The 142,610-nt window shown below is 37.1% G+C and overlaps 13 protein-coding genes, 2 long non-coding RNA genes and 6 pseudogenes across 23 annotated transcripts; 8 read left to right on the top strand and 13 right to left on the bottom strand.

The window, feature by feature from the left end:
• Positions 1–18,888: 18,888 nt before the first annotated feature.
• On the bottom strand, positions 18,889–20,424 carry LOC103951983 (salutaridinol 7-O-acetyltransferase-like). Its single transcript, XM_009363494.3, has one exon. It carries the CDS (start codon positions 20,369–20,371, stop codon positions 19,031–19,033), a length of 1,341 nt encoding a protein of 446 aa, XP_009361769.2. The 5' UTR covers positions 20,372–20,424; the 3' UTR covers positions 18,889–19,030.
• Positions 20,425–27,939: 7,515 nt separating this feature from the next.
• Positions 27,940–34,173, bottom strand: LOC103951982 (stemmadenine O-acetyltransferase-like). Its single transcript, XM_048569881.1, has 2 exons — positions 33,159–34,173; positions 27,940–28,558 (listed from the first exon to the last, which is right to left on the bottom strand). The coding sequence occupies exons 1-2, from the start codon at positions 34,043–34,045 to the stop codon at positions 28,084–28,086; spliced, it is 1,362 nt and encodes a 453-aa protein (XP_048425838.1). The 5' UTR covers positions 34,046–34,173; the 3' UTR covers positions 27,940–28,083.
• A 9,165-nt stretch (positions 34,174–43,338) lies between these two features.
• LOC103952047 (minovincinine 19-hydroxy-O-acetyltransferase-like) lies at positions 43,339–45,933 on the bottom strand. The gene is made up of 2 exons (XM_048569771.1): positions 45,930–45,933; positions 43,339–44,699 (listed from the first exon to the last, which is right to left on the bottom strand). The coding sequence occupies exons 1-2, from the start codon at positions 45,931–45,933 to the stop codon at positions 43,339–43,341; spliced, it is 1,365 nt and encodes a 454-aa protein (XP_048425728.1).
• A 1,448-nt stretch (positions 45,934–47,381) lies between these two features.
• Positions 47,382–48,192, bottom strand: LOC103964022 (annotated as a pseudogene).
• A 1,246-nt stretch (positions 48,193–49,438) lies between these two features.
• LOC125470512 lies at positions 49,439–50,533 on the top strand (annotated as a pseudogene).
• LOC125470544 lies at positions 49,477–53,017 on the top strand (annotated as a pseudogene).
• A 3,405-nt stretch (positions 53,018–56,422) lies between these two features.
• Positions 56,423–58,335, bottom strand: LOC103952049 (BAHD acyltransferase At5g47980-like). Its single transcript, XM_009363579.3, has 2 exons — positions 56,996–58,335; positions 56,423–56,576 (listed from the first exon to the last, which is right to left on the bottom strand). The coding sequence occupies exons 1-2, from the start codon at positions 58,312–58,314 to the stop codon at positions 56,510–56,512; spliced, it is 1,386 nt and encodes a 461-aa protein (XP_009361854.2). The 5' UTR covers positions 58,315–58,335; the 3' UTR covers positions 56,423–56,509.
• Positions 58,336–60,603: 2,268 nt separating this feature from the next.
• LOC108867562 lies at positions 60,604–62,085 on the bottom strand (annotated as a pseudogene).
• Positions 62,086–66,691: 4,606 nt separating this feature from the next.
• Positions 66,692–73,137, bottom strand: LOC125468109 (annotated as a pseudogene).
• A 3,504-nt stretch (positions 73,138–76,641) lies between these two features.
• LOC108867951 lies at positions 76,642–78,168 on the bottom strand. Of its 2 annotated transcripts, none has more exons than XR_007252822.1 (3): positions 77,826–78,168; positions 77,526–77,695; positions 76,642–77,127 (listed from the first exon to the last, which is right to left on the bottom strand). It is a non-coding gene; the product is annotated as an uncharacterized LOC108867951 (long non-coding RNA). The 2 variants fall into 2 exon arrangements; XR_007252821.1 differs by having other exon boundaries at positions 77,831–78,164.
• Positions 78,169–89,479: 11,311 nt separating this feature from the next.
• Positions 89,480–92,459, bottom strand: LOC125470617. The gene is made up of 2 exons (XR_007252918.1): positions 92,252–92,459; positions 89,480–92,122 (listed from the first exon to the last, which is right to left on the bottom strand). It is a non-coding gene; the product is annotated as an uncharacterized LOC125470617 (long non-coding RNA).
• A 1,933-nt stretch (positions 92,460–94,392) lies between these two features.
• LOC125470526 (stemmadenine O-acetyltransferase-like) lies at positions 94,393–96,077 on the top strand. The gene has a single exon (XM_048569721.1). The coding sequence runs from the start codon at positions 94,504–94,506 to the stop codon at positions 95,923–95,925; it is 1,422 nt and encodes a 473-aa protein (XP_048425678.1). The 5' UTR covers positions 94,393–94,503; the 3' UTR covers positions 95,926–96,077.
• A 2,572-nt stretch (positions 96,078–98,649) lies between these two features.
• On the bottom strand, positions 98,650–101,760 carry LOC125468007 (BAHD acyltransferase At5g47980-like). Of its 2 annotated transcripts, XM_048569723.1 has the most exons (2): positions 100,931–101,760; positions 98,650–99,456 (listed from the first exon to the last, which is right to left on the bottom strand). In XM_048569723.1, exons 1-2 carry the CDS (start codon positions 101,646–101,648, stop codon positions 98,771–98,773), a joined length of 1,404 nt encoding a protein of 467 aa, XP_048425680.1. In that variant the 5' UTR covers positions 101,649–101,760; the 3' UTR covers positions 98,650–98,770. The 2 variants fall into 2 exon arrangements, with proteins under 2 accessions (XP_048425680.1, XP_048425679.1); XM_048569722.1 differs by lacking the exon at positions 100,931–101,760 and having other exon boundaries at positions 98,650–100,346.
• Positions 101,761–102,548: 788 nt separating this feature from the next.
• LOC125470528 (T-complex protein 1 subunit gamma-like) lies at positions 102,549–107,211 on the top strand. The gene is made up of 4 exons (XM_048569724.1): positions 102,549–103,095; positions 103,324–103,385; positions 104,956–105,028; positions 105,341–107,211. The coding sequence occupies exons 1-4, from the start codon at positions 103,071–103,073 to the stop codon at positions 105,412–105,414; spliced, it is 234 nt and encodes a 77-aa protein (XP_048425681.1). The 5' UTR covers positions 102,549–103,070; the 3' UTR covers positions 105,415–107,211.
• Positions 106,840–108,546, top strand: LOC103951985 (stemmadenine O-acetyltransferase-like). Its single transcript, XM_009363495.3, has one exon. The coding sequence runs from the start codon at positions 106,973–106,975 to the stop codon at positions 108,392–108,394; it is 1,422 nt and encodes a 473-aa protein (XP_009361770.2). The 5' UTR covers positions 106,840–106,972; the 3' UTR covers positions 108,395–108,546.
• A 3,973-nt stretch (positions 108,547–112,519) lies between these two features.
• Positions 112,520–114,216, bottom strand: LOC103951986 (BAHD acyltransferase At5g47980). Its single transcript, XM_009363496.3, has one exon. It carries the CDS (start codon positions 114,042–114,044, stop codon positions 112,641–112,643), a length of 1,404 nt encoding a protein of 467 aa, XP_009361771.2. The 5' UTR covers positions 114,045–114,216; the 3' UTR covers positions 112,520–112,640.
• Positions 114,217–115,332: 1,116 nt separating this feature from the next.
• Positions 115,333–121,347, top strand: LOC103951987 (T-complex protein 1 subunit gamma). Its single transcript, XM_009363497.3, has 13 exons — positions 115,333–115,483; positions 115,719–115,780; positions 116,377–116,449; positions 116,762–116,829; positions 117,022–117,091; positions 117,952–118,020; positions 118,165–118,236; positions 118,748–118,821; positions 119,390–120,052; positions 120,137–120,262; positions 120,458–120,562; positions 120,669–120,743; positions 120,990–121,347. The coding sequence occupies exons 1-13, from the start codon at positions 115,459–115,461 to the stop codon at positions 121,176–121,178; spliced, it is 1,671 nt and encodes a 556-aa protein (XP_009361772.1). The 5' UTR covers positions 115,333–115,458; the 3' UTR covers positions 121,179–121,347.
• A 2,371-nt stretch (positions 121,348–123,718) lies between these two features.
• Positions 123,719–124,114, top strand: LOC103951988 (SEED MATURATION PROTEIN 1). Its single transcript, XM_009363499.3, has one exon. The coding sequence runs from the start codon at positions 123,752–123,754 to the stop codon at positions 124,064–124,066; it is 315 nt and encodes a 104-aa protein (XP_009361774.2). The 5' UTR covers positions 123,719–123,751; the 3' UTR covers positions 124,067–124,114.
• Positions 124,115–126,721: 2,607 nt separating this feature from the next.
• LOC103951989 (BTB/POZ domain-containing protein At1g04390) lies at positions 126,722–137,541 on the top strand. 7 transcript variants are annotated; one of them, XM_048569801.1, is made up of 12 exons: positions 126,722–126,987; positions 127,374–127,500; positions 127,860–128,364; positions 128,468–128,598; positions 128,702–129,135; positions 129,281–130,420; positions 131,398–131,550; positions 132,416–132,843; positions 132,979–133,023; positions 133,287–133,311; positions 136,543–136,767; positions 137,229–137,541. In XM_048569801.1, the coding sequence occupies exons 1-9, from the start codon at positions 126,875–126,877 to the stop codon at positions 133,020–133,022; spliced, it is 3,075 nt and encodes a 1,024-aa protein (XP_048425758.1). In that variant the 5' UTR covers positions 126,722–126,874; the 3' UTR covers position 133,023; positions 133,287–133,311; positions 136,543–136,767; positions 137,229–137,541. The 7 variants fall into 7 exon arrangements, with proteins under 7 accessions (XP_048425758.1, XP_048425762.1, XP_048425761.1 ...); XM_048569805.1 differs by lacking the exons at positions 132,979–133,023; positions 133,287–133,311; positions 136,543–136,767; positions 137,229–137,541 and adding exons at positions 133,341–133,445; positions 133,535–133,626; positions 134,354–134,444; positions 134,995–136,490 and having other exon boundaries at positions 132,416–132,840; XM_048569804.1 differs by lacking the exons at positions 132,979–133,023; positions 133,287–133,311; positions 136,543–136,767; positions 137,229–137,541 and adding exons at positions 133,341–133,445; positions 133,535–133,626; positions 134,354–134,444; positions 134,995–136,490.
• On the bottom strand, positions 135,467–136,518 carry LOC125470558 (annotated as a pseudogene).
• Positions 137,542–139,153: 1,612 nt separating the features above from the next.
• LOC103951990 (glycosyltransferase 6) lies at positions 139,154–140,826 on the bottom strand. Its single transcript, XM_048569921.1, has one exon. It carries the CDS (start codon positions 140,745–140,747, stop codon positions 139,419–139,421), a length of 1,329 nt encoding a protein of 442 aa, XP_048425878.1. The 5' UTR covers positions 140,748–140,826; the 3' UTR covers positions 139,154–139,418.
• Positions 140,827–142,610: the final 1,784 nt, after the last annotated feature.

The following is a 142,610-nucleotide window of genomic DNA, read 5'->3' as shown; positions in this document are numbered from 1 at the left end:
AGTTGGTGAGGTAGCTTATAGGTTGGAGTTGCCTCCGGAGTTGGCTAAAGTGCATAACGTTTTTCACGTGTCTATGCTCCGACATTACGTTGCTGATCCATTGCATGTGATACCTCCTCAACCGTTAGAGATAAATCCAGATTTGACGTACGACGAGGAACCGTTAACGATCTTAGATTGGAAAGAAAAGGTTCTGAGGAACAAGACGGTGAATTTGGTGAAAGTTTTGTGGAGGAGTCACTCGGTTGAAGAAGCTACATGGGAGACAGAAGAACGAATGAGGGATTTGTATCCTAGATTATTCTTTGACTATTAGGGGTGTATTGAGGTTGTTTTGAATTTCGGGACGAAATTCTATTAAGGAGGGTAGGTTGTAACATTCCGTCCCGAAACTAACGAGACGTACATTTAAAATGACAATTTTACCCTAATTTGTTTGTGTACGTTAAGTGTTGTGTAGTGTGGTGTTGTAGGACCACACACACACTCACACCTCACCCTCACTTTCCCGGGATTCCCTCCCTCATTCCCTCACTCTTTGTCTCTCTGTCTCTGTCTCAGTCTCTCTCTCTCTCTCCCCGAATCCATCTTCTTCTTCTTCCTTCAACACACACGGCCACACATACAAACATACTCAAACCTGCACCAATTAAGAAACCAAGACCACCCTCGTGCTCGTGAGGTTGTGAGGAGCACAACCATACCAATTCCAGGTAAGAATTCGAACGTTTTCACGTCGTTTCAACAATGGCCGAATTTTACACTGTTCATGCAAACCTAAACTAGCTTGTTTTTGGAATTTCTAAGCTTGTAGTTGTGCTTGTGAGGTCCCAAGGAGCCTCGGAGTAGTTCGTTGGGTGAATTTGGACGTCGGGATCGTCCTGTACGAAGTTGGCCGATTCTTGAAGTTGAAGACAGGTATGATCTAGCAATTTTTAGGCCTTAAAACTAGTCTAACGTGATTCTACTAGTCCTAAGCTTCATTTTGGTATAAAGAACGTGAAAAATGGTTGAAAAACGAAGGAGAAAACTTAGTTTGAAAATTACCCAGTTTTCCGGCGCCGTCGCCGGCGCCGGCGTCTCGCCGGAGAAGAAAGAAGAATATTCCGTTAAGTCTAACGGAATATTCCTAACGGCAGTGACAGAATCCGGTTAGATTTGACGGAATATTCCGTCAGTTAACGGAATATTCCTGACGGCGTCAACTGACGCCGTCAGTGTGCAGTGCACGTGGGCCGCGCGTGGGGGCGCGTAGGTCCGTGCGTGTTCAGGCGCGTGGGGGCGCGTGCGTGGTCCAAAATTTTTTCTAAAAATATGGGCGTGATCCTGAGGTTGTGTAGGTCACGTTGGTATATTCATTTGTCCATTTTGAGCAATGTATGAGAAGTTATTACGAGAAGTTGCTTAGGTGCTTTTAAATTAATGTTTTCGTAACTTTGTCGCGTATAGGTGATTCGTTTTCCGAGGACGAGCGTACGCACTCGAGGCAGGGGGGCTACGACCCTTCTAATTATCAGTGAGTGGGCTTTTGTTTTCCGTATATACCTATATACATATTAATTCCCAGAAATTAAATAGAAAAGGTTATATGTTTTATGCCATGCATCATTTGAATATTGTTTACGCATCATCACGTGCGTTGGTAGTTGGCATACATATATAAATGTGTATTTGGTGCTGTGGACGCACAGGTAAGTGCCAGGTAAGCGGTATTCATGTGGTTATGCATTCCTGTTTATTATGCAATAGTAGTTTGAAATGCTTAGAGAGCTCATAATCTGCACCCCCGGTGTTAGTGCTCCCGCCCAGGGCCAGGGCACAGTCCTTCACGTGATGTTCACCAGCACCACACGCTCGCCTTGGATCCAAGTTAGGTGCAAGCCTTGTCGTACAGACCACATTAGGTGGTTCCGACTCGTAGGTGACCCGCGATTATTCGCACAGTCTTCACGTGATCGTAGCACTAGAGCGTATATATTACACCCAGTCTTGTCGTACAGACCACGTTAGGTGGTTCCGACTCGTGTGCAGATTCAGATATTGAGTTGAGATTGAAGCTCTATATGCAGCCGTACAGGTCACGTTAGGTGACTCCCGGCTGCCAGATTATATGTTATTGATGTGAATTATGCTTGAACAATTACATTTGATTATGAGATTCTGTTGTGGCATATTCTCAAGCATGAATGGCATATTGTGAGCATGAATGGCATATGTGGAGCATTATTGACATACCTATACATACGTATATATGTTCATTTTCTGGGAAGTATACAGGTTTTACGGCGAGGGGTTAGAATGTATTTTTGTTAAAGAGTTTTAAAAGAGCTTTGTTTTTGCCCACTCACGCTTTTGTTTTTGCGCCCCTCCAGGTTCTAGTGGTCTAGCAAGTTCGGTGGTCTATCCCAGAGGGCGTCCCGGCATTTCTGACAGACACTCACCATTGTAGGGTCACCTTCGGGTGTACATATGTCGTAACTTTCCTTTTTCGACTGCTGTAGACTTGCTCTGAATTGTGTCTCACATACACTAGTACTTTGTATGCTATTAGGTTTTTAATTATTCGTACTTTTATATTACTATACCTTTAGCTTCCGCACGCGCACATGGCTACGTCACCTTCGCGTGACGGCCAGCATGCCCTGATCTCGGTCGGGGTGTGTCATTGCTGGCTTTGAATTCATATTTGATTTTGCCTACCATTACCATTAGTATGCATTATTAGCATAGATTTTTGCCATAAAAACTTCTTCATGTGAATTCGCATACTTCTTTTCTTATTCGCACAAATTAGGTGGGTTAGTGGTTCCGGTGGCAGAGAGGCAGAGATGAGGAGAGGGTGTGGTGGTGGTGGGCAGGGGAGATAGATATTGAGTATTGAGAGGTGGTGGTGGATGGGTTGCGAGTTGGGGGTGAGTGGGCGGGGCGCACGCTGGGACTTCAGCGGTCGCCGTGAATGTGGTGTTGCAATTAAAGATTGGATAAATTAAAAAATGTATAAAAAAAATATTAAAGGTTATTTTAGGGATAATAAGGAGTCAAAAATTAATATTTTAATTTTTTTAACATTTTAAAGTTTGTGGAATTATATTGTAGGTGAAAAAAATAAAATAATGAAGTGGGTTTAGCAGCTCTCTTATCTTTTTATACCCAATAGGTAGCTTAACTTTTTAAGAAAACTAATAAAAAAACTTGAAAACTTTGAGTTTTAATTATAACGACAAAATAAAGGGTAGAGTGAATAATATCATAATTGACTTTTTAGTGTAAGAATGTGATTTTTCGTTAAAGTGAACAGTATGAGTTTTTCGTTAAAACTCCCTAACTTTTTTCGCGCAAGCTTCCTAAAATCATAGATAAAACTCACTTGACCGGACCGGCAACCACCCATCATGGCAGCTAATGGCAGGGACGAAACATAGAAGAAGGCTATATGGGCTGTAAAATTCACTCTTATCTTCAATTTTGCTATATTTTTAAAACGTTTAAAATATTTGGGAAGGTAAATTCAGCCGAACCAATATTGAATTCCTGACTCGTCCCTGGCTAATGGGTCTAAATTTTCAAATCTTGGTGAGCAACCTCCGGGATAAGTCACTCTGGGTTCCAAATCCATGGTGGCTGGAACTTGATTTCATTCTCCAGCATTGATTCTTTGTTCTACAACCCTGATATATAAAACCTAGAGATTTTGAGGTGCATGTACAAGTGTAAATTAATTAAGCCCAATTGAGTGTCCATTTGATTTCTTGTTTCGTTGAGACAAAGAATGGAAGGAGCAGATGGAGAGAGTGGATATGCTGCCGGCCATTCAACGGCGCTCGGAAAGAAGGGGATTAAGCTGCTGTCGTATGTATAATGTGATAGAGGCTTTTGAGTTAGGTGCGTATAAAATTTTCCCAATGCTAAAAGCCAAAGTGCTAAAGACGTACAGAAACAGATACAAAATTAACTAAACTCAACTTTCCTCTTGATAAAAAAATAAAACTCTTGACTTTCCTTGCACAAGAAGTGCCAGCATACATGAGAAAACAAAAAACACTGGTAAACTAAGAGTTGTACTCTACTTGAATCCAGTGTTTTTTTAAAATAGTCCTACCAAACAAGTTCTTAAGGTCTAAATCATAGAGAGGAAATCTGCACAGACTACTGTAGGTAGAAATAACCACCTTTCAAGAGTAATGTTATTCATACTATGTTTTTATACCACATTTCTATATCACTTTAGGTGGTATCTGATGTGGACAGCCACATCATTTGAAAAATTTCCAAAACCTAAGGAAGGGAAAGAGAAAGACTCTTCGTATATCACAATCATCATTTAATTAACTAGTTTTTCTTAATTATTAGTTTATTAAATAATGAACTAAATTTAAAAATCTGATTAATTCAAATGGTGTGGTTATTCACATCAAATACCACCTAAGGTAGTATGAAAATGTGATACAAAAACACGGTATGAATAGCATTACTCTTCCTGGTCTGTCAAGACTTTGAACAAATCGATTGATGTAACTGATGAAATTAAGGTTCCACCATAAAATCAATTGGCGATATAGGGAGTAGCTCAAGACCATATAAGTACATAGCAAACCTTGTCCCTTGCTAATGTGGGACAACTCTCAACACGTCCCCACACGTGTGGCCGATTTTTAAGCCTACACGTGGACAACAACTGGGTGATGTGGAGCGCACGTGACCGTTTGATTTCACACAAGAACAACCCACTCTGATATCATGATGAAATTGAGGTTCCACTGTAAACCAATTGTGGGAACATGATCATAGATGACGCATCTGTCAACTTGTGGGAAGTGCATAGACCAATGGCAAAGCCTCCACATTCATAGATATTGAGCTGGACGCCTAGGGCAAATTCACTATTATCGTGATCATGTACTTCAAATGGGATGAGTTTATAGAGTTCACCCGGCATTGGATTTTGGAGAAAATCACAAAGTCGGCAGTTGGGTACTTGAGCTTCAAGGTAGGGTATACCCTCGTCGTTGCAGTCTACAAAATGGTTGTCGATTTTGACTCGCCCGGCTAGTGGGTAGAAAAGGGTTAACACCTCAGATAAGGACTTCTTTAGGTGTTTGGATATTTCAGCCACCGCGGGGGGTTGGGTCTCGCCATTGAATTCATAGAAGAGGACCAAAGACGCATAAATTGGGGGACTTATTTGATCAATAAAGGAGAGCTGGTAATGACGGAAGATGCTTCGGGGTTGGAGAAGATGGTTTGATAATCTCCTTGGAGGAGATTACTTCTACTTGAATGTTCATTATCTTTAGCTAATTGGTTGTGTGCTTCTCACTTCGCTGAGTCATCGAATATATACAAACGACACAATTGAGTGAAAGAGAAGCATTTTTGTTCGTTTTATTAGCACATTGTCTTTCTGATTTCTAAATCAATTGAATTGGTCAATTAAGTTATAACAGCTGGACAAAGCACATAATAAGTTCACCAATATTGCCCACCATTAAAAGAACGAGGATTCTCTCCGGATTCTTTTTGTAGGAATCTCAAAGATCCTTTAATTTTATCTGTTCATCATATATCGTGATGTCAGTTTTTCTTAAGTACAATTTATATTCAATTTTAAATAAAAAATTTACAATAATTTCTGATCACACGATGTACAATGAACAGACGTGATTGGAGGATTCTCGAAATATTGGGTGATGATTTGTAATATGGGCAAAATGCTAAAAGTATGAATATTTATAAATAGAGTAAATTACATTTTACACCATCAAGTTTCAGTGCAATTGCAACCTCATACAACACTTTTAAAACATTTTACTTTCATACATTTACTTAACATTTATTGTAATTTCATACACCCGATAGTTAAACCGATAATTTGACTGTTAAGTGATGATGTGGCAATTATAAGGTTACATATTTTTGCTGATGTGGCAGTCAACTGGTCAATAAATTATAAAATAAAGATTTAATTATTTAAATAAAAACAAAATAAAATAAATAAATAACAAAGAGAAGATTGCTGGTGCTGGCTGGACTCAACACACTCGACGGCGAGACCATCCTAGCTCCTATTCAAGGTCCGACCCGACCTCATCTTCCCTCCACAACCCAACCCCAACTCGCCGCTAGACTTTCCAGAGCCATTATGGTTTAGGCTGTAAGTTCTAATGAGAGTTGAACGCTTGATTATCTTTAGTTTGGAGACGTGAGGATATAAGAGATTGGAATTAACTAAGGTTGTAAGCTGATAAGGATTTTGTATAATAGGGGTCTCAACAAAAACAGTCACGATAGTGTTGAAACACTTATAATGGATGTGCATAATAGGTTTTGTCGGTGATAAGGTTAGATTGATTAAGATTGCATAATGGGAAGAGTCCTTATCAATCATCATCATATACGGTATAAAAGCAAGGGTCCCTGCGCTCACTCAATCACGCAAACAAAAGAATACTCAGATCCCATTCATTGAGCGATTGCATCCAGTTGAGGAGAGCTGCAGAAGATACCTAGTTTCCAAGAGATGTCTTCTTCAGGTTAGTGGTTACTTTTGGTACTGTGATTATTCTATTCCGCTGACTTTATTTATATTAATCTTACATTTGGTATCAGAGCTTTCACATACCAATTAACCCTAAGAAGAAAGCATCAAGAATTGTTTTGTGTTGCAGATTAAAGAACTTATATATATATATTGTACAGAGAAGGATGTTTGTGAACATATGACAGCTAAAGTTATCTGTGTTGACGAAGGTGTTATCAATACCAATATATATACATCAATAATGGCACTAGGATTCGAAACATTGACACTGATCATCTAAAGAAGTTCAATTGTTTATGTCTTGGATTCGAAGTGGCATAACACTTCATATATCAACGTGTGAATCCAGTCAGTTTACAAATCATAAAGGTTTTTATTCATGACTACAGAAAACTCATACATTGGATATGAAGGTGGTATGATTAAGAGAATTACTCGCATACTTCTCAATATAAAATTGTTGAGTTTGTGAAATAAAGATGGGGATTAAAGATTAATACTTTCATTCTATATGAATACAGCCATGAACCCAAGTTCCATGAATCTCAACACAGTTGAACCTTTCACCAGTGTCAACTATAAGAAGTGGAAACAAGATTTGGAGATGCTTTTGGGTGTCATGGATATGGATTTGGCACTAAGAACTGAAGAACCACCAACGCCAAATGAAGGATGCACTTCGAGCCAAAGATCCAAGCATGAAAAATGGGAGAAATCAAACAGAATATGCCTCATGATAATCAAAAGGTCCATGACTGATGTAGTTCGTGGAGGCTTCCCAGAGGCAATTAATGCAAAGGAATTCATGAAATCAATTGAAGAGAAGCACAAAGAATCTGAAAAAACAGAAACTGGGAACTTGATGAACTTGCTGACAACTATCAGATATGATGGTGAAGGGAGTGTCCGTGAATACATTCTCATGGTTATGGACATTGCTGGGAAGCTTAGAATACTCGAGGTACCTATTTCTGAAACTTTTTTGGTCCATGTCATCATGAATTCCTTGCCTAGTTCTTATACTTAGTTGAAGGTATCCTATAATGCACTGCAAGCAAAGTGGGATGTCAATGAATTAATATCTATATGTGTCGGTGAGGAAGTGAGGATTAAGAAGGAAAGGGCTGAAAAGGAAAAGGGTGAGTCGGTGAATTTTGTTCAAGGTTATGCAAAGAATACCAATAACAACAACTCGGATACTGCCAAAAGGAATTCTGCCAGAAACATTCCTCCCTCTAAAAAGACCTTCAAAGTTACTAACTCATCAATTTTTAAGTGTTATTTTTGCAAAAGGACAGGCCATATGAAGACAAATTGTCCTAAGTACAAGTCATGGCTTGCCAAACAAGAGGCAAAGAAAGGTAAAAATAATTTTTCAAATGTTTTTGCTTGTTTTGAGTCGAATTTGATTGATACACCTAACAGTGCTTGGTGGCTTGATTCTGGCTCTTTTATTCACGTTACAAATTCATTGCAGGACTTCATAACAAAGAGAACACCAAATAAGGATGAAGTCAAGGTTTCAGTTGGCAATGGAAGAAGAGTTGAAGTCAAGGCACTAGGGACTGTTAGATTAAAATTAGATTTTGGTTTTTGCTTGGAGCTAGAAAATGTGGTCTATGTACCTTCCATGAGAAGGAAATTGGTTTCCGTTTCTAAGTTAGTATTATTGGGATTTTATTTTACTTTAAATAATATTGGCTTCAATGTTTTTTATAAATCTTCTCATATTGGCACTGGATTTCTATGTGATGGTATGTTTAAATTCAAAACCAATTTGATTGAAAGTGTCTTTAATGTTGAAAAAGAAGTCAAAAATTCGAAAAATTCTTCAAATCTTTGGCATAGGAGGCTCGGCCACATATCAAAACAAAGAATGGAACTTTTGGTTAAAAATAACATCTTGCCTCCATTGAATTTCAATGATTTTGATTTTTGCATTGAATGTGTTAAGGGGAAATTGGTTAATAAACGTAAAGAGGGTTCAACTAGGAGTAAGCAGCTCCTAGAAATAATCCATACAGACATATGTGGTCCATTCCCTACACAAACAATCGAAGGAAATAAATATTTTATTACTTTCATTGACGATTATTCTAGATATTGCTACATATATTTGATCCCAAAAAAATCAAAAGCCTTGGAAGTGTTTAAAATTTATAATATTGAAGTTGAAAATCAATTGGAAAAGAAAATTAAAATTGTAAGGTCTGATAGAGATGGAGAATATTATGGCAGATATACACAAAATGGCAGGCATCCAGGACCATTTGCCTTGTATTTACAAGACAATGGAATAGTGGCTCAATACACCACCCCAGGCACACCCGAGCAAAATGGAATTGCAGAGAGAAGGAATAGAACCCTAATGGATATGGTAAGAAGCATGATTTGTAGGGTTCACTTGCCTAAATATTTATGGGGAGATGCAGTAAAAACTGCAAATTATTTGTTGAATAGAGTGCCTTCAAAAGCAGTTGAAAACACTCCATTTGAATTATGGACTGGCAGGAGACCGAGCTTGAATCATTTACACGTCTGGGGATGTAAAGCAGAAGCCAAAATTTACAACCCTAGTAGTGTTAAACTTGATCCCAAGACAACTAGTTGTTACTTTATTGGTTATGCCGAGAGATCAAAAGGGTTTAGATTCTACTATTCTAGCAATCAAGGTCCTAAAATTGTTGAGACACAGAAAGCAATATTTATGGAGCATAATCTGGACGTTGATTCTGGGACAAATGATAATGATTTTGTGTTTGAAGAGGAAAGAGACACTGACACTACTATAGAACATCCAAAGACTTCTTATCTTAAGGCACCAACAATGGCAAGTGAAATTTCAAGTCGCATGCATAATGACACGGAGGCAATTGAATTTCCAATGCACATGCATGATGACACAAATGAGGTTGAAGGGAACATGAATTCTGAGCAAGGAAATAATGTGGGAGCCACACCACCGATTAATAATGATGTTAATATCAATGGTGTCAATGAGCCTATGGACACCAAAGCACTAGACATGCAAACATAGCAAGGGCAAGACGGTGGCATAGTTGAAAATCAACCGGTGGTCCTGAGGAAACTAACTAGGGTAAGGAAATCAACCGCCTTAGAAGATTTTGTGTACATGACTGAAGCAGCAACCAACGACATTGATTGGTCAGAATTTGATGATCCCAAAAGTTTTAAAGAAGCCGTCTCAAGTATAAATGCTACCAAATGGATAGAAGCAATGGAAAGTGAACTGGGATCGATGAAAAATAACGAAGTCTGGGAGCTTGTAGAGAAAACAGAAGACATGAAGCTAATAGGCTGCAAATGGGTATTCAAGACCAAAAGAGATTCGAAGGGAAACGTAGAGAGGCACAAAGTGAGACTTGTAGTAAAAGGGTTTACTCAGAGAGAGGGAATGGATTATAAAGAGACCTTCAGTCCTGTTTCAACAAAAGATGCATTTAGAGTTATTATGGCTATCGTTGCACATTTTGATCTAATCTTGCACCAAATGGACGTCAAGACGACATTCTTAAATGGTGACTTGGAAGAATGCATCTACATGAAGCAACCAGAGGGATTTGTAGAAGAAGGGAATGAAAATTCAGTTTGTAGATTGAAAAAGTCAATATATGGGTTAAAACAAGCATCGAGACAATGATATCTCAAATTTCATAGAGTTGTTAAAGAGAATGGCTTTGTTGAGAATCCTTTGGATAACTGCATATACTTGAGGATCAGTGGGAGTAGCTTCATAATATTGGTCCTTTATGTGGATGACATACTACTTGCAACAAACACAGCTAGCTTATTGGATGAAACCAAGAAATTGCTGCAACAAAACTTTGAAATGAAAGATCTTGGAGAAGCTTCGTATGTTCTTGGTATTGAAATTACAAGAGATAGGAAGAATGGATTGTTGGGGTTATCACAAAAGGGCTACATCGACAAGGTTTTAAAAAGGTTCAACATGGCTTCTTGTGGCACTACTGAAATGCCAATTTCAAAGGGTGACAAATTAAGCAAAGAGCAGTGTCCTAAGAGTGAGTTGGAAAGAAGAAACATGGAAGGCAAACCATATGCCTCTCTTGTTGGAAGCTTGATGTATGCACAAGTGTGCACAAGACCTGATCTTGCTTTCACCATCTGTGTTCTTGGGAGGTTTCAATCAGACGCAGGGGAGGCTTACTGGAATGTAGCCAAGAGGGTATTGAGGTACCTTCAAAGAACCAAGGAACATATGCTTATTTACAGGAAAACTGATGAGCTTGTGTTAGAAGGGTATAGTGATTCAGATTTTGCCGGATGTCCAGATGACCTTAAGTCTACTTCGGGTTATGTTTTCACTATGGCATGTGGTGTAGTTTCGTGGAGAAGTGTGAAGCAGGCAACAGTGGCAAGATCTACCATGGTGGCTGAATATCTCACATGTTGTGAAACTGTCAATCAAGCTATATGGTTGAAATTTTTCATTGCAGGACTTATTGTAGTGGATTCTATTTCGAGACCAATTCAAATTTATTGTGATAATGATGCAGCTATTTTCTTCAGCAAGAACAATAAAAGATCGTCTGCAACAAGGAATTTAGATATCAAATATTTGATTGCTCGAGAGAAAGTAATGGCAGGTTTGGTGAAGATTGATTACTTGGAGACCGGTTCTATGATTGCAGATCCTTTAAACAAAGCAGTTCCAGTTGTGGTTTTCAAGAAGCATGTTGCAAAGATGGGTCTGTTAGCTAGTTTTGATGATGTTAATTAGTGGGAGCAAGTAAATTTTCGAACGTGTTTTGTTATCAGTCACTAGTTCACATGACTGGTAATTATGAGTAAGTATTAATAAAGTTTTCTTCATTGATAAGGTTTCCCCATTACTGAAGTCTTAAAGCTATGAGGTTGTTTCAAAGTTTTCCCTCTAGATGCACAACTTTAGTTATGACAATATGTGTATATTTTATTATGCATAATGGTTTTGACAATATTATGATTGTCAATAGGACAAACAACCAAAGGTTTCAATATGAAACATTAAGATGAATTGATCTATCGATTCTTAAGGGGACCAAGTGCAGGATGTGACAAACTATACATCTACAGACACATTTTACACAAATTTTTCATCTTGTGGGAGTTCAATGTGTGTGTTAGTTTTGTGAATGTAATTATGGGGATATTGTTCGACAAATTGAACATGTTACCATTTAGTTCTTCATGAATACTAATTAATGACCTGAACTTGTATTCGTGATTCAAGTTGGTGCTGATCTCGTGGCCATTTAAGAATAGCTTCACATAAGGCCAGCTACCGTTGAATTAAGTGTTAGCTCTAGTGGGAGAATGTAAGTTCTAATGAGAGCTGAACACTTGATTATCTTTAGTTTGGAGACGTGAGGATATAAGAGATTGGAATTAACTAAGGTTGTAAGTTGATAAGGATTTTGTATAATAGGGGTCTCAGCAAAAATAGTCACGATAGTGTTGAAACACTTATAATGGATGTGCATAATAGGTTTTGTCGATGATAAGGTTAGATTGATTAGGATTGCATAATGGGAAGAGTCCTTATCAATCATCATTGTATACGTTATAAAAGCAAGGGTCCCTGCGCTCACTCAATCACGCAAACAAAAGAATACTCAGATCCCATTCATTGAGCGATTGCATCCAGTTGAGGAGAGCTGCAGAAGATCCCTAGTTTCCAAGAGATGTCTTCTTCAGGTTAGTGGTTAGTTTTGGTACTGTGATTATTCTATTCCACTGACTTTATTTATATCAATCTTACACAGGCCTCCACAATGTTCTTCGACTCTGACATCAATCTTTGGGCTCCGTCTCTGGGTCGTCATTAGAATCATCGTCGGTTCTCTGATAGTCCTGACCCTCTTCTTCCTCTCCTTCTGCCTCACCTCCCGCCACTGCTCCCTGGCCTAGAAGGCCCAGCCCAAGCCATCTGGTTCTGCCAGACCACATCCACCACTGCGAGGTCCGATTCCTCCCCGAGTTCTTCGATTCTTGCTCGAACTCGACAGTGGAGCAGGTCGCCATGACTTACAACAATTTTTCCCATTGGACCCCTGTACGAATCTGAAGCCGACGATGTGAATCTTGGTGAGATGGCAGCATCGTCGCCGTTAAATCTGACGAAGAATAATAAGGGATTGTGATGGATAGAGTGGATGAGAGGGTGCTTGTATGTGGCGTGCGAGATAAGAGAGCAGAGGAAAGCCTGGGTGTTGGGCGTTGGGTTCATCCTGCATTTCTACATATTTTGGGATTACGGAAGTGAGGATTTTAAGAGTGGGATTTGGGAAGCAGATGATATTTGCATCTGGGTTTTGCTAAAGAGCTTTCAAGGGAGGTGAGAGTCAGAAATTGGGTGTGTGGGACTTGTTCAGAAATGGAAATTTCATGGTGCTAAATGCCAGAGGGATTGTGGGGTTTGGAACTGGGAGGGATTTGAAGGTGTTTCCATGGATAGAAAAAATTAAAAACCTACTAATTCTCTCTTCCTCAACTCTCACTCTCCTTCCCACCTGTATTCTCTCTCCCTTTCTAAGCTTTCACGCTGCAAAAGCAGCCAAGACGCAGCATCGTAACGACACTGTTGTCCTCAGACCACCAACGTCCCAAAAACTGACATTCCTATAATCCTCTCTTCGTACCCAGTCCAAATCTCTACCTTATTTCATCAAATTCGAAGTTGATATGTTCGAATTTCACATCTAAGCCGCGAAAGTTCGTGGTTTTCTGCCAAACCTGCATTGTGGTGGAGCTTTTGCGGCATGTGCATGCTGCAACATGACGATGAAGACCTCGATTTTGATCCATACATACTGTCCAACTCTGACGATGAAAACCAACTACTTGAATCCGAAGAACCGGAACTAGAATTCATCAGGAACTCGTTCTGGTGACTGTATTATTAAGGCTAGTATTGTAAAAGACAAAAATTAGAAGATATTTTCTGTTATAGTTAGTTTTTCATTAATTGTAATTAGTTAGATGTGCTGTCATTGTCAAAGGATTTATTTGTTATATATAACCAGGAATCCTTTAACAAGGCCTGTATAGAACCATCAGTTGTAAATTCCTCTGTCTAACGACCTTCACCTCCCGATCATAACTGCTTCCGCACCGCCTCTCTCCGCCGATTCTCCCCCAAATCCTAACCTTAACCGTTATCAATGGCAGCATCTCCATCTCCTTCCTCTGAAACTGCATCTCCAATTCATCTCTCTCAGGCCACATCTCCGCCGACTTCATCCATTACAATCCAGAACATTGGTTCAATGGTGCCGATTAAACTCACCACCACCAACTATCTCACCTGGAGCGCTCTCTTTGCTCCGATCTTCAGGCGGTACAATCTCATCGGCATAATCGACGGATCTAAAGTGGCTCCACCATGAAATTTTGCCGAACATGATTGGACTTCTCGGCAGTGGGTTCAACGATGGAACGATAAACTGAGTCGAGGAGGGTGAGCTCTCTCTATTATGTCAGCTGGGTCTAGAGAGAGAATTGAGACGATTAATGAAGGAGAATTTGAAGAAAAAGAGTCGACCTTTGGTCTGATTTTGCTCTCTCATGATGGTGATTATCATTGTGTCTGTGTGTGTAAGGATTAAAGAAGAAGAAAAATCGGCCACCAAATTTCTTGTTTTCATGCTGGGTTTGAAGAAATCAAAGTTGAATTCAAACGGGTCGTAAAAACCAGAGCAAATTGAGGGGTTGAGGCTAGGGTAGCAATCAAAGTGAAAAGGGGGTTTGAGCTGCGGGGATCAGCGGCATGCAGAGAGGGTTGCGTGGTGTGAGGGGAGAGAGAGAGAGAGAGAGAGAGAGAGAGAGAGAGAGAGAGAGAGAGAGAGAGAGAGAGAGAGAGAGAGAGAGAGAGAGAGAGAGAGAGAGAGAGAGACGAGAGAGAGAGAGAGAGAGAGAGAGTTTTTTTTTAATTAATATTTAATTAATTTCTCTTGGATAAGGGAGTGGCTCTGCACCTGCTACATCATTATTTAATGATCAAATTGATGAATTTTTTTTATAGAAATCTTACATTACAACGAATTCGTAAATTGATGTATGACATTATATTGCTTGAAAGATGAGGTATGAGTTTGTTATATGATTCAAAGTTGATGTGGTAAAACGTAAATTATCCAATAAATAAGGAAAACACTAAGGTGACTATTTTTCAAACCATATATTTGTAAATCACGTGATATGGCAGTTGATAGTTGAATTTTTTATTTTTATTGATTTAAATCATCAATTGCCACATATGTAGTCTACAAAATAAGATCTAAAAAGATGGTCACCTCATTTTACCTCCCACTTTTTTTAAAATTTTTAATGTCTGTGTGTGTTAACGCATGGTCCTTTTTCGACCCTCAACACAATATAAGCAGGGGAAAAGACCACGAAGGCCTATTAAAAATCAAGGCCCAAAGAAGAATAGGAAGTTTAAGGCCTAGTGGAATCAAAATGAAGCACGTTCGAGCGCTAAAGCGGACCACTCACCAGCCAGGTCTGATCTGAGCAACACAAATTACTTTCCGACCACCAAAGACATGTGGGAAGACTGACAACCTTATGGCACGAGGCTATACAAGCATGCCTACTCAAACACCAATCAGGTTACATGTCAACCCCCAATCAAAAGCAGAAGCCTAGGACGAGACATAAAGGTGGCCGAACCCTTGTTGGGGACTCGGGAGTGACTTTGTTGACTAATTAAGGCCGAGAAGGTTGCTTGACAAACATTGATCTAAAAACACGTGCAATTCTGACTAAGCAAACCTCACTTCAAAGCCAAATATCGACTGATGGTTAAAAACATTGTCAGCACATTGGTCGATGCAAGCGATGCATTAAATGCTAAAAAAGTAAGATTAGACGAGCCCAAAGCTTTCAAGGTTCATGAAGGGTCTATATAAAGGGGTGAGAACCTCTTGTAAGAGGATCAAACAACTGAAGGAGATAGAATTCTAGTCTATAGCTAAGCGCTATTTGTAATCTTTGAAATTGATATAACCCAAGAAATACAGTTAATGTAGCCCATTTTTTAAGATAAACCACTTAAATCCTGAGTCCATTCATTTTAGTTTCAATTCCAAACCCAAGGGCTAATTATTTCAATTTATTAACCTGTAAATTTTGAGCATTAACAGTGTGCTCTTCTTCAGGACCTACTTAGGCGTTAGTCGAACTGATTACACCCCTATATATAATTTTCAATTACTTAAATGAATAATAAACAAAAGATTCGGAAGTAATAAGGTAATGAAAATCACAAACGGGCAAATCACACATGGGAGAACCGATCCAACAATAATTTTTTATATCAAACGTGCAATTCATGGAATCAAATATAAGATCTACCATAAGATAACATTAGATTGTACATAGTGCCAATGGTAAATTTTTTATATATCCTTTTTTTTTTTAGTAGATCGATATTTTTACACTAAAGAGATGAGGAGTTCGGCACAGTCACACAATGGGCAGCCTAATTTGGTATCAAATTCATCATCTACGAGATTAGTACCTAAAACATCTCACTTACTTCTAAATAAAGAAAAATACTACTACTAGAATGTAGTAATAAAAAAAATATTAAGGGAGAGGATAATTGAATTTCAGACTTCAGTATAAAAATATATGCGGTTAATCAGTTGAGCTGCGACCTTTGCAACCGTTCATGGCTTAGCACAAACTCTCTACCATAATATCACTTTACTCTTTTCCCCATATTAAAACACTGTAATGATTTTTAGGCCATCTTTACCGTTGGTATAAGTTTTAATCTAATGGATGGGCCATAATTGATGGAGAGTAATATATGGTTTTATTAAATCGTCGTTACAATTATGGATAGTAAGTTAAGGAATAATTTCATAGAGTAACATTAGTTTTAGATGCAAGAGTCACGTTTAACTGTCCAGTTGTATGATTAATTCCAAACCTCATGATTAACCGCCCCAGTCCCACCACAGCATCTTGTTCTACAGTAAGTTTGTTTTGTTAAAATGAGGTCCATTATGTAGTGTGTCGCCATCGTAGCAGCTTAGAGCCATAACGTTTCCAACAATTTTTATATGCTTATTGTATAATTTTCTCTATACTAGTCGTCTAGCTAACGAATATTATAAGCTCCACAATTCTCTTTGCTTTTATAATTATTTTGTTCGTGTCGGTGCTACTAGTATCACGTTTATTTTTCTCCACTTAGACCATCTCTAATCATTGTGCCAAAATAAGTCCTGGAGATAAAATATATCTCTGGGCTAAATTCCCCCCAAGATTTAAACCAGTTAAATTATTCTTGACCTACCAAACAGTCATATTCAAACAATTTTTTGTTTTTTACTTATAATTTAACGGCTATGACTAAATAAGATCAAATCTAATAGTAAAAAAGAGATTTGAGGGCTCAAAATTAAATCTATCGTTTAAGAAAATTATTTAAATCAAATTTAACTTAGGACTTTATAAATACCTAGTATTTGTATGATTTTTAATTACTTATCAGAGAAAAGCAGTTTATGGGTTATGACTTAAAATTTTATGGCTTAAATTTTTAAGCTTTATCCCAAGGGTTGGAGATTGTCTTATAAATAGGAAGTCTTAATTAAGTTCAATTTGTGGATGGCGAGTTCAATACAATATTATTATAATTATCTAATTTCTAAGGTCTGACATCCTAATCACGTGTCAATGCGGACCACAAACACAAAAAACACCAAATATCGCACCCCGCCTGATTTTGAGGCCCACCACTTCTTCCACCTAGCCCCACTCTCTCTCACACACCACCCCATCGGAGTATTTGATCTTTGAACTTGTTATAATGTAGAACAATAGTCTTTTTGGCCAACTCTATTAGAACTTTCATCCAAAATAAAGAGTAAACAGACAAAAATTGGATAGAAGTTCAAATGTACAAATAATGTGGAGCAATGATTTTTGTGACTGTTGTGAAAAAACTGCGCGTATCAAAGCGAGGGACATCGTTGGTGAGTGGGAAGAGTGGCGGAAACAAAATCCGGGCTGTCTATTTTGGCTTCATCTTTTTCTCCCTGGCAAATGGCAGCCCAGGTTTTGGTGAACATGAGCATAGGATAACCCATCCGCCAACTTGTGAGAACTGCATAGACCAATGGCAAAGCCTCCACAGTCATATATATTGAGCTGGAAGCCTGGGGAAAATTCATAACTTTCATGACCACGTATATCAAATGGGACGACTTTATAAAGTTCACCAGGCTTTGGATTTTGGAGAAAATCACAAAGTCGTCAGTTGGTTACTAGAGCTTCGAAGGTAGGGTATACCCTCGCCATTGCAGTCTGTCGAACGTGGATAATCTATATTAGGTGACGAATAGTACATGTAACCGTTAGACTTGATACATGAGATAACTTACTTTGATACCATGAGGAAGTTGAGATTGCACTATAAAACTAATTGTCAAGTAGTCTAATTTACTTATAAGCTCATACAAGATCTATTATTTCATCCATGTGAGATTTATCCATAAAAATGTCTAAATTGGTGCAGTAAATATGTTGTTTAATCAGGAAAAAAATTTGAAGGAATATTATATATATATATATGAGGATCTTCTATGAATTCTGCTACGGTACTACCATACATATCAAAATTTATTTTAACAATTACATATAGAAATTATACAAAAATATCATAAATTCGCAAAAGCATATGGGTGCAGCCATATCTCGATAAATATTTTCAACAGTATAACTATGAATCTTCTATAAACGTGGTCAAATGTCAATGGAGAGAATACACCAAGTATGTTTTGATTAATTTCCTCGCTAAATTCTTTACACCATTTTTCAGTATTAACAGAAAACGCATTTTCATTGAAGAGCTTGTCTTAACTAAATTTCAGCTAGAAAAAAAGAAAAAAGAAAAAAAAATCCAATAGGAGATGAACTTGCTAAATTGCATGTGTAAGAAGACCTATATTGAGAGTTTGACAACACAATTTAGAATTTAGAATTACATGGTTGCATTCCTAATTATACAGAGGCTTCCACTCTCCCACTCTTGCTGGGCTAGCAAGTGTTAAGTTGGGGACAAAATGAAGAAGAGTTTGACAAAACAATTTACAACTTATAATTACATGGTTATGTTTCTAATTACATTGAGACCTTTTAAGATCAAACCTCACTCCTGTTGGGCTAGCAAATGGTTAAGTTAGAAACAGTATCAATATTGAACTATTGAACAGTATATCAGTGTTGGCTCTTCTTTTGAAACTCGACAGTATGACCCATAAGAGTATGATTGTGAAACCAGAGATGGAACCTCACCATTAGGTTTTACAATATCATCCAAATTTATTTTGATTTAAATTCATAGTCCATCCACATAATTCCATTCATTTTCCGACAATAACTCCAAACTATGAACATAGCCTTAGAAAGTTGTGGGAAAGTATTCTTAAAAACAAACAACACTTCTGGAAATTTTTAAAGAGCAGACTTGAGTGCTAAGTTATCATGTTGTAATAATACACTTGGATTCATTAATGCAAAAGCAAGAAGCTCCTGATTCCTTTCAAAAGCAGCCATGTCTTCCTCACTCAAAGTCACCCAAGCCTCTATGCCATCATCCTTTCTTGTGCTCACCAAATAGGCAACATTAGTGCTTGAAGCAGCAGGGACATTACTCAGCCAGATTGGCTTTCCCCACCCAAAATTTACCTCGTACAGTAACTTATAATTACCCAAATCTGTTCCCACATAGAAATTTATAGTATCATCTCTTTTGACAAAGTTATTATGTACCTCTGTGACAGACTCGCGAATCGCCTGATCCTTTCCAGGTCCTTTAGCGTAATTGTTGCTCAATTCTTCGATTCCTTTCCTTAGCTGAGCTACCAAGCCTTGCAGCTCCAACTCATTCTCGTCTGTCTGTGCCGCATAGTATCCCATGAGGTTTCCTATGGAGTCATCTGACAGGGGGGGCACGACACTTTTGCGAATATCCACGGATTGAGACAACACAGATAGCTTAGGAGGCGGCTGCAGCGAGTTTGATGATCTTGACGCAGCAACCGCACATCTCCAAATGAGGGCCGTGACAGCTTCGGCCTGCGTAGGTTGATCCACGATCGTACTGGCTGCTTTAGTCCTAAGAGCAGAAATCTTCGATGCATTGAACACAAACCTCTTTGCGACACAATTCTCTCTCTTTGCATCTACTGGTGAGGACTGGTGGAATGATGAGGAATAATCGATTGGTGGAAATCGAAATGATGCAGTGAAATCTGGAAGGAGAGCTTGACTGAATCCAAGAGCAGTTGCTGACCAGGACATAATGAATGTGCTCAATGAGGCTGCATCAGCCAACTTATGTGACATACGCATACCAATTGCCAATCCACCGCAACCGAAAACGTTGGCCTGAACTAGAAGCAGAGCTCCCTTGCTAGCTTCAGGGGACTCGGTCGCTACTGGAAGGAGCTGTCTCAATGTCCCAGCATCAGGTTGTGATAGGAACGTAGAGAGCAGACCATTGACTTTAGCTTCAACATAGTCAACTCCATAATCATTGCAATCAACGGAGATGTTATCTTTCATTCTTCCGGCAAGCGGGTAGAAGCGAACTAGGGTTTCGGACAGCGATTTCTTGAGGATCCGGAGGGAGCTTTGGGGGGTTGTACTGTCATTTCTGGGGTAAAAGAGGACCAAGGATTCATAAGCAGCAGGACTAAGTTGATTCAAAAGGGAAAGCTTGAAGTTTCTAAGATATTGAGGGGTTGGAGAGGATGGTTTTAGGGTTTCTCTCTTGATCATCTCAAACTCCATGATCTCCGTGGAGTATTTGTGGATCAGAATTCACAAGAATCACAACAAACTAGACTTTGGAATTGGGTGGAAATGACATGCATTTTTCTCAGACATAAATAATTGTTAAATAGGAGAATTACTCGTCAATTTTACCACGAAATGAAAAGAAAACTAAAAAGTAGGTGGCACGAAGAGCTGTTAAAATAGACTCCGGTGAGGCAACTGGGTTCAAAGAATTCAACTGGGGGCCGTTGGCCCAGAGGTGGCGCAGAAAGTCAAAAACTCATTCTAGAGGGGGCAAAGGTAGGTGTGTCTATAAAAAGGGTTTTCTTATTAATACCCACATTTTATTGACTACGTCTCATAAAAAATTTAATAATAAATAACTCATGTATCTTAATATAAATTGACTATTTAAGCCCTAAATAGTACATTACGTAAGTTCTTTTAACAGCAAAACCTAATAATAATTCAAGAACATGTTGAGATCGATTTTTCTTGTTTTTGAGTTGCAGTCTAAGAGTTCAAATTTGAAAACATTTTCTGCAAATTATGATATCACTTTTTTAAAGATAATTTTCTTAAGCTGGGGGTGTAATCGCAATCGCTACAAGAAACCCATGAGATTTTTCGTAAGGGAAATATATTGATGTCGATTTAATTATGAATCAGAAACTGATTCCATTTGGCAGTTAAGAATGTCTGGAAAAGAGAGTATCATTTCTCATTTTTTCGGTTGAAAGGAGAGACTTCAAGAAGAGAAAAGCTAGCTGAAGTTTGAAATCCCAGAGCAAAATAGGATAAAAATGTAAGAGGTTAAGTTAGAGACTGGAGCAAGAACCAAACAAAAACAACTAAATTATATAGATAGCAATACACTAGAAGCTAGGCACATTTTATTTCCTGGAATTCGACAAACAGAAGCAAGTCTTTCCAACACTGGATAAATCTCCCAACAAGGCAGCAACAACCTTTATTATTTCCTTGTGGGGTGTAAGGGTAGTGTAGGAAATTACGTGGATGGATTAAGATCATTTTTAATTTAAAAAGTAAATGTAGAGCGTTTTCAGTACGTGAGGTGTGGTCAACAAAATTTAGAGTGTTAATAAAAACAACTCTTATAAAAATAGGAGTAATAATAGGAAAACCAAAATTTTAAATTAAATTTTGCAAACTAAATTAAGTAATCGTTGATAATTAAATTATTACTCAGGTGTTGAATAAGGTGTTTATTTTCTATTAGTGATATTGACAAATCATTTTATTTGTAAATTTAATTTAAAATTTTAGTTTAAAATTTTGATTTTCTCATATTATTTTAAAAATAAACAGCCATAGAATCTGACAAAATTAGGATTTTATGAGCTGTCAGAGGACAATATTTAATTGAAGAAAACGAAACCAAGTTTGAAATAATACTTTTTTAAAAAATTTTATAATAATCCAAGTTTGGATATTTCTGCGGTTCACGATGGACAAAACGACAAAATTATGTAGTTTTCATTACCAGTTGGTTTGACATCTGTCAGACTGATTTAGATCAATTATTTAGATTATATGTGCAAATTAAGTTGGTTTGACATCTGTCAGAATGATTTAGATCAATTATTTAGATTATATTTGCAAATTAAATTGGTTTGACATCTGTCAGAATGATTTAGATCAATTATTTAGATTATATTTGCAAATTAAGTGAAGTGTCATCAGTAATAAATGAAGTAGAATTGTCTCTCATCTTATTCCCATTCCCTTTCCTCTCCTTCTTTCACATATTGTTTTTTTTTTTTTTTTCGTCTTATTGTCTCTATAAAAAAATTAATATAAAATGTTGACGTGGCTAAACCATAACATTTCAAATAAGAGAGAAGGGAAGAGAATAGAGATTAGAAGGAGAGAGAATCCTCCTCCATAATAAATAAACACGTTTAACAAATTTAATAATAATCTAACACACATGCCATATGACTTTATAAACTTTAATTTAAATAAATGGAATTGTTATTAGCACTCCAAAAATCTTATTTTGCACTCCAAACTCTCTATAATTAGAAAGAAAAATACATTGGTGAGAAGTGTAGAATGAGATTTTTGGAGTGCTAATAACAGTTTCCTAAATAAATGAGCACTCTTAAATTACCTATTTAGAAAATGATAAATGTTAAGGAGACTCTCAAAAGTGGAACTCTCTATCACCTTATGTTTGGCACACTGTTTTATAATTTTGGCACAAAAATTGACATTAAACTGTGAATTGACAGAGAATTTATAAAAAGTCTCATTGTGAGGCTAAACCCACCCCATTAGTGCAGATAATATCGTTTGTTAAAAAAAAACATCCTACTTTTAAAAAGTCTCTTTAACATTTCTTTTACAAAATATGAAGGGTTGCGAGCCTAAATCGATCAGAATCTCAAAAAGATTGAAGAACTATATTCTGTACTAGACGATTTTTATTTTTTATTTTTAACAAATGATATTATCTACACTAAAGGAGTGGGGAGTGGGTTAGGCCTCACAATGTACTAGCAATAATGTGGTTCAAATTCACCTTTAGTAAGAATCGAATCTAAGACCTCTCACTTACAAGTACAGAAAGAATAACATTGTCATAGTACTAAGTGGCACCAAACGATTTTGTATTAAATTTGAACTGAAACCGAAGTCATTATTAGGCTTCAATCCATTTAAACAAGGCTGGCCCTAAGGGTAGCCGAAGTAGGCGGCCGCCTAGGGGCCCCCACTTTGGAGGGACCTCAAAAAAAAAAAAAAAAAAAAAAATATATATATATATATATATATATATTATATACACGTACATATAAATTTTACAATTCAAATTTAATAAAAATATCAAAAAATAAAATCCTAGGCAACTGAAAAAGAATTGGTTGAAAAATTAGATTATGGTTAATTAGTACATTTGGTCTAAAAACGCAAGACGTGTAATATTTAAGTGATGTTTGTATATCTTTTTTCTTTTAATATTAATTTTTAATGATATTTTATTTAGAAATAGACATTTTCATATATTTAGCTTTTTATACATATCAATGTACAAAGGTTCAGGAGGTGGGGGTCAGAGAACTATAAGATCCCACTTCGAAGGCTCGCCTAGAATTCTAAATTCTCATGGCCGGCCCTACATTTAAATTTAATTTGCAGACATACACACACAAACACATAAGGTTTAGAAACATAGTTCGTTACATTAAAACTTGGAGGCGTGACTAAAATGAACAAGTACCTGTTCATTAAAATTATTTGAACAATGAACAAGTACCTAATTCAGAAAAATTATATGTTCCCCTATATAGAAGGAAAATTTCTCTTCGAAACAAATTAACCAAAATCATAATTTTCCTTTCTCCAGACAAATACTAAACCATTTAAAAAATAATAATTAGTTTCTAGACAATTTTGAGGATCCTTTTCACCTCCTTGGTTTCACTTACACAGTTATAAATGAAAACATGCCCCTAATGTGATTTACGGTTCAAAATTTTTGTGTCGATTACAAATTTGAAAGTGACAAACGATCGGGAGAATCAGAGAAGAAGCGAGCGACCGGTTGGAGGTGGCAACCGACTGGTCAGAGATGGGCAGAAAAAATTGCTGGTGTCCTCTCGCGTTTCCTGTTTGGTTTTGTGTCTAATTTGGGTTGAGTTTTGCACTTTTGGTTTGAATTCTTTGTTTTGTGGACAAATTTTGGTAATGTACTTATTTGATTAGTATAATGATTTGATGTCCTTGCCTATTACGTTTTAAATTTACTTTCTATTAGGATTCTCATTTATAAGTCCTATACTCTATAAATAGGGTCTTGGGTTTGTTTATTGGGACTTTTTTTAGTGGCAAATTTGTGAGAGTCATTTGAGAGTTAGAGATAGGATAATCTCCTCTAATTGTTTTTTTGGTCTTCTCCTTGTTTGATTTAAGGTTTGTAATTTGTGAAATTTGGATTATGAGGTACCAAAAATTCTTTTGTAATCCCTATTTTTTTAGTGAAATTCCTCATCGTACTTCGCCTATTGACGTAAACTTTATACTAATGACTATAAGAAAATTGAGGTACCAAAAATTCTTGTTTTCAGATTATTTTCTTTGTGCCAATGACTACAAGAAAATTGAGAATTTAATCAGTGTTTGTTGTCAACAAAACAATTAACGACGAGGCCGCATATAAGAACATATTGAGTTTGAAGCATTGTATGAATCTTTTGAGATATGAATAGTAATCCTCATTTAACTGACCGTGTAAATTTTAGACGAACTCGTGCTTTTGGATAACGATAGATCAAACAATGTTATATATATAATTGTCATTAACCTTGTGAATAAATAAGATTATTCTATGGCAGATGACGTTTTATTGCAGTGGTAAAAAACAATGATGCATATGCACTTTGGTGTGAATTTAAACCTCACTAATTTTTCTCTCACATAACAACTCACAATTTAACCCACTAATATTATCGTTTGTCAACAATATTTTTTTTTTGTTTTGTTTTATCGTGTAAGCATTGTATTCTTATTTAAGATGTTAATGTATCCACGAGCTACCTAGCTTACCTTTTTATATGAATACAAAAATCAAATGGAGTGGATATATGGGACATAGAATCTAGCGAAGGATACACTTCCAAACAATAGACTTTAAAAACATTAACTACAATAAAGGCTGAATCACATGCATACCCTTCTAAAAATCTTATTTGAGGTCGACCGAAGACCAAGACTTTATTTGAGGCCATACGTCAAGGAAGGCCGCCATGCACAAGGGTGTCCTTTTTCTCTAGGCTTGGAGCGTATGAGTAAGAATATTCGTCATTATGCAAATTAAGAAATAATATTCAATCCGAATTCTTTGTGAAATTCAATTTTCTTTTTGTTAATTATTTTTTTTAGACTTCTGATAAAAAAAATTATTTTTTTAGACTAAATTGTAGCTAAGATCTCTAAATTATACTATGAGTTTAATTTTTGTCTCTAAACTTTACTATAGTTGCTCTTGCCCTCGAAATATATCATGTGTTGTACTTGTGGTGTTTTTGTTAACTGCGTTAACATTTCATTAAATTAAAGAGTAAAGTAGATATTTCATAAATAAAAAAAATAAAAGAAAATAAAAAGCAAATTAAATAGCCATTTAGGATGCGCTTGTTGCACCAGACTATCTCGGACTGGACTAGATTCAGGGACTAAGTTGGACTAACTTAACATGAACTAAGCAGCTAAGCAGTATAAGAATAATAAAGCGTTTGGTGCAGTGCCGGACTAGCAAGCGAACTAAACTATTTTTGGAATTTGATATTTTTTTATACCAACATTTTCTCTCTCTCTCTCTCACCATGTATCACACCTTATTTCTGTAGAATGTTGAGCACAGAACCAAAAAGTCCAACTCAAACCGAACCAAATAAAACACTGAACATGGAAAAACCATAGTTGTGAGCTTGTCTCTCCAGTAAAATCCAATTCTAAATGTTCAAAATCAAAACATCTCTCTAATAAAACCAATTCTAAATATTCAAAACCAAAACAAAAAAATCAAAATCCTAAAAATTATCTTGCTATAATGGAGTTCCATCGCCTTGCACCTCTCTCTCTCTAAAATTTGCAGATTCTGTTTCTTTTTTATCCAGAAAAAAGCCAAAGATATAAACCATTTCAATTTCATCAACATATATTTCAACTCCGACAGATTTCATTTGGAACTGGAAATAACACACACTCATATTTATATAAACCCCAAAAACAAAAGAATTGCAAATGAGAGTCAGAGAGAGAATTTCAACTTCTTCCTTTTCTCTCTAGTTCAGTATTAACGAAGGCTCTACACACGTCAATGGCGAATTTAGCAAAGAAACAATTTTGCAATCCAAAATTGACCAAACCACTCTCAAATTTAAGCTAAACAATCATCATATCATCAAAACTATAAAAATTAAACATTACCCAATAATACTAAATCAAAACAAATTTTGGATCCTCATCAACTCACCCCCTGTCGTAGCCTTTTTGGGCTTCCCAGGACCCAGATGACGCAAACGAGGAGGTAATCGTCGAAGATGAAGCAGTTGACGAGTTCAGCGTCGAAGATGAAGTCGTGCCCGAAGCCTTTGCTGTCGAAATCAAGGTCGAGGAGGTGAATCAAGCAGGACGATGTGATGTGCCTTCGCAATTGAGGTTAAGGAGGTGAATCAAGCAAAACGAAGCGAAGTTCTTGGCTAATCCCGTGGTTCTTGGGGGGACTTGTGAAGACCGGTTAGTGACGTTTCTAGTGAAAACGAGTCCTAGTTAATCTCATTAACACTAGTCTCCTAAGGCAACAAACACTAGACTAGACTAATATTTAATCTAGTCTAGTCCAATGAGAGCTAAGACGGGCAAATAAACACCCTCTTATAGAATTAAAAATTCAATCAAAGGGAAAATTGAACTGAATTGCTTTTTCTTCATACAAATTTTTTTGATGAAATTTATATTTTATCTTTCAACTTAATAGGAAAATTGACGGAATAATCTAAAAGACTACAACGGCAACAAAAAGCATCATTTAAAGACGGAAAAAATTATTACTTGTGGTATAATTTATTCAGAAACCTTTATTGTAATTTATTGAAATCTTTCACAAATACGAGCTGGAACACAACTTTTCAACAACGGATGGTGGGAAGAGGAGTTGGATTTTTTCCAGATCTTCTTTGTGAGGATTTGGAGGATAATCAATCGTGTTCGTTTATCCTATATCATACGAATAAAAATTATTTTTAATTTTTAATTTAAAATTAAATATAAATAGTACCTAATGAAAACTGACTTTACGATATACGATAAATGGACATAATTAATTAATATTCGGATCTCTACAAAGAAAATGCAAAGAGGATCCTTGTCCGTGGGAAGAGATTTCACACTTCTTTTCCGCCATCTGTTATCTTTTGTGAATTTTGAAAAGATAATAGAGTATTTAATTTGAGTGCATGTGGATAAAAGAGGAATATGCCAAAACCCTTTATAATAAAGTCGTTGTCAAAAGCAGAAAAGAAGTATCAAGAAATCAAATTATCATGATGTAACCACAACATCAGCTTGACTTGTAATATGAACATGAGATTTATATTGACACACGTTAAATTACTTCTTCCACGTTTTTTAATCTTTTTAATATTTTTTTATCAAGTGTTAATGGTGTGTAAAAAAATATTAAAAAATTAAAAAAATACAGAAGAAGTAATTTAAGATGTATGAATATAATCTCTCATACGAAGATAAATGAAAATGAAGTGGTTTGTTTTAGGCTTGGGCATGATGAGTAAAAATTGGCATCTATTTTTTAAGAAAATTAAGTAAAATATTGACAAATCGAAAACTTCTCCATCTTAGTTTATGTCACTCGAAGAAGCCATCAGGCTAAGTAATTGAGAATATAGTATCACCAAGAAGAGCTATATACTTCTTAATCAAAGATTATACAGAGAGGGGGCTGGCGGCAAGGGGAGAGAAGAGAGAGTTTCGTTATTCAGTGATGTACTTTTTTACTCTATTGTACTTTTATTTATAATAGTAAAATAAGACATCACAACTAAGAAACTATTTAAAATATATTATAGAATTCTACACGTAATCTACTGGAATTTACATAATCACATTTCTAACTAATTTAGAACCGCAACTATCAATTTAATTTTTTAAGTCCCAATAGAAATGGAGGAGTAGGCTCCTAATAGCTAGGTGTCAATCACACTTGGATTTACGAAAGCATATCCAAGCAGTTCCACTTTGCTTTCAAATAAGGCCTTGCTTTCTTCACTCATCGTCACCCATGCTTCAATTCCGCTGCAATCTCTTTTGTCCATCAAAACAATTATGTTCTTAATTGCAATACTAGCTACGCTCGCCCATGATGGTCTTCCCCATCCGAAATCGGCTTCGTAGAAAGGAAACCTACACCAACTTGTGCAGCTATAAATCTCCATGTTGTCACGAGTTTTCGGCTTATTCTGCTCATCTTTGATTTCTTGCCATGCCTCATCAGAATCAAAGACAAGTTTTGCAGCATATTTTTCTTTCAGTCCTTCAATGCCTTCCCTCAATTTAGCAACCAAGTCTTTTAGATTTATCACACTACTCTCTTCATCAGCCTTTGACGTAAAGGAACCCACAACATTCCCAGCCAAGTTTTCTGGCAAGGGAGGCACAACCCTTCTGGTAATGAGTGAAACATCCCTTGTCTAAGCGGCTTGGTAAATATATCAGCCAACTGTGCTCCAGTTCGAACGTAAGCTGTCGTGATAACCCCTGATTGAATACATTCACGAACAACATGGCAATCGATCTCTATGTGTTTGGTACGCTCGTGGAACACGGGATTGGCTGCTATATGAAGAGCCGCTTGATTGTCACAATGCAGTTTTGCTGGCACATGATGATCAACTCGTAAGTCAACCAACAAGTATTTCATCCATGTAAGCTCACATGTCGCAGAGGCCATGGCACGATACTCCGCTTCTGCTGAAGATCGAGAAACGGTGGTTTGTTTCTTAGTCTTCCAAGATACCAATGCTCCTCCAAGGAATATGCAATAACCCGTGACAGATCTCCTTGTAATTGAACATCGAGCCCAATCGGCGTCACAATATCCAGCCAAGATTAGGTCCCCCTTTGAAGGAAATAGAATTCCTTGTTCAGGTGCCCCTTTCAAGTATCGCAAGAGACGATGGACTGCATCTAAATGTGGTTTTCTTGGTTGTTGCATGTATTGGCTGAGTACATGAACTGCATATGAAATTTCCGGTCTAGTGATAGTAAGGTAAATAAGCTTACCAACAAGTCTCCTATACTTCGAGGCATCATGAAGAATTTGCCCTTCCGTTGGAGATAACTTCAAATTTTCTTCCATGGGAAATTTTGCAAGTTTGACACCCAGTAAGCCGGCTTCATCAAGAATGTCAAACGTGTATTTCCGTTGCGAGATAGAAATACCTTGAGAAGACCTAGCCACCTCTACGCCGAGAAAGTATTTTAATGGTCCCAGATCCTTGATTTGAATCTGAGTGTGAAGAAACTGTTTGAGATCACGAATGGCCTCTTCATCATTGCCTGTGATGATCATGTCATCGACGTAGATTAGTATAGCTGTGAATGAGTGATCACGTACCTTGGTGAACAAGGAATAATCGGCCTTGGATTGTTGATACCCAGCTTAGTGTATAGCAGTAGAAAATTTGTGAAACCAGCTTCGAGAGGTTTGTTTAAGCCCGTAAAGTGACTTGTTGAGTCGGCATACATTGTACTCCCCCTGACGACGAAGACCAGAAGGCAGTTGCATATAGACTTCTTCCCCAAGATCTCCATGGAGGAAGGCATTTTGAACATCCATTTGGTGGAGAGACCAACTACGAACAGAAGCTACGGCCAAAAGACATCGGACGGTAATAAGTTTGGCAACTGGGGCGAAAGTCTCTTTGTAATCGATACCTTCACGTTGTGTAAAACCCTTGGCAACAAGGCAAGCTTTATAACGCTCGACAGACCCATCTGAATGATACTTGACCTTGTAAACCCATTTGCAACCAATAGCTCGATGACCGGGAGGGAGACGAGTGAGAGTCCAAGTCTGATTTTGTTCCAAGGCCAGGAGTTCAGCTTGCATGGCGGCTTGCCATGCAGGATCACTATTAGCTTGCTCAAAGGTAGTGGGTTCAACAATGGTGGAAATAGCACAAGCAAAAGAACGGTGTGAAGAAGAAAGATGAGCATAAGAAACATAGTGAGATAAAGGGTAACGTGTACCTGACATGGAAGAGGAGGTGGCACTAGGAGAAGAGAGTGTACATGATATAAATGATAGCCCTGTAGTCGTACGGAGGGTTTGGGAGGACGGTTGGAGTGACGAGTGGCAAGGGGAAAAGGTGAGGGGCAGGCTCGGTGATGAGAGGGTCCGGAGAAGGGTTGGTGGCATGGATAGGGGGTGTGGCTTGTGGTGGATCGTACGGTGGGTCGTGTGGTGGGTCGTGGGATGGAAGGGGGATAACAGTGGTCTTAGGAGCAGGTGGGTCGATGGTAGTATCAAAGGGAAGGGGGAGAACAACACTGGCAGGTTGGTGATCTGGGGGTTGGGAAGCAAAGGGAAAGGTGTCCTCATGAAAGATCACATCACGGGAGGTGGAGAATTTGTGGGTAGTGAGATCATAAACACGGTACCCCTTTTGACCAAGAGGATATCCAACAAATATGCATCTCCGAGCACGTTGATCAAACTTGTGTGTGGGAGTGAGATTCGTGGCATAGCATAAGCAACCAAACACACGCAAGTGATGAAAATCTGGAGGTGTACAGTGTAAAAGCTCAAATGGGGTTTTGTGATGGAGGAGTGGTGTTGGTAAGCGATTGATTAAATAACATGCCGTTTGAACACTTTCCCCCCAAAAAATTAAAGGTAAATTGGCTTGAAAACGAAGTGCTCGCCCAACATTTAAAAGATGGCGATGTTTTCGTTCAACGACCCCATTTTGTTGGGGAGTAGAGGGACAAGAAGTGTGAAACACAATACCCTTGCTATCAAAAAAGGAACGTAAAGAAATGAATTCAGCCCCATTATCTGCCCTAATCGTCTTGATCATGCGATTGAATTGTGTTTGAACCCAAGCAATAAAAGAACGTAACAACCCTTGTGTTTCAGATTTTAAACGCATAAGATGGATCCAAGTAAATCGTGAATAATCATCAACAATAGTCAAAAAATATCTAGCCCCCGAATGAGAATTGACTCGATGAGGTCCCCAAATATCACAATGTATTAAATCAAAAGGTGCTTGAGATGAAATAAAGCTTGACGGAAAAGACAAACGAGTTTGTTTAGCAAGGGGACAAATGTCACACAAATGACTAGAATCAAACATAATAGTTGGAACTTGCTTGGTCAAAAGTTGTAAGGGACCGGTGGAGGGATGTCCTAAGCGTCGGTGCCAAAGGTTTGAATGACGGTTGACATTGTGAGCTAAGTGAGGATTTTGTGTGGACAACAAGTAATAGAGCCCATTATATCGCTTGCCCAGGCCAATCGTCCTCCTCGTAGCCATGTCCTGTATCACACAAAAGGTAGGAAAGAAAATCACTATGCATTGTAGAGACTCAGTGAGTTTGTTAACGGATAACAAATAAACTTGAAAATTTGGAACATGTAACACATCATCAAGTTTAAGAAGGGGAGTTGCTTGGACAGAACCAACAGATTCTATAATGGCTTTTCCCTCATTCGGCATTTGTACATAATCACACATAGATTTCTTGTGAAGCAAGTGAGGTGAAGGAGATATATGATCCGTTGCCCCACTATCAATGATCCAATATAGGTTTTTCTGTGGTAAGGCTCCTGACATTTTGGACAGAGGTGTAAGAGTACCTGTGGCGTTTGCAAAATGGTGAGGATTACCATCCAAGTTGTTTTTCTTGAGGATAGCCATGATTTGGTTGTACTCTTCAGGAGTGAACTTGGGGCTGCTGGTTTCATGATGGTGTTGATCCGTGACTGTGGCGACTTCACTGCCAGTCTTTATTTGATTAGCCGCAGGTTTCTTCTTATTAGGAGGAATCATCTTTTTGCCATGGTATTTGTGCCCCGGTGGAAAGCCATTAAGATAAAAACACCGATCTACGGTATGATATTTTTTATCACAATATGAGCATTTAATAGAGGAGTTACCTCGTTGTGCAGCAGATTCCCTATGGCTTGTCAAATGCATCGCATGCAAACTGTTGCTATGACGAGTGAGAGATACCTCCACTTGTTTCTCTTGTTGTAAAACAAGAGAGTATGCCTTCCGAGTGTCGGGAAGTGGCTGCATCAACAAGATTTGCCCACGTACTGCGGCATAGGACTCGTTTAATCCCATGAGAAACTGCATCACTCTTTCCTTTTCATCACATTCATTGATCTTCTTCAAACCCCCACAAGTGCATGTCGAGGGCTCATGATAGGACGTCAATTCATCCCACAATGCCTTTAGTTTGGTGTAGTAGACTGAGATCGATTGTTGCTCCTGTCTGTGCTCAACAATTTCTCTCTTAATTTGATAAACACGTGAATCGTTCCCTTGAGAGAAACGATCACGCAAGTCAGCCCACACATCTGCTGCCGATGTGTAGTAGGAAACGCTGCTTGCAATGTCTTCATGCACAGAATTCAGGATCCATGCGAGGACCATGTCATTGCATCGTTGCCACAATGCAAATTGTTTATCTGTTTCAACAGGTGGGTCAATGGTTCCATCGACCAAACCTAGCTTGTTCTTAGCACTTAGACTGATGCGCATAGCACGGCTCCATGTGTTGTAGTTGTCTCCTTGAAGGGTTTTGGAGACCAAGATGTTCCCAGGTTGATCAGAAGGGTGTAATAAAAACGGGTTCGAGAGATCAGCAGCCATCTCTAATGGTTTTGTGTTGGTTCCTGAATCACTCATGATGACGATGTTGTTGGTTGTGGTGCGGAAGCGTTGAAGATAGGTGGGGTATTCAGAGTCACCAGAAACGGTGCTCTGATACCATGTTAAAATATGAACCTGCTAGGGTTTCGTGGGTTCTAGGGTTTAAGCCGTGAGAGAAAAGTGTTGAAGATGTTTTCGTATATTAATTTTCTTCACAAGAAGTACAAGCTTTATACAATCAGAATTAGGCTATTCTAGGAAGTCTACTTATACAAGGATTACATAAATCAATCTATTCCTATAATAAAGGAAACAATCATACTCCAAGATATTGTCGCTTAATAACATTCCCAGCCAAGTTTTCTGGCAAGGGAGGCACAACCCTTTTGCGCAAGTTCACATCTTGACGGAAAAATGAAGGCCCTTGCTTCCTCAAGTTTGATCTCGATGCTTCGGTTGCACACTTCCAAATGAGTGCTGAAACCGCTTCGACTCGTGTAGGTTTGGCCACAAATGAACTGGCTACTTCAGATTGGAGAGTGGAGATCTTTGAGGCATCAAAAACATACCTCTGTATTATGCATTTTTCTTTGATGACTTCCCTTGCTGGTGGCTGAGATGAGCTAGAAAATTCTATTGGTTTAAAAACAGATGCAGCACCAAATTCTGGAAGGTTTAGTACCTGATCACTGTCACTTGACCCAAGTGCTATTGTGGCCCAACAGTTGATGAATGTGCATAGTGTTGATGCATCTGCAATCCTATGTGAAATGCTCAACCCAATTGCCATTCCACCACACTCAAACAAGTTAACTTGTACAAGCAGCAACCAGCCTGTGCCCGCTTCTTTGGATTCAATTTCAATGGGAAGGAATCGTTTCAATATCTGGCCATCTGGGTTTTCCAAAATATCCGACAAGCAACAGCTGATTCGTGCTTTTATAAATGCAGCTCCATCATCGTTGCACTCGACTATGGAATTACCTTTCACAATCCTTCCTGCTAAAGGGTAGAAGTGCGTGAGAGTTTTAGCTAATGATTCTATTAGATGCCGGCATCTTTCATCTATGCTCATAGCATGGTGGCGAGTACTAACGTTACTAGTAGTACTGGTAATGGGATAGAAGAGAAGGAGTGGGGTGTAAATTACGAAAGCCATCTGATCGAGAAAAGAGAGCTTATAACTTCTCAAGTGATGAGGAGTTGAGGTGGATGGTTTAATTGTTTGCCTCTCAATAATTTCTACCTTGATTTCTGTGGCCATCTTACCTTACTCTAGGTAGGTGATGTCTTGCTAACAAGTTAGTGTTTACAGCGCTATACATATTTGTATATATAGCGATGCTATGCATAGTGCCAAACTCTACTATGGTATGCATAATAATTAAAACACAAATCCGGCTTTTTTATTCAGATAAGTCAATGATTAAAAGCAACACATGTTAATCAATCCACATAGAGAACGACATCACAACAACAATTGAAAGTGACAAGATCATGCTAATTGATTACAGAGTTATATAGAGAAGCATCTGCAAGCAAGCGGCTCATGATTGCTTTTAGTAATGGCGATGGCTTCTTCTTTTGAAGTCAACTGTGCTGGTATGCAATTGCCCTCTACATATATAGATCACGGTCATGTGTTAGATAATAATTTAAATACACGGAGGGTGAAACACATCTCCTTCATTCATTACTTTCTAATATAAAGCTTAAAAACATATCAATTTTGTTGAACCAAAAAGGAGGAAAAAGTAATAAAATCAGAGACAGTAGAAGCCTCGAAACAACTATTCAAGCATCTACAATCGCATCCATCTGAGAAGCGCAAGAGGATGTTAATAAAATGACAGGCGGATTCACAGAAGCATATGCAAGCAGATCTTCATGTCTTTCAATTATGGCCTTGTCTTCTTCTGTAAAAATTAATGATGCTTCCACCCAAACACCGTCACTTGTGTCCATCAATATAATTATATTCCTGAATTCACTACTACGAATTCTCACCCAAGACGGCTGCCCCCATCCAAAATTTGCTTCATAGAAGGGAAACTTGCACCAACTGCTACAATTATAGGTCACTATATTGTCATTTATCAGGATGTTCCCGGATTCTCTGACGCTTTGAAGTGCATAGGCCGGCAATTCCTGGCACGACCCGATAACCCAACACAACACGACACGAAATTAACAGGTGTTCGGGTCGACACGATAACGAATCGGGTCGTTATCGGGTAACCTGATAAGTACCTGTTAAGATAACGGGTTGATTCGGGTATACACGTGGGTAACACGATACACGATAAGAAGAATATTATTTTTATAATTTTATAACCCTAAAAAAATACTATAATAATTATATACATTAATTTAACAATTTTATACCCCTAAAAACTATAATAAATACATATATATATATATATTAAATTAACTATAAAGTCTATAATAATTATAATAATTATATATACTATAATAATTATACCTCCAAAATATTAACTATCTATAATAATTATATATATATATATATATTAAATTTTGAATTAAATTTTATAAAAACTATAATAATTATTAATTAATATGCATGATGCATGATGCATCCATTGATTTGATTCCATTCCATTCATGCCAACCTTTTTGAAGAAAAAGGGAGGGAAAATGAAAATGATAAGAAAAGTTGAAATGGAAACAAAAAAAGTGAGGGAATTAGGGAAAGATGCTAGAGGGAAAAGTATAAGAAAAGTTGAAAAGGAAACAAAAAAGGGAGTGAAAAATGAAAATTAATAGAAGTGGTGAGAATTTTTTTTTTTTTTTAAGTTATTAACTTTTTATCACACATATGACATATCTCATTATTTTTATAATGACACACTTGATGTACTACTTCGTGTACCAGTCAATTATACGTACAAAATAAATAGATTTAAATCTACTTAATAAATATATATATACACACACCATTGGAACTTGATGGGATACAATTTCTCCGAAACTAATTTCAACGATCTCAACCGTCAAACTTGTTTGTATATGCTTTGAGATCACATCAGCAAAAAATCGCAAAAAACAAACATTCAGAGATCAAATAACGGGACAAAGCTTTTCGACGGTTATAAACGAAAAATCACGATTTAACGGTTATTTTAATTTTGATTTTGATGATTTTTTATAGCTACACTCCTTGACCCTATATGAATACAATGAATAAATTCGATCTTCAATTTAAAATATTTACACAAGTGGATACCACAAAATCTTATGTTATACTTGATGAAAATATAAATAAACTCTAAGTGTTAGTTAATCTATTGTTTTTATGGGATACGAATTCTCTTAAACTAATTTCAACGATCCCAACCGTTAAACTTGTTTGTATATGCTTTGAGATCACATCAGCAAAAAATCACAAAAAACAAACATTCAAAGATCAAGTAACGGGACAAAGCTTTTCTACGATTATAAACGAAAAATCACGATTTAACGGTTATTTTAACTCTGATTTTGATGATTTTTTTACAGCTACACTCCTTGACCCTGTATGAATACAATGAATGAATTCGATCTTCAATTTAAAATATTTACACAAGTGGATACCACAAAATCTTATGTTATACTTAATGAAAGTATAAATAAACTCTAAGTATTAGTCAATCTATCGTTTTGATGGGATACGAATTCGCCAAAACTAATTTCAACGATCCAAACCGTCAAACTTGTTTGTATATGCTTGGAGATCACATCAGCAAAAAATCACAAAAAACAAATATTCAGAGATCAAGTAACGGGACAAAGCTTTTCGACGGTTATAAACGAAAAATCACGATTTAACGGTTATTTTAACTCCAATTTTGATGATGTTTTACAGCTACACTCCTTGACCCTATATGAATACAATGAATGAATTCGATCTTCAATTTAAAATATTTACACAAGTGGATACCACAAAATCCTATGTTATATTTAATGAAAATATAAATAAACTCTAAGTGTTAGTCAATCTATCATTTTGATGGGATATGAATTCTCCGAAACTAATTTCAACGATCCAAACCGTCATACTTGTTTGTATATGCTTCAAGATCACATCAGCAAAAAATTGCAAAAAACAAACATTCAGGGATCAAGTAATATTATTCAGTTAGCATGAGATGTGTTAACAATTCCCATTTCAACTGTTGCATCAAAATCTACATTTAGTATTGGGGGTAGAGTACTAGATCAGTATCATAGTTCATTGTTACCAGAAACAGTTCAAGCTTTGTTGTGCACACGAGATTGGCTATTTGGAAAAGGAGGTAATATATTTTTATATGGTATAGTATTATTATTTTATTTCTTTTCATAATTATTTTGGTAAACTTCTCATAATTTGAATGATTTTTAATGTTTGGTTTTTCTATACTTAGTTTATGCGGAACAGAGTTCTGACGTGGAAAACCTTACTGAAAACATCTTCAACATAACTCTTGAAGGCAATAGATCAAGCCAAAGTTCCAATACAATTTCATGATGATCGATGTAGATTGAAGATTTTGTAAATGGAGGTGTAAACATTTGAGAAAGACTTACAATCTTGAAAACAAAAACTCTTTCATTTTGCATATCCTTGCACATTTAATATTTGTAATAGATTAGTAGTGTATATATTATTTTTTTTATTAGGCTCTTATTTTTTAGTGTAGATATAGTACTTAAACGACAAATGTTTTAATGTTTTGAAGTAATATTTATGTGGCAATGTGTGGTATGTGCAAATTTAAAAAAAAAAAAAAATTTCTTAACGGGTCATAACGGGTCGGGTCACTTTAAGGACCCGTTAAGATAACGGGTGACACGACACGACCCGTTAAGATAACAGGTTTTACACGAAAACGACACGAACACGACAGAGACGACCCGTTTGCCAGGCCTACTCACAACTAACACTGTTAGGATACTTTTCTTTATATTCCTCAATGCCTTTCCTGAATTTTGCAACCAAGCTTTCCAGATCCACCTCACCTTTACAATGTTTTAAAAGGGCAAAGGCGTGGGTGATGCGTTTAATGGATAGTCCTGTCGGTGGCTAATCTAACAAAACCTATTGTTTGTAAAAATAAAAAAATAAAAAAATAAAAAAATAAAAAATTATATATAACATATAAAAACTATAATACTTTGTAGAATAAATATTCATTGTTATTCAAAAGTGCACAAGTTACATACAAGTTTAACTCACATCACAAACAAGTTTAACAAAGCAATCAAATTAATCAATAATCAAACAAATAGAGTGGAAATAAGCCATTTAGAGATTTAGGTAAGTGCATATTTATACGTACTACGAGAGTTTTGAGTAATATTTGAGTGAGATATATAGTCTTAAAAAAAAGTAAGGATAATATAATGTTTCTTTTAAATAATATAACGTTAAAAAAAATAAAACAAAAAGATGTTTATCTCAAAATATCCAGGAAAATATGCTTCTTTATCTTAAAAAAATAATAATAAAAACAAACTAAAAAATGCTTATCTATTTTGAATATGAGAAAAAATATATATAAAAAACAAAAAAATTAACATAAAGGAAGATGGTAGAGTAATAAATGTCAACAAAGTGGGGTCAATTTAAACTTTCAAGAGAAAAAAATATTAAAAAAAGAAAAGTCAACAACAAAAATGCCTTCGCGACTTTGTCTTTTTCGTTGGAAAACAGACGACCCTGCAACTTCTTCATCTTCATCAGATAAACGGCCCTGAAATATTCTGATTTCAGATCTGGGCAACTCAAAAAAAAAAAAAAAAAAAAAAAAAAAGGAGCCCCACCGAACACCTCAGGTGTGCCTCGGCCGCCCAAGCATCCTTGATGAAGCATGGGCAAGTTTTTTGCCCACTCCCACACAACATAAGTGATTTTTCTCCCGCCCCACCTCCAAGGCCGCCTAGGCGTACCTTGGGGCGAGTTTTCTAAAACACTGCCTTTATATAAAAGAGGCAGAGTGAACAAAATCAATTAATAATGGAAGTCAACATCTTTCCTATACTGTATTTGTCTAATTAACTAAATTGGGCCGGCGTGACATTTTCTTCTAGCCATGTGCTTTCGGTTGAATATCAGACCGCGTGACAAACAAGACTACAAAATGATAAGAATATTATTAAATAAACAAGAATGCTGAAATGACTACAAAACTTCGAGAATCGTGACTAACTTGTTATTCATACTAAACTATAAGCTATATTTATACAGAGCAAACCCTAAAAACACTAATTCGGATGGACTAGAGCAATCTAGTGTTATTTGCTTCCCTGTCTCTATTCATTTACATACTTATCCACTAATGACCAGAGCAATCTAGCGAAGGTCACAAACTTGACACTTTCTGTTGTACCAAAGTCCTCGTCGATTTTGTGCATCAACAAGTACTAATAATAAGAAACCCATTTTCTTTATGAATATGCTAACCCCCTGTTTTAAAAACACATATATATATATATAATATTACATAGTGTAGGTTTTTCTGAAAACTCTAGTATGCTATGAAAACATTCGTAAAACAAGTACGCATAAAACAATGCTCAATAATGGTGATATCGCCGCTCGAAGGAAAATTCATAAATCTCATCAATACTGTACTCTCTAAAGGTATCATAGTCGCCTAAAGGCAGTAACTATCCATCACCCAAAGGTGAAGTTGTACGACACTGAGTTATGCTAGTGAAGAAACATGGTAGGCTATATCACCCAAAGGTAAAGCTGTACGGCTCTGGGTTACGCTAGAGAATGAACATATAACATCACACACCGACACTAGCCATGGCTAATGAAACTGTCTGACACTGGTTTTGCCAGTAAAGCTGGGGGTATGGCATAAATATCCTCAACTGTGTCAAATGGCCATAGATATCTACATACCCGTGTTATGTGGATGTGTTGTATGATAACCAACTAGATACGTACCAAAAACGTACCTCAAAATTCATATCCAATCTGGAGCTCACAAGCTCAAAGCCTCATTTCATAAATCCATGATAACCCATAATCATAAATCCATAAAATAGATCATATTCAAAAGCCACAGAATTTCATATGAACATCCAATAATCCAAAACCTTTCGTAAAAACGTAAATTCAATAAATCATAAATATTTCATAAAAGCAATTTAAATAAATTACATAAATAAATCAAAAAGCGTAAAATCATGAAATCATGCTTTTTGTGAATGCAAGCCTAATATTTTATAAAAACATGCAAGTTAAGAAAGGGTCCACTCATAAGTATTCCATTGCCTGGGAGCGACTTGAACTAGCGAGGATGGTGCCATTTCCCACTGACGCACCTAAACACAAATAGGGATCATTTAGTAAAACTCTACTGAAACAGTCAAATTTGGGAAAATGGATAGTGGATTCGGATTCTCATGTCGAAAAATCTAAGGAAGGACCTCGGGTTCCCCCACGCGCTGCCACAAGGCGGCGGCCCAGAAGGCTACACGCCGAGATGGGTCGTTGGAAAGTTCGTCGGAACTGCATAGTACCTCCAACGGAAGCGCTTGTGCTTCACTGGCTGGTTATGACACGCACCCACGCGTGGACCACGCGCCGACCGTGGAATAGGGCTTAGGTTCGGGTTATTAGATTGGATCTGGGTCAGATCCGGGCTGAGTTACTGGGTTGGGTCGAGTTAAGCTTAATGGGCCATGGCCTATTGGGTTTGGATCCGATTTAAGGCTAATAGATTGGGCCTGGTACTGGTTTGGGCTTGGGTTACATAGGCCCAAGGTTTAGGTCAGGTTTTGAGTTACAAGTCGGATTTGACCCGTTTAAACTCGCGGGTTATCGTACCCAACGAAGGAGAAGGCTAAATTTCGGCCAGGAAATTTCCCGAGCTCCAATGGAGCTTGAATCTTAACTATTTTTCAGAGATTTTATGTCAAAATGAGGCTAAAGACAAGGAAGCAAAGATTTACCAATTCCATGACTAGCCGTGGCCGGAAGGTGGCTGGAAAAACGCGACAAGGTGGTCCACAAAAGTCAACGTTTTTCACCTTGAAGGGCATTTTCGTAAATTCACTCTTTAAAATTATAAAAATAGTAATATTTGGGAACAAGTCATTACAACAAAATAATAAGAATATTATAAAATAAACAAGAATGCCGAAATGGCTACAAAACTCCAATAAGCTACAACATGACTAACTTGTTATTCATACTAACCTTTGAGCTATATTTATAGAAAGCAAAACCTAGAAACCCTAATTCGGATAGGCTAGGCCTATATACTAAACTAATAAGAAAACCCAAATAATCAAATAACTATAAAATACTAATATTTTCCAACGCTTTCTTGTTGGAACGGGTAAATTGTTTGCCCTTCAGTAATTTATACCTTCATTTCCAAGGAAATCTTAGGGGTTGTTTGGTATTTTTATTTTTGAAAACCTGGTATGAGAGAAATTAGTCAGAAAAAAATAATTTTTAACTAATCAGGATTCAGAAAGAGGACGACGTAAACATTACTCATCATAAAATAGGAGAAATAATGAATATTATGTTGTAGGCATAATTTACTAAACAATTATGGAGGCCATAGAGAGAGGGGTGAGGCAATAGCAGAGTAAAGAGAGAGATGTGTAATTATGAGGTGTTTTCTATTCCACCTCATTGTGTTTTTATTTATAGTAGTAGGATAGATAAAATCCTTACCCTTTTAGGATTACAATTCTTAATGGGTAATCAACCCTGATAGGAATACAAGAGATATTAGATCTACTAGGATTTACACATTCACATTCCTAATCTAATAGGACTGCAACATATTAAGTAATTTAGCTACATTCATCGTTTTTGAAAACAAAAAATTAGATCGAGAACTAATTCTAAACGCACCCTTAATTTTCCTTTCAATAAACACTTGTATGACCAAATATACATATATTTGCATAATTTCGATATGATCCTGACTAGTTAGAGACGTTTATTCTTGGGATTGAAGAGTAGTAGGATATAAACTTCACGTTGAAACTGTTTTAAAAAATAAAAAATAAAAAAACAGTGGTTCAGTTGTTTCTCAACGAAGACCCTCCATATAAAATGGTGCTGCAGATCCGGCTGACCATCTCTAATTTGCTGGTAATTACTTCAAACGTCTGAACTTTAGCTTCATGAGAAAGACCTCTTGCAATTTTTTTTCTACAGCAGTGATTATTGGTTAGAAAACTTATCACTCAAAGTTTGAGTGCAATTTGGATTGAAAATACCAATTCCGATTCGTTAATTTCAACCTTTATAAGGTCCAAATCAAACCCAATAACTGAAATTCAAATACTGTAAATTCAGAAAAATGTTGGAACTCTGTATTTTCCGAAATAAACATTGTTTCAAAAGAGAATGTGTGAATCAACCACGAACTGTTTTGAGAATGAACCTCCTCATCTTTCAGTAGGCAAGCATTCCTCATAGTTTAGTAACAGTCAAATGTATTGCTTTTTATTTCAACGTAATACAATATACAAACCGAAGTGAATTACATGGGCAACACAAAAGGAGAAATTATTACCAATCACTGAAGCAGTTGAGCGCGTCACCTAACCTAACTCGAAGGTGCTTTTATTAGGACCTTGCAGGTTGCAGGAGTTACCCCAGTACATAAGAGTTGTTTGAAAGAAGAATAGGTACCAATTTGATTCGCCAGATACTTCTTTGAAGCATTTAATCAAACAGCTTGCTGGCCAAATACACACAGTACCCTCAAAAGTGGAGAGCGATAGCCGTATCATTCAACATGCACAAGTTCAATTTAGAGGGGTCTGGGCGTCGTATCGGTAAAAAAGGCAGTAGCTTGACAGATAGATGGAATGACCTGTTCATCTTCGTCTCCTGCAAAAAGAAAGTAGGACTGAATTTTGGATGGCATTTTGTATTTATACCACCTATATTCAATTTCATCAAAATGCTTCACCTCTTAGAATCTTATTAAATCATTGATATTTTGACTACATTTAAACTTATGTGGATTTTTTTAAAATTATAATTGATTACTATTTTTTTTGGAAAAAAGAAATATTTATAACAAGAGGGAGGGATTGAGCTTAACTTCACAATAGACTAACTATAATGTTGATCAAACCTAAAACCTTTCACTTACTGAGAAGTCAGACTTGTGACCAAGAGAGGCTGAAATACTTCTGCGAGTCTTCCCGACCCCCGGAAGTGGTAGATAACAGTGGCTTGCCACCAATTGTTCCCCTTTTTAAAGAGGAAAAAAAAAAAAAAAAAAAACCTCTCACAGTGAAGTAGAATATCACTAGACCATAGTACTAATTTGACTACATTGTCAAGTCTTTTAAAATCCTAAATGACAACTCCTAAATTTCAAAGCTATTCAAATCCTAATTTGACTACGCCCAGCCCCAAAATATTATCATAGCGCAATTTTTATTCATCGACATGTTCATACAGAAAATAAACAGTATGAAATCATCAAAGCTCCAACAATATTCATCTAGGAAGAAACAGGAGGCGGCTTTTATTTTCCATTACTGCTTCAGCTAGTAATTAAAATGCAGCTCGGAATTAAGTTAAGAAGCATAAGCGAGCAGCTCCTCGTTTTTCTCAATTATGGCCATGTCTTCTTCCTTGAAAGTCAAGAAAGCTTCGATGCCCTCAGCATCGCTTGTATCCATCAACAAAACAAGATTCTTGAATTCACCTGTGGCGGTGAATATCCATGACGGCTTTCCCCGTCCAAAATTCGTGTCGTAAAACGGAAACCGGCATAAACTGCTGCCACAATAGTTGTCTATATCATCCCTTTTTATGAAGTTTCCCAACTCCTTGAACATTTCACATGCATCGTCCCCAGTTATTCCATTACCATACTTCACTTTAAATTCCTTAGTGCCTTTTCTCAATTTAGCAACCAAGCTTTGCAAATCGTCTACTTCATTTTCTTCGGTCTTTGCAATCGATAACCCCACAAGATTTCCCAATGAGTGTTCTAAAGATGCCCACCCCAGTATTTTCCGCAAATTCACCGGCTGACACCACGTCGAGGGCCTTACAAAACCCAAATTTGATCTGGATGCTTCCATTGCACATTTCCAAATGAGCGCCGACACTACTTCGACGCGCGTGGGATTAGGCACGGCGGGGCTGCCAGCTTTGGACTTGAGAGCGGCAATCTTTGAGTTATGAAACACGAAGCTCCGTGTTCGACAATTTTCTATAGCATATTCCATAACCCTGTGCGGCGTGTTTAGGAATTCTAGTGGTGGGAAGAGAGAGGCTGCAAAGCCAACTTCCACAGAAAGTACTTCACGATGGTCACTAGTAGTACTGGCCAAGTCAAGGGCAGCTGCAGCCCAGGTTTTAATGAATGCGCTCAATGTAGAAGCATCGGCAACCTTATGTGAAAGGTAGATTCCAATTGCTAATCCACCACAATCAAAGAAGTTGGCCTGGACAAGAAGAAGATGGTCTGTCACTGCTTGCGCGGATGTTATATCAGCAGGAAGCAACCGGCATAGTATCCCAAAATCTGGTTTGTACAAAACCTTCGATATGGGACAGTTCACTCGTGCTTCTGTAAATCTAGCCCCACGGTCATCACAAAGGATACAATCATTATATTGGAATTTTCCTGCAAAGGGATAGAAGTGAGTGAGGGTTTTAGATAATGATGTTTTTAGAATACTGGATCTTTCAGTGGTACTGGTACTATTGCTGCAGGGAGGATAGAAGAGAAGTACTGGGGGATAAATTTCAGTACTGAGCTGATAAAAAACACTGAGGTTGGTGGTTTTAAGATGGCTAGGAGTTGGAGAAGACGGTTTAATTGTTTCCTTGTGAATGAGCTCAACCTTGACCTCTGAAGCCATGATCTTGCTGTTTGGATTTTGAATATCCAGTATTCTATCAAATACAATAGCAGATGCAGCTTCTTAGATAAGGATATAAGAAGGTGAGGAACTTAAAAAGCACAATAAAAACTTAAAAAGGAGAGAAACTTAAAATACAGTGAAATGGATAAAAAGGATTGAAATACGACCTTTTGTTCTCTCCTGAGTTTCTATCCTGTCTTTTACCTCAAAAACGCAGATTTCTTTTGGGTTGGTAAAAAGGTACAACCTTTTTTAGACTTGGTATTCATATCGTGTTTATTGTGTTCATGTTATTTTCGTGTCATACCCGATAATTTAATAGGTCGTATCGTGTAACCCCCATTAAAGTAAACAATAATATGACCCAAATGAGTGTGTTAGAATCTTTTGACAAGTGGGAGTAAACTGTTCAAGCATAAGGACTGTTGTTGATGCTTCATTTCTTTGTACTGTTGTTGAAGCTCTAGGCCTAAAAGCTAAGTTAGTTTTTACTTTTGTTTAAACTGAGTTTGTTTTCTCAGATAGTTTTTTCAGTTATTATTTTGGTTTTCTATAAGGGTTCAATTTTTTCATCATTTGTGATTAATTGTCCAAAAAACAGACTCAATATATAAGAAAGTTTGGTTTGCTAGAAGATCATTTTGTGATTTGTTGGAGCATACTTTTGGAACTATTGAATATGATGTTCTGATATATAATGGTTAATAAGTTTTGGTTATTAACTATAGTCTTGACTTTTTTGTGTTAAAATTGGATTGAATGAGTGGGAGTAATGTGTATTTTGACATTACTGCAATTGTTGGTTCACATGATAACAAAATGCAAATTAGGTGTCTTGTGAGTGTTGAGTTAAATCAGTAATGAACACAAGGGGCTCAAGAGTTCCATATTTTAAAATGCTTAGGTAAAGTTGAATGCGAGATTAAGCTTTCAGTTAATTTGGACTTGGTGATCACTTTTATGATTTATAAGGCTGTTGGTCATATTTCATACTTACATGGAACAATGTTAGAGTATGAGTATGAAGTAAACATTAAGAGCCGGATTGTGTAATATTTTGTACGGAAAAGTCTTGTTAATAAGCTTAGAGGAATTCTAATTCTTGTAGAATTGTGAGTACTGTAAGTAGTCCAATAAACATGAGACTTAACTTAGTACTGTGACTCTTGATTCCCTCATATTGTAATATGGATTACTTGTTTGAGTTTATAAGAATTCTAATAGGGGAATGCTTGGAACAATTCTATATATAATCTTAACCACTGGGTCTGCTCTTTTATTCCGAATACCCATTGTTTGGAGAGTACTTGTGCTTCGCCAAAGGTTATTAGATTAAGAAACTTCAATGGCTTTGTCTTCCATCTCTGGTTCTGCAGTTAGGTTTGCTTTATAGCTTGTTCTTGACTTTTGGTAATTCAATTGGCTAACTTGTGTTTTGTGGGATTGATATATATATATATATATATGTGTGTGTGTGTGTGTGTGTGTGTGTGTGTGTGTGTGTGTGTGTGTGTGTAACTATATGTCTTAATGTATGGCTAACTTGTGTTTTGTGGGATTGATATATATATATATGTGTGTGTGTGTGTGTGTGTGTAACTATATGTCTTAATGTAGATGGTGTTGCATGGAAGGGTGCAGATGTTGGGTTCAAATTTGGGAAAGAAGAAGTATTTCTTCAAAATGTTAGTCGCCTTCACACATGCTAGTCACGCGATCAATTTGTGAGATTGAAATGTTGTTTACAAAGGTCGTAGCCAAGAATTTCTAGTGATTAGATTTACCTTGCTTAGTGAAAACGGTTTTCATGATACCATGTGTTTGTGCAGCAATTTCTGCACCTAGTTATCACTGAGATAATATTGATCCTTTCCATCCCCTTTACAGCCTTTAGTCTAATATTAGGTTAACATGAGTATAGTTTACCCTTTTTCTGTTTAAGCGTGTTCCCTGGGATGTTAACTAATTCGTTACACAAAATTATCTTAATCAATTCAACTACAAGCCCAAACAACTATTTAACACTAACTTCCTTTCTAACAAGTTGTAATTTCCAATACATGCATTTTCATACCATCTTAAACGCTGCTAAAAGTTTTAAGCCAATGGATGGCCATAATTGTAGGAGGACGTGAAGAAATTGTTGGTAAAATTATAACCATAATTAGTACAAACCTCAAAATTCACATGGATTCCTATTATTAATTAGATGACAGATAAGTTGACTTGTATTATTCCAAAGCTCAAAAACTCACGTGGATTCCTATAACTAGTAAGATGACAGATATTGACTTGGACGTGATGAAATCGTTGGGCTTGATTCTGGCTTTGTCGATTATGCTAATGCAGGTTACTTATCTAATTTGTACAAGACACGTTTTCAAATGGGTTACGTCTTTACAGTTAGAGAAACCGTAATATGTTGGATGTCAACAAGGCCGGTCCTGATTTTTTTGGTGCCCAGTGCAAAAGCTAAAAATGTGCCCTTTTTTAATATAGAAACATATGTTTAACATAAATATTTTGCGAGGATAATCACATGTATGTGTAAAAAATTCATCACTAGTAGCATGCAAAATGCCTTCCAATTTCTGTCATGTATGTGTAAAATTTTATTCACATCAACCAAATTATGATTAAAAATAGATGGAAAATCACATATACGCAGAACGCATTAAACATATCCAATACATCCCAATCCAATCACATATTCATCCAATCATATAAAATAACATATCCCACTAAATTAATCTCAACTGCATGCCATGTGAACCACCAAGTTGTTGAAGAGAAAAGCATGCAAGAACCGGTGGTGCAACTCTAGTGACCAGTTTTGCCTTCGTTTCCCTGTCCATCTTTCTCTTCTTTCTTGTTGTTCCCACCACTGTCTCCACTCACGGTGTCCGTGGTGGAACTAGTAGCCGGAGCCAAAGAAGGTTCTTTAGCCACCGGTCCATTTGTCTTTCCAATGCTTTTTTCCCCTTTGGAAAGGCTAAAAAGCACCCCATTTCTCTTCATCTCCATCACTATAGCCTTTAACTTGATCCTCCTGCCATTACCCTACACCTAAAAATCAATACTTTCTACTTCTTCACCTCAAATTTTATAAGCAACCAAACAAAAGGGCAGTCACAAAATTTACTAAAATTGATGAAGGTGGAGTCTTTTTTTTTTTTAATACCTTTTTGAGTGGTGCATCTGGAGTTGTATGAAATCAGTGTTAATGGAACGAATCCGTCAAAAACATGCCCCTCACTTGAAGTCTGCTCAGAACACTCAGATTGTCCATGCAGGTAATCTGCGGTTGCATCTAAAATCTGATGCTTGCACCTCTCAATAGCTACAAAAAAAACCCCAATTTTGAAAACAGAAACCAGAACAATTCAAGCAAAAGAAATGAAGCTTTCGACTTAGAAAACAAAAATTAAGTTGAAATTTGAAAAGGGTATGTGTTCTCCGTAGTACCTTGAGCTTGGGGAGTTGGGTGACAAGCTCCAAGCAGAAGAGAGGGAGCTCCCTCTGAAAAACTTGAATCTTATGCCTCTCCTCCATGCCCAAAACCTGGACTTGTCCCCTCCAGATTCCCTTTATGTTATATTGTTTTTTAATCCCCAAAACCTGGACAAGAAATCCTCTCCAGCCTTTATTTTGGGCTTTGGACAAAAAAAAAAAATTATACCTCATTATTTGGATTTTGTTTTGTGGGTGCCCCTTTCAACTTTGGACCCTAGACAATTGCCCTGTAGCACTGCGCCTGGACCGGGCCTGGATGTCAACCAAGCAAACCTTAGTGCGACTTCTTCGAACCATGATAAGATTCTCGCACACACGAAACTACGTGTGAATGCTTCTAGCTGAGAGCAATTTTGGAACATATTTGAAGCACATGCGGACTTTCTTCTATTATTGACGTCCCTACAACAATTTATGAAGATAACGATTCATGTATCAACCAGATTGAAAAATGATACACCCACATTGTGTTGAAAGTCTTCTTTTCACATCAGCAACAAGAGCATCAGAACATTAAAGTCAAACAAATCTGTTCTAGGACAACTTGGCTAATCTCTTTATCAAGTCATTACCAAAATCTACTTTTCAGAAACTTGTCCAAAGAATCGGTATACGTAATTATTTGATTTGAATTACTTGTAGTTCTCATTCGAAAGTTTTGTCAAATTCAGGAATATCTCGGAGTGTACTCACTTAATTTTAATGTACTCTTTTTCCCATAAGATTATGAGCATTTTTTCATTTGGGTTTTTTCTAGTTAAAAGGTTTTGACAAGGTATCCATCTTGGGCTGGTCATACCTTCATGTGTGCATTCTACTTGCATCTTGAAAACGTGTAATTTTGACTTATGCAACTTCTTACTTTTCTCCTTAGACTATAAGTTTTTGTCTCATACTAGTTTTAACCATAACGAGATTTTATGAGTTTTACTACCTATGTATTTTTCTATTTGATTAGAGACTCACATTCACTCATTGTGCCGATGACTTCATCAACTGAACTTATTTCATCGTGAAGACCTTGCATTTTGTTTGAGTATTTAAACACTCAAAGGAGTGTGTAGCAATCCTAATTTAATTGAGAATGTGATTATGTAAATCATATTGAGATTGTGTAGTATCTTTTAGAAAATATTCTATTTCAAATGTAATACCTAGAGGTTAAGGAAATTTTCTTTCATATTACTTAAATAGATAAATATTTATTTCAAAATAAACTAGATAACCATTTATAGATTCAGGGTCAGCGGGTGTGTTTTATCAGTCCTCACGCTTTCCCCCCATTTCAAAGGAGAATTAGTACTCTCTCTCTCTCTCACATCAATGGCATTCTCCTCAGTACTCTCTGCATTCACAAGAAGGTTAGCACAACATGCTTAATCAATCAAAGTTTATTAGTTATCTGTTTGAGCCTCTATTTGTGTATCCAGTTTTACTTTTTGGCCAAATCGGATAAATGATTCTTATGACCATAAGGTATTCGGAAGATAGTCCATATGTTAAAAAAACTCATATTAAAATCCCTATATTGTACTACGTTAACAAATTTAGTCCAAAAATGATTTTTCCGTTAACTATCTGTTAAACGTGATTTTTTTTTAGACACGCTCTCTCCTAAAAAAGTAAAGAGAGAGAAAGGAATAGACTCAGAGATGAATATGGGCATGAGCTCAACCCTTTCTCTCTCCCTTGTTCTTTTTATGTAATGACCAAAGCTTTTCTTCTCTTCTTCTCCGAAGAAGATGGCTCTACAAGAAGAACCCAAAGAGCTCCAAAACCCTCCAATGGTGTTCGATCCTTCATTATTTTGCGAAGAAGGATTTGAGGAAGATTTGGGGGACAATGGTAGTGAGAAGGAAAGCGAGAACTGTAATGGGTTTTCAAAAAAGCAATCATCCTTCTTCCCTTTGATTTTCTTGGAAAGTGATATGTTCTGGGAAAATGATGAACTTTCCTCTCTAATCTCCAAAGAGGAACAAACCCATGTGTGTTTCAGTGGAGAAATCTCAGATGGGTCTTTGATGGCAGCTCGGAAAGAGGTGGTTAAGTGGAGTGGTTAAGTGGATTCTGAGTGTAAAGGCACATTATGGCTTCTCCTCTTTGACCGCCATTCTGGCTGTGAACTACTTTGATAGGTTCATTACCAGCCGGCCGTTTCAGAAGGGCAAGCAATGGATGAGTCAGCTCGCCGCCATCGCCTGCATTTCGCTGGCCGCCAAAGTGGAGGAGACCCATGTGCCCCTTTTCTTAGATTTGCAAATACATGTAAATTTTCATTTGTAATTTGAGTGTCTGTGAAATTGCTGGACTGTTGTGTTTATTGGATTTCTCATGATTGTGATTAGGTGGAGGAAACAAAGTATGTTCTCGGTGCTATCGACTCTCGGGTGGTGAATGAATCCAGTGACCCCAAATTCATACTTTGATAACAGAAAAATCATCTTTGGACTAAATTTGCTTACGGAATATACCACAAAGGTTTAAACCCGAGTTTTTTTAGCACATGGGCTATCTTCCGAATACCTTATGACCATAGTGATCATTTATCCGATTTGGTCTTACTTTTTTTTCACTATTTGGTTGAGGAGCCATTGAGAATGATTCAGTTTGGTATTTGAAGGTAAATGCTACTAGATCGTAGTACTAAGTGGCAACAACTACTTTAGTCTTTTTTTTTTTTTTTTTAGTACATCGATATTTTTACACTAGGTGAGGAGGAGTTCAGCTAAACCACACAATGGGCAGCTTAATTTGATATCGAATTTGCCATTTGCCATTTATGAGATTCAAACCTAAAACCTCTTACTTTTAAACAAAGAGGAATATCATCAAACCATAATATTGAATGACAACAATTATTCTAGTTAGTAACTAATTTTGGTAGTTTGTGTGAGAAACAATGATGTTTTACATGAAAAAAAAAAAAGTTGACAAAAAGTTAAAATGTAGATAATAGCTCCGCCACAATGATGACAAATGAATTAAAATTTTTAATTTCTATCACTATTTTCTTATTGGCAACGTATTGATACCGCAACATGAACTACCAAAATAATTACTAATTCGGTAGCTTTTGTTCACTTCTATTATAATGAATAGTGTTCATTCCTCCTAATAATTGCATTATTTGTTATGTACATAATGTGACCACCGATATGTAGATTAATAAATTAATGATGCTTTGAAAGAACCTCATCTAGGGCGTGTTTACACACCTGTAATCAGAATGAGAGTAAGGAATTCGATTTTGATTACAGATAATTCTTATGTTTACTACGATTTGGAGGAATCAACAGCGTGTAGGACCCACACAAAAAATGGAATTCAATTCCTGAAATTGGAGGAATTGGACTCCCTCCTTGGGTGAGATATTTGGATTCCTGGATGGTGAAGGAATCAGGAATGTATTTTTTCTTCCTATTATGTCATCATTCACATTATGTCCAACTCCATGCATATGCCGAAGAGAAGAAACTACAATTTTGAGCGAGAAAATTTAAATATTAAAGTACATACTTAAATTTATAAAAAAAAAAAAAAAACAAAAACATTTTAATGTGTCTATGAAATAAGAAAGCAATTTTTTTTTTCTTACTATTATATAGTATATCAAATTTTATTAGAAAAAGTATATAAAATATTTGATTTGGGATAAGGGCATTTTAGTAATCATACTGGTTTATATTCCGATTCTGCTGAATTAATGTCATTTCTATTCCGATTCTAGAACATTTAAGTAAACAGCTTCAATAGGAATCTGATTCTGACTCCTCCTCAATTTAATTCCTTCTATTTTTATTACGGTTACGTAAACGCACCACTAATGTGAAAAGAAAGATTCGAATTTGTGTGCACATAAAAGAGAATGTTGTCCTAGATAGCCAACTTGGCTAAACTCAGATATGCTAATCCAATTTAATAATGTGACTACACTAGAACTAGCCTTACGGAAAAACAAGTGTGTCTCGTAACCTTGCATTTGGATGAAGAAATTACAAATTGTGAAAAATTCTGTCAATTGCAAATCCAACTGTTTGAAGATTATGTATGTTGAATTTTTCAAAAGTAATATTATTTTGTAATTGAATACAGGTTGGAGGGAAAGGTGGCTCTGATAACCGGCGGAGCCAGCGGCAGCACGGGGCCGAAGTCATCATTACAGATGTCAAAGATAATCTGGGCCATTCAGTCCGTGAATCCATCGGCCCATCGGACTGCACGTTTGTCCACTATGACGTCACAGACGAAGCCCAAATAAAAAACGCCGTACACAAAGCCGTTGCCGCATACGGAAAGCTAGACATCATGTTCAACAACGCAGGCATAGCTGGCCAGTTCAAACCCCGAATCATCGACAACGAAAAATTGGATTTCGAGCCCGTGCTTAGCACAAATATCACCGGAGTTTTCCTTTGGCAAAAAGCATGCCGCGCAAGCCATGATTCCTGCGCAGACGGGCTGCATAATTTCAACTGCTAGCCTGAGCTCATACATTGGTGGTGTGGCCTCACATGCATATTGTTGTTCCAAGCATGCAGTGAATGGTCTGACCAAAAATGCAGCCGCTGAGTTAGGTCCGTTCCGGATCCGAGTGAACTGCTTGTCGCCATCCACGCGTCGCCGATGAGTTGAGGTTTTTCGGGAGCTAAGGATGATGAGGACATTGAGAATATGATGGGATCTCTAGCTAACTTGAAGGGCATGACACTTAAGGCAGTGGATGTGGCAAATGCAGCTCTATATTTGGCAAGTGATGAGGCTAGGTATATCAGTGGGCTTTAATCTCTTGATAGATGGGGGTTTTGGCATCCTTAATCCCTCCTTCAAATTCTTTCAGTACCCTCCAGAGCCTTGGTCTGTTTAGCTACTACATATATTTTTTTCCTTTTACATGATTTAGTTTGAGTTACATTTAATTTGTTACAAGTTCATTCTAAAAATTGACCAGTTTTTTAAGTGCCTTTATTGGGGTATAAATGTTCGGGTCTTCCAATAAACAACCTTGTAATTGTGTGTTTTAGAAGGTTGGACACCATCTTCGTTTGCTACAAGTTTGAGTGAAGAGGGATGTGATGAAAGATACTTCCACTTTGAAGTTAAGTTTTAATTTCTAAGTACGTTACCTAATATTTGAATTTTATTTTGATCCCTATATTTTGAATTTGAACAATTTAATCCGTATATTTTATCATCAACAATTTTTGTCCCTCGTACCAAATTTGACGTTACTTTGTCTTGTTAGCATAATGTGTTATATTGTCCTGTGTATACATTAACCCAAATTAAAACATAGGAAAAGACCGAAACTTTTGCAGATTAAGCACAAGAATCAAATTGACCAAATTTAAAATAGGGAACTTTAATGAAAAGCTCCCGGTACTGTTCACTTTAACGAAAAATCACATTTTAACACTAAAAAGTTCATCCTGGTACTATTACTTTACCTTTTATTTTGTCTTTATCATTAAAACTCAAAGTTTTCAAGCCATTTTCATTAGTTTTTCTTTTAAAATATAAGAATAAAAGCCACTTAGTACTACGGTCTAGTAGTATTCCTCTTTACTTGTAAGTGAGAGATCTTAGGTTTAATTCTCGCCAAAGACGAACTTGAACTACATTATTGCTAGCCTATTGTGAGGCTTTGCCCTCTCCTCTCCTTTAGTGTAGGGAATATTATTTGTTCAAATTTAAAAATAATATTCAATCTGAATTTTAATAGTAGCAAAGGTCACAAAAGTCCCAGAATTATACTATGAGTTTAATTTTGGTCCCTGAACTTTGGTAATAGTTGTTCTTGCCCTCGAAATGTGTCATGTGTTGCACTTGTGGTCGTTTTCGTTAACTTCGTTAACTTTTAAGTAAATTAATGAGTAAAGTAAATATTTCATCCAAAAAATAAGGAAAAAAAAAAAAAAAAAGGAAAACTAAGTAGCCATTGACCATATAATATATATATAGGCTCTCCTTAGTATCCACTAGGAGCGCTCAAGTTCTAACAAGCTAGTGTTTACAAGCTAGTGTTTACGGCACTATACATATTTGTATATATAGCGATTCTGATATAAAAGCAACACATTGTTAATCAATCCACATAGAGAACGACATCACAACAACTGAAAGTGATAAGAGGATACTAATTAATTACAGAGTTATATAGAGAAGCATCTGCAAACAAGGAGCACATGATTGCTTTCAGTAATGGCCATGACTTCTTCTTTTGAAGTCAACTGTGCTGGTATGCAATTGCCATCTTCATATATAGGTCACGGTCATGTGTGAGATAATAATTTAAATACACGGAGGGTGAAACACATCTCCTTCATTCATTACTTTCTAAGAAAAGCAAGAGGATGTTAATAAAATGCAAGAGAAACTTGCACCAACTGCTTTGTAATGAAATCACACAGACAGTAGAAGCCTCGAAACAACAATTCAAACATCTACAATCGCATCCATCTAAGAAAAGCAAGAGGATGTTAATAAAATGACAAGCAGATTCACAGAAACATATGCAAGCAGGTCTTCATATCTTTCAATTATGGCCATGTCTTCTTTCTGTGAAAATCAATGACGCTTCCACGCCAACACCGTCACTTGTGTCCATATATATAATCGCATTCTTGAATTCATGACTACTACGAATTCTCACCCATGACAGCTGCTCCCATCCAAAATTTGCTTCATAGAAGGGAAACTTGCACCAACTGCTACACTATAAGTCACTATACTATCGTCTATCAGGATGTTCCCGGACTCTTTGACGCATTGAAGTACATCCTCACAACTAACACTGTTAGGATACTTTTCTTTATATTCCTTAATGCCTTTCCTGAATTTGGCAACCAAGCTTTCCAGATCCACCTCACTTCTTTATATAAAAAGAGGCTGGGTGAACACAATGGATTAATGGAAATCAACTTCTTTCCTATACTGTATTTGTCTAATCTTTATATATAAAGCTAACAACCTCCTTTGGGGTCACAAGTTTCACCAAAAAGTTTTGGAAAAAAATTTAAAAAACAGCTCAAAATAATGCACCAAATAATGCATGGGTATTTTCGTCATTTTAACAGTATTTTTTTAATAATTAATTTTTTTGTACAGTTTTTTTTTTTTAATTAGTACCTCATAATAAGCTAATAATAATGTGATTCAATTAGTTGTTCATTAAATATTATTTTCTCTATTCTTAAACACGTTCAAAACATCTTAAGAGGCGCGTAATGCCGATTATAAAAAAGATCTTTCGCATGCGCATAATAATGTGATTAAATTAGTTGTCAAATGAATTTTTTTTTTTTTGAACAAACGATATTATATACACTAAGGAGGAGGAGGTGGGCTTAGCCTCACAATGGACTAACAATAATGTGATTCAATCAGTTGTTTATTAAATATTATTTTCTCTATTTTTAATGTAAATTCAATAGAATGTAGATGGAAATTGAAAGACCGATTTTATTATGTGAATTCAGCTGCTTTGATTGATTTGTGAGGAGTTTTTTCTTGCATGATCTAAGATTATTCATTTACTTCAAATATTTTACTTCTCTTTTGTCAATTCACGCATATAAATACGTTTAAAACGTATAAGTCGCACGTAGCATGCCATGATTCAAAAAATGACTTCTGAAGCGTGTGCATGAAGGCTAGTTAGTAACTAAATTTGGCCGGCGTGACGCTTTCTTCTAGCCATGTGCTTTCTTGCAACCGGGTAAATTGTTTTCCTCTCAATAATTTATATCTCAGAAATGAAATCTTAGGGATTGTTTGGTATTTTTCTTTGAGAGATTATATTCACACATCCCAAATTACTTCTCCCACACTTTTTTAATTTTTTAATATTTTCTACACACTACTAGCACTTGATAAAAAATATTAAAAAATTAAAGGGGTGTGGGAGAAGTAATTTGGGGTGTATGAATATAATCTCCCTTTTTCTTTTTGAAAACATTGACGGTACGAGGGAAATTAATAAAAAAAAATAGTTTATACCTAGTCAGGAAGAGGGAGACATAAACTTTACTCTTCATAAAACAAGAGATATAATGTTATCATTTTTTTAAAACAAAAAATAATACTAAACACCCCCTTCATTTTCCTATCAATAAACACTTGTATGACCAAATATACATATATTTGCATAATTTCGACATGATCCTGACCGGTTAGAGACTTTTATTCTTGGGATTGGAGATTAGTAGGATATAAACTTCAGGTTGAAACTGTTATAAAAAAAAATAATAATAAAAAAAAAAAAACACAGAGAGGTTCAGTTGTTCCTCAACGAAGACCCTCCATATATAACGGTGCCGCAGATCCGGCTGACCCATCGTTAATTTGCTGCTAAATTACTTCAACCCATCTTTTGCTCCGCTGTCCAAACTTTAATTTCATGACAATGACCTCTTGCAATTCTTTTTCTACAACAGTGATTATTGGTTAGAAAACTTATCACTCAAAGTTTGAGTACAATTTGGATTGAAAATACCGATTCCCATTCGTTAATTTCGACCTTTATGACATCCAAAACAAACCCAATTTCTGAAATTAAAATACTGCAAATTCAAATAAATGCTGGAACTCCGTATTTCCGAAATAAACATTGTTTGAAAAGAGAAACTTCACATGTTTGAATCAACCACAAACTGTTTTTGAGAAGGAACCTCCTCATCCTTTAGTAGCCAAGCATTCCTCATATATCAGTCACATTCGTATTTGCTCTTATTTATATAATTGAAGCATCACACCAATTTTGTTAAATAATTACGTATACAAATAAGGAAAAATGAAATGAAATCACAGATAAAGTACAAGCATCAAAAGGATTGCGAGATCTCACGAAATGACAGTTGGATTCGGAGAAGCATATGCAAGCAGCTCCTCACTATTTTCAAATAGGGCCATGTCATCTTCTTTGAGAGTCAAGGAGGCTTCTATGCCATCGCCATCTCTCATATCCATCAACAGAATGGTATTCTTGTATAGACTACGAACGCTCACCCATGACGGCTTCCCCCATCCGAAATCTGCTTCGTAGAAGGAAAACCTGCACCAGCTACTGCAAGTATAGATATCTAAATCATCGCTATCCAGGAGTTTACTGCCGCCAGACTCTTTGGCTGCATCGATTATATCGTTACCACTAACTCCATTAGGATACTTTTCTGTATGTTCCTCAATGCCTTTCCTGAGTTTAGCAACCAAGCTTTCATGTTCTATCTCACTTTCAACTGTCATTGCTGCAAAGGACCACACACAATTCCCCAGTATGTTTTCTGCCAAGGCCTGCCTCGATCTCTTCCGCATGTTCACAATCGGACACAACATGGATGGCTTTATAATACCCAATTTTGATCTTGATGCTTGCATTGCACATTTCCAAATGAGCGCTGACACTACTTCAACGCGTGTTGGGTTGGGAGTGGTTTTGGCAGCTTTCGACTTGAGGGTAGCAATCTTTGAGGCATCGAAGACAAATCTCCTTGTTATAGACCCTTCAGTAGACAATGTCACTGCAAAGTCAGGTGAGTTGAAGATATCCAGGGGTGGGAACAAAGAAGCTGAAACACCAAATTCTCCGGGAAGCACGGCGTGATGATCAGTAGTAGTGCTGGCCGAGCCAAGGGCAATTGCAGCCCATCTTTCAATGAATTTGCATATTGTAAAGGCATCGGAAACCTTATGGGCAAAGCTGACCCCAATCGCCAATCCACCACATTCAAAGAAGTTGGCCTGGATTAGTAGAAGATAGTCTGTGTTTGAAAGTGTGGATTCTTTATCAGTTGGAACCAATTGTTCTAGGATCCCATCATCTGGCTTGTCAAAAACCATCGACATGTAACAGTTGACTTGGGCTTGAAGAAATGCAACCCCATGATCATTGCAGCAGATTGAATCATTTCTTTGAAATTCTCCTGCAAAGGGGTAGAAGTGAGTGAGGGCTTCAGATAATGATGTTTTTAGAAAGTTGGATCTTTCCTGATCATCAGCAACAGCAGCACAAGGTTTGTTGCGATAGAAGAGAAGTAGTGGGATAAAAATTTCAGGTTCGAACTGGTCAAAAAAAGAGAGGCGAAGATTTCTAAGGTCGGGAGGAGTTGGAGAGGATGGTTTAATTGTTTCCTTGTTAAGGACTTGAACCTTCATCTCTGAAACCATCTTTTGCTCAATGCTTAACAAAATTTGAGTTTCATAATCATAGCAGGACCTTCAATATATATGTTGAGAATGAATCCCACATTAATGATATGAGGGATTTTGTATAAACTTATAGGTAAGTTTGGGTACTATTCATGTTGCCAATTGGTTATATATTGGTAATGAGTCCTACATTAATGAGAGGAGAGATCTTCAATGAGTCCCACATTTGTAATTGTAGTCCACAATTTGTTCCCCTGTATAATATATATTTGTCACATTGGTATACCAAAAAAACATGTGTACCTCACGAGACTCGCGGAAAGAAAATATCATTTGAAAGTATCCAAAAAGAGAGTTTTTGGCATTTCAAAAGTCCATCATATATTAGTTAAGTGTTTGCTTAAAAAGAAATGCAAGGAGACCATACTTTTAAACCATATTTTGTAAATTACATGATGTAATTTAAAGGTACTATATTTATATTGACTGTTGCAATATACAAATGCATAGTGGATACTTACCAGCTAGGGATTCAGCAAAAAACACATGGAAGAGAGCACATTCTCGCTTGGTTGATGGTTGGATTCCTAATAAATTTAATGGTACTATATTTATATTGACCGTTGCAATATACAAACGCATAGTGGGTACTTACCAGCTAGGGATTCAGGAAAAAACACATGGAAGAGAGCACATTCTTGCTTGATAGAGAGATTATATGCTTAAATCATATATATATATATATAGAAGAAATTCAACCATCAACCTGTTACATCACCTGATTAACAAATATAATTTAAGCAAATAATCTCTCGATCAAGCAAGAATGTGCTTTCTTCCATGTGTTTTTTGCTTGTGCTTTCTTCCATGTGTTTTTTGCTGGATCCCTAGCTGGTAAGTACCCACCGCATTTGTATATTGCGTTACATTCGTGTAGGTATATAGTCGTACCACGCTTTGTATTGTCTAGTCCCTTCCCTTTAAAAGCTATTATATTTAAATATACGATTAGATCTCCCTCACCTTTTGCAGTTCTTTTGTTTTATTTGATTAGGCATGCATTTTGATTAGGTATACATTTGATTAAAATGTTACACCCCCAAGAACATGAGAGACAATCTCTCTTGTAATCAATTCATCACATGACAAGTGTTTATTAGATGAATGATTAAGTTTTTAAATGCTCGGCAAACATTTATTAGATGAATGATTCCACTTATACTATCTTAATTGCAAAAAAGAAATGTCCCTTTGATCACAGAACACAACATCAGTGGTTATGTACATGTCACCTGACAATAGTTTGTGGGTTCAGAGTATTCCATGAACTTAAGGAATCCTAAACAATTTCACTAGGTTGCGCTCATACTTGTAACTTGTTCGAATACATGAGAAAGATAATCCTACATACGTTGGAAAAACGAAGTATCAATTATTGAAAACTGTTGGAGTGTAGTGTCTCATGTCGGAGAGAGAACAAAAATTGTTGGAGAATAAAGTCATATGTAGGAGAGTGTAATTAAACACGAAAATCATGTGACAAATGAAACAAGAACACGTGTACTAAGTAATAATTTTATTAATGTACTTGTAGGGTCGCAATCTCTTTACAACTTGATCCTCTTATTTGATCTTTGAAATGTAAGGTGTGTAGTGTTGTTGATCTAAGGGCTGCAATGACTTGATCATGGATGAACGGATGTCACAAGGTTTTGGCTCTTGGCAATGGAGGAACCGGCACATGTATAGGTGCTTGGTGTTCTTCACAGGTTGACTAAGAACGCAGCGGGTTTTCCGAGTCTTCTTGAGTGGTTGAGTGTTTGGAGGTTTTGAGTGCTTCAGAGTTTCAGAGTTTCAAAGCTTCAATGTTTGGGCGTGAATGATTTTCCGGCCCTTTTTCTTTATCTTGGAGCCTCATATATATAGACGAAAGATTTGTCCTTGATTGGGCTTGATTAATTGATGAAAAAATCAGGACTCAATTTGTGGGCCGGTTCATGATTTGACCCCATCAATTAATAGTTGATTTAATTAAATTAAAATCAAAAATATTCTTTTCTGCCAAGTGTTGACTCGTTCGATTTTGATGAGTCATATTCATGTGTACGAATTGTGAGACATATGGTGCATGTCACATATGCCCTAGTATTTCGAAACTTTCATGTGTTGGAAACATTTATTTCACCGAAATTTCGATGTCTACAAAGAAATAACAAAATAAATAATAATTTATGTGTGGAAGGTTCACTTTTAATATTATTGACACTATCTATGAAAAAATCTTGCGCTTAATAAATAGTTAAGTTATATTATTGAAGTTGGCAGTGGGATAGTGCGCCTAAAAAGTTTATCAAAAAACAATGTAATGCAAGGAAAGAGCCCATTTTTTATTTCACTTTTGGTACAATGACTGCAAGCATCAAAAGAATCATGTTCTTTTAGTACCAAAAGAATCATGTTCTTACAGAGGTTTTTCTTTTTGTACTACCTGAAACACCGATCCGGAGAAGCATATGCAACGGCTCCTTATTGCTTCCGAATATGGTCGTCTTCTTCATTGAAAGTTAGCGACGCTTCTATACCATCGCCGTCACTTACATCCATCAGCGCAACCATATTCTTGATTCTACTCTCTGATAAACCCATGATGGCTTTCCCCATCCAAAATTCGTGGCATAGAAAGAAAACCTGCACCAACTGCTGTCACTATAGGTTTCGATATCATCCCTTGCTAACAGATACATATACACTTCGAAGATTTCACATGCATCATCCGCACTAACAGTGTTAGTGTATTTCACTTTAAATTCGTCAATGCCTTTCCTTAGTTTAGCAACTAAGCTTTGAAGATCGTGATCTAATCTAAGCTTTGAAGACCGTGATCGACTTCACTTTCTGTGGCCTTTACTGCGTAGGATGTCACGAGATTTCCCAATAAATTGTCTATTCCGTTGTTCACCGCTTGACACCACGCGGATGGCCTTATGAAACCAAATTTTGATTTTGATGCTTCCATGGTGCACTTCCAATGAGAGCAGATACTAATTCCACGCGGGTAGGCTTTGGGACGGTGGTACTGGCAGCTTTGCACTTGAGAATAGCAATCTTTGAGGCATCAAACACGTATCTTCTTGTTATGCGCTTTTCTTTTGGCATTTCCAGGGTAGGTTTGGGTGTGTTGAAAAAATCTTGTGGTGGGAAAAGAGACGCTGCAACACCAAATTCTCCTGGAAGCACTGCATGATTATCGGAGCCAAACGTAACTGCCAGGATTTGATGAATGTGCTGATTGTGGACGCATCACCTACCTTATGTGCAACGCTGACTCCAATGCCATTCCACCACATTTGAAAACAAAAAATTCCCAGACTAGAAGCAGATAGCCTGTGACTGCTTGTTTGGATTCCCCATCAATTGGAAGCAACTTGTTTAGCATTCTAAGATTTGCTTTTTCCAAAAGCTTTGATAGGGGACAGTTGACTTGGGCTCATGGTCATTGCAATCAATTGAATCATTATAGTGGAAAGTTCCTACAAAGGGATAGAAGAGGGTTTCAGACGATGATCTTTTGAGGATCTTGGATCTTTCGATTGCCCAAGAATGGTGAGCCGTATTAATATTGACCTCAGCAGCACTACCTTTTTTAGGATAGAAGAGAAGTAGAGGGACATATATATCAGGAAAAAGCTGATCGAAAACAGAAAGCTTGGTAGTTTGAAGATGGGGAGGAGTTGGAGAGGATTTAATTGTTTCTTTGTAAATGACTACGACCTTCACCTTGATACCCATTTTTTGCTTTGCACGTGAGTTTCATAACAAACACCATCAATATAAATATTCACATTCCGCACATGACAACAGCTCTATTACAATGTGAGATTCCTTTGAATTTTTCACTTTATTGTATTATACTAATTAATATATCATATTATTGTTACCATATGGCATCAAAGAAACATATGAAACCTAATAGTCAATTATGAAAACCAATTGCATAGCATATAGCCTCAACAACTTAAGTTGTTAGAAAATCCCCAGCTATGGGTTGTATATGGAGGCTTGAAAAGTGGTGGATATAACTTATTTTAGAGCTCCGAGGAATTTTTTAGGCTTCATAAAAAAAAATCTCTCCGAATAAGGGGCCACTTACTTTCGGGCTCTAAATGGGGCTATACATATTTATTTATGTAATGATTTGATTACGGGATAAATCTTTTTTGTGTTAAGTTTTCTTAAGTTGATTTTTTGACATATTATCTCAAAAAAATTATGAACATTTCAACCTAAAAAATTTAAAATTCTTACAAAGTTAGATCTCTTCACTCACTACTACAAATGTACCCATTAGTGTCATTTGAAAAAACGACACGAAAAGCCTATTACTGTCAGATATTAGCAAAAATCCAACATAAAATCATGTACAAGCGGATAAAAGAACCGACATTATTGCTTGCGTCACAAAAAGGCTTTTGTTGTCGGTTAGTCCCCTTAAACCGCCAAGAAAACGCAAAGCGTTTTTAAATAAAAAAAGGACAATAGTGTCGATTATAGGCGACATTAAATACTGGAACAAACTTTCAGATAAAGCAAGTTTGTGTCGCTCCTAACCGACACCACTAGCTGTTAATAAATAAAAATAAACAAAGCTAACACTTTCTTCCCATTGGATAGTGACACATTTTGTCGTTCATAACCGACAGAAAATATGTTAATAATTAAAAAAAAATGAGAAATTAGGTTCTTATCCTTCCTTTGGCTATTCCATTGATTAAAATCATATTCCTTTTCAATTTTTGATCAAGGTCCTTGGGTATTAATAACATCATTAATTATTTCAATAATAATTTTTTTTTTATTTCTAAATATTTTCATTTAATGTTAAAAATGTTACAATTAGTATATTTATATTTATGACTAAATTTTTTATCATATATTTTTAGTTTTTAGTTTGTACCCATTTTTAATTTGTACCAATTTTCTTTTCAATTTTAATTTGTACCCATATATTAAATTCTTTTTGTGCCCATATTTTTTAAAGTTTATTTGTATTTGTACCCATATATATATATATATATTTTTTTTTTTTTTTTTTTTTTTGCTAAATGTACCCATGCTAATTATATGTACCCATTCATGTAAAACTTTTTAATCTTAAAATGTACTCATTCTTAAATATACCAATTTGTTATATGTAAAGTGTACCCCTTTTTTTTATATAAAATATAGTCAATTCTTTTTAATCCATTTTTAAACTTATAAGGGTTCTTTGATTTTAAAATGTATCCATGTCAAGTTTAATCGAAGAAATTTACTAATGTTATTAAGGGCTGGTTTGGTATTGCTGTGCTTTGAAAAAAAAGCTGCTTCTGCTGTGCTGTGAGAATAAGCAGCTGTGAAATAAAGCAGCAGAGTGTTTGGTAAACTTTTTTGTAAAAGTGCTTTTGAAAAAAAAAACAGTATTAGAGTGTTTGGTAAACTTTTATGTAAAACAGATATGAAAAAAAGCCGGGTTTTCAAAGCTAGGTTTTGCAGCTTCTTGTTTTTGGCTTTTTTTCATCCAAAACTGTGAAAAAAAGCTGAAGCTGAATGTTTACCAAACACAAAAACAGCTCCCAGCTTTTTTTTATAGCAGCTTTTTTCAGAATCACCTCAGTACCAAACCAGGTCTAAGCCTAATATCTTCTTCTTTTTTCCTTTTTTTTTTTTTTTGTGATTTTGAAGAATGTACCCATGTTTTGATACAATAATTTTTTTGGTTAATTTTGATGAATGTACCATGTTTATATATGTATACACACACACAATAGTATATTTATATTTTAATATTTTTAATCCCACAAATTATGGTTTTTTATTTAAAATCTCATTTATATAAACAACTAAAATTTCTAATTTTTAATTTAAAAAATATACTAACGTGCGTAGAAATTAATGATCACATTGATTTCAAGGACCCCGATCAAAAATTAAAAACCAACAAGGTTTCAATCAAATAATATTCATAGCTAAGGACCGCATCCAAAGTCTCCCTAAAAAAATATATAAAAATGACAATTTCAGTTTTTGAATAAATAAAAATAAACAAAACTAATAATTATCAGCCAATATACATTCATAAGAGTTCAAAAGCAAATTTCACCCGTTTTTGAGGTCTTCAAATTTTACGCATTCCCATGTGCTAAATTTTGGGTGTCATCTTCCAAATTGTCAAGGCATGATATCAGCTCCATTTCTACAGGTGAATTCGTAAAGCTTAGACATTATTGATATATGATGAATTTTTTAGACTATTCTAAAAGGAATGATTGCTCAAGTAGATATAGTTCTCACTTATTCTGGTAGTCTCTGTAATCCCCTAGCAAGCAAATCGTTGATGAGTTCCCCTTGAAAGCTTGGTTAGAGAATGTGCTCACCTGCACACGCACTTCAGAACTCAATTCATACATATGGGAGAGAGAGAGAGAAAGAAAGAGGGAGAAAGAGTACCACAAAGTCCCAAATTTCAATCCCACTGGGAAATCATGAGGACAACGAAGAACTCACCGAAGTCAAATCAAACAGAGAGAAAGAACAACCATGAGATGAGTAGAATGGCAAGCCAAGGAAGGGCAACATATGAGTGAGTTTTGAGTTGTGGGGTTCAAATTTTTTGTTCAGGGGAAAGGGGGGAGGATATTGAATTGCACCCAAGAGGTTTTACGGAACAAATCTGGAAGGAAGAACCCAAAAATCAACCCCCCTCCCTCCCTCACTCTTTCTCTCTCTATAATCATCCCTCAAATCCCCCAATCCCTCCCTTATGATTTATCTCTCTGTAATTTCCCCTCAAATCCCTCATCGAATCTTTGTGTGTCAATTTTAATGACACCAGTTCATAATAGTGTCGTTACATCGTCGAATATAACCAACATCACTATTTTCTATGCAAAGAATGGGCCGCCCAAAATTTAGCACGCGGGAAATTTCCCACCCATTGCCCTTGGATAAACTGTTAAAAACTCAATTTATTTCGTTTGACAAGAAGTATTAAAATATTTAAAAATAATTATTACTATCGGGTAGAAGCGACACGATTCTCTTTTTATACGACACCACCATTTAAAAAGATTAAAAACTATGTCAGTTATAAGTGACATTAATAGTCTATGTCGGTTATAAGCGACATAGACAGTTTATGTCGGTTATAACCGATATTAATTCCGATCCCATGTGAAAAGGTTGTCAGAAATGTCTTATCCGCCAGTATATTATATAAAACCGACACCAACCGCCGACACAATAAGCCACTTTTGTAGTAGTGACTTATAAACCGTTGGATTAGATTTTCTTATCTCAATCTTATATGTTGACTTGTTTCTCTAAAATCAAACAAGATAAGATTCATCTCATAACTAAATAGTAATGCCCTTGCAATTTAGGTATGTTGTATGTTTATATTTTCAATTTAGGTCTCTAAACTTCTAATGTCATTTTAATATTTAGTGTGTTTTTATTTAGAGATTAGTAAAAGTAAGCACTTTTAGTAGAATATTATATCATTTTATGTTTTAAGCATTAAACATACAAATAAAATGGAGGAGAACCTTTGAAACAAAAATATGCAAAGAAAAAGAATAAAAGAATGAATAAAATGAGAATATAAGTGTATTTGCAAGTGAGGAAGTGGCAAAATTTGGCTCACATGGATTACTTTTTCGTGAGACCCACTGCTTTTTAGGGCTAGATGTTACTTAATTTTTTGCACCCAATCAAGGAAGTTGCTAATTCAAATGGTGGATCTAGCCCCATTTTCCGGTTCATTAGGAATGAAATTTCTCATTATGGCTTCAAATGCAGTTGCTTCATGAAGGATAAAGCTTTCATCGAGGATGCTCTTAGGGAACACATGACGCTTTGCCCCATGCTACAAACAAAACAAAGAAGTGGGGAATCTTAGGGAATCAAAACATCTCGTCAAAAGCCTTCTACCATGGTCAATGTCTGTGGCAGATTGCAATTCATCACGAGCAGTATGCCCATTAGGAATCTGAATATGTTAAAAAGTCTCAATTTTTACCACGTGTTTACTTGATCCCGTTTATTGTCCAAACCTATTCTAAGGTAATCCACAAAATTGTATATAACAAATAGTATATAATTGAGAGAGGATACTTGCTCACATCTGAGCCTAATAACCAAGCATCTAATCTCAGCCATTTATCTGTAACAAACTAAGGCCACGCTGAGCAAAACTAAACTTATTTTAAATCAGTTGAGACCTTACTCTCAACACAAACCCTTTATTTGATTTTTGGCAAGCAGAGAGAAAGTACGAGCATCAAAATAATAAGAGATCGTCAAAGGTCCAGCAATATTCATTGAAGAAGATGAAAATGTATTATGCTACTGGTACTAATTAAATGACAGCCGGATTCACAGATGCATACGAAAGAAGCTCCTTATTGCTTTCAAATTTAGCCATATCTTCTTCCTTGAGAGTCAAGGATGCTTCTATGCCTTCGCCATCTCTTGTGTCCATCAATAGAATTAGATTCTTCAGTCCTCCAATGTGAGGCACCCATAACGGCTTTCCCCATCCGAAATCAGCTTCATAAAAAGGAAATCTGCACCAACTGCTGCAGTTGGTAGTTGTCCACATCCCTTTCATAAGGTGTCCATACTCTTTGTAGAACTCACACGCTTCCTCCCCGCTAATTCCGTTTCCATATCTTACTTTAAATTCCTCCATCTCTTTCCTGAATTTAGCCACCAAGCTTTGAACATCGTCTACTTCACTTGCTTCGGTCTTTGCTACACAGAGCCCCACAAGATTCCCCAACAAGTTTTCTGCCAAAGGCGACACCAATATTTTCCGAATGTTCACAAATTGAGACAAATCGGATGGCCTTACAACACTCAAGTTTGATCTCGATGCTTCCATGGCACACTTCCAAATCAACACTGATACCACTTCAACGCGAGTTGCGTTTTCCACGGTGGCACTACCAGCTTTGGACTTAAGAGCGGCAATCTTTGATGCATCAAAAACAAATCTCTTAGTTATACACTTCTCTTGGGGAAATTTCAGGGCAGGTTGAAGCGAATTCAAGAAATCTACTTGTGGGAAAAGAGAAGCTGCAACACCAAATTTATCAGGAAGCTCTATGTGATCGGTAGTAGTATTAGAACCACGGGCAATTGCTGCCCAGCAACTAGTGAATTTGCTTAGTGTATAAGCATCGGCGACCTTATGTGAGCTGCCAACCCCAATTGCTAGTCCACCACATTCAAAGAAGTTGGCCTTCACGAGTAGAAGACAGCCTGTGTCTGCTTGTGAGGAGTCTAAAACAGTTGGAAGCAATTGTTTTAGGATCACAAGTTCGGGCTTGTTCAATATCTTCAACATAGGACAGTTCACTCAGGCTTCAACATATGCGGCTCCTGTTGGAAATTCAAATCAAAATAGGTTGCTATTGTTGAAAATCAATGTCAAAGTTAGGCATTGAAAGTTAGGCAATGTTAGGTATGGTTGAATAAAAATTATTAGGTGCAATTAATGTGTTTTGTGTGGTAATAAATAATCTTAGTTTAATCATTTGGTTTGCTATAAATACCCAAGTTCTCAAGCATTGTAAATCATCCCATCCAAATCCCACTTCCAATTGTGAAGAAGCTTGTAAGCTTTCTTATTCCAATAGTTTGTAAACCTTTTCATATATCAAAGTCCAAGTGTTTAGCCAAAGCTTGTTGCTTCCCTCCTTTCTCTATTTCTTTCTTTGTCCAATTTTATTTGAGAGTGCAAAGTGAAAGAGGTGTGATAGAGTTTGTAAACTTATCACCCACATATTTTGGTATTGAGTTAGTAAACTGTCAAATACCAACAATTGGTATCAGAGCCAGAATACCATTCTGGCAGGTGCAGCAGTTATGGCGTCCAACTTAGTGCAACTCCAAGTTCCCACATTGAAGAAAGAAAATTATGAAAGATGGTGCATCCAATTCAAAGCATTGTTTGGATCACAGGAGCTATGGGAAGTTGTCAGTAGTGGGTATGTTGTACCCACTGCCGAGCAAGAAGCCGTATATACTGCGGATCAAAGGAACACTCTCAAGGACTTACGAAAGAATGACCAAAAGGCGCTGTATCTTCTATACCAGGGTTTGGAAGATTCAACGTTCGAGAAGGTTGCAGAAGCAACAACGAGCAAGCAAGTATGGGATACACTCAGTACAATCTACAAAGGAGTAGATCGAGTCAAGAAAGTGAGGTTACAATCACTTCGAGCAGATTTTGAAACTGCTCATATGAATGAAGGGGAGAGCATCTCCGACTATCACTCAAGGCTCATTGTGATAGTAAATCAGATGAGGAGAAATGGCGAGAGACTCAATGAAGTACGAGTTGTGGAGAAGATACTCCGGTCACTCACATCTAAGTTTGAGCATGTGGTGACTGCCATTGAGGAATCCAAGGATTTGGAGGTGATGAGCGCAGAAGAGCTACTAGGATCCCTCATAGTTCACGAGCAACGCATTCAGAAGAATGCAAGCCCCACAACGCTAGAGCAAGCTTTGGAGTCAAAGTTGAATATTGACAAACCAAATAAAGGTCGTGGGCAGTGGAACTCACGTCGTGGGAGCTCATCCAACCGTAGCCGAGGACGAGCCCGAGGAAGAGGTCGAGGCTATGCACAAAATCAAGGTCAGTCTCAGGAGTGGAGATCTACTCGAGGAAAGGCACATATCCAGTGTCACAACTGTAAGCAATATGGACATTATGCCAATGAATGTTCACATAAAAATGGTGAGCATGTCAACATGGCAGAATCAAGTGGAAATACTAATGAAGAACTTACAGTCTTACTAGCACACCATGATTCCAGTAGCCAACAAGATGTTTGGTATTTGGACTCTGGTGCAAGCAATCACATGTGTGGAAAGAAGGAGTTTTTTGCCGAACTCAAAAAAGGGGCCTATGGATCTGTAAGTCTTGGTGACTCCTCAAAGTTGCCAGTTGAAGGCAAAGGGAAGATCAAGATCATCCAGAAGGATGGAAGAGAAGAATACATCTCCGATACCTACTACATACCAGGTATGAAGAGCAACATTCTGAGCATTGGTCAACTGCTCCAGAAAGGGTACATTATACATATGGAGAACATGCTTCTCACTCTCAGGAATGCAAGGAGAAAGCTTATTGCACGTGTTCGAATGTCAAAGAACCGGATGTTTCCGTTGAATTTGAACACAAAGATTGGAAGCTGCAACATCGGTGTAATGGAAGATGAGTCATGGAAATGGCATCTTCGATTTGGCCATCTTAATTTCAATGGCCTAAAGTTGCTGTCAAGTGGAGGAATGGTTCGTGGTCTACCCCAGATTGAAGCCACACGCCAAGTATGTGAAGGTTGTGTGCTTGGCAAGCAAGCACGACTATCGTTCCCTGTTGGTGATACATGGAGAGCAAAGGCACCACTGCAGTTGGTGCACACAGATATATGTGGTCCATTGGATCCCATGTCTTATGGAGGTAATAGGTATTTTATTACCTTCATTGATGATTTCAGTAGAAAGACTTGGGTCTATTTTCTCAAGGAGAAGTCAGCTGCCCTAAAAATTTTCAAGGAGTTCAAGGCACTCACAGAGGCAGAAAGTAACCACAAGCTTGTGGCTGTGAGATCAGATAGAGGTGGAGAGTACACCTCCAATGCTTTCCAAGCATACTGCAAGGAGCAAGGAATTAGGTATCAACTTACTACTGCCTATACCCCACAGCAAAATGGGATAGCCGAAAGAAAGAATCGAACCATCCTTGACATGACAAGGTCCATGCTTAAGGAGAAGAATTTGCCAAAAGAGTTATGGGCAGAAGCTGTAGCTTGTTCGATTTATTTGTTGAATCGATGTCCAACAAAGAGTGTCAAGAGGATGACACCACAAGAGGCTTGGAGTGGATACAAGCCGAATGTTACACACCTAAGAATTTTTGGGTGTGTTGCATATGCTCAAGTTCCAGAAGCCAAGAGGAGGAAACTTGATGATAGAGGTGAGAAGTGTGTGTTTGTGGGCTATAGTGAAGGGTTCAAGGCATACAAGCTCTACAACCCACTAACTGGCAAACTAGTGGTTAGTAGAGATGTCATCTTCAGTGAGGAAGAGACATGGACGTGGAACAACAAAGAAGTCAGTAAAGAGAAGATCGTCTCCACTGATTTTGAAGAACCAGAAGTTGTACCACCGATTGAGCAACAGCCTGCTCAAACAATCACAACAACTCCAGTGCACAGAATTGCAAGGAGTGGTCCTACATCTAGTGAGGAAAGCAGCTCCTCAACTCCAGTGAGGTTAAGGAGTCTCACAGAGATTTATGGACAAGAAGAAGAAGAAGAAACCAACTTTTTCTGCTTGTATGCAGACCACGAGCCTTTCTCATTCAATGAAGCTGTGGAAGAAGATTGTTGGAAGAAAGCCATGGAAGAAGAGATCCATGCCATCGAGAAGAATGACACTTGGGAGCTGACAAAGCTCCCACCAAATCAGAAGGCTATTGGTGTCAAGTGGGTTTACAAGATCAAACGCACTGCAGATGGGAGTGTGGATCGATACAAATCAAGGCTTGTAGCAAAGGGCTACAAACAGAAGTATGGAGTGGACTATGATGAAGTCTATGCTCCAGTTGCGAGACTTGACACGGTAAGATTGCTAATCTCTCTTGCCGCACATCATAAATGAAAAATTTATCAACTAGATGTCAAGTCAGCCTTCCTTAATGGAGTACTTGAGGAAGAAGTGTACGTGGAACAACCGGAAGGCTTCCAAGTACAAGGAGAAGAAGATAAGGTGTATCGTTTGAAGAAGGCTTTGTACGGCCTCAAGCAAGCACCACGAGCTTGGAACTCAAGGATCGACAACTACCTTCACCAAAATGGATTTCAGAAATGTCCATACGAGCATTCAATTTACATGAAGAATGGTGAAAAATGGGAGTTCTTAATTATTTGTCTCTATGTAGATGATTTATTGTTTACAGGAAACAATGAGGCAATGTTCCATGAGTTCAAGCAATCCATGTTCAGTGAATTCGAGATGACTGACAATGGATTAATGTCATACTTTCTTGGCATAGAAGTGAAGCAAGAAAGTGATGGTATCTACATCTCTCAACAAAGGTACATGAGAGACATATTGAAGAAGTTCAATATGGACAAGTGCAACACTGTCAATACCCCAGTCGCAACTGGATTGAAGCTGTCCAAAGGAGGAGAGGGTGAGTTTGTAAACTCAACAGTGTACAAAAGCCTCGTTGGAAGCCTAAGGTACTTTACAATCACAAGACCTGATATAGTTTATGGTGTTGGACTCGTGAGTCGATACATGGAAACACCAAGGGAGTCTCATTGGCTGGCCGCCAAGAGAATTTTGAGGTACATAAGAGGTACTCTAAACTATGGTCTATTTTATAATTTTGGTGAAGATGCAAAATTATTTGGTTATTCAGATAGTGATTGGGGAGGTGACCAAGATGAAAGGAAAAGCACAACTGGCTATGTGTTTTTTCTAGGATCAACAGCTTTCTCATGGACTTCAAAGAAGCAATCAATTGTTGCTTTGTCATCATGTGAAGCCGAGTATGTTGCTGTAGCCTCAACCGTGTGTGAGGCAATTTGGTTAAGAAATATGTTGAAGTCAGTGTGTCATCCACAAGTGGAATCGACTGTGATTCATGTAGATAACGTGTCTGCAATCAAACTTGCAAAGAATCCTGTTCAACATGGAAGGAGCAAGCACATTGATACCAGGTTCCATTTTCTAAGGGACCATGTGAAGCAAAAGACAATTGAACTTGTCTACTGTCACACCAAGGAACAAGTGGCAAACATCTTCACAAAGCCATTGCCAATTGAAACATTCCGGCTACTGCGTGAAATGCTAGGAATGAAGGCGTTTTGATTTGAGGAGGTGTGTTGGAAATTCAAATCAAAATAGGTTGCTATTGTTGAAAATCAATGTCAAAGTTAGGCATTGAAAGTTAGGCAATGTTAGGTATGGTTGAATAAAAATTATTAGGTGCAATTAATGTGTTTTGTGTGGTAATAAATAATCTTAGTTTAATCATTTGGTTTGCTATAAATACCCCAAGTTCTCAAGCATTGTAAATCATCCCATCCAAATCCCACTTCCAATTGTGAAGAAGCTTGTAAGCTTTCTTATTCCAATAGTTTGTAAACCTTTTCATATATCAAAGTCCAAGTGTTTAGCCAAAGCTTGTTGCTTCCCTCCTTTCTCTATTTCTTTCTTTGTCCAATTTTATTTGAGAGTGCAAAGTGAAAGAGGTGTGATAGAGTTTGTAAACTTATCACCCACATATTTTGGTATTGAGTTAGTAAACTGTCAAATACCAACAGCTCCATGGTCGTTGCAACAAATTGAAGCGTTGGGCAGGAATTTTCAGGCATATGGATAGAAGCGAGTGAGGGCTTCAGATAATGATTTCTTTAGAAGCTTGGATCTCTCGGCAACCAAAGAATGTTTGCCCTCAAAATACTTGTTATTGTCGTTGGGATAAAAGAGAAGTAGTGGGACATAAATATCCTGAAAGGGTTGATCGAAAACAGAAAGGCTCAAATTTCTAAGGTGGTGAGGAGTTGGCGATGATGGTTTAATTGTTTCCTTGTAAATGACTTGTATCTTCATCTCTGAACCCATCTTTTCTCTCCACCCTTGAGTTTCATAGCAAACACCTCCCAGCTTCATATAAAGACACAAGGAGTCGCCAATGTATGAAATAGGATCATGCATAAGCACTTTGTTTTATGCCCAAAGGGAATATCCTCACTAAAACAATGGAATCTATTGGTTTACTTTTTTTTCTTTTATTCTTTGTTAGATCTCTATTTGATCAATGAAAAAAGGAATAATTCTTCTTGTATTCCCTCTCTGTCAGGCTATAGTTAAGAGTTTTATTTACTTATTTATTATTACTACTTAAACCAGCATCACTAATTACTATATCAGAAGTCTTAAGTGTTGTGTTATAGAATGCAGGCCTTTTCATTTTTGGCCCGTCCTTGTTTACACTGTCGGACAAGCAATGACTATTATTTTAGACTGGATAGGGTTGACACTGCATTAGTCCAACAAAAGAAAAGAACTATGTATTGAAAGAACCCGAATTTACATTTTATTTGTAATTTGTGGTACAAGCTAAAATAAACAAGCAAGAAAATAATGAAATATCATCAACATCCAAGGGAACAAAAATCTAGGAATCACAAGGAGTGGCATTGTAGTTTTGATTTTTTTTCAGTACTAGTTAAATGACACTCGGATTCAGAGAAGCATAGGCAAACAGTTCCTCGCTGATTTCAAATATGCCCAATTCTTCTTCATTGAAAGTCAAGGACGCTTCTATGCCACACCTTCTCTTGCATCAGTCAACATAGCCATATTCTTGAATTCCATAGTATGAGTCACCCATGATTTCAAACCCCATGACATTAGATGACAGATATTTTCCCAAAAGGAAAATTTAGATGACAGATACATGCTAACTGTCACAGTTGACTTGTATGATTCCAAATCTCATGACACACGGATTGAGGTTTATGCTCTTTTGTCCAGTTTACAGTCCATGCATTTCCTTATACAGCAGGATAATTAATTACTAATTTTAAAAATATTTTTGTGTTGAAAATAATTTTATGCTAAATATACTTTTATACTAAGTTTAAGTCCTTGCATGAAAACAAAGTAGCATATAGCATGAAAAGATAAGTTTGAGTAAGTATTCGATTTTGTGATTAATTTATAAAGTGGAAGAGAGAGCACTCGAGTGAAATTTCCAAAAATGAAAAAGAAATAGGAAAGACCCTCACCCACTGGTGGAGTGAAAGAGGAGAGAGAAAGAGAGAGAAAAAGCTACAGCTACTGGTGAAAGAGGAGCGAGGAAGAGAGAAAGAAAGTTGATGGGACGTGTTGAACTCACGCGTGGTGTGGGGTTGGGTGTTAGGTCATGTCCAACGTGGAGCTAGTAAGAGGGCTCGTTTTAGCTCTCTGACCTCTAAGATATTAATATTTTAATGAACAGTACAGGGTCATATTTGCTTCTATATCCAACCGAGGGCCATAAGGCTCGTTTTTAGCCTTGTCACAAAAAACCGTCTCCACCAGAGAGCCAAAGGATCATAGGGCCAAACATAATTTATTATTTAAATTTAAAAACTACAACAACTTAAATTCAAATACAACAACTTAAATTTAAAAACTACAACTTATATTTAAAAACTACAATAGTAACTGGCCAAAAAAACCAAAAAAATTAGAACTTAAATTTAATGAATGGTTTAGTTATTTATAGGAAGAAAAAAATTTTGAATACAACGACTAGTCAGCTAGCCGTTAGATTCAAATTTTTGTTTAAGCATTCATATCGATTATAACCGACATGATTTTTTGAATTTTTGGCCAGCCCCAAGCTGGCTGGCTAGCTGCATGCAACCAGCCATTTGGCCCTTTCAGAATCTGTGGGGCCCATGCCCCCTCTGGCCCTCTGGACCCTTCGGTTGGAGATGGTCTTAGATGGTAAGTTATTGGACGTGCGTAATGTCTCACTATTTTATTATTTTTTATTTATCTTAAAAATTAAATAAAATTTGTTAAATGTTTTTGGTTAAGATTTAAAGTTTTGAAACTCTTTTTACTAGTTTCTCATAAACCAATTGGTAATATAAGGATTAGTCCAATTACTTTTAACATGAAACATTTTTTTTCGATCTGAGATTCATACTCTCAATACACGCCTAACGTCCATTGTTGTTTTTTTTGGTAGTAATTAGTAAATTAAGGGGTTAATTATACTAACAACCTCTGAAGTTTATCCTGTAACAAAACCCCCTCACTTTTGATAAATAACATTAACACCCCTGAAGTTCTAATTTTCTTTCCCATCACTCCTTAATGACGTATTTACCCCTATAATTAATTACTTGAAAATAATAATAAAATTCAAAAATTCAGAAAAAAAAAAACAAAAACAAAAAATGATTAAAAACAAACTCTATGGATCTTCTTTCCCTTCCATTTTCAGCCGCCATCTTCCAAAATTATTACTGCCACCAAAGACTCCTCCCCTCTCCTCTTTCTCGCTCTCAACCATCTCAATTCAGCCCAACACTCCTTGACGTTCTGGTCTTGAACTGGGGTGGGGGAGGCCATGAACATGAACATATAAAATCAATTCAATTGAGAATAATTTTGTGCTGTCACAGAGAATTTATTTGTTGAGAATTAATAATGAACGATATGGACTACAACTATCAACCTATTAATGGTTCTAGTGCTGGAGATCCGAGCACTCTCATCATCTCATGGCTTTCATTAAAATTACCAGGGTTGGAACTAAAGTAAGCATACATATATGGGTTGATTACACTAGAAAAAAGACGAATAAGAATCGATTTGCTTCATGAAACTGGAGAGCATGGCCAGTTCTCCACTACCTCCTCCGTTCATGTTTTTTTTATGCCATTAACGACATCGCCATCTCTTTCATTCTGAAATTTTCTTGTCGAAATCACCACCTCTCTCGCTCTACTATCTTAATTTCATCCTTTCCAGAAAGTTTTCTCATCGACCTCGCCATCTCTTTTGTTCAAAGCTTTGGGATTGTTCAACCAAGACGAAGATGGGGAGGGGGTTGCTAGAAGTGACGGGAATGGGTTTGTGGGTCGAGTGTATGTTGATGTTAGTGGCAGTAGTGGAAAAACAAACATATGTTAGATGGTTTTTTTTATTTTTTGGAAACACATATGTTAGATGTTTGGATTCCAATGGGAATTATACTTCTTTTATTTTTTAATGTTTTGTGTAATTTTTAATTTTTTTATAAAAGTTGTTATTTTGTTAAGTAATTAATTATAAGAGTATATTTGTCTTTTTATGGATTGATTTTCGACTAAGGAGTATTTATGAAAGTCAATTAAAACCTCAAGGGGTGTTAGTGTTACTTATCAAACGTAAGAAGGTTTTGTGAAAAGAGGATAAACTTCAGGGAATGTTTGTATAATTAACCCTTAAATTAAGCCATATTATATATACATATGAATATCTCTCATACCTAAAAGGTCATAAAAAAATATTACATAAAATTTCATTATAATCTTTGGAATTGATCATTGTGAGAATAAAAGCCTTGTGGAAGATTAGAAAACTAACTCTGAATTTGTAATTTTTGGATATTAATTAGGTTGTAATAATTTTTGAGTTTGGTTGGTGTGTATAGGTTATTTATTGAATCCAATAAACAACTAAAATGTTATTTATCACTGATAATTATTATTACATTTTCATAATAAGAAGCATCATAGGTCATCAACTATTCTTTTTTGTGTGTGAATTTCTCCATATATTTGTATATGCATACACTACAAAAAATATGAGCACTGCACACAATAAATTATCTATGCTTTTTGAGGCCAAAAAACACTAACAATTGTGCCCATAGACCAATAGTTACAGTGCAGCAACTATGTTTTGTGCCCAAAGGCTGAGCACAAGTAGGGGTTCTTTTGTGTCTCAGTTCTGACAGTTCTGACAACACCGACTTTTCCAAGCCATGTTAGCACAGTTTTGTTCTTGTGCCCAATAGGTAAAATATTAGAAAAAACCTAATTAAAATACTACAAACAAGCTTTTACAATTAAGTTCTACAAACAATCAATTCATACAAATTCAAATTTACAGACAAGCATTTCTGAACACTAGAATCTTTCCCAGAAAGCTTTTTACTTCATCCCATCTTCTTGTTCCACAAATAAATTAATCAGCCGATCTATATAGAATCTGGGCCTCTTCCTGCCAAGGTTATGAATAAAAACCGCAAAGATTAAGAAACCACACAACTTACATGAATATCAAAATAGATGTATTTTCTCTAAAATGATTTGAATTAGTTCACAATATCACCGGCAATTTTGAAAACTCATTCTTAACAGTTGTATTCATGATATCAGTAGGTAGAATGTTAAATCTAGAGTCATGTGATTTAATTATAGTCGTCAGACACCAGAATAAGTACACCATAAATTCAAACCACTTCCGCATTCCATCTCAAATTACACACAAACGAATACAAAAATTAAAATCAACACCTATTTGGATTCGAAACAGAAGCAGATCAGCATTAAATCTCAACCATTTGTAATACACAGTATGTCAAAATGAAGCTGGGATTAAGAGGAGTTTGATTTTACCAAAATCGAGGCCAAGGGATGGCTAGAGGTGGCCGGAAATTGGCCTGAAAGCCCAGTTTACGTCTCTACGAATCCCCGATAGATTCGAGCATGTAAAGCTCGAATCTGGTCCCTGGGATTATGGGGAGTTCGTTTGTGGTGTCAATCTCGTCCGGAAAATCTGGGGAAACCTGCAACTCATCGGAACAGTAGAGAACGTTAGTTCTCCGTTCAATCTCGCAAACGTGGAGGAAATGTCACATGCAAGGATAGAAAACAACTTAGAACATCGAAAGGAATTAAACGGAGGTAGTTACGGACCTTACCTAGGTAGGGAAAGCGATGAACTCGCCGGAACTCTCTCGGATTCGAGACGGAGCTCTGGTTCTCCGATTTGAGGTTCAAGTCTAAGTTCTGGGACTCTGGGTTCTAGTTCCGTGTTTGGTGTGAGGTTGGGACGAGGATGGTGGTGATTTGGTGTTCGAAGTCGCCGGAAAACATGGTGGCTGTGTTGCTCGGGGAGAAGCGAGCCAAGAGAGAGAAGAGAAGGTTGAGGGACAGAGAGAGAAATAAATGAGAGAGAAGTGAGAGAGTTTGACTGAGAGCAGAATGAGAACGGGAGAAGAGGAACCGAGGGAGAAGAGAGAGAGGTGTGGGTTCAATAGGCACACACTCCAAATAATTTCAAAGAAATGAGAGTGTGGCTGGTTACTTTCATTCGAATGGATTTCGACGCCGTAAGTTTTCAAGAACTGATCTAGTTGATAAAGCACTGTAATTTGACAGCAGAAAATATCGAATTTATTTCATCACCGTCACCTGGCAAATCCACTGTAATTTGACAGCAGAAAATAAATTCAGAAAACATCCGCTTGATCCAAACTGTGGATTTGCCGTGATGGTGATGAAATATGCATGGTGTGGGGCACCTTGATCAATAAAAACTAATACTAAAATATGATTTGTGTCCAGACTAGTGAAGGAAGACACGAACACTGTGCCTATAAAATCAAATGATTTAAATATATTAAATTAGAGGGCACGAAAATTGACACACCCCGACCTCGATATTCCCCGAATACCAGGATAGGCACGTGCTGGCCGACACCCGAGGGTGATGAAAGCCATTTATTGAGTACAAATACTGAAAACAAAGGATAAATAAGGTTTATAAATATAAAAGAATAATGAATATGCAAATAAGGACTGTGTTCAGAGCACACCTCTAATCTAGAACACTAGAAGAAAATAATATAAAATTGAATGAAACAAAGGAGTGGGTCCTACACCGAGAGGACTCGAAGATGCCGATGCGGAAGTGCCTGGACGTCGGGATTGTATGCCTCGATTCTAAGTCCTAAAGGGGGTGCAAAACAAACATGAGTGGACCAAGTTGATATATATATATATATATATATATATAAAATAAAACAGTTATCAATGTACTAACCCCTAGGTTTTATGAAAACACAAATATAATGATAAACATAGGTTTTCCGAAACCTAGCATGTCGTACAATGTCTCAAATCATAATTCGCATAAATAATAAACACTAGTGAATGTCCGATAACTCTTCAAGCCCCATGCCGGCTCCCCGTCTCTGAGCAGACTGTCAAAGGAAAATACACTTCAGGCCCCATGCCGGCTCCCTGTCTCTGAGCAGACAGTCAGAGGAAAATAAACTTCAGGCCCTATGCCAACACCAAACCGTCACCCGGGACGGACCGGATCTATCCCTACGTCCCGTAGCGGAAAGGATCACTAGGTAAGTACAAAACCAGTGAACATACATATATTGAAAGTCAACTTCATAGTATAAAGTCATGCATCATCTATACTATAAAAAGGTGTTCTAAACATGTTCTAAATATCATATCGTCATCCATCAGATATTCTATAAGAACATGGGTTATAGGAAAAATAGTAATAATTCAAACTAGCCTCAGTAAGCATGTTATCTAGTAAAACGTTTCATAAAACATAATCATCAAATCATGCTTTTCATGTATGCATTTATACTATCAAAACATGCGTTTTTAGAAGGGGTCCACTCACAGTACCTCGCCGTCGAAAAGCCACGTCATCTAGCGAAGAAGGAAACGCCACAGATAATCGCCCCTAAACACATAAAGGGTACATTTAGTCAAACTCTACTCAAACGACTGAATTTTGGAAAACGGACATCGGAAACGGGTTCAGGACGTCGAAATTAGCCTAGAAGGGGTCCCACACGAAAACCCAAAATGTCAACGGTCAAAGTCAACGTTGATCGGGTAAAGTTAAAGTCAACGGTGAACGTTGACCGGTCAAAGTCAAAGTCAACGATGACCGTTGACCGGGTCAACGGTCAGACCGGGTCCGAGTCAACAGGTCAAACGGGTCTGGGCTTGGATCCGGATTGGGTTAAAGGGTTTGGACTTGGGTTGGATCCGGGTTTGGGCCTAAGGGTTTGGGTTTAATGGGTTTAGGGTTAATAGGCCGAAGGCCCTAAAAGAAACGGCCCAAAGGCCTTTAAATTAACAAAACAAAAATAAAAAAATAAAAGGGTTGGGTTGGGCTGCCCAGGGTTTTGGGCTTGGCAGGAAAGGCCCAAAGGCCTTGGGTTTGGTGGTTCGCTGGATTCCAAGGAAGGAGAAGGCCGGATTTCGGCCGGAGAATTCTCAAGCTCCGATGGAGCTCAAAACTCAACCAAAACATGCCATTCAATATACCAAATTGAAGCCCCGAAGGTAAGGAATCGAAATATACCCTTGGTTCCCGTCATCGTGGTCGGAGTTGGCCGGAAAATAGCCTGGAAGCCACGGGTGTCTGCCGGAAACTGGGTAAGATTCAAATGAGTGTAACTTCTTCAATACTCAATGAAATTGGGTGAAACAAAAAGGAAAGTTGTAGTACTCAGCGAGACGAAGAGATTGATACCTTGCACGCCGGCCAACTCGCCGTGGTTTGGCCAGAAATTTCCTCGAAAGGGGTGGTGCTCGCCGGAAAACTGGGAAATATCTCCGAGGTGGTTTCTTCGTGATTTGACGTTTAGAAAAGAGCTATAGGTGTGGGCATGGGTGTGTGCGTGTGCGCGTTCTTGTCGGAGAAAATAGCACCGAGAGGGTGGATGGAGAAATCACAGAGGAAGAGAGAAGAGAGAAGAGAGACTTTTTAGAAGAAATAAAAGAAAGGGAAAGGGAAAGGAACCGGGGAACAAAATAAGGGGTGGGCCCCTTGGGCTCACCAATTAAGGCTCAAAAACAATTTTAAAAAGGAAAGTATCCCCCAAACTTTGTGAAAATACAAAAATACCCATTTTCTTACGTAAATCCCGGAACGGGTTGTTACAAAAATGTTTTTTGTGTTGTTGTAAAATAATAGAATTATAGATATCCGTAAATAATGACACAATTTTTGTGTTCAAATTTTAATAGGCACCAATACACTTTTGTTTAGACACCAACTAATGTGCCTTTTTATTCAGAAAGCACATTTATGATAGTTTTGTGTTCATTGACATCTAAAAGCACCAATATATATTTGTGCTCAATGAAATTGAAAATATATAATTTGTCTCCATTGGCACTAGCTGTTTTAGATTCCAATAGAACCTCACATAATAAAATCACTTCTCTAGAAAACATAAATGATAGCTCTAGCAACTGTCTGCATAGTATAAAGTGGTAACTTAAACAATTATGTATGTTTTCATCCTGCATGAAAAACAGAAGCATTCTAGAAAATAATTTCATCCTGCAAGAAAAATAATTTCATCCTACAATTCATAGTAAAAAGAAAAATATGGAAAAGTAAAAAGCAAATAGAAAAATTGATTAAAAATCCTCCATATATAATAATAAATCTAGTTTAAAACCCTCAATCATAGAATTAAACAGCCAGACACAAATACATATAGATCTAGAAAAATCAAAACCAAAATTTCCCCAATTTAGAGGTTGCAGAGTGCAGAGTGCGAATGTGCATGCAGAGGGCTGCTGGAGGCATGTACCTGCAAATTCAAAACCAAATTTAGAAAGAAAAAAATGATAGAAAAAAATTGAAAAGAAACTTTAATCCTATCAGATTGGGTTGAGCATACAAAGGTGATCGTACACTCTTAACATTCATCCAGAAAGTTTTGTACTTCCCATGTCCATCTGCTCATTGCTTTTTTTGGTCGCCACTAGCAGTGACAAAAATCCAAGGCAATGAAATAGTAGCAAATTAAAATTAAAGTTTCACATTCTGTGGATCTAATTAAAACTGTATAGTTTCACTCATTATTCATTGATTTTCGAAAGAGAAGGGAAATTGATAACTGGGTGTCTAAGCTTCGCAACCAAACAACGAATTGAAGAAGAAAATCCAAAAGACAATTAAAGAAATGTAGGGAAACAAATAAGTACCTTGTTGTTGCCTGAAGAACTCGATAGAAAACTGAATCTCTCTTTCCCCAATTTGGGTCCTGTTATGTCAGAGAGAGGAGATAGTTAGAGAACGAGCAGCAGATGATACTGAGAGAGTGGTCGAGAAAGGAAGACGAAGGAGAGTGGTTGTCGCCGTCGCTGGCAACCACCAGTGGTTGGTCGTCGAAGTCGGGGTGAGAGAGTAAGCAAAGGGGAGCTGAAGACGGCCGGAATGGGTCAGAACAGAAAACGGAGTGAAATAGGTTTTACACTTCAGGGTTTTGATATTATTTCTTCGGTATATTTTTATTTTTTATTTTAATACTATATGTGACGAATGGCATAACGTGGCCTTCTTTTTTGTTATATGATCAATTTTAAAGATCGTCACATATTAACATTTCATTCAGCGGTAAAATTTCCCGCCCAATAGTTTGTGGCGAATTCAAAAGTTTATGTGACACAAAGTATTTTGGTGTCCAATGAAAATTATTATGTGACGGTTTCTAAAAAAGCGTCACTTATTTTATCCAAATGTGATAATTTTTTGCGCGCCAAAAAAAATTCCGTCACCTAATCCATGTTTTCTTGTAGTGTAAATTTCGTTGATTTACACATTTCCATCCTATTTGCCTTCGATGCCTAAATCAGAAAAGTAGTAAAGAGAAAAAGAATGTACCTCGGCATTCTATAATCGCGATAATCACCGCTTCCAATTATATTGCAACTTTTCATTCAATTTTTCTTCTTTATGCTATATTTTGAAAATTCTTCTACACGTGATTTTTTATTTTTTATTCTTCCCGGTGTTGGAATTTACAAATGTACTTGCACTGTGTTATTGAACAAACATTGGAATTATGTCTCTTTACCTCTCGTCGCTGCAAACCAGAGTTACCAGCAAATGTTTCCGTTCTTGTTTCAAGTCTTTTTTCAGTCGTTTGCTTTTTTTTTCCTTGTCTGGATTTTCTCGTCTTCTGTGGACGTTAGATAAATTAGTTAGATTATCGCTAGTAAACAATAAAAACTTGGATAAATTAGAATTAGATGCCTCATTTTAGATTTTTCTAAATTAAACATCTGTTACTTTTCAACTCTTGATTAAAGTACTTTTACTTTCAATTAAACTTTATATTCCAGGTATATTCTTAATTTAAGTATTTTATAAATTCTTTTAAATCCATTTCTATGTAAAAAAAAATGCACTCAATAATATTCATTAATTTATTGCTATTTTTATGAAATCTCATCCCTTCCTCATTTAAGGATTCAATTATATCTACTGAGGTTCAAGATTAATTGGATGAAATATAGTTTTTCCAATTTCCAACTCAACATTTTATATAGATTATAAAAAAACAAGAGTGATTTATAATTAAAATTGAGATGTAGACTAGACTGTCTAATTTCATGCAACTGAAAATAAATTTGAATTTTTTAACAACTACTTATAGTAGAAACGTGAGCTAAGAGTTTTCACATTTTTATTTTTATTTAAAATGAGTCCTTATTCCAATAATTAATTATTAAGAGTTGAAAATATTTTTTAGTGCAATGTTTTAAAGTGAAAAGTTATCTTTTTGTTTTGGGTTACACAACTTACACATAACGTACCATAAGTTTTGTAAATACCAAAATAAGGATAATACAACGTACTAATAATTTGGTACGTACTAAATAAAGAATTGCATAACGTACCAAAAACAATATTTTATAACGTACTAAAATACTAATATGTACCCAGATTAAATTTATATAACGTACCAATAACGTACCAAATGCTTGGTACGTTATATTCAATATATCTGTTTGGTACGTTATATTTAATATATGTGCATAGTGGGATCCAAGGAAGAGATTGCTCGGATTTTGTCATATGTGGCTTTTACCTGTTGGCACATCTGGAAAGCCAGGTGTAACTTTGTATTCGATAACATGAGTATCTCCCCTAACCGGGTCATTATGTCTATCCTGAACTCGGTGAATGGTTTTATGGTGGCTACTGGTACTCCAGAGGGTCGCCCTCTATTCCGCCAGCCCGCTGGTCTCCTCCTTGCCATCTTTTCATGAAGGTGAATGTGGACGCGAGTTGGGAGGCTAACTCTAAGAGCGGCTTTGCTGGATTTGTAGTCAGGAATCACGAGGGGAATTTTGTGGCTGCTAGAAGAGTGCAGATTGGTGCGCCTAGTGTGGCAGCAGCGGAGGCTTCTGTGATTTTGCTTGGGTGTGATATGGCCAAATCGCTGGGGTTGGACAGAATCATTGTGGAATCTGATTCCAAGGAGAATATCCTTAATTTAGCTAAGGCTTCTTCGTCGGGCAGCTGGGAGGCTTTCCCCTTTATTTCCAAAGCTTTGCGCCTAAGGGGGTCCTTTCAGGACTGTCGCTGGTCTTGGGTTCCGAGATCAGCCAATGCGGCGGCGCATAAGTTGGCGTCGAGAAGTAATCCGGAGATGTGCGGCTTTACTTGGGTTAATCACCCTCCATCTTCGCTGGTCCATGTGTTGAACAAGGATGGGTTACCCTGTCCCCATTAATTTTTGGTTTAGTAGGGGAGGGGGTGATGCCGAGTTCTTGGCGCTGCGTCGTTTGTGTTTGCCCTCCTCCTCTGCTTGCTGCTTTTTGCTTTCTTTGTTGCTTGCTCTCTGTGAGCTTCTGTGTTTGTGTGGCTTCGGCCCTGGTTTCAATGAATGCCAGTTCTTCAAAAAAAAAAAAAAATTACTCACAAAATCAAATAGATGTTGTAATAAATATTTAGCTCATGTGTGGTTGTGTAAACACTAGGTAGATTGAGTTTTGGATTAACTCTTTATTCTAGTGATTTTTTTTTTCATATTTGACTTTCTATTACTTTTTTCTTTTTTTGAACAAATGATAGTATCTACTCTAAGGGGTGACGGAATAGGCTAGCATTGATGTGGTTCAGATTCACCTTTGGTAAGAATCAGACCTAAGATAACAAGTGAAGAGGAATATCACTAGACTGTAGTACTAAATGGGACATAATTGGTAGTTGCTGTGAAAAAGAAAGATAATAATATATACGGTGATATGTGACATTTGAGAATAATTCATAGGCAAAGGGTCCATCGGAAAAGACGACCATTTTCTATTACTTATATAAAAATACGCGATAGCACAGACGTCGGCAACAGCGGCGATTAGACTATCAAGAAGTTTATCGGACTTCATCAACGAGATCAAAGCTGATCAGAATGTTCTCTTTGTTCTGGTCTTGGTGAGTATCGTGATCCCAACTCTTTGTTATTATTAGTTCAATTTCTCTGTTCGAGTCACTGCAGAGTTTTCTGTCACTCAAAAACAGGAGTCGCTTCGGCTCTTCATTGTTCAGCAGCTGCACCAGAAACGATTTGATTTGATTACGAGTCTTAATCTGTTTGAATAATTATATATATTGTTTGGCTGTCTGCTATACAAATTACCACAAAACAAGAAAGATTTAGTGCAAGTAAATAAAACTATAATTCTCTCTTAATTAATGCTGCAAAATCTGTGTTGGGTCAATAATTGCAAGCTATTTTTTCCGAGAAACAATCAGATTATTGGATCTAAGTTGCTAATTGTTTTAATTTTGAGGCTTCAATAAAATCAGCACCCACAACTGGAGGAGTCAAGAAGCCTGACCGCTACCGCCCTGGAATCGTCGCTCTTCCGTAAGTTTTCAACACAATATAGTTCAAATCCTCTGAATCATGTTCTTGAATTTTACAATTATGTATCGTGTTCTTTGCATTTCGTTATCTGAACTCTATTCGTTGAATTTGGTTACCTAAATCGTGCCTAATATTTGATGTGGCCAGTGGCTTTGTTGTATGGCTGGCTGATGTGATTTGGGAGTGTTTTTAGTTAATGGGAGACAGGGGACAAAGGTGTGGGGCAGCGAACTCAAGTGGGATTAGGAATTTAGGATAGTAGAGTATTTGCTAATTTATAGGATTAGAAGTCTTCCTTTAGTTTTGTCTTGGTGTGATGAAAAAAAAAATGGGTGAGTAATTTTAACTCCTGTTTAAGGTAATAACATGTGAATTGTTCTCAGGTATATTGGAACTAAATTTTTCATGATGCTCTTTCCTTTTCTTCTCAGTGAAAAAACATACTAAAGAAACAACGTTATGGTGGTGGGAATAAGCGTTCTCAGGTATGTATGGATGTGTCATATGAATTAGGTGGCTGGTGTTGAAGCATCAGTCAATAAAAAATAGATAGGATCTCAGATATTATACATTAATCCATACATAATGTTTTTGTTATCCGCCCTGCATCAAGGTGAGAAAGGCCTTCTTTATTTCCGGCTCAATTATTAATTGAAAACTCATTCATATTTTTTCATAGAAATTCTGTCATTATGCACTGCTGTTTAATTGCTCTTTTTGGGTTTTCTAGCCAAAAAGTAGGTTAGTGTATATTTATTTAGCTCCCCTGATTTTCTTTTTTAATTTATTTTTTGTTTATTTTGTTAGGTGATGCAGTTTGATCGAATCAGGTTGAATTGAATAATCCTTGAAGTGACAAGAAGGAGCTGACTGAGCAAGTAATAATTCTTAATTACTTACATGTTTTCATTTTAATTTATGATTTGATTGCCCCTCATAGAAATTTCGAGCTCCATAATTGTTGGACCATTGATGTGTTATGAGTATTGATTAGTGTGTAAATATAGTGTATGGGTGTTAAGTAATTCAGATGTTATAGACGATCTCAGAAGGGAAGGGGTATCCCTTTCTTCTTTTTTCTCTTGAACTCTCTCTATCAAAAAACTAAAACACGGCCGCCAGTTTTCTTATCCTTTAATCGCCGATCTCCTCATGTTTGCCTCAAGCCAGCGAAGGAATCAGGGGAACAGAACCCAGACTATAAGAGGTATATTTTCACATCCCTAAATTTTTATTTTATTTTATTAATTTCAACCAGATCTGAGAATTTCTAAGTCATGGATCTATGAATAGTGTGTGTTGAGTCTCTGAGCATCTCCATTTTTTTTTGCATCAAATGGTCTCTGTAGTGTCTCTGTGTGTTTGTGCATCCATGTATGAATATGATCTCTGCAAGCTCATTATTGTCCTGGGAAACCACCTAAATTATTGATTCCTTGCTTTCTACGTACAATGTTATCAAGTTCTATTTTCAAATTTTCTGATTTTGGGGTGGAGGGAGTGCTAATATAGTAATTTTCAGGTATTTTGTGTCTTTTGGGTAACTTTGTGATATGCAGTTGATTTTATGAATTGATTTATGGTGGAATGCACTAACATAAGTTATTGTTTTTGTTAATGCAGATGACAGAAATTGACCCGAGTTCAAACTGAAACAATATGATTATATTGGTTATGGTGAGAACTCAGAACCCTTTCTTAATCTTTCCTGTTTTTGGAATTGAGAAATTGGGTTAATTTTATGATGATTCACCGAGAATTTGTTAATCGCTTTAATGCATATGATATAGAGTTTCTGCTTTGTAGGATCTATTTCTGGTCTTTAGAAATTGCTTGATTTGGTATTGTCAAATGGTATATGAATTTCCATGTTCACTTTGTCAGTATGTTGTTGTAGTAGTTTAATTGGATGCGATATAAATTGAGGTGTTGACATGAAATCGGACACAAGTAGTTTTCCTTGATTTCACAGGATAAAGTTGTAGTTTGATTTATGCTATAAATGATAACCAAATTAAGTTGAATGAGTTGTCACAATCAGAGACGGCTGATGGCATTTTGAACTGCTCAGATGCAACTGAAGTGGAGAAGGATAGCTCAGTGGCTTCCTAAGGTGCAATGCTACTTCAGAATGCTTTAGTTAAGAAGCCAGCAGAATCAAATGACAATCTTGGGCCAAGAAAGAAATCATTATCTGATATTGGGAACCTACTGGTATGCTTCATTATCCTTTTTGAACCCTACTTTATTTTTCTTAAAGAACTAAAATGTTTTATAGTGAGTACTTTGTTCTCTGCTCTATTAATTTTCTTACCCTTATATGGGACTGTTTGCGCTTCAGAAGTATTTTTTTAAGGTACTTATGACTCCTAATTGCTATTTTGCATTCAAAATATACTCTATTGCTTGCTTGGGTTTACCCCTTGGAGCATTTCATTACGTTTCTCCTTACTCTCTGACGAAAACAATTTAAACCCTATATAGGTGAATGTAGACGCTGCAAAACCTGCCTTAAAGAACTGTAGATGCTGAAGACAAAAAAGAAGCAAAGGATGCATTGTAAGCTTAGGGTTGAGATATGGAAGAGAACATTATTCTTCATTTGCCTACGCTTTTTACTACAAATTTAATTTATATGCTTGAAACTTACAGTGTCATATCATAATTCAATACGAATATATTTGGATTATTGGATAAGCATCGGCCAATTGGAAGGTTATTGACTTTTCTTATAAAGAAATCAAAGTCATCTTCTCATTTTTAACGTTGAAGATTTGGTTGCATTTTAATATTTATAGGCCAAGATGAAAGAAAAAGATTAGGCTAATTGTTTATGAACCCCTAAAATCTATAGTGACCTATTGGAAATTATATGATATTTTAGATGTCCTAAAGGTTAACGTGCCAAGTCATTATGCTGGCACTATTCTGTTTTAGTATTTGTTGGATTAGAATGTACTCATTGTTTTAAGTGAGTATTATTTTTGAACTCTTATGGAGCTTCTTTGGCATGGCAAGTTAAGTTGCATATCCTTTTTTTCGTTAACAGAATTCATTATCTTGCTATATTGGCAATTAGCAGTGTGTGACAATTGGTAAAGTGTACGAATAAATGTGTGGAAGTTTGAATTGTATAGATGAAAGTGAATTTTAACAACTCTAACAATTGAATTTGTAACACAGTTTAGCAATTTTTTTCAAAAACTAACTATTCCTGCCACATACTCAAGTATTGTCTTCTACTTTTCTACTTTCCCTTTTCTGTGTTTTCCCCATGTAGTAGGCTGATTACATGAAACAATGAGTATAATACTGATAATGCAATATGATCTACAAATGAATGGTTTCTTATAGCATGCATATCCATATGTAGCAAGCAAAGTTTCACTTAATTGGTTATTATATTTGATTGAGTTAAACTTGAATTTCTGGATTTTGACTTTTAGTTTGTTTCTCTGTTGCAGAGTTGGCTTCATTTCATTCCAGTGACTCTTTAAATAGGTCCAAGAACTCACTAAATAGGTAATTGTCTTATATCTTCTTCTCTCTTTGTGTTTATATTTATTTTTCCTGAGTTGTGTTCGAATATGACAAAGAAGAACTACAAGGGCAGCTAAGAATATCCAGCAATCCATTACCAGTTGAACAATTAATTGGCCATATATCTTAGTACAGTTAGGTCAGGTTTTTGGGGATGGTTGTCTCTCTATATATGTGTTTCATTTTCTCTCATTTTGGGTATTCTTCTCTATAATGTGTATTTATTCTTTGTTTTAAGGTCAGTTGCCTATTTTTATTTTATGTTTTTTATTGTGGGTTTTCAATTCGTTAATTTGTGACTCTGTTTAGATTTTAATTTCTTCTTTCGTTTATGATTAAATTGATGTTGGGTTTTGGTTGTTGAAAATATAATGCTTAAGCTTCTTGGCATTTTTCTAGGATTTTTAGGCTTTCAGTTGCAAGGGTAACAGAAAACCCTAAAATCCCAGAAATCGGTATTGGTATTTGTATTAATGAATTTCCATTTCTCTCCCAAAACAATTTGTTAATTGAAAATTGTTTTCTTTCTGCAGAAGGTGGTAGTGAAATTGGATTTACATAACGACAAAGAAAATAAAAAGGCCTTGAAAGCAGTCTCCAACCTTACAGGTATCAATTTTTTCTTTTAAGCATGTTGGTTTAATTTGGCTCCGTGAAAAACTTAGAAAATAATAAAAATGTAAAAACAATTCTGAATTATTTTTCATTCATCAGGACCCACTAAGTTCTTTGTATTGGTTGAGAAGTTAATGAAAATTTGTCAAGTTTTATGTTTTTATGTATGCTTATTGTGTATAAAATGATCCGTGTCTGTAAAAATTGAACCTTTGGCTTATTTCTATTCAAAAATGAAGTTTTTCGATCTGCTTTTTCATATTGTGGGATGAGTGTTTTGTACAAACTTGACCTTTGGCTCATACATGTGTAAACCTGAGGATTTGGAGTTGTTTTCTCTGTTGGTTATGAATTTTAGGTGACTAAATTGGTGGTTTCGTATATTAAGTTAAGTTACAAAGTAGATTTTTCCTTCGTTTTGGAAAAGTGTGTAGCTGAGATTATTTTGAAGTTCCTGTTCATTACAATATTATGATTTTGATAAGAGCTTTGTCTACATGTTTTTTGTTGAGTAATGGTTTACTTGGTTAGAAGAAACTCTTTGAGGTTATGTTAAAATCTATTTTGTGGATGAATCTAATTAGTTAAATTTGTCAGGTTTAAGTTATGTAAGAAATTTAATTGCAAAGTTGAGTCTTTTCTTTTCTGAGTTATGTTAATAATTCTACCTAATTTTTTTGTAAATTCATGGTTGGGTTTAAGTTATATTATTAAACATGGATCATTCAAGTCTCAGTACAACTGGATGTTTGTTTACTTGCACAAATTTTTTGTGCATAGAAGTTTGTTTCTGCTTCTCAGGTTCTTTGTCCCCGAGTTTATTAATTGTGTTTTTCTCTATTCATTTGGGCTGTCTCAGTGATTGAAGATCTTAGTCAAGGTTCTTTCCCAATCATTTCAAGCTAGATTAGTTGATGAGTGATGCTCTTTGTACTGGTGTGGTATCATTGGTGCTCACTTTGTATTTTTCCAATCACTATATATCTGCTCAACTCTTGGGTCAATTATTTGCCAGTAGGAATGTTTAATTGCTTGATCAATGATGTCGATTCAATTTGAAGAAGAAATAGTACTTTTGTTCAATAGGGATTGAGACTCACATATGAGTAAGATGTCCCAATTGTTCATTGATTCTTAGGTGCTATGTCTTTTTAGTTGATTTGTGTAGAAACTATTCATGCCTATTGCGCCTAATACATTCAAGTCCCGCAGCAACGCGCGGGCATATTTTCTCGTTTATCCTACAATACTAGTTGCATATGGTTCAATTTTAGTAGGTTGAGTCTGACTTGTCCTAACTTAATTCAACGCGCTATTCGATACCTAAACTCAAATGTAAATTACTAATTCCTATTGGATTGGATGTTGAGTTTCTACTTATGTGTCTTGGTTCGAAACTCTCCCTTTTCCTCAATTAATGTAATAGTTTGGAACTCTCCCCTCACTCTTTAATAATAGTAATTTTTTCTTTCTAAAAAAGGACATGATAGAATGCATGTGAGGTAAGTTTTTTTGAGGTCGTGATTTAGAAAGGGAAAATTGTTGTGTGGTGCTGTTGGAAAGTTAAATCTTGTATTATGAGAAAAGTTTGGTCTATTTTCAATTAGTTTTGGAGTGCAATTTCAACTTTTTTCATGTAAGAGAAAGAAAAAGTAAACAAAGGGTCAATAATGAGTGATGGATTGCCCTGACATTCTTAGTCAACCAACTACGTCTCAAATTCAAACCCTTCTCCCTTCACTAGTGTAGATTAGTAGAGTTTTGTAATATACTTCAATATTTTTCTTTCTTGTGTTTTTTGGGAATCTACATTTGGATCATTTCGGATGTTTGGTTAACTCATTTCTTTATATTAATTTTCAATTACAGGTTGGTACTTGGTTGCTTGACTTCTAACCCTTTTGTTAGCTCATATGAGTAATTGTGTGCGTGTTGTATTCTCTTTTGTTGTGATGAAATTTTGTTTGAGATATGGATAATATCTAATACATTTTGGCCTCTACTCCCATTCTATTTGAATTGTTAGCACCGTTCACATACAAATACAAATCGGAAGATTTAAATCCTGGAACGAAGGGTTAGTTGATCTCAGTTCTACAACAACTTAGACATTGATTAAAACCACAACATTCAATAATCGAAAAGCAATTGCACAAATTTAAAACTACAATTACCTGATCTCGGCATCAGCTTTGGCAGTGTCACTTTCGGTATAAATCTTATAAATCTTAAAACATGAGACACCAACTGTTTAAAATATCGAAAAACAATGTCAGAAGTTAATAAATCACCTCCACAAGAACATAAAACCAGCAGAAGAACCAAGAATTGCGGTTCCACACCACGGGAGCACGTCGAGTTTTCTTTTCCCACCGGATTCTGTCCTATGCCGAATATTGGCTGAAAAATTAAGAAAACCAAGCAGGGTTTCGCAGATGACAGAACTGATTTCATCCAAAAGATAAAACCAGAGAAAGAAATCAAAGAAAGTTAGCCGGGAATGGAAAACCCTTAGGGATTTTTTCGGACCTTAGCAGCCAACATTTTGCTTCTCTCTTGAAGTATCCTAGTGCTCTGCCGATGATCCAATTTCTAGAAAAAACAGAGAGAATTTCAATCAATTCAAGATAATATTCAAGAGAAAGCAACTTCCACAAAAGAAACCCATAAGTAATTCAAATTTCAAAACGCAGCCCTAATTGAATTGATTTTTTGAATAAACTAGAAAATATGTCTGCGCGTTGCTGCGGGACTTAAAGGAGGATGTTTACAACATAGATTTGAGGCATATGATCCCGACATCAGGACTCTACAACATAGATATTCTTGAGTCTTCTCAGTATAGGTATCATTTCCTTGTTCATATCTTTTCTTAGTAATCCTTCCATATTATTCTTAGTAGTTATATGCTCTGAACACGATTCCGTATCGGTTTTTATCTTTCTAATTAAATATTTTATCACTATACATGTTTTTAATGGCTTCGTCACCTTCATGTGTCGGCCAGCACATGCCTACCCTGGTATTTAGGGATATCAGGATTGGGGCGTGTCATTCCGGACCACTCAACGGAATCCAAATTAGGATATGATTCTGGACCACTTAACGGAACTGCAGAGTAGAAATGATTCCGGACCTCTCAACGGAATCCGAGTGGATACGATTCTGGACCACTCAACAGAATTGCGAAGTATAATTCATATCGAACCACTCAATGAAATCCCTTCTACTTGGATGTGACTATCGTGTTGTTATTGTATGTGACAGTCTCTACTTGGATGTGACTATCATGTCGTTATTTACAAATTTTCTAAACAACGAAATTGTTATTAAAAGTCCAAAATTGTCATTGCCACTCTAGTCGCTTTCTTATTTGTTTTTTTACTAATGAGAAATACAGAGATTTTTCTATGAAAATTTCTGAATTCTAATGAAGTCGTGTAGGAACAGATGATAATGAATGCATGATGGGGATTATTAGCCGCGGAAGTCTTGGCACACCAATTAGTCTTTGGTGGAAAATCCAATGGCAGTGGAGACTTTGAATGGTGAGTCTCCTCCAGCATCTGTTAGAGAGCAGAATTGAAAGGGATTGGAAGAGAGAAGAAATAGGCAATTAGCAAAGCAATTGACTCATTGAGGATGATTTTTTATTTGTGGTAATTTTTTAAGGGCATTTTGATATAGATGCCTCAAATTTGAATTTTTTTAATCAAACATCTATAACTTTTAAACTTTTGATCAAATATTCTTCTACTAATTTTTAATTAAAAATTATGATTTTTATTGTATTTAATTAACCAACTAGTTCAGAAAATAATATCACAAATATTCTAAAATCACCACAAACATCCTATCTTATGTTATCATAATTCAGTCAAAATGAATTTTTCTTATTCAAATAATTTGTTGTCTTAAATTCTAAAAACACATAAACATCCTATTAACATAAAATTATGAAATATAACATGCACTCCAGATGCTATTTCTAACTCCTTGTTCCTTGAGATCAGAGTAGATACAGGTTGCTTTTGTATACTCAGTTCTAACCTTTGGCCTCCATTTTTGGTCACTCACCTCTAGCGTGTTGTTTGTTTGCCTTTCTTCTACCTGAACAGTAAGTAGAATTACCACAGAGATGATAGTAATATTTGAACCTCCGTACCTTCCCAGAGGGTTTTTACTCCTGCTCCATAGTTCAGATTTAGCAGTAGGTAGCCTTCCTTTAATTCCATTCACTGTGTTAGGTGACTTTCTATAATAAATGCCCCCAACCCCTTCCATAAAGGCTTGGTGGAAGAACAGCACCAATCCCAACACCCACACCCCAAAACACCTAATCAATTCGGAGAAACCAACCCCCAACCGAAATAACTCTCCCAACCCTACCAAGATTAACCACCAGTCAAACCACCCTAGAAAACCAAAGAAAAGAGAAATACAGAAAACGGGAAACCAAACACACTCCCACACGGAGAGAAGGAACACTCACCACGGAGGGCTCTCACAACGGAGAGAAAAAAACTTTTTATGTGGTTGCCCAGTTGGTATCTTCACTGGCGTTGAAACAAAATGATTTTGTGAGTAATTTGTAGTCAAGTTGGGAGAGAGAAATGGAGTGATTTTTCCAGAAAAAGAGAGAAAAAAAATGTGAGAGAAAAAAAAAAAAAAGGGCGAGAGGATGATATGAGTGAAAAACGAGAGAGAAAGAGAGGGAAGTTAATGAGACCTGTTGGACTCGCGTGGCGCGTCAGGTGTTAGGTTCTCGTAGGGCTCCCACAATGTCTATAAATCTGATCCCATTTACAAATTTAGTTTTACCATCCCATTCCAGAAGGTATCAACTTGAGCCGAAGAAAATGGCCACCGAATCCATCGAGGTTGAAATCGTCGATACACAAACAGTTAAACCATCCTCCCCAACCCCTCAAGACCTCAGAAATTTTAAGCTCTATCTTTTGGATTTATTTATGCCTGGAATTTACATCAAATTCCTTCTCTTCTATCCCAATGTTGCTAGTACTACTACAACTCATACTGCCAAGGCCATTAATGACAAATATCAGCATCTAATAGAATCATTAGCTAAAACTCTCACTCACTACTACCCTTTCGCAGGAAGAAAAAAAAGTAATGTCGCAGTCGAATGTAATGATGACGGAGCCCAAGTCGTGAAAGCCCATGTCAAGTGCTCTTTATCAGACATTTTCGAACGCCCAGATCCAGAGATGTTAACACGATTGCTTCCAACTGGGGCTGAGTCCACAGAAGCAGAAGCAGGCCCGCGCGCATTGCTTTATGTACAAGTCAACTTGTTTGAGTGTGGTGGAATGGCAGTTGGGTTAGGCTTTTCACATAAGATTGCTGATGTCTCAACTGTATGCACATTCATCCATTGTTGGGCAGCAACAGCCCTTCAATCCAACAAGGTAATCCTTCCCCAATTTGGCGGTGTTGCGTCTTCTTTTCCACCCCTAGATTTCCCCCTCTGGGAGTCACCATCCGAGAAGGAAAAGCCCGTAACAAGGAGGTATGTGTTTGATAACTCAAAGATTTCCGTTCTCCAATCTGAAACATCCAGTTCACTTGTTCCAAAACCAACAAGGGTAGAAGCCGTTTCAGCACTCATTTGGAAATGTGCAATTGAAGCATCGTCAAAGTCGTCACCAAACACGTTGTGTTCTAGTCCAATAAGGCCATCCACGTTTCGTCTAGCAGTGAACTTGCGCAAAATGGTTACGCCGCCCTTTCCAGATAACATGGCTGGGAATTTTTCTCTTTCGGCTATAACAAAGGCTGAAGAGAGTACTTCCAATGTGTTGGATTTAAAAGACTTGGTTGTTAAAATCCGGGCCGGGATTGAAGAAATGAAAGAAGCTGCTACAAAAGTATTTGATCCTAATGAGGCAATGCAAGTGTTGACCGAATACCTGACAATCCCACTGAAAGATCAGGAGATTGAAACTTATTACTGCTCCAGTTGGTGTAGGTTTCCTTTCTATGAAACAGATTTCGGATGGGGAAAGCCGTCATGGGTGAGCGGTCCTAGTCTTGTAGTAAAGAATATGTTTCATTTGGTGGACAAAAGAGATTGCAAAGGGATTGAAGCATGGTTGACTCTCAGCGAAGAGAAGATGGCATTATTTGAAAGCAACATGGAGCTGCTGGCATATGCTTCTCTGAATCCAAGGGTCACCTACTGAGTTTGGCACTTGGTAGACAATAATCCTCTTCTCTCCTTGTCTTTAATTTTGTGTTTTCAATAAATAGTGGATCACTGGCTTTTGGTGATAGCCAGCTTGTTCCTCTAGCCCAATAAGAAATTGTGGGAATAAAGTAGCGTTCGAATTGAAAAGTTTGAATGGTCTGATGATGAGAACTGGAACATGTGGGAATTCTCAAACATTGGCACGCTGATATGTTCGTGATGAATTCTCAAACATTGGACATTTTTCTGTTTTATTTGGTTTAAACTCTAGATTTGAATTATATTTTTTAGAGTTTTTATCACAAATAGTTTATGAAATTGACATAACTCATTATTTTGGTCATGTGATCCTTAAATTGACTCACACACATCAATCTGGTCTCTGTTGTTAAATTCCATTAAGTTTTCTATTAGTATTGGCTCAGCCATTAATCGCAAGGAGGCCGCCATTTCCTGTTGAAAGGCGAAATCATCATTTGCCTTTCCCTTTTCCTTCAATTTTCGGAGCTTGTTTCGTCCCATAACCCTAGGTATGGAACCTTCACCTGGAGACGGATTTTCTACCCTTGTTTCTTGAATGGTAGGAGATCCATCTGCAATTGAGGATGCATTTTCGAACACTGGCGTAGGCCCAACACTTTGTTGAGGTGGATCTTCAAATAACACCCACTCTTTACAAATTTCTTAACAACCGCGATGACTAAAGGGTTTGGAGTTGTCCTCCTCCACTTGACGTACCTATAAAATATAATTACAAAAATTAAAGAAAATTAATTTATGAAATTAAATATTTAAAATAAGTTGTAAAAACATTTACTTCGTCGTAAAAATTGGCTCCCCTTTCATGTATGATTGGGATCCTTAACATTGCTTGGCTCCTTTTATGGATTGGAAATAGCCTAACCAAATGGAGCAGTGTACACAAACGAAATTTTACTACATAAACCCTGAAAGTAAAGAAAACAAAGAATAATCAAAAGCATACACCTACACCCACCCCTTTCCATGACCCTGCAAACCATGCCTTCAACCCGTCAGATTGACACCGACATCAACCCTAGGCGCATAAAGACTAAAATACCCCAAGATTTTTCCGTCCGTCAGATTTGTATTGAACCAGGAAAAAGGGTAATTTTCCCTAACCTCACTCCAGGCCCAAACACAGCAGCCCAAGCCCATTGTTTTCTGAGAAGAGGAGCCCAAAACAAAAGATCTAGTGGCAAACGGTTATTAATTCAAAATTAAAGATCTAATCCATACCCTAGATGAATAGTGCAATTCAAAATTTAACATCAGACTATAATAATGAGTGACATGCTTCCAATTACTTGAATATGAATTTTATTTTCATATACTTATGGGGCTACATGCCTCACTTTCATATTAGATGTAACATCCCACATCGTCCAAGTAAGTTGATCTTCTAAGCTTTATATGTATATTCTCATTCTACCTAGCACAAGGCTTTTTGGGAGCTCACTGGTTTCGGGTTTCATCGGAACTCCGAAGTTAAGCGAGTTCGGGCGAGAGCATTCCCAGGATGGGTGACCCACTGGGAAGTTCTCGTGTGAGTTCCCAGAAACAAAACCGTGAAGGCATGGTTAGGGCTCAAAGCAGACAATATCGTGCTACGGCGAAGTCGAGCCTGGGATGTGGTGTTGGCCAACACAACTCGATTCGGAGTCAAAGTGGACTTTCCGGGTACATCCCACATCGCCCAGGAGAATGGATCCTCTAAGCCTTATATGTATATTCTCATCTCTACCTAGCACGAGGCTTTTTGGGAGCTCATTGGCTTCGGGTTTCATCGGAACTCCGAAGTTAAGCAAGTTCGGGCGAGAGCATTCCCAGGATGGGTGACCCACTGGGAAGTTCTCGTGTGAGTTCCCAAAAACAAAATCGTGAAGGCGTGGTCGGGGCCCAAAGCGGATAATATCGTGCTACGGCGGAGTCGAGCTCTGGATGTGGTGGGAGCTCAGGCGGGGATGTGACATTAGACGAGAACTAAATATCAATGGACTAATGTCCCGTTCTTGTTATAAGATGAAGGGTCTCATAATCACATATAATTTAATGACATAATAATAACTAAATTCATAATGCTATATTAGAGTTAGAGGATATAGATGGTCACATATTATTAAGTATATGGTTTGTAATTTAATTAACATGTCGTGTAGTGGTCTACTACATATTTAAAGGAGTAATGAATAGTCATGCGGTGATGTAACGCCGTTTTCAAGATAGAACGCGGTTCGTATGTATGATGAATTAATCTGAAGAATGATGCAATTCATGGTCTGTGAAGTAATAAGGATTATATGCTTTGCCTCTGAAACCGAAACATGGTTCAAGCTCCCCTACTTGTAAACACACCCCAGCAACCTCTCTCCCCACTTTCCAAACTTTATGGTCCGCCACCAGAAACTTGAAATTTGAAAATTTTCATCTGAAACTTGAAACTTGATGAGCTAAATCTCACGTAAAAAGTAAAAATTTAACAGAGACAAAGAGGTGAGACAATAAAAAGGTGGATGCCATCTAGATGATGGTGTGAATGGTGGCTATGATCGAGGTATGGAGGGTGGGAAGGGAAAAATGGTTTTTCTTTCATGTTCTGGATAAGTGCTTCCTTACAAAGCACAAAGCAGGTGCTTTGAGAAAGCACTTCTATGACTCAAAAGCACTAGTTTTAACCCTTACCAATTTGAAACATGCCTGAATTCATCTAGTGAAAGCACTAGTTTTGGAACTTTATTTTTGGTACAAACTAGCGTACAAGCATCAATACAATGAGTGATCAACCAACCTCTTGCAATACTCATCTAAGGAATTAAGGACTAGAGAAGGTTCTTTTGTGGGGGGTTACAAATTACAGATGGATTCAAAGATGCATATTCAAGCAGCTCCTCATTGCTTTCAAACATGGACATGTCTTCTTCGTTGAAAGTTAAGGACGCTTCTATTCCATCGCCATCTCTTGCATCCAGTAAGACAATTGAATTCTTGGAACCAACACTAGAAATGAAGACCCATGATGGCTTTCCCCAACCAAAATTGGATTCGTATAGAGGAAACCTGCACCAACTGGTGGAACTATAGCTGTCTGTATCATCCTTTTTCATAATGAGGTTCACATTCTCCATGAAAAGTTGACAGAATTCCTCCCCTCTAACTCCATTTCTATATTTTTCTTTAAATTCCTCAATGCCCTTCCTCAGTATAGTAACCAAGCTTCGAAGATCATGATCATGTGCTTCACTGCTGGATTCTTCCGTCTTTGCTGCAACCAACCCCACAACATTCCCTAGCAAATCTTTATCTGCCAAGGTCTGCGCAAGTACTTTCCTCATGTTCACTGTTTGACACCATGAAGAGGGCCTCACTGAACCCAAGTTTGATCTTGACGCTTCCTTTGCACATTTCCAAATGAGTGCGGACACTACTTCAACTCGTGTTGGATTTGGCACGCTGGCACTGGCAGCTTCGGACTTGAGAGCAGCAATCTTTGAGCCATCAAACACAAATCTCCTCGTCGTACACCTTTCTTTAATATCAAATTTCATGTCTCTAGTTGGAGTTGGCGCTGGCGGTGAGTTTAGGAAGTCTAGTGGTGGGAAAAGAGAAGATGCAGCCCCAAATGCTACAAGAGGCACCACATCAATAGTTCTTGGCGAGCCGAGTGCAATTGCAGCCCAGCGATTAATGAATTTGCTGAGTGTGGAAGCATCCGCCACCTTATGCGACATATTGACTCCGATTGCCAATCCACCGCATTCGAAGAAATTGGCCTGGACTTGTAGAAGATGACTTGTATGATCATTTGGAAGCAATTGCCCTAGCATTCCAAGATCTGGTTTGTCAAAAATCTTTGACATGGGACAGTTGACTTGGGCTTCAAGAAACACAGCCCCCTGGTCATTGCAACAGATTGAATCATTAAACTGGAAACTTCCTGCAAAGGGATAGAAGAGAGTGAGGGCTTCAGATAAAGATGTCTCTAGAAGCTCGGATCTTTCCGTAACCAAAGATCGGTGATTGATATCATGGACCTCAAAATCATCACCGTTGTTGCAGATGGGGTAGAAGAGAAGTAGTGGGATGTAAATTGGAGGAACAAGCTGATCAAAAAATGAGAGGCTATTGGTAGTTTTGAGGTGCGGAGGAGTTGGACAGGATGGACTAATTGTTTCCTTGTGAATTACTTCGACCTTCACGTCAGAAGCCATGATCTTGCTCCCCATTTGATTTCATCACAAATTTAAGAACCCTCCATATAAAGACCCAGATTCCCCTCACAACAACTGCTCCGATGCAGGAAAAGTCAACTTTATTCAGTTATCAATTTCTTGTATCTGAATATTCAACTGAGCTAATCTCTAAGAAATATTAGCAAAACTCGGAAAGTTCCTCGGGTTGAATGTTGACCAAGAAATACAAATACACAAGCTAGCAGTCAATGGCTGTGCACTATATCTCTCATTTCCACGAAGCATCGTCCACTAATTATTTAATAGTCAAACAGAAGAATATAAAATCGAAATGACCCGGAAACCACACGAGGTATGTTTGTGCTGCTTCATCTTAGTTTGAGTTGCACCCGATAAAGTTGCTCTGGGGTTTTCACTAATATTTAAAGGAGACGCCATATGTGAATTAATCGAATCTCAAGTTTCATTTATATACCATGCTCCCTGTTAAGTTCGAATCTTCCCTTTACTTATTAAAAAATAAAAAATAAAAAAGGATTGTTATGAATCCCAGAATTTATCCACGTGCTATTAGCTAGTTCAACCCTTCAAATTTTAGGCAATACACGCAAATAAGAGTACCTCTTTGAACCAAATCAACCCTTCAGATTTACAAAGAAGAGTACCTTCGTTAACCAAATCAAGCAAATTTTGCTTGGGTCATTCAAAAAGTTGGAGAACGTGACTTTCCGTGCATGATAGGGTCATTCAAAAAGTTGAGAGCAGCAATCTTTGAGCCATCAAACACAGATCTCCTCGTCGTACACCTTTCTTTAATATCAAATTTCATGTCTCTAGTTGGAGTTGGCGCTGGCGGTGAGCTTAGGAAGTCTAGTGGTGGGAAAAGAGAAGATGCAGCCCCAAATGCTACAAGAGGCACCACATCAATAGTTCTTGGCGAGCCGAGTGCAATTGCAGCCCAGCGATTAATGAATTTGCTGAGTGTGGAAGCATCCGCCACCTTATGCGACATATTGACTCCGATTGCCAATCCACCGCATTCGAAGAAATTGGCCTGGACTTGTAGAAGATGACTTGTATGATCATTTGGAAGCAATTGCCCTAGCATTCCAAGATCTGGTTTGTCAAAAATCTTTGATATGGGACAGTTGACTTGGGCTTCAAGAAACACAACCCCCTGGTCATTGCAACAGATTGAATCATTAAACTGGAAACTTCTTGCAAAGGGATAGAAGAGAGTGAGGGCTTCAGATAAAGATGTCTTTAGAAGCTCGGATCTTTCCGCAACCAAAGATCGGTGATTGATATCGTTGACCTCAAAATCATCACCGTTGTTGCAGATGGGGTAGAAGAGAAGTAGTGGGATGTAAATTGGAGGAACAAGCTGATCAAAAAATGAGAGGCTATTGGTAGTTTTGAGGTGCGGAGGAGTTGGACAGGATGGACTAATTGTTTCCTTGTGAATTACTTCGACCTTCACGTCAGAAGCCATGATCTTGCTCCCCATTTAATTTCATCACAAATTTAAGAACCCTCCATATAAAGACCCAGATTCCCCTCACAACAACTGCTCCGATGCAGGAAAAGTCAACTTTATTCAGTTATCAATTCCTTGTATCTGAATATTCAACTGAGCTAATCTCAAATATTAGCAAAACTCGGAAAGTTCCTCGGGTTGAATATACAGAGATAGTTCTCGGGTTGAATGTTGACCAAGAAATACAAATACACAAGCTAGCAGTCAATGGCTGTGCACTATATCTCTCATTTCCACGAAGCATCGTCCACTAATTATTTAATAGTCAAATAGAAGAATATAAAATCGAAATGACCCGGAAACCACACGAGGTATGTTTGTGCTGCTTCATCTTAGTTTGAGTTGCACCCGATAAAGTTGCTCTGGGGTTTTCACTAATATTTAAAGGAGACGCCATATGTGAATTAATCGAATCTCAAGTTTCATTCATATACCATGCTCCCTGTTAAGTTCGAATCTTCCCTTTACTTATTAAAAAATAAAAAATAAAAAAGGATTGTTATGAATCTCAGAATTTATCCACGTGCTATTAGCTAGTTCAACCCTTCAAATTTTAGGCAATACACGCAAATAAGAGTACCTCTTTGAACCAAATCAACCCTTCAGATTTACAAAGAAGAGTACCTTCGTTAACCAAATCAAGCAAATTTTGCTTGGGTCATTCAAAAAGTTGGAGAACGTGACTTTCCGTGCATGATAGGGTCATTAGATTGCATGTATTGGTAGTGAAATAATTGTCCCATTGGATGGCAAGGAGGATTTAGCGGAAGATTGAAAAAGCCAACTATTGTGTTAGAGGCAGTTACCTCGTTTGACCCATGTATTTGGCATGCTTTCTTTGGAGTCTCAGGATCCCAAAATGACATTACAGTACTCAGGCGTTCACCCCTCTTTACTAACCTAACGGAGGGTAAATCACCTCAACTAGACTACTACGTCAATGGGCATCAGTACAATATAGGGTATTATCTAGTAGATGACATTTACCCAAGATAGGCGACACTCGTCCAAATATGAAATCAATGATCTTTATAGGAATTTTACAATATGACCGATTTTGATCATAAATATAAAGTTATGTGAATCTGAAAAGTTTTGAGTAAAGCCCAATTGAAGCAAAAAAAAAAAAAAAAAACAAATCCAAGAGAAGGTTTTGGGCCAGCCTAATTCAGCCTGAAATTTAAAAAGACTTTTAAATCCTAATTGAGCATCGGCTCGGATCAGCGTGGGTCTCTCCGTCCCATTTGCAGACCTATTTCGCACTACCAGGGTTTCACTAAAATCTCACTTTCGGCGTTTCCCTCGCATAAAAACCTCACCGGACTTCTCTTCTTCTCCTTCTTCTTCCTTCCTCCTCACACTCCACAGTTTCACACAGATCTCGCCATCAACATGCAAGCTCCAGTGCTCGTCCTCAGTAAGATCCCTTCCCTTCTTTCTTCTCCCCCCCCCCCTCCCCCACACACAACAAACAGAAAAAAAAAAAAAAAAAAAAAACTTGCAGTTGCCTTAAAGTTTAGGTTTTTGAGTTGATCTTTCATTTGGGTTTCTGAAAACCTCGTTTTCTGCCCTCTTTTTTTATGAGATTTGAGTTCCTGTGAAAACTCATTGGCTTATTTTTGCTTGTTTGAACTTATCTGAGCAGAAGATTCATTGAAGCGTGAGTCGGGGACTAAAGTACACCATGGAAATATCCAGGCATCGAAGGTGAGATTAAGGGTTTACGAATCTAAAAATATTATTTTGGATTGAAATGTAATGGAAAATCCTAAATAGTTTTGTTCGTTTAAGGGAAAATAATGGTTTTAAGTGATGAAGTCTTGGAGAGAGATTTATTTGAATCTAATTTTGTTGATGGTTTTTATTTTCGTATGTCAATCAAGTATATAAATTTCGGAAAGTCTATAAATAAGGTTTTTTTACATGTGATGTGGTAAGTTGGGCTTGTTTTGGTCAATCGAGCTCAGTATTTGGTGAATGACTTACAAAATAGGATGCTGTTGTAATTTTGGGTTTTGTGAACAAGGTTAGCGAAAACTGAATTGAATTGAAATTCATCTGCAAATGTATGTTCAGTATTTGTTTCGAACGTATTAATTTCTGGATGAGTTGCCAGGAGTGTTAACCTTCTAACTATGAAATGTTTAGTATTTTCGTACAAAAGAATTCTAAGCATTTAGGGTCTCAGTTGTCAATGGTATTTTCTTTTCAAGAGGATATTATTATGCTTCCACTGTGGATACTTGTCAGACTATTAGCACTTAGGGGGCGTTTGTTTGCCCTCATTAAGTTGGACTGGACTGGACTGGACTAGCTATTAGTCCAATACTGTATTTGTTCCATGCTGGGACTAACATTAATGAGACTAAAGGGGACTAGCATGGACAAAACCCTTCACTAAGAGGTCTTAGCGAGACCCCCCAATAACCATGGGACTAGCTAAGACTATCCTCTCTTTCTTGTCCTCGTCATGCTCAACGACCACTCCCGACAGACTCATCGTCATCTCCGGTCACCTAGATCAATCATTAACTTTCCGACTCCCTTTCAGATCCATTTCACAACCAACTTTCATATAAAATATACCAAATTGAAGCTGGGAGTGACAAGATTACGATTTTACCTGAATAGAGGCCAAAATGTGGTTGAATGTGGCCGGAAAATGGCCTGGAAGTATCGGCCTGTTTGGGCTTCTTCAAATCCATGACAGATTCAAGCATTCAAAGCTAAGATCTCGGTCTAGGGATGGTGATGAATTTTTTGGCGGTGCTAACTTCATCCAATTTAACGAGGGTTGGCCGGAAAACACATCGGGAAACCTGCAACTCGTCGGGAAAATTGGAGCTGTGAGGTTCCATTCGAACAACACATAGCTAGAGAGGGAGGGAGGATAGAGAAATAGACACTGGAATCAATAAGGAGTTTGACCAGGAATGAGAAAAAGACATGAATTGAGAGGTCTAAGAGGAAAAAAAGAGGGAGATGGTGGGACGATGAGAGAAGAGGAAAAGAGTGGGACGGAAATGGTAGGAAAAGATAAGATCATAATAAAATATTAATAATATATATATTAAATAATATAATATTAGAATTTGTTATTATCCAGCTTCTTAGTCCAATACTGCACCAAACGCTTCACTAAGTTAGTCCAGTATAGTCTAGTCTAAGCCAGTCCAGCTTAGTCCTTGAAGCTAATCCAGTCCGAGATAGTCCAGCGCAACAAACGCCCCCTAGGGTCTCATGAGCGTACAAATTTTAAGCATTTTGATTATTACAGGCTGTTGCTGACATAATCCGGACAACCTTGGGTCCTCGGTCCATGCTCAAGATGCTACTTGACGCTAGTGGAGGTAATTATTTTCTCGCAGTCTGATAAATTTTATTGTTTTTTCTGTATTTTTGTTGAAATTGAATATAATGATTTATTTTCCTTCAGTTTTTACAACGCAGTAAGCCCTTATTTTAGGTGGTGGCATGTTTGTCCCTGTGATTAAATTATTTTGAATCAAAGAAGTTCTTTTACATTTCTATTTGCAATTAAGTAAAGTTTAGATTGATGTTACGGGTGATGTAACTATTTTGTGCATCTATTATCCCCATGGCTTTCGTTTGGGTCTTGATGAGTTTGCAATACACTAACATGTAACCCTTGTTTCTGACAGGAATTGTAGTGACTAATGATGGAAATGCCATTCTGCGTGAATTGGATCTTGCTCACCCAGCAGCAAAGGCATGATATTTGTCTCAAATTGTTCCTTTCTGGATTTTATTTTTGTTTAATCTTTTCGGTTCAAAAACGTCTGTTCCCCATCTATTTTTGCATTTTCTTCACTGGCGTTGAAACAAAATGTTATGAAATATAACATGCACTCCAGATGCTATTTCTAACTCCTTGTTCCTTGAGATCAGAGTAGATACAGGTTGCTTTTGTATACTCAGTTCTAACCTTTGGCCTCCATTTTTGGTCACTCACCTCTAGCGTGTTGTTTGTTTGCCTTTCTTCTACCTGAACAGTAAGTAGAATTACCACAGAGATGATAGTAATATTTGAACCTCCGTACCTTCCCAGAGGGTTTTTACTCCTGCTCCATAGTTCAGATTTAGCAGTAGGTAGCCTTCCTTTAATTCCATTCACTGTGTTAGGTGACTTCCTATAATAAATGCCCCCAACCCCTTCCATAAAGGCTTGGTGGAAGAACAACACCAAACCCAACACCCACACCCCAAAACACCTAATCAATTCGGAGAAACCAACCCCCAACCGAAATAACTCTCCCAACCCTACCAAGATTAACCACCAGTCACACCACCCTAGAAAACCAAAGAAAAGAGAAATACAGAAAACGGGAAACCAAACACACTCCCACACGGAGAGAAGGAACACTCACCACGGAGGGCTCTCACAACGGAGCGAAAAAAACTTTTTATGTGGTTGCCCAGTTGGTAACCACATAAGAAGAAAAAAAAGGAAGAACAAGAAGAAGAAGAAGATGGTGTACAGAGAGAAGAAAAAACTGGGAAAAGTGGGAAGAATAAGAAGAAGAGGGAGAAGAAGACGGGAGGGGTGTCAGATGAAGACAAAAATTAAAACACCAAATTATTATTTTATAATAAAAATTAATAATATTTTAATAAAATTGACTAGGCTATTTTTTGTTAGGAGTGGAGATGTTTTGGCCTATTACTGTTCATTAGGGTCTATTACTGTTTACTTGAGTGGATAAATGAGTTGGGTGCTGGTGCAAAGTCTTTAGGGGTGGAATTGCTCTAAAGGCTTGGTGGAAGAACAGCACCAAACCCAACACCCACACCCCAAAACACCTAATCAATTCGGAGAAACCAACCCCCAACCGAAATAACTCTCCCAACCCTACCAAGATTAACCACCAGTCAAACCACCCTAGAAAACCAAAGAAAAGAGAAATACAGAAAACGGGAAACCAAACACACTCCCACACGGAGAGAAGGAACACTCACCACGGAGGGCTCTCACAACGGAGAGAAAAAAACTTTTTATGTGGTTGCCCAGTTGGTATCTTCACTGGCGTTGAAACAAAATGATTTTGTGAGTAATTTGTAGTCAAGTTGGGAGAGAGAAATAGAGTGATTTTTCCAGAAAAAGAGAGAAAAAAAATGTGAGAGAAAAAAAAAAAAAAAAAGGAGGAAAGAGAGATAAAGAAGAAAGGGAGAGAGGATGATATGAGTGAAAAACGAGAGAGAAAGAGAGGGAAGTTAATGAGACCTGTTGGACTCGCGTGGCGCGTCAGGTGTTAGGTTCTCGTAGGGCTCCCACAATGTCTATAAATCTGATCCCATTTACAAATTTAGTTTTACCATCCCATTCCAGAAGGTATCAACTTGAGCCGAAGAAAATGGCCACCGAATCCATCGAGGTTGAAATCGTCGATACACAAACAGTTAAACCATCCTCCCCAACTCCTCAAGACCTCAGAAATTTTAAGCTCTATCTTTTGGATTTATTTATGCCTGGAATTTACATCAAATTCCTTCTCTTCTATCCCAATGTTGCTAGTACTACTACAACTCATACTGCCAAGGCCATTAATGACAAATATCAGCATCTAATAGAATCATTAGCTAAAACTCTCACTCACTACTACCCTTTCGCAGGAAGAATAAAAAGTAATGTCGCAGTCGAATGTAATGATGACGGAGCCCAAGTCGTGAAAGCCCATGTCAAGTGCTCTTTATCAGACATTTTCGAACGCCCAGATCCAGAGATGTTAACACGATTGCTTCCAACTGGGGCTGAGTCCACAGAAGCAGAAGCAGGCCCGCGCGCATTGCTTTATATACAAGTCAACTTGTTTGAGTGTGGTGGAATGGCAGTTGGGTTAGGCTTTTCACATAAGATTGCTGATGTCTCAACTGTATGCACATTCATCCATTGTTGGGCAGCAACAGCCCTTCAATCCAACAAGGTAATCCTACCCCAATTTGGCGGTGTTGCGTCTTCTTTTCCACCCCTAGATTTCCCCCTCTGGGAGTCACCATCCGAGAAGGAAAAGCCCGTAACAAGGAGGTATGTGTTTGATAACTCAAAGATTTCCGTTCTCCAATCTGAAACATCCAGTTCACTTGTTCCAAAACCAACAAGGGTAGAAGCCGTTTCAGCACTCATTTGGAAATGTGCAATTGAAGCATCGTCAAAGTCGTCACCAAACACGTTGTGTTCTAGTCCAATAAGGCCATCCACGTTTCGTCTAGCAGTGAACTTGTGCAAAATGGTTACGCCGCCCTTTCCAGATAACATGGCTGGGAATTTTTCTCTTTCGGCTATAACAAAGGCTGAAGAGAGTACTTCCAATGTGTTGGATTTAAAAGACTTGGTTGTTAAAATCCGGGCCGGGATTGAAGAAATGAAAGAAGCTGCTACAAAAGTATTTGATCCTAATGAGGCAATGCAAGTGTTGACCGAATACCTGACAATCCCACTGAAAGATCAGGAGATTGAAACTTATTACTGCTCCAGTTGGTGTAGGTTTCCTTTCTATGAAACAGATTTCGGATGGGGAAAGCCGTCATGGGTGAGCGGTCCTAGTCTTGTAGTAAAGAATATGTTTCATTTGGTGGACAAAAGAGATTGCAAAGGGATTGAAGCATGGTTGACTCTCAGCGAAGAGAAGATGGCATTATTTGAAGGCAACATGGAGCTGCTGGCATATGCTTCTCTGAATCCAAGGGTCACCTACTGAGTTTGGCACTTGGTAGACAATAATCCTCTTCTCTCCTTGTCTTTAATTTTGTGTTTTCAATAAATAGTGGATCACTGGCTTTTGGTGATAGCCAGCTTGTTCCTCTAGCCCAATAAGAAATTGTGGGAATAAAGTAGCGTTCGAATTGAAAAGTTTGAATGGTCTGATGATGAGAACTGGAACATGTGGGAATTCTCAAACATTGGCACGCTGATATGTTCGTGATGAATTCTCAAACATTGGACATTTTTCTGTTTTATTTGGTTTAAACTCTAGATTTGAATTATATTTTTTAGAGTTTTTATCACAAATAGTTTATGAAATTGACATAACTCATTATTTTGGTCATGTGATCCTTAAATTGACTCACACACATCAATCTGGTCTCTGTTGTTAAATTCCATTAAGTTTTCTGTTAGTATTCTGACGTATATTCTTGTATTTGTTTTGCCCGTTCTTCGTACCTACGGTTCCTTTCTTCTGCAGCAAAGGCATTTTGATCAGCCATTAATCGCAAGGAGGCCGCCATTTCCTGTTGAAAGGCGAAATCATCATTTGCCCTTCCCTTTTCCTTCAATTTTCGGAGCTTGTTTCGTCCCATAGCCCTAGGTACGGAACCTTCACCTGGAGACGGATTTTCTACCCTTGTTTCTTGAATGGTAGGAGATCCATCTGCAATTGAGGATGCATTTTCGAACACTGGCGTAGGACCAACACTTTGTTGAGGTGGATCTTCAAATAACACCCACTCTTTACAAATTTCCTAACAACCGCGATGACTAAAGGGTTTGGAGTTGTCCTCCTCCACATGACGTACCTATAAAATATAGGGAAAACTTGAAATTGGTCCAATTTTATAGCCCAATATTAGGATTAGTCCAATTTTTAGTTATTTTTGACTTAGCTCCAATGATTAGGATTCCATGTCAGCAATTTTTCTGATTAGGTTGATTTTTTTGCACTGTTATTACTATTTTACCCTCTTATAGATTTGGCACGTTCTCCATATATTACCCACGTTTTAAATTTTTATCAGAATTCAAATTCATTGTTTAGTAGTCTTTCATCTTACTCCCAGATTTCTTGATAACAATTTTTGAATTTGAATTTCGTATCAATCTATTTTTAAGGAAGGCTTAAACTTATCTAGTAGACAATGAATTCGGATGGATTGGAGTCCCATCATTTTATTGAATTGAAACACTTAAATGAAACAAAAACTCAAATTTCGCATAACTTCTTTATCCTAGTCTTCCTTTTCCCAGCTACCATCTCCCTCATTTATGAATCTACAAAGGACATGTGCTCTCATATTCTTCATCGCCTCTGCTGAAAAGACACCTTCGACTAATTCTCCATCAGCTTTTTGTTGTGCAATATACATCACAGCAACTCCACAATCATAACTGTTTAACAAAAAAAAAAAGGGTATGAACTTAAATATTACATTCTATCACCATGAAACCAACAAATAGGCACAATACCTGTTTCACAGGTATACCTATAGATTTGATTGTTCTACAATACCTGTTCTACAGGTATACCTATAGAACACAATACCTGTTTTACTGGTAAACCAAATCGATGGGTAGGATAAACATACCTCCAACTCATGGATCTTCATAATTTCCATCTTTGCATACAATTCCGACAAATTCCACTTAACAACCTTAAGTGAGATGTGCTCTATAGGTATACTTCAAGGGGAAAACAGGTATCAAAGAAAACTGATCCAATGCATACTTCGAAAATTTTTAAAGTACCTGTTCTCCAAGTATACCGGGAGGCCAGAACCAGATCTTCGCCTATTCTGTTTTCATCATATACTGGGAGAAATTTTATAGCTTTCATAGCTTCATACGGATTTAGGAGATTTGTTTCAAGGTTTCCGCTGGATACGGACGCAAACCAATTTGAAAGATGGGAGGATAAGGTTTTTGAATAAACAGAGAGACAAATCTGCAAGAGACCTGATAAAGGGCTCTAATGGCACTTGTTGTAATTTTGTTGGTAAATTATGTGCATTTTAATTGCTGACATGGATGATTGTTGTACTTACTAGCCCCCACTTATGCTTATGTAATATAAATGGATTCCATTCAAAACAGGCTTATAAAATTGGACCCATATCAAAAGACCCCTAAAATATAATTACAAAAATTAAAGAAAATTAATTTATGAAATTAAATATTTAAAATAAGTTGTAAAAACATTTACTTCGTCGTAAAAATTGGCTCCCCTTTCATGTCTGATTGCGATCCTTAACATTGCTTGGCTCCTTTTGACTGGATGGATTGGAAATAGCCTAACCAAATGGAGCAGTGTACACAAACGAAATTTTACTACATAAACCCTGAAAGTAAAGAAAACAAAGAATAATCAAAAGCATACACCTACACCCACCCCTTTCCATGACCCTGCAAACCCTGCCCTCAACCCGTCAGATTGACACCGACATCAACCCTAGGCGCATAAAGACTAAAATACCCCAAGATTTTTCCGTCCGTCAGATTTGTATTGAACCAGGCAAAAGGGTAATTTTCCCTAACCTCACTCCAGGCCCAAACACAGCAGCCCAAGCCCATTGTTTTCTGAGAAGATGAGCCCAAAACAAAAGACCTAGTGGCAAACGGTTATTAATTCAAAATTAAAGATCTAATCCATACCCTAGATGAATAGTGCAATTCAAAATTTAACATCAGACTATAGTAATGAGTGACATGCTTCCAATTACTTGAATATGAATTTTATATTCATATACTTATGGGGCTACATGCCTCACTTTCATATTAGATGTAACATCTCACATCGTCCAAGTAAGTTGATCTTCTAAGCTTTATATGTATATTCTCATTCTACCTAGCACAAGGCTTTTTGGGAGCTCACTGATTTCGGGTTTCATCGAAACTCCGAAATTAAGCGAGTTCGGGTGAGAGCATTCCCAGGATGGGTGACCCACTGGGAAGTTCTCGTGTGAGTTCCCAGAAACAAAACCGTGAAGGCGTGGTTAGGACCCAAAGGAGACAATATCGTGTTACGGCGAAGTCGAGCCCGGGATGTGGTGTTGGCCAACACAACTCGATTCGGAGTCAAAGTGGACTTTCCGGGTACATCCCACATCGCCCAGGAGAGTGGATCCTCTAAGCCTTATATGTATATTCTCATCTCTACCTAGCACGAGGCTTTTTGGGAGCTCATTGGCTTCGGGTTCCATCGGAACTCCGAAGTTAAGTAAGTTCGGGCGAGAGCATTCCCAGGATGGGTGACCCACTGGGAAGTTCTCGTGTGAGTTCCCAAAAACAAAATCGTGAGGGCGTGGTCGGGGCCCAAAGCGGACAATATCGTGCTACGGCGGAGTCGAGCTCTGGATGTGGTGGGAGCTCAGGTGGGAATGTGACATTAGACGAGAACTAAATATCAATGGACTAATGTCCCGTTCTTGTTATAAGATGAAGGGTCTCATAATCACATATAATTTAATGACATAATAATAACTAAATTCATAATGCTATATTGGAGTTAGAGGATATAGATGGTCACATATTATTAAGTATATGGTTTGTAATTTAATTAACATGTCGTGTAGTGGTCTACTACATATTTAAAGGAGTAATGAATAGTCATGCGGTGATGTAACGCCGTTTTCAAGATAGAACGCGGTTCGTATGTATGATGAATTAATCTGAAGAATGATGCAATTCATGGTCTGTGAAGTAATAAGGATTATATGCTTTGCCTCTGAAACCGAAACATGGTTCAAGCTCCCCTACTTGTAAACATACCCCAGCAACCTCTCTCCCCACTTTCCAAACTTTATGGTCCGCCACCAGAAACTTGAAATTTGAAAATTTTCATCCGAAACTTGAAACTTGATGAGCTAAATCTCACGTAAAAAGTAAAAATTTAACAGAGACAAAGAGGTGAGACAATAAAAAGGTGGATGCCATCTAGATGATGGTGTGAATGGTGGCTATGATCGAGGTATGGAGGGTGGGAAGGGAAAAATGGTTTTTCTTTCATGTTCTGGATAAGTGCTTCCTTACAAAGCACAAAGCAGGTGCTTTGAGAAAGCACTTCTATGACTCAAAAGCACTAGTTTTAACCCTTACCAATTTGAAACATGCCTGAATTCATCTAGTGAAAGCACTAGTTTTGGAACTTTATTTTTGGTACAAACTAGCGTACAAGCATCAATACAATGAGTGATCAACCAACCTCTTGCAATACTCATCTAAGGAATTAAGGACTAGAGAAGGTTCTTTTGTGGGGGGTTACAAATTACAGATGGATTCAAAGATGCATATTCAAGCAGCTCCTCATTGCTTTCAAACATGGACATGTCTTCTTCGTTGAAAGTTAAGGACGCTTCTATTCCATCGCCATCTCTTGCATCCAGTAAGACAATTGAATTCTTGGAACCAACACTAGAAATGAAGACCCATGATGGCTTTCCCCAACCAAAATTGGATTCGTATAGAGGAAACCTGCACCAACTGGTGGAACTATAGCTGTCTGTATCATCCTTTTTCATAATGAGGTTCACATTCTCCATGAAAAGTTGACAGAATTCCTCCCCTCTAACTCCATTTCTATATTTTTCTTTAAATTCCTCAATGCCCTTCCTCAGTATAGTAACCAAGCTTCGAAGATCATGATCATGTGCTTCACTGCTGGATTCTTCCGTCTTTGCTGCAACCAACCCCACAACATTCCCTAGCAAATCTTTATCTGCCAAGGTCTGCGCAAGTACTTTCCTCATGTTCACTGTTTGACACCATGAAGAGGGCCTCACTGAACCCAAGTTTGATCTTGACGCTTCCTTTGCACATTTCCAAATGAGTGCGGACACTACTTCAACTCGTGTTGGATTTGGCACGCTGGCACTGGCAGCTTCGGACTTGAGAGCAGCAATCTTTGAGCCATCAAACACAAATCTCCTCGTCGTACACCTTTCTTTAATATCAAATTTCATGTCTCTAGTTGGAGTTGGCGCTGGCGGTGAGTTTAGGAAGTCTAGTGGTGGGAAAAGAGAAGATGCAGCCCCAAATGCTACAAGAGGCACCACATCAATAGTTCTTGGCGAGCCGAGTGCAATTGCAGCCCAGCGATTAATGAATTTGCTGAGTGTGGAAGCATCCGCCACCTTATGCGACATATTGACTCCGATTGCCAATCCACCGCATTCGAAGAAATTGGCCTGGACTTGTAGAAGATGACTTGTATGATCATTTGGAAGCAATTGCCCTAGCATTCCAAGATCTGGTTTGTCAAAAATCTTTGACATGGGACAGTTGACTTGGGCTTCAAGAAACACAGCCCCCTGGTCATTGCAACAGATTGAATCATTAAACTGGAAACTTCCTGCAAAGGGATAGAAGAGAGTGAGGGCTTCAGATAAAGATGTCTCTAGAAGCTCGGATCTTTCCGTAACCAAAGATCGGTGATTGATATCATGGACCTCAAAATCATCACCGTTGTTGCAGATGGGGTAGAAGAGAAGTAGTGGGATGTAAATTGGAGGAACAAGCTGATCAAAAAATGAGAGGCTATTGGTAGTTTTGAGGTGCGGAGGAGTTGGACAGGATGGACTAATTGTTTCCTTGTGAATTACTTCGACCTTCACGTCAGAAGCCATGATCTTGCTCCCCATTTGATTTCATCACAAATTTAAGAACCCTCCATATAAAGACCCAGATTCCCCTCACAACAACTGCTCCGATGCAGGAAAAGTCAACTTTATTCAGTTATCAATTTCTTGTATCTGAATATTCAACTGAGCTAATCTCTAAGAAATATTAGCAAAACTCGGAAAGTTCCTCGGGTTGAATGTTGACCAAGAAATACAAATACACAAGCTAGCAGTCAATGGCTGTGCACTATATCTCTCATTTCCACGAAGCATCGTCCACTAATTATTTAATAGTCAAACAGAAGAATATAAAATCGAAATGACCCGGAAACCACACGAGGTATGTTTGTGCTGCTTCATCTTAGTTTGAGTTGCACCCGATAAAGTTGCTCTGGGGTTTTCACTAATATTTAAAGGAGACGCCATATGTGAATTAATCGAATCTCAAGTTTCATTTATATACCATGCTCCCTGTTAAGTTCGAATCTTCCCTTTACTTATTAAAAAATAAAAAATAAAAAAGGATTGTTATGAATCCCAGAATTTATCCACATGCTATTAGCTAGTTCAACCCTTCAAATTTTAGGCAATACACGCAAATAAGAGTACCTCTTTGAACCAAATCAACCCTTCAGATTTACAAAGAAGAGTACCTTCATTAACCAAATCAAGCAAATTTTGCTTGGGTCATTCAAAAAGTTGGAGAACGTGACTTTCCGAGCATGATAGGGTCATTAGATTGCATGCATTGGTAGTGGAATAACTGTCCCATTGGATGGCAAAGAGGATTTAGCGGAAGATTGAAAAAACCAACTATTGTGTTAGAGGCAGTTACCTCGTTTGACCCATGTATTTGGCATGCTTTCTTTGGAGTCTCAGGATCCCAAAATGACATTACAGTACTCGGGCGTTCACCCCTCTTTACTAACCTAACGGAGGGTAAATCACCTCAACTAGATTACTACGTCAATGGGCATTAGTACAATATAGGGTATTATCTAGTAGATGACATTTACCCAAGATAGGCGACACTCGTCCAAATATGAAATCAATGATCTTTATAGGAATTTTACAATATGACCGATTTTGATCATAAATATAAAGTTATGTGAATCTGAAAAGTTTTGAGTAAAGCCCAATTGAAGCAAAAAAAACAAAAAACAAAAAAAAAAAAAAAAAAATTCCAAGAGAAGGTTTTGGGCCAGCCTAATTCAGCCTGAAATTTAAAAAGACTTTTAAAGCCCAATTGAGCATCGGCTCGGATCAGCGCGGGTCTCTCCGTCCCATTTTGCAGACCTATTTCGCACTACCAGGTTTCACTAAAATCTCACTTTCGGCGTTTCCCTCGCATAAAAACCTCACCGGACTTCTCTTCCTCTCCTTCTTCTTCCTTCCTCCTCACACTCCACAGTTTCACACAGATCTCGCCATCAACATGCAAGCTCCAGTGCTCGTCCTCAGTAAGATCCCTTCCCTTCTTTCTTCTCCCCACCCCCCCCCCCCCCCCCCCAAAACACAACAAAAAAAAAAAAAAAAAAAAAAACAACTTGCAGTTGCTTCAAAGTTTAGGTTTTTGAGTTGATCTTTCATTTGGGTTTCTGAAAACCTCGTTTTCTGCCCTCTTTTTTTTATGAGATTTGAGTTCCTGTGAAAACTGATTGGCTTATTTTTGCTTGTTTGAACTTATCTGAGCAGAAGATTCATTGAAGCGTGAGTCGGGGACTAAAGTACACCATGGAAATATCCAGGCATCGAAGGTGAGATTAAGGGTTTACGAATCTAAAAATATTATTTTGGATTGAAATGTAATGGAAAATCCTAAATAGTTCGTTTAAGGGAAAATAATGGTTTTAAGTGATGAAGTCTTGGAGAGAGATTTATTTGAATCTAATTTTGTTGATGGTTTTTATTTTCGTATGTCAATCAAGTATATAAATTTCAGAAAGTCTATAAATAAGGTTTTTTTACATGTGATGTGGTAAGTTGGGCTTGTTTTGGTCAATCGAGCTCAGTATTTGGTGAATGACTTACAAAATAGGATGCTGTTGTAATTTTGGGTTTTGTGAACAAGGTTAGCGAAAACTGAATTGAATTGAAATTCATCTGCAAATGTATGTTCAGTATTTGTTTCGAACGTATTAATTTCTGGATGAGTTGCCAGGAGTGTTAACCTTCTAACTATGAAATGTTTAGTATTTTCGTACAAAAGAATTCTAAGCATTTAGGGTCTCAGTTGTCAATGGTATTTTCTTTTCAAGAGGATATTATTATGCTTCCACTGTGGATACTTGTCAGACTATTAGCACTTAGGGTCTCATGAGCGTACAAATTTTAAGCATTTTGATTATTACAGGCCGTTGCTGACATAATCCGGACAACCTTGGGTCCTCGGTCCATGCTCAAGATGCTACTTGACGCTAGTGGAGGTAATTATTTTCTCGCAGTCTGATAAGTTTTATTGTTTTTTCTGTATTTTTGTTGAAATTGAATATAATGATTTATTTTCCTTCAGTTTTTACAACGCAGTAAGCCCTTATTTTAGGTGGCGGCATGTTTGTTCCTGTGATTAAATTATTTTGAATCAAAGAAGTTCTTTTACATTTCTATTTGCAATTAAGTAAAGTTTAGATTGATGTTGCGGGTGATGTAACTATTTCGTGCGTCTATTATCCCCATGGCTTTCGTTTGGGTCTTGATGAGTTTGCAATACACTAACATGTTACCCTTGTTTCTGACAGGAATTGTAGTGACTAATGATGGAAATGCCATTCTGCGTGAATTGGATCTTGCTCACCCAGCAGCAAAGGCATGATATTTGTCTCAAATTGTTCCTTTCTGGATTTTATTTTTGTTTAATCTTTTCGGTTCAAAAACATCTGTTCCCCATCTATTTTTGCATTTTCTTTCTTGTCAATTCTTTACTTTTATATGAACCCCCTCCTCCCTCTCATTTTCTTTGGTATTCTTACCTTTGCTCTTTTGAAATTTTTGGTGATAGTCAATGATTGAATTAAGTCGCACACAAGATGAAGAAGTAGGTGATGGAACAACATCTGTCATTGTCCTTGGTATGGTTTGAGCATTATTTACCTACATGCAACTCAATGTTCATTTGAGGATATAGTATATACTTGTTACTTATTGGCATATATTCTTGTTCAATCTTTTTATGGAGCAAAATAAATTGTCTTCAAGTAATAAATAGGGGTGACTAGTAAAAGGGGAGTGCTAGCAACCTTTGCATTTGGATCTTTTCACTTCTTCAAATGACACGGCATTTTTTTACACAAAAAAAGACCTTAATGCTTTTAGCTAGGAATTAATAATGAAAAATAAAAAATATAATTTCAAAGGCATCAAATGTCTTGCTTTTAAGTAAAAAATGACCCGTGTCATGTGAAGAAATGAAAAGGTTCAAATGCAAAGGTTGCAAGCATTTCTCCCTGTAAAAACCCTATAACTTAAAGAGAAAACCCCTTACAAATTCTTGTTTCCTTAGCCTTTAATGGGCTTATTGATAAATTTTAGGGCCGAAATTGAGGACAAGTCAACAAAAAAAAAATGTGGGCTCATTGCTAAAATGGTCGAGCATATTGAGGACTTAAAGCTATACAACAACGAAAGTTGATGACTTAAAAAATAAGTAGAATTAAAGTAGGTATTTATTGCTAACAAATGTTGTATTTGGAGGCCTAATGCTAAAATCCCTATTATGTTTGTTAAATCTATTTTGTGCTTAACATTGCTTGGTATATAAGTAATTTATACAGCGATGATGGGATTAACTGGCATAATAATATATATCATGGAATTTAGTAAGCTTGAGGAAGGTTGTGTACTTTTCTATTTACTGAACAGGTTACAACAGTATTATATGTGTACATGAACTTTGCTTTATGTCTTACATTTGGAATGAAATCTGGTGTAGCTGGTGAGATGCTCCATGTTGCAGAAGCATTTATTGACAAGCACTATCATCCTACTGTTATTTGCCGAGGTAAATTGAAAGAAATTACGATAACATTTTTCCTTTTGATTTTTCTTTCATGTATAGTTTTGGATTTGATTTTGGTTTACGATTTATTCTTTTTCTAATTATTTTGTTTCGATGTTTTTTAAATTTTCTGTTTTTTCGTTGTAGCCTACAATAAAGCTCTGGAGGATGCTATTGCTGTTCTTGACAAAATAGCAATGGACATTGATGTGAAGGATCGTAAGTTCCTTCGGTTTCATTCTACTCATCATCAAATTATATACCTATTATTTTTGTATTGAGTCTCTTGCTCTCATTTAATCTAACTTTTGTGAGAATGTAATGGCATGCATAAGACTGGAACATAGAAATAAACTCAGGGCACTATTCCTTGTGCTCAATCAGGTTCGTGGATTTCATGTTGCAGCTGCTTAGGAAAAATTGGGGAATAGGCATAGCTTAGTTTTCGTTTAGCAATTGTGGCCATTATTTCATCTCTGTTATGTTAGTTTCACTTAGATTGAATTAGGAATTCATATTGTGAGTGTGTTTAGGAATCAAAACAACATAATTGGTGGGGAACGGCAGAATTTTCAGTGGCAGCTCTTGCCGATGATAACACTCATTGTTATGATTGCAAACCTGTCAGTGACTGAATATCCTGTGTGATAATAATTTACCTTGATTAACGATTATTTGAAATGCTAAGCTAGCGTTTTGGCATGTTACTTATGTATGCTTTCCATGGCAGGTGCAACAATGTTGGGACTGGTCAAGAGTTGTATCGGTACAAAGTTCACTAGTCAGTTTGGGGATTTAATTGCAGTAAGCACTTGTTTAAATAAAGGTTTTGCATTTAGTTATTTCTTCTTGTTTATTGGTTTCCAGGTCTTATGATTCTTCATCTAGGTAAAGTGGCCTATGAAGGATATACTGACAAAAATTTAAGAATTTGTCAAGGAAAATATCTGCACAAAAGAGGCAATACTTATTTTCTTTAGCTTTGTAGTTCAGAGAGATAAACATCATATTTAAACTAAAAGTGAGGTTTAACCATGGATTTCTAACTTTTATTCTTGACTAAACTTTGTCTATCTCGTTAGAATTTTTGATAGATAAGCTGTGGCCTCATGCCTGCAAGTTAACTCTGTATGAGTGTATTACTTTGTGTGTCTAAGTGGAAAATTATTACATTGATTTCATAGTTTTCACCATTATTTGTTATGTATTATGTCTTGCATTTGAATGAGCCGCCTTGCAATGAGAATCAATTACTTGGACTATTGATATTCACTCTTTAGATCTGATTCTATCATTCTAGTGACAAATTACTATGAACTCACTCATGAGTCATGAGTCATGACTGACCATAAATTGGGTTTTCTTCTTGTAGGATTTAGCGCTTGATGCCACCACAATAGTGGGGGTGGACCTTGGCCAGGGTCTGCGAGAAGTGGATATCAAAAAGTACATTAAGGTTGAGAAGGTTCCTGGTGGCCAGTTGGAAGATTCAATGGTTCTGAAAGGAGTAATGTTTAACAAAGATGTTATCGCACCTGGAAAAATGAGAAGAAAGATTGTTAACCCAAGGATCATTCTTCTTGATTGTCCTCTTGAGTATAAGAAAGGTGAGAACCAAACAAATGCTGAGTTACTTAAAGAAGAAGATTGGGGAGTCCTACTAAAATTGGAAGAAGAATACATCGAGAGCCTCTGCGTGCAGATATTGAAGTTTAAGCCAGATGTGGTTATTACAGAAAAGGGGCTTAGTGACTTGGCATGCCATTACCTAAGCAAGGCTGGCGTCAGTGCAATCAGGAGGTTGCGAAAAACAGACAATAACCGAATTGCTAAGGCCTGTGGGGCAGTTATTGTTAACAGACCAGATGAATTGCAAGAGTCTGATGTTGGTACAGGGGCTGGGCTATTTGAGGTCAAGAAAATTGGTGATGAGTTTTTTGCATTCATTGTTGATTGCAAAGATCCCAAAGCATGTACTATACTCTTAAGAGGCCCTAGTAAGGATCTCTTAAATGAAGTGGAAAGAAATTTGCAGGTATGGTGGTTTTATTTTTTATCCCATTACATGGAAGTAAATATAATATTTGAAATTTGTTATTTATTTATTACTTTGTCGTAGGATGCTATGTCAGTAGCAAGAAACATCCTCAAAAATCCAAAACTTGTTCCTGGTGGTGGTGCTACAGAGTTAACTGTATCGGCAACATTGAAGCAAAATAGTTCATCTGTAGAAGGTATCGAAAAGGTAAGCGCACTTTTCCTCATATAAAAGTTTTTATCTGTTGTGTAAACTGGTCCAAGAATCTGGAGAACTCCTCGTGAAAATAGAAAGATGAACACTAAGACTAAGAACCTCTGTTGCTTGAGTTCACATGCTTTTGACATATTGGGGATTAAGAATTAGCTGTGGTTTTACATTTGTGTTTTGATGGTAAAACAGTGGCCGTATGAAGCTGCTGCTATAGCTTTTGAGGCTATACCACGAACGTTGGCTCAGAATTGTGGTGTTAATGTGATTAGAACTATGACAGCGCTGCAGGGAAAGGTTTGAATCTTTACCGTATGGCATTGTTCTGTTCTACTATTACTATCATTTATGTATCTCTTCTGATGCATTTTATTTTTATCTAAATTACAATTTCTTTCCATAGCATGCTAATGGTGAAAATGCATGGATTGGCATAGATGGAAACACTGGTGCAATAACTGACGTGAAAGAGAAAAAGGTGGGTGGATCTCCTTTAGTTCCATACTTATGTTGCTCTTTTCTTTCCCTTTTTACTTTGACAATATTCAAGTTCGTTGGGCGATTGGTGCATATTTTGACAGCACCCATGTGAGGGCAACTGCTGTAACCCTGCTTATTACTAAAATAAATGTGACTAGCTACGATTTGAGCGTATCCACGAAGTCTTGAACATCAAATTTCTAGCGTGGGTAAGCCTGTTAATTGCTTATATTTATCATGTCAGATCTGGGATGCGTACAACGTGAAGGCTCAGACCTTTAAAACAGCCATAGAATCCGCTTGCCTACTTCTCAGAATCGATGACATTGTGAGCGGGATCAAGAAGAAGCAGCCTCCTGGTTCCAAAGCTCCTTCAAAGCCTCAAGTTGAAACAGAAGGTGATGCTGATAATGAGCAAATGATTCCCGAGTGAGAATCGACGTCTTGTCGATTTGAATTTAGTTTTGCTTTCAAGAAGAAAGAGGAGCGTTCTGAGTCTGATGAGGATATTTTGTACCCTCGTCGCACTGTTGATCTTTGGATGTTTAAAATTGGTGACTGGTGACAATTGGATTTTGATCTAATAGCTTAAAAGATGTCGACGTTTTGTGTTTGCATGTAGCTAACAAAAATCAATCATCTTAAGCGACCTAAAATTACACCAGAGCTTACAAATGAACGCACGCAAGACAGAATTAAGCCCACGTACTAATGTTGTCACTAATTAGACACTAATTAATGACAAGGATTTGATTTTTACACATAACTAAGCCCACGTAATAATGTTGTCGCTAACTAGACGTAGTAATTAGTGACAGAGATTTGGTCTTTGAGGAAAGTGAGGTTGAACTCGGCGGTTCGCGGGAGATAAGGGTTTCAAAGGTGGAGGTGCATTTTTCAAGCATGAATCTTTCGAATCTGGATCCTCAACCGTGAATCGTGTCCATACATCGTATTTCGTACGGTCAGTTTTCGTCAAGTATTATTTGTTTCAATTTTAAATAAAAAAATGGTTTTTTAACCAAAATGGTTCCCGAGATTTGCATAACACATAATTTTGGTCTCTAATATTGAAAATCAATATAAATGATTTTTAAGATTGTCCATCATCCATTATTTTGGTCCTTCTATTAAAAACTCTGACCAATTTTCAAAGATTCGTAACTCAATCGTTTCTTAACCAAATTCGACTCATAATATATCAAAATGGAGATAGGAAAGTGTAGAACAAGATTATACCTATTCGGAAGCCCAATGGTTGCCAGAGATGGTCGGAAAATAGTCGGAAAGGTGACTGGTCCGCAAGAAAACTGAAAAACTCGCCGGAAACTAGGTAAATTTTAAACGTTCATAACTTCTTCAATACTCAACGAAATCGAGTGATTCAAAAATGAAAATCATACTTCTCAAAAATAGGAAGAGAATGGTACCTTTCTCAAAGGCTAGATTGCCGGGGTTTTGCCGAAAAATGGCTCGAAAGTGGCTAATTCGAGACCAAGATAATCACTTTCGAGCTGTTTTCCGGCCAAACCACCGCGAATTAGCCATTGAGAAAGGTTCCATTCTCTTCGGCTCATTGAGAAGTATGATTTTTGTTTTTGAATCACTCGATCTCGTTGAGTATTAAAGAAGTTATGAACGTTTAAAGTTTATCCAGTTTCCGGCGAGTTTTTCAGTTTTCTTGCGGACCAGTCACCTTTTAGGCTATTTTTCAGCCATCTCCAGCAACCATTGGTCTTCCAAATAGGTATAATCTTGTTCTACACTTTCCTTTCTTCATTTTGATATATTATGAGTCGAATTTGGTTAAGAAACGATTTACAAAGCTATGAAAATTACCCAAAGAGTATTTAACGGAATGACCAAAATGATAGATGGTGGACAATCTCAGGGACCATTTTATTGATTTTCAATCTCAGAGACCAAAGTTATGTGTTATGCAAATCTCAGGGACCATTTGGCTAAAAAGCCTTAAAAAATTTAAAATGATTTTTGATCGCACGATGTATGATGAACAAACATGATTTACAGATCCCTGGAATCCTCACAAAGAGGATCCAGAGAGAATCCTCATTCGATTCTCCCCTTTAAATTTCCATCCTTTCCTTCCCTTCTGTCTCACTTCCTTCTGTCTTTCTCTTTTTCATTTTTCTTAATAAAAAAATCAATACAAAATATTAATAGCTTAATCGTGAACCGTAATCGTTCATATAGGAGAGCAGAAAATGAGAGAAGAATTTGGACAAGAAGGAGTCATACTCTGTTTTGTTTCTTTTAGGCTAGTAATATTTTAGTTTAAATCAATTTATGAATACTTGCTTTCAAAGTTCAAATTCTCAGAGTGTTTAGTTTTGTCCGCTCGAATTAGTCACCATAATATCAAAAAAATCGAAAGTAAGAAAAAAAAGTGTCCACTTAGATTATACCACTTATCAAAAATCAAAATAACTTAAAATTTTCATTTCTCATAAGTAAATATGTCGGGCGCCACATCACTATGTCAAATGGAAAGAGCAAACAAGAACTTCCATGGTACATTGACTTAGTACACAGTAGAGTTACGAATTAATAATACAATGTTATGTGAAGAAAAATTTACTTATTATATTATATCCGATTCAATAATACAGTGTCATGTCAAAACTTAGTACACAGTAGAGTTACGAATCAATAATACAATGTTATGTGAAGAAAAAATTACTTATTATATTATATCCGATTCAATAATATAGTGTCATATCAAAAAAAACTTACTTGTAATACTCATAATAGTATAACATTATCTGCACACAACGCAATACTGACAGTATACTCGTGTCATAAAAATTCTTCGCTGAAACAAAACACCACGTGTCAAGTTGAATTGTATAGCTGTCGCTCTCATCTTAAGCCAATCTACCACGTACTGATACAAAACACGCTTATAAATGAAAGCAGGTCATCAGAACCGACTCATGCATTTCTCATGCGGTTCAGTCTGAACCCTAGATAGAGAGAAGTGAAAGAATGTCAAAGAGCAAGGACGACATAACGTATGCGACTTCGCAGGCGAGGCTTGATGAAGACGAAGCTGTGAGGACTGCGTACAAGCATGGGACTCCTCTTGAAGGAGGCAAGATTGCCGAGTCGGAGCCTGTCGATCTCTTCTCCAGTGCTCGTAACATTCCCAAGGCTCAGCCTCATGATGAAGATTCTAGCAATGATCGATCCCAGATGCAGCAGCATAAACCCGATCTCACGAAACGAGAAGGCGGCCCGGGATCTGCTGCTGATAGTGCTAAACTTCCCAAGAAAACTCCTCCTGCTCTTAGTACTAAGTAGATAGATGCATGTTTATTCCAATTTTTTTTTCTTTTATTTTCTCCTCATATTTTTCTGCATTCCTTTTGTTTTTGTTTTTATGTTTTAAGTTGTAAGCTCTTAATTTTTTTTTTAATGCATGAAGGCTCTTAATTTTTCCTTCCCTTTCTGAGCATGATTTTGGACTAAAAGGGAAAGAAAAACAAAAGGCTAAAGAAATGAAATTTTGAAGAGGATGAAATTGTCCAAGATTGGATATGAATATTTTTGGTAGACGTTTACTAGACCCATCCCATTATCTCATTTCTCCACCTACATTATAATCTCATCCACTATAAAAAATGAAAAAATTAAAATGTTCTTTCTTCACCCATTTTTATTCCTAAAATATCCTCGTTAGCACTCTCGTTCCGCTCTGAGCTTGTCTCTAAAATTATTGCACCAGTAAGAAATAATTTTAGAGAGCTCAGTGACAGACTTTGTACCATTTTTTTTTTTTTTTTCTACTGATCAAACTCGATATCTTTTTATAGAATACCCTTCCTCAGTTCTTCTTCCACACTTGTGTAAATATCAGCATCTATACATAAGCAACAAGTTCAAATTACATATCAATTCATGCTGACATCCATTGTTGAAACATCCAACCAAAACAAAAACATTAAATTTGAACTGGAGAGTAGCCGAAGAAAGCAGAGAAGAAGCAAACTCTGGTTGCCTGGTTTTTGGGTTCGTCTTCGTCTTCAAGATTTTTATGAGAATTAATTTGCAGAAAATATAGAAAATAGTGTGGAATCAGAGCGATTTCAAGTTGAGTAGCATTGGAATTTTATTAGGTGAGGGTTTAAGGATAGATAAATAGTTTGTGAACAGAGAGCTATATTTATATAAAGTCTTTATCGGTCATTTTACAAATAAGTAAATTTGTAATTAAAAATTTTATTAAAAAGTGAGTGGGAGGATAAGACACTGGGGTGAGAATAACACCATTCTTTTGATAAAGATCTTGGACAATTTTTTATAACCTACATTAACCAAGACCATGAATGAAATTGTTTTCCTACCGTATATAAATAAAATTTTGTAAATAGAATATAAAACGTTCCACAATATTGATACTTTGGAAACAATTTGACGACGTAAAATATGGGTTGAACTCATGGACGAAGCTAGAAATATATTTTTAGTGGGGGCTATTTCGAATGAGGAAATTAAATTAAAATTTTGATACAATGTTATTATTTTATTGTACAATATGATTTTGGGTAATTGGTGTTTTGAACAGTAAAATTATAAATCATTAGTTAATGGAAAAATTACCTTTCAAAATTAAATTAAAATTTTGGTACAATGTTATTATTTTATTGTACAACATGATTTTGGGTAACTGGTGTTTTGAACGGTAAAATTATAAATCGTTAGTTAATGGAAAAATTACATAATTCGGAAGCGTCAGAGGATATTTTGAGTTGAGTTTTGAATTGAGACTTGACTTATAGTTTTGTGGAAATAAAAAAAGTTGAGTGGGAGTTGCTGCCCTAAGTAGACATATGTTGTCTTCGTCCATGGTTGGACTTCCTTATTATGGATGAGGTTTATTGGTGTTTTTTATCCCAATGATAAGTTTGTGGAGTTGGTGATGGATGGTAAATTGGATTGGTGTATTTTATTTATTTACGGAGACCCACATCACTAGTATGTAATCCTTCGACAGAAGTAGGAAGGCTTCCTCTTCTATTTATAGGACCCTAGATGACGGTGTATTTTTTGTTTCTTTATTTTTCGTGATATTATTTTCAAGCAGCGTATTTTTTTAAAATTCACGTTAACGTTAATATTGTTAAGAGTAAAATTTAATTACATAATGCGAAAAGAATTCGGAGTCAACAGTTCTATTTTTACAATATGCCTTGTTGGGTGTACAAGTGACTGACTATTTTGTTTTGACCCCTGCAGATTAACCTATGTTTTGGCCTTGGTTTGGCTTCGTCTTAACCTTGCTATTACGAGTGCACGTCTAGAACAGTAATATTTTCTAGGGGACGCCAAATCATTTCGTAGGACAATTGTCTTCTGTGCTTCAATGAAAATCATTTCCCATAATCTTGGTGAATTATTTCTTCTTAATTAAATGCATCTTATTTTATGATAGTACGTGCATTCTTCTGACGAGTGAATGTACATATAATACTTACGTTATCTAGCATGTAAGTTTCATAATTCAAATTGTTCAAATTGACAAAGTGAATACTAAATAACATATTCATGGAATCGTTTAATTAACATTGTCAAAATTATGGTGTTTAAATGAATATAATATGCATCATCAGTTGTCCATTTATTGGATCATCATCAGATGATTAAAAGATTTTAAATTTGATTAATTTTTTGTCAACTTCGTTAGAATTTTGCCAAAATAAGTTATGTTAGAAGGACTATTGCTACAATTGGAGTCACTTAACTCATCAAAACGTGTATATATGATCATTTTCGTAAATTTCATCAAAATTTTATCAAAATGAATTATATTGGAATGATCATTGTTACAATTAGTTTAAAGTTGAGAAACCATTAATTTAATTGGGTTAAAATTGAAGAACAATTTTTGATTAAAATGAAGAGATCAGTGGTAATTAAATTTTAGATTTTAATTGGGGAAATAATATTGCTTAAAAAAAAAAAAAATGGGGAAGGTTTCTGGCCATGGCGGTAGCGGCAATTCCAGAAACATTTGAGGATCCAAATTCCAATTGGGCATCATCAAACCAAAGCTAGCTTTATCTGAAATTTGACGTAGACGAAGAGCCAGCACTCAGAGAGGAAGGAAAGATGAGACCTTCAATTTCAAAGCAGGGAACCGCAGACAATAGTAATAAGGGCCTCACCGGTCACACCTGCACCCTCCATCAGCGTCTCAATCATGCTCTCAACCTCGGCACCAGGTCGGTCTCCTATCCTTCAAATTTTTCTCTCTCTAGGGTTTTCTATGGAAGTTCAACCATTTCTTGATTTGGCTGGAATCAAGATTTTGGTTTTTGGATTTTGGATTTGATTGCAAGTGTTAGGAATCATTGGTAGAATTTTCCCCTTAAAAAACCCACTTCCAACTTCCAACTTACAACTAGGGAAGGGAAGCATGCACAAGATAAGAGCTCATAAACTAGGAGAGCCCAGAAATTTAATATTTTGTTTTAAATTGGATGTGAGGCATTTGAGTCCAAAGCGTAAAATCGTGTTGATCGGGGAATTACAATGTTAATGTGTTGATTCTTATAGCTAATTGACTAAGCAGTAGAATGTTCTTCCTGACCTGGCTTGTGTCTTGCAGAATTAATCACGACAAGGTGAAAAAATGGCAGTGTGTCGATATGGAGATACAAAGACATGTGCTCCAGTCAATAGCTTCATTTCTCGATTCTGTTTCTGGGGATACGCGGCACCATCCACTTGTGAAGGTATAATAATATCCATCTTTTTAAAATCTCCAAGGAGCAAACGATTTAGTCTTTTATTTGTTCAATTCATGCTGGCTGTTGTATTTAGTTTGATCATCAATTTTATTCGTATCACATTATTAGAGATGGAATATCGAAGCCCTGGTAAGAAAATTTTGGAGAAAACAAGTTGAGTGGAAGGTACTGTATTGGTGGTGACGGGTGCGCTATCTCTTGAAAATTCTGTTTCCTTACCAAGTTTTTGGAGGATACATTATGTTTCTTAAATTCTATAGAGCCACATCGTAATTTGTATCAGTTTTGAGCTGTATCTGATTGCACTTATACATATTCTCATCATTGTTTCCATCGATTTTCAGGCTTCAGTTGCTGACATTGTTGGCGCATTGGTTTGGATGCTTCAATCTGACAATGGATCCATGTTGAGGATGGCAGCGGATGTGACAGTAAAATTAGTCAGTATTTTCCCCAAATCAGTACTGCAGCTTTATGTGTTAGAGCTTGTTAATCCTTTGTCATCTTTGTTATCTTCGCACCAAACAGAAGTTGCTATTTTATCTGCCACAGCATTGAATCTTATTCTTTCAAACCTCAGTACCAAGAGTGAGAAAGAAGTTTGGGAAATTCTTAGGAAAACAGAAAGTGTATCTCAAGTTGTCAGTAACTTACGGTTTTTTCCTGGATGTACAAAGACATTGAAATATTTCCAACAGATGGCTCTACTTTTGAGTACAATACTATGGTGGTGGCCGTCATCCAGGTTTTCTGTTTGGAGTGATACTAAACTGATGAATGGCTTAAATGAAATGTTAAAGCTAGATATTGATGAAAAAGTTGCAGTTTTGAAGTTGTATTCTTCTTTAGGTATTAAACTTTTAATCATGAAAAGTAATTTTTATGTTTAAATTTTATTTATTAGCTTATATTCTATAGACTGTTTGGATTAAGCTTCTGTTACTTTTTTCAGCTTTATGTGGTATTGGGGCCAAAAAAGTATTGGAAAGTGGAGAGGTCCTCGGACAGATGTTGCAATGCATGGACAACTTTCATCCACACTCAGTTCGCATTGAAGGATTCAAGTTAGCCCAGTGCCTAGTGGTGTTAGTTCTATCTTGGTCTCCTTATAAGATATCCTGTTGCAATAGTTAAAGGGTCATAACAATGTTTTAACTCTATTGTCTTTCAACGGTTTTTGTTTCAGATAAATGAAGAAATATGCGTACAAATGATGAGCTTAGGTTGCAAACCTATCATCAAAGTCATAATTTCTGGAATGAGTGAGTGGAACTCACATTCTAGAAAGGTCAGCAATGACCAGATGTCTTTGCTAGAGGAGGCATGTCGTTTGGCTCTGATAACTCGTTGGGAAGGGGAGCATCACATTTATATGTGGAAACAAGGGATTGACAAAATCCTTCTTGATCTTCTCCTTGAAAATTTTCACAACCAACCATACAAATGTTCCATGTCATTGGATGAGCAAATGGTTATTGCCAAGGAGGGTCTCAATGCCAATTATCTTCTTGTTCTGAGGAGTTATATCTGGGATATTCTCGGATGGCTTGCAATACATTGTGGGGAGGATTTCAACCCTGAAAGGGAAATCTATATTAACATCCTCATCACATGTGCATGGTAAGTCTCATCCTGAAAAAAAACCCTACTCATTTTCCAGACTTTTAATTAAAAAGAATTTGTCATCCTGCAGGTACCATTTTAGTTAATGTCTTATATATGGTTGTTAATTTTCTGATTTTGCATTCTTTGTATTCTCTGACAGTTTGACCTTTGTTGATGCAATTCAAAAGTGGCATAAAATATATGAAAATGATATTGCTGGTGCCTTCAGACGTGAATCGGCTACAAGGGCAGTTTCAATGATGATTTATTCACCCTGCAAATACATTGCGTCCAAGACCAGATTCATATTGTCCGAAATACTAGGACTAGATGGAGGGGAATATTTGAAAACCTTACTGCGTTTCCTAAATAATTTGTCATCTGGGAATTATTTTGGAGTTCCAGATAAACTCCAAATTATTGTTTATTTAATGGGATTAGCATGCTATTCAGCTTTGCCACAGTACCAAGTCTGGGGTAAAAAATGTGTAAAAACATTATTGGCTTTTATCAGGTGGTGCTTAACTAATAATTTCCATTTAGAAAGATCAAGCTTTGCTCCTCATCTGCATAATCCATTCCATGAGAGGATTTGCTGTTGGGTTTCTGCAGAAGACTGGGAAGGCAAAGACATTCTTTTGTTTTACAGTTTGTGGGGGCTGGCTGAGTGGATACAGCATTGGGGATGCTTAGGAAATAACCTAGACAAAACTTCTGGTGAGATGAGAAATATAGAAGGTCAACTTGTTAGTGAACTTCAGGATATCTGTAACAACAGTTGTACTCCTGGAGTGCAATGTTATGCTGCATATGTTCTTAGTTATTTTGGATATTATGGTTTTCCAAATAAACTTGGGAAAAAAATTGGCAAGGCACTTACTGAGAAGGATTATGCTGATATACAACTCATTCTTGCAAATGGAGAGTGTTTGAGGGTCCATGGTGTTGTGCTTGCAACTCAATGTCCGTCATTGTTGCCTTCTGAACTGCTGCTTCCCAGCGAGGTAACATGTGAGGAATCTTCGGTGACATGCTCTATGGAAATTTGTAAAAAGTTCTGTAAAGACATAAGGTTATCTGCTCATGTTGATCACCAAGCGTTGGTTGTGTTGTTGGAATATATCTACTTGGGATATCTACAAGCAGGACAAGAACTTGTAAAGAAGTTGAGGACTCTTGCCAAACGTTGTAATCTAGTGTCTTTGTTACGGATGCTTTATAGGAAACGTCCCAAGTGGGGCTCTGCTCACCCCAGCCTTGATCTTAGTGCGGCTCTTCATCCGTCTGGGTGTCATTTCTCGTATGGTTTCCTACTTTAATATCTATTTTTGGCTGCATCACTTTCCTACTTTAATATCTGTGTTTTGCTGCATCACATTCACACAACAATTTTAACCCCTTTGTATATGTAGTTTGTTTCACATTTGTGTCTCCGTTAGAAAGAGTGCATTTACTGTGGTTCATATCGGAATCTCAGTATATCTTGATGTTGTTATCTAAATATAAGGCTGTATTGGTTTGACAATACAGGGGAAACTGTGCAGTCAAGCCAGTTAAACATTTCAGTTGCTCTATTGTGTATGCATATTTATTGATTGAAATATCACTACAGACTGTCAATACACATTCTAAGAAGCTAAAGGCCTGTATGGTAAAGTTGGTTTTGTGTTGGGAGAGGGGAGAAGGAGATGAGAGATGTCAGTGAGTAGGGGGGGAGAATATAGATGGTGGTTTTAACTTGAAACAGTTTGAAATGGTATTTAGTTGCAATGATTTTTATCTGCTCTCACTCTTTTCCTCCTTAACTCAATCGTCTCTCATCCTTACTCTTTTTTTTTTATTTTGAGAAGAAACAAAAGAATTTTATATAAAAGAGAGAATTTACACAAGTGGAAAAGAGTTCCACCTGGAACCGGGAGTAAGTAGCAAGGACCTTTAAGGTAATGCTGATTAAACAATGGTAGTCTCATCCTTACTCTGAAAAACAGAAAGAAAATGTACATGTGTGTATATATACCTATATACAAGGAATTAATAAACGATCTGTAGAGTATTTTGAATGGTTTTAGATTACCCAACATCGGCATTATTTTTCCAAGTCCCGTCTAAAGGTTCTCTTATTGGGTTGAGGATTTTCATGTATATTATGATTGACTGGATTATAAACAAGTTTTTAGTAGTTCACATATTTTGCATTCCAACTTCATGCTACTAGTTGGTTTTCCAAATTTCCAATTCATGTTAGTAATATTTGTTTGGTTTTGGTTTCGGTTTCAGAGATGTCATCTTAGAAGCTAAGACAACTGAGCTTTTGGGCTGGACATGTGGTATTTGCTCTCGCTTGGTGCCACATATGCACATTCACAAAGTTATATTGTCATCAAGTTGTGATTATTTGCGGGCCTTGTTACAGTCAGGAATGCAAGAGAGGTGCTTGCAATTCTCTTTCTATATACACAACATAGATATACACACATCCTCTTATTGAAAGCAATAAACTGTATAGTTTATTTAATGTACTGCAAAATTTATATTGTTAACTTGTATGAAGAGGTTTTGAAAAGTGGTTCCTCAAATTGGCTTATGGTAAAAGTGATTTCCAGCAGTTATTGTCATCTTTTTTGGGATGTGATGCTCTTGTAATAAAAATGCGGTGGTATTATAATTGGTGTCGCATGTCAAATTGTTCATATTGGTATACGCATCCATAATGAACTTCCATTGCTTCAAACAATTTTAAATGTTGTTAGATAGCATGCTATTAAATGTTAACCATCTTTTCATTGAAACTGTTTATAGATTGTCAGGCTTATCCTGTTACCTTTTTCTCAAGGAAGGAAAGGTAGTCAATAGGAAATAATAAAAAATGATTTGTTATCTTTGTTAAAGCAAATAGTTTGAAGATGAGAAGTATGATGTTAACCAGATTCTGTGGCTACTGTTTACTCTTATTATGGGAGACATTGGCCTTCTTTTGCGTTTGCATATCTGGGTATTTAAGTGCAACAACATCAGTGGCGGTGCTTGTTTTTACTTTGTACATTCTGTCACGGTTTGGGTGGGATGGTGCAAAGGTGATGCCTTGGTTTTTGATTCTTTATAAATTAGTTTCACATCTGAAGTGCAATTATCATTGATTTACTTTGCAAATTTTGGCATTTTGGATGCTAGTTTATTCAATCACTTCTATCGTAAGTATAACATATCCTTTTCTTTTTATCGGTTTTTCTTTTGCATACTTGTTGCAATATATCAGAATGATACTCTCCCTTAAATGTTTTTTTTACACTTGCAGCCATTCACAAACCATAAAGAGCTCTATTAGTTGGGAAGCAATGGTTAAACTAGTCAACTGCTTCTATTGTGGTACGCTGCCAAAGCCACCCTCTGGATGTTTATGGGATAATATGGACACCGAAGAAAAGTTACATGAGCTGCAGCCATATGTAGAGCTCTGTTGGCTTTCTGAGTTCTGGCTCATGGAAGATATTCAAACAGCATGCTTCGATGTGATCATATCAACTCTCGGTTCTGCCAAAGAGTTGTCTATTAAGATACTTCAAATTGCTGCCAATTTTTCTCTGTGGAAGTTGGCCGAAGTTGCAGCAACTTATGCAGCCCCTTTATATCGCCAACTGTGTGATTCTGGTGAACTTGACGCACTTGATGAAGTGCTGGTTGAGATGATTCGTGTAGCCTCTGTTCATCTCTCTCAACAGGGTGGTAATCAATGTTGATTTTATTTCTACGTAGATGATTGAAAATATATGAAAATGTGAACTAGACTACTTTTGGAGAGTTTGTTTTGCAACCAAATGCTAATTCTGCCAATTTTCTGATGCTCTCTTTTCAAAAAAGATTTTGTAGATTTAGAGCATGGGCACCGTCTCTTTTTGACGTAAGGTATTGGCTGCTTGAGTTGTACAGTTTTATTTTTCTTTGTTTTGTATGTTCATATGTGGGGAGGAGTGCTGGGGAGGGGGATGGCGATAGTCAGAGAACAGTTGTAGATATTTCTTTCTTTTGTCTCAGCCAAATTAGGGTCAAAGTAAAACGGTATTTTGAATCCTTCAAATGTATTGCTTTGTGTTTCATAATGTCAGCATGTCACCTAGCATGTTTACTCCTCCACATTTCTCTGTTACTAATGCATATATCTCGAGCAGGCTAGCAGAGTTGACAAAATGCCTAAAATTAACAGTCTACCATCTACAACGCAGAGGTTGTTCCTTTGCACTAGGGAAGAAGCGTGGCTGTAGAGGATGGATCTCCATAGTAGGAACTTCACCATTCAGCCGTGATTATTTTCCAGTCGCTCTTCCAAGTTCAGTATTTTCTCTTTCATGCAAAACAGATAATTACTGGAGAACAGTTATGAGAAACAATAATGATCTTCCACCTTCCTTTCATGCAGGCATTATCATTGCTCTTGAAGGGAAATTAGTTTAGCTCGAGTCAAATTGCAGCTCTCAGGAATCCAGATTCCTGACCATCATTTTTTGGCAGGTTGAAGCTCAATCTTAGTAACACTTCTGTTGTATTTTTGATTTTTGGAGGGTATTTGTAGAGATGTAGATTTTAGAGCTTTTGAAAAAACGCAAACTATCTTGGTCAATTTATTTCAAGTAATCTGTGAGTTATTACAACTGAAAACCCTCAATCTTGTTTTGATAATATAACATAGACAAATCCATTAAAACACAGATTCAAATTTCAATTAGTTCACTTGAATATCTACTAGAACAAGGTAATTATTTTAAGTAGTAAACACTGTTAAAATTGGTACATATTCTTGACAATTTGTCCGTATTTTTAGTTATCCCACATAAACGTTCTGATTTTTCCTTCCTGCTCAACGCTCTTCAAAAATGAGGTTTAATTAATTCATTCGATGTCAATGGTGATCCTCACTTTAGTGCTGACACAGAGTCCCACTACTTTGATGACAAACTTAATTTTGTAGTTGCAATTGAAAAGGTTAAGACATTTAGTTTTCATCAGTTAATGATATGACGAAGATCGTTGTTGAGATTTCTAATTCTCTTATAGCATTGATTTTACTTGTCATTACACTCATTGTCAACTATCTGGTGTTAGTTTTTCAATCTTTTGCCGCATTATAAAATCAGATTTGGTTTGATAAAATTCTGCTTTGTAACTGTCCAGCTTTTCAGCAATATTGTATGCACAGTGTGCATGTGATACATTGTCATTAGAGCTCTCTTTCCTGCAGGTGTCATCACTGCTTTTGAAGTGAAATTAGCGTAGCTCGAGTAGGATTGCAGCTCTCCGGAATCAGAATCATGACTATCATTTCTTGGCAGGTTGAAGCTCACAATCTCAATAACACTGTTTTAGAACTGTTTCATTAGGTGATTTTTATTGAAATGTAGATTTTGGAGGTTTTGAAATGAAAATTGTCTTGGTCATTTTGTTATCTATTTTCTAGGACATAATATAGAGAAACGCATTAAAATACATATTCAATTACTTAGTTTAAAAAAAACTAGAACAAGCTAATTATTTTAAACACAAATCACTATTAAAATTGGTAAACAATGTTGACAATTTATCCATATCTCTAGTTATTATCCCACATAAATATTCTGATTTTTAATCCCGGTTTCACTGTCTTTATGATTGAAAAACGAGGGTCTTCATAATTCCAGGCCAAGTTACTTTGAAATCAATGGTAATCCTCACATTAATGTTGACATAGGTCTCAGAGTTACTCTACTATTAAGATGACAAACTCTAATTTTGTGTGTGAGAAAATGAATAGGTTAATCGCTCAGTTTTTCATCAGTTGATATAGTGAAAGAGCTTTGATAATTCTTTTGTAACATTGATTTTAATTGTTTTATGCTTTTAAAGGAGGGCAAGCCTTGGCGCAATGGAAAGTCAACTCCTTTGTCACCAAAAGGTCAGGGGTTTGTTGTGGAAACAGCCTCTTTGCAAAGCAAGGGTATAGCTGCGTACGGTAGACATTTCTCCCATGACCGTCACTAAGCAAGGAGCCTGGTTGGTTTGGGGTTGCTCCTTATGCTTTCATTTAAAGCATTAGATCCAGTTTGATAAAGTTCTTTGATTTTTGACGCTCGCATATCCCCCGTGCTCCCAAATCTCCCATATCTGTGCTTCATAGTCAGGGTGGGGAATGGAAAACAGATGGCGTACAGATTGATCCTAATGGAATGGAAAAACTTTGGGAAGGGAAGTCTTCACCATCATGACAGGAGCGAAGGAAGAAAATATAGGAAAGAGGAAGAAGTAGGACTGAACCTGGCCTGATGCCGTACTAACTTGAAAATATGGCAAGAGTACAAATTGCAGAATGGGCAAACAATCAGTCAGCAGCCAGGAAATCAAATGGCAGGGGAGACACAAATGAGGAGTTGAGCAGGTCTGGATGCACAAAGCCAAATCTTCCAAGAACTTGATTATCTGCAAAATTTAAAGCCCTCTGCATCCCATTCCAACAAGCTTCCCAAGTGTAGGCAGAGCTGTGTGCCCGTTGCATGGTTGACACCCAGTGAAGTGCGTGGTAAAAGGCCTTCTGAGATCATCTTCCCAGTATCCCTTATCCTTCACATGTTGGTCTCTCATAGTTCCATAGAACTGGCTCACTTTCTCCGCATGTCTCCTCCTTAACATGTCCACCTCTCTTTCGATCTCCATGTATCGTTTGGTAATGGTGTCAAGACCATCCACTATTAACAACCAGTATCCGTGTTGGTGGTAATCATCTTCCACGTAAGTCTTGTTTGCCCATCTTTCTTGCTGTGTTATTAGAAGATAAATCAGACCCGATTGATCATCTGAATTTGAAATTTGCTTGCCTTTGATCAATGAATTTTGCATCTGCGCCCATCTTTCGTAGTCTGGGGTCTGTGGCCCTATGGTGATCCATGCCTCTATGAGGTTCATGGACCACTGGCAGTTGCGTATCAGGAACACTCCGGTGTTGATACTCATCCAGCTGTGCTTGTCATATATCTCATGCCACCACCCATGCACAACTAGGTTGTGATTTTTGTATCTCTCTAGTGGGAGATTGAAGTCCATGTCTGTGACAATCGCATTTGAGTCCACCCACCACATCCACTCCGCCTCAGGATGAGCCAGCATGGCAGCACGGAGAGTTGGTAATTTGGCCCAGGCGCCAGTCACTTTTGGATGGAATGCCAGATTGTTGTAGAAGATTTCATAGCCGTGGAGTCTGCAATAGTCTACTTTGTTCTTGAAAAACCGAAGCAGCAAATGATCACCAACTGGGTTACTGCATGCTGTGCTCTGAGACCCCATCACAAGAAGAACCCGATCACTTACACTAGCGGAGAAAGGACAGTGATGCAGCAGCCACTTCTTGCGCTTCTCATCCCAGTCTTCCACAGGTTAGCCCAATCAAGTAGCTGAAGTTTGAATCATCATAGAATGTAGGCTCAGCTGGGTCATATCCTGAATCAAGGCCGTGGGCAAGTTTGCTCCAGGTGATGGTTTTGTCGAAGTTTGTGTCCGGGAGGAGAGCCTAACCCAAGGACAGAGCCAATGCCGCTCCTGCGGCAAATAGGAACCCGCGAGCAATAAAACCGTGGAGAACTAAGCGTCTAGGTGGAGCGTACTTTGGTGAACCCATCTCCAAGAAAGGTACAAGGGTGTCTCTGTGCCTTAGTGTTTGCTTATCTGTGCAAAGCTTAAAATTTTAAGTACTTACATAGCAGACTGTTTTTGTACCCGAAAACTACTTTAGTAGCATCATTTCTTGAACGCCGAGGAATCGAATTTCGAATGACAATCTTGCTCGATTTACCCAAAGTAGAGGTAAATCCAAATTACTAGGTACAAGCATTATGTGATGAGAAAGCTCAATTTAGGTGACTTCAATATAACCAATTAAACAGGTACAACTAAAAAGTATACATTAGTACCCATTTAACATAAGCACATACCGAGAGATTTCTTAGTATGTCAGAAACAGGAACACCAAAATTATAAAATTGGTTGGAAACTTGAAGAAAAAAAATATTCCAACCAATTGTATTATGATTTATGACACTTGGTGTAGCGGCGTATTTTTGGCACACTAAAAAATTTCTTCTGTATATCAGGTACCAGACTGACTGAAGGTACATCCGCCACCCAACTTTTTAAGTTTTCTGGTGCACACCTAATTCATAGGTTGGGCTATGTCTTTGAGGTAAGGTTAAAGAACGTGTTGATCCTCACCGACTCCAGCAAGTATGGTTGGCTTTGAGTTTGTGTATTCAATCTGCATATTGTCTTATACAATTTGTGTTCATTGCGTGGGGAAGACCCTGCTATGGTAGGGTTTGTGCTTTTATTACCACATTTTGTGCCCTAATTTGTGCAATAAAAGTTATAGTTCATTAACAAGAAAGGGTGGATTTGGTTAGTATTTAACAATGCATTGAAGTTTCATTGCAACATTGTTGAACTGCATAACTGGTGTGTCAGGGTTGGGTTAATACATGAGTGGAGTGGAAAATGTAGTTAAGGAGTAGTTGTCAATTTAGGACCCCAGAGTGTAGGACTCTTCGCCTTTTAAGGTTTGAGAGAGGATGCAAACTAGGACATAAATAAAGCACCGAGTTGAACTCTTCTTTGATGTCAAGTTAACAACTATGAATAATTATCAGCCTTCGGGAAAAGGCAGAAAAAATAAAAACTATCATAGAACATACAATGCCCGGATTATTTTATTCAACTCCTAAATCATAAATCGTCTTTACTCTGAGATACTGTATTATCGTCTAACTCGAGTGTGAACTGCCTTAGGACCTAATGGAAAACACTCTGGGGTTTCGATGCCTTTGGGGGCCTTTGTGAAGGTGGCAATATGATGAGTTGCTTTCGCTTGTTGAACCCTAGCGGCTATGCATGGCATGCATTTCAATGGGTAATGTGTCACGGATTTGACATGAGGTTGGAGCTTAGTATCATTTTCCTCACCAATTAGGGCTGCTTTAGCGACGGAATTGGTGGTGGGCGACTGTTCCAGTTTGGAGACCTGGCATGACAACGAAATTTATAGGGTCCGTCAACTTTGTAGTCTTTTGACTCTTAGCATGCAAGCGAGCCACGCGAGCGTGTCAAGCTCCACTAATTAAGGCCCTTCAAAATATCATGTTTCATGGGTAGTATGATCAACTACGCTATATGAAGAAAAAAGATATAGTCAAAATTTGGAAGATGGGAAAAGCGCACTTTTCTATTTCCAACTTTATATTTCTAATTTTTATCTTTTAATTAAGGAATTGTTGTTGGCAATCTAAAAATCTCATTTTACACTTCTAACTTTCTATATTTGGAAAGAAAAATACACTTATGAGAGGTGTAGAATGAGATTTTTGGAGTGCCAATAACACTTCCCTTTAATTATAAATATCCGAAATATTCTTCAATCTGGACGTTCATAACGAATTATTATCAAACACAAGAGGTGGACCAAAACAAGAGATATGGGGTGTTTTGTATGAACGGACAGACGATCGCACCCAAGAATTTCTTCAATGAGAATGTTGTTTGTGTGGGATTTATTTGATATGAGAGAAATACAAGGAAAGAAGCTTGCGTTTTATATCATTTTTCTTGCAAGTTATACTTTAAGCATTTTGGAGCAAATTAGACTATTAATTTGGGGGTAATACGAAAGAGACTAAATTTTTAAATTAAATTTGCAAATTTAAAAACCAAATGACATGGTAGTTAATGATTGAATTATTACTTTAGTATTAATTAACGTACTTATTTCCTCTTGATGACGCATAATTTGATTTACAAATTTAGTTTTCCTAGCATTATCGTTAATTTGTTGTAATCATGGAAATCGTTTTGCGGCACCAATTCAAGAAGGCACAATTCTCATCATAATTTACACTATAAAATTCTTTACTCACAAATTCAGTCTTTTAAGAGAAAAGAAAGAAGAGAAATATTAGGTTAATACAAAGAGCATCAAAGACTTACTGTAAATTATATAGGTGGGAATGAAGACTAAACACATGCTTAAATTTCAAGAAATGTGTCTGTTTAATCTAAAACGTTGCTTAAAATCCAACTTTCCAACATAATCCATAAGAGCATCGAAGCGCAATCAGACTCAAGAGGAGAGAGACTTTCCTACACCGCCGGCCATGCCCTAGACCAAAAGCGCGGTGCCGGCGTACTCAAGTCCTCCACAGAGAGGCTCTCTTGTTACATATTTACACATTCTATTAAAAGCAAAAGGCACAAACTGCAGAATTACACACTAATTAAACAAAGGAAAACCAATAAACTCAAGCATCTGGGAAATCAAATGGCAAAGGAGAAACCCAAGAAGAATTGAGTAGGTCTGGATGAACAAACCCAAATCTTCGAAGCACTTGATTATCTGCAAAATTCAAAGCTTTTTGCATCCCATTCCAACAAGCCTCCCAAGTGTACATTCCATTGTGCTCTCCACTGCAGGGCTCACACCCTGTGAAATGCGTCACAAATGGCCTCCTCTTATTCTCTCTCCAAATCCCGTTCTCTCTCATGTACTTTTCTCTCATTTGACCATAAAACAAGCTGACCTTCTCTGCATGCCTCCTCCTCAGCAAATCCACCTCCCTGTCAATCTCCATGTACCCTTTGCTTATCCCATCAAGCCCGTCCACTATCCCCAGCCAGTACCCATGCAAGTTGTACTCGCTCTCTAAGTAAATCTTATCCGCCCATTTCGACTTCTCCTTTATCAAGAGATAAATCAGAGCCGACTGATCGTCAGAGCCTGGATACGCTTTGTCCTTGATCAAGGACTTTTGGATCTTCCCCCAGTTTTTGGGATCGGGACCCTGTGGGCCCATGCTGGCCCACTTATCGAGCAAGTTCAGTGACCACTGACAGTTTCTTATCAACAAAACCCCAGCGTTGAGGCTCGTCCAGCTCTTGTGCTCATACAGCATGTTCCACCACCCATGCACGACCAAGTTGTGGTCTTTGTACTTCTCCAACGGAAGCTTGAACTCCATGTCGGTGAGAACCGCGTCTGAGTCGACCCACCAGATCCACTCAGACTCGGGATGGGCCAACATAGCAGCTCTCAGAAGCGGATATTTGGCCCAGAACCCAGTACCCTTGGGATCCAGCAAAACATTGTTGTAAAATATGTCGAGCCCATGAATCCTACAGTAATCAACTTTGTTCTTGAAGAGCCTCAGCTGCAAGTGGTCCCCAACTGGGTTTTTGCACACTGTGGGCTGCGACCCAGTCACGAGAAGAACTCTGTTGTCCACGGCGGCTCCGGCAGCGAATGAAGGGTGGAGCTTCAGCCACTCTCTGCGCTTGGAGTCCCAATCCTTCACTGGCTCCCCAAACGCGTAGCTGAGATTTTCGTCGTCGTAGAACGTGGGCTCCGGCGGGTCGGAGCGCAAGTCGGGTCCGCAGGGCCCCGCGTTCCATGTGATGATGTTGTCGAAGCTTATGGTGGTGGGGTTTATGAAGGTGAGGAGAGCCCAGACAACAGAGAGAGCCAACGATGCACCTCCGACGAAGAGAAAGCCATCTGCTATTAGGGAAGGGGCTTTGTGGAGAACGGAGCGTTTTGGTGATGGTTGGAAGAGAGAAAATTCTGAGGAACCCATTTTTTAAGAGAAAGAGTAGTGAAAGTAGTGGGAACTGGGAAGTGGCAGCTTGCCTAAATCTGTTTTGTTCTTAGAGCAGAGTGTAAGTAGGAAGAAGCATTAATACCAAAGTCTTTGTTGGGTGCTAAAGTACTTCACATTGAGAAACTATTCTCTTCTACTAGAAGATAGAGACTCACATGGCATAGCATGTATATGAATTTCTAAGGAGACTTTTCAAGTCTTCATGGATTTTCTCACCTAAGAGTTTATCGTTAACTCTCGTGTTAACATTATAAAATATTATGCTAAAAACATGAGATATCACAGAATTTGAGGAGAGTTTCACTCTTGAGAAAGTTTTCTTAGCATTTTTTTAACATGCATGTATTATAACACGTGAATTGGTTATTATTACTGTATCAAGTATTAATTTACCATTCATCATCAAGTAATATGTGTTTTAGTTAAAACTTAAATTACTTTGTTGTGTTCTAGTGTCGTACCATAATTTTTCGTTCAAGAATATGAACAAATTGAACCGGTAAAATATCTTTTGAATGAATTACTTTTTCATGTGTCAAATTACGTAAAGAGTCAATTAGGTCGACTATTAATGCATATCACGTTCCGGTGTTATAGTACCATACAATAAAGTTTCATTTTAGGTCGATCTTAACACGTGGAAAGAATTCAGTTACTGGCTTTCGTGAGTTAATAATCTTTAGTCTAAAGTTGAATAAACTTGGGTGGAGTATTCTAATCCATTAATTAATTAATGGAATTACATACTTTGTTGGCTTAATTGCTCAATCTCTTTTTGCGCTTGAGTGTCGGCTTTGCTTTAATTGACCACCGAGGCAACTTGATGCCCCTTTATCTGTTCTAAAGGTGGCCGCATTAACTTGTTTGTGGGCAAAAATTACAGAGCCCAAAGAACTGCAGAATTTAATTGATTTTTGGAATTGGATCCTCTCCCCTGTGCAAAGGCTTGGGATCCTTCTGATCCACTAACATAGATCGTTGGATTTTGATCCAACGACTACAATTATTATAACTTTTAGAGGAACCCTCTGTTTGTAATCATTGAATCAAAATCTAACTGCTCGTGTTATTGAGTCAGGAGGATTCCAAGCCTTTGCTCATACGAGGGTCCAATTCCTGATTTTTAAGACATAAAATATGGAATTGAGATTCCCAATTTATATTGAAGATCTCAGCATGGACTAGTCTTGCTCGAATTAATTTCTTGTTTCTTGGAAGCATGGCCCATTCTATTATTTAACATATTTCACATAGGATAATATTCGATAGATCAAATTTTTACACTAAATTTACAAATCAAATAATGTATCATCAATAAGAAATAAGTACGTTAATCGACACTTAATTCAGATATATATTTAGCATGTCACGTTTGCAAATTTATTGTTTTCTTTGCATTTCTTACGAACTTGCACATGGTGCTTATAAATGCAATTGTGTCTCTTTCCTTTTTCTGTTGAGAAAATTGAAATTAGAGTTTTTGATTTTGGAAATAAAACATTGTAGTATTAGTACATGAACTTGTCACAATGTAGAGTAATAGTTCTTTTAGGAACTCGTTAGAACTAATTATATATCTTATTTGTTTGTTAAAACCTTTTATTTTGGACAGAAGTTCTAACGGTGTTACTCAAAAGCATTGTTGCTTAACAGTGTGATGAGTTCATAAATCATTTTTCACAGATTTTTTTATTCAAGAACCAAAGCTAAAATTAAACCGAAGTTCAAGATTCATAACTTCAATTTTCTGTTTTCTTTTTCGCTTCTTCTATTTTACTTTTCAAGCTTCGTGGCAGATTCTTAGGGTTGTGGTTTGAACGAATTTGCGTGCTTCAAAAT

Source organism: the organism of the source record quoted next, unplaced genomic scaffold (assembly GCF_019419815.1).
Source record: "Pyrus x bretschneideri cultivar Hongxiangsu unplaced genomic scaffold, Pyrus_bretschneideri_v1 Contig50, whole genome shotgun sequence".
Lineage (NCBI taxonomy): Eukaryota > Viridiplantae > Streptophyta > Magnoliopsida > Rosales > Rosaceae > Pyrus > Pyrus x bretschneideri.
Note: the sequence above shows the minus strand (reverse complement) of the source record. Positions and strands in the feature narration are given on the sequence as shown.

Bases quoted from the DNA above. Each gene is read 5' to 3' on its own strand.
- LOC103951983 (XM_009363494.3), bottom strand. From the start codon at position 20,371: ATGGAGTTTGAGATGATCAAGAGAGAAACCCTAAAACCATCCTCTCCA.
- LOC103951982 (XM_048569881.1), bottom strand. From the start codon at position 34,045: ATGGCCACAGAAATCAAGGTAGAAATTATTGAGAGGCAAACAATTAAA. The intron at 28,559-33,158 runs GCCTCCCTTGCC...CATTACCAGAAG, and splicing joins AACTTGCGCAAAAGGGTTGT to GGTTGTGCCTCCCTTGCCAG.
- LOC103952049 (XM_009363579.3), bottom strand. From the start codon at position 58,314: ATGGTTTCAGAGATGAAGGTTCAAGTCCTTAACAAGGAAACAATTAAA. The intron at 56,577-56,995 runs GTGAGATCTCGC...TCACTGTTGTAG, and splicing joins CCGAATCCAACTGTCATTTC to AAAAAGAATTGCAAGAGGTC.
- LOC125470526 (XM_048569721.1), top strand. From the start codon at position 94,504: ATGTCTATAAATCTGATCCCATTTACAAATTTAGTTTTACCATCCCAT.
- LOC125468007 (XM_048569723.1), bottom strand. From the start codon at position 101,648: ATGGGGAGCAAGATCATGGCTTCTGACGTGAAGGTCGAAGTAATTCAC. The intron at 99,457-100,930 runs CTGTGTTTGATG...CGACGAGGAGAT, and splicing joins AAGGTGTACGACGAGGAGAT to TTGTGTTTGATGGCTCAAAG.
- LOC125470528 (XM_048569724.1), top strand. From the start codon at position 103,071: ATGCAAGCTCCAGTGCTCGTCCTCA. The intron at 103,096-103,323 runs GTAAGATCCCTT...TTATCTGAGCAG, and splicing joins AGCTCCAGTGCTCGTCCTCA to AAGATTCATTGAAGCGTGAG. The intron at 103,386-104,955 runs GTGAGATTAAGG...TGATTATTACAG, and splicing joins GAAATATCCAGGCATCGAAG to GCTGTTGCTGACATAATCCG.
- LOC103951985 (XM_009363495.3), top strand. From the start codon at position 106,973: ATGTCTATAAATCTGATCCCATTTACAAATTTAGTTTTACCATCCCAT.
- LOC103951986 (XM_009363496.3), bottom strand. From the start codon at position 114,044: ATGGGGAGCAAGATCATGGCTTCTGACGTGAAGGTCGAAGTAATTCAC.
- LOC103951987 (XM_009363497.3), top strand. From the start codon at position 115,459: ATGCAAGCTCCAGTGCTCGTCCTCA. The intron at 115,484-115,718 runs GTAAGATCCCTT...TTATCTGAGCAG, and splicing joins AGCTCCAGTGCTCGTCCTCA to AAGATTCATTGAAGCGTGAG. The intron at 120,053-120,136 runs GTATGGTGGTTT...ACTTTGTCGTAG, and splicing joins AAGTGGAAAGAAATTTGCAG to GATGCTATGTCAGTAGCAAG.
- LOC103951988 (XM_009363499.3), top strand. From the start codon at position 123,752: ATGTCAAAGAGCAAGGACGACATAACGTATGCGACTTCGCAGGCGAGG.
- LOC103951989 (XM_048569801.1), top strand. From the start codon at position 126,875: ATGAGACCTTCAATTTCAAAGCAGGGAACCGCAGACAATAGTAATAAG. The intron at 129,136-129,280 runs GTAAGTCTCATC...ATTCTCTGACAG, and splicing joins ATCCTCATCACATGTGCATG to TTTGACCTTTGTTGATGCAA. The intron at 131,551-132,415 runs GTGCTTGCAATT...TTACACTTGCAG, and splicing joins CAGTCAGGAATGCAAGAGAG to CCATTCACAAACCATAAAGA.
- LOC103951990 (XM_048569921.1), bottom strand. From the start codon at position 140,747: ATGGGTTCCTCAGAATTTTCTCTCTTCCAACCATCACCAAAACGCTCC.